At 45.4% G+C, this 106366-nt stretch overlaps 3 long non-coding RNA genes across 5 annotated transcripts in view; all 3 read left to right on the forward strand.

The window, feature by feature from the left end:
* LOC106893542 overlaps positions 1–1303 on the forward strand; it is a 6786-nt gene extending 5483 nt beyond the window's left edge. The window contains exon 3 of the long non-coding RNA XR_001413098.1: positions 1240–1303. This is a non-coding gene — a long non-coding RNA (uncharacterized LOC106893542). The remainder of the gene's footprint in view (positions 1–1239) is intronic.
* Positions 1304–4952: 3649 nt separating this feature from the next.
* On the forward strand, positions 4953–6695 carry LOC106893541. The gene is made up of 3 exons (XR_001413097.1): positions 4953–5058; positions 5512–5606; positions 6357–6695. It is a non-coding gene; the product is annotated as an uncharacterized LOC106893541 (long non-coding RNA).
* An 8112-nt stretch (positions 6696–14807) lies between these two features.
* LOC106893516 lies at positions 14808–70881 on the forward strand. 3 transcript variants are annotated; one of them, XR_001413092.1, is made up of 11 exons: positions 14808–15056; positions 15536–15704; positions 28251–28345; positions 37423–37526; positions 37938–38035; positions 41268–41313; positions 42699–42854; positions 43420–43558; positions 43946–44030; positions 58186–58384; positions 69814–70881. It is a non-coding gene; the product is annotated as an uncharacterized LOC106893516 (long non-coding RNA). The 3 variants fall into 3 exon arrangements; XR_001413091.1 differs by having other exon boundaries at positions 58190–58384; XR_001413093.1 differs by lacking the exons at positions 58186–58384; positions 69814–70881 and adding an exon at positions 49790–49864.
* The last annotated feature ends 35485 nt before the right edge of the window (positions 70882–106366 follow it).

Consider the following 106366-nt stretch of genomic DNA (forward strand, 5'->3'; position numbering starts at 1 on the left):
GGAAAGCATGTCCTTGGTTAAACTCCTGCCCTCCAGCCACCACTGGCCAAGTTCCTGCCTCCAAATATAAGCTTCCAAACAAGGATTTCCTCGGAACTTTTAAGTATGAGTGGAAAAAAAAGTATTTTTTCCTGCTTCCCCCCAAGGTGAGGATCACAAAATTCAGCTAAAAGAGAACACCCACATGGGAAATCTTAGCTCCTTTAGTTAACATTTAGCAAAATCTGCAGCAGCTGAGAGCAGGGTCTTACTGTGTAAAGCGTTTCAGTAGTAAATGGTACTACCTCTGTCTAACACAGATAAGTGTAGGTGTACGTGTAGACTGGGGGGTTGGTGCTAACATAAGTCCTTTGACAAATGATATTTACCTGAGACCAAACCAATCCCAAATCAGAAGGATGGTCCTAAGCTTTTGGGATGGGTTTGGGAATGATGTTCTGAACTAGGTTAGTGTGAGATGCTTTTCAATGCTTATAAATACTTAGAGGGAGGGTGTCGAGAGGATGGGGCCGGTCTTTTCTCAGTGGTGCCCAGGGATAGGACAAGAGGAAATGGGCACAAACTTGAATGTAAGAAGTTCCACCTAAACATGAGGAGGAACTTCTTTGCTGTGAGGGTGGCAGAGCCCTGGAAGAGGCTGCCCAGGGCGGTGGTGGAGTCTCCTTCTCTGGAGACATTCCAAACCTGCCTGGACATGTTCCCGTGCAACCTGCTTTGGCAGGGGGTTGGACTAGATGATCTCCAGAGGTCCCTTCCAACCCCATGTGGTTCTGTGAGATGGTGTGAAAGCAGAGGTAGTGCTGGTCTGCTGGCTACCTGGTAAAGCAACACGAACCTGGGGCTTTGCTCTGCCCCAGGTGTAAATGCGATGTGGAAATTCTCGATGACCAGTGACTCTGATACTCACCCCTCTTGTTTTTATATCCGGAGAGTATTTGAGATAAATAGCATGTATATATCCAGGTTTGTGTGTATATGTCTGTGTGTTATAGGTTGCCAAAGTCCAACATCACTACATATTGAAATGATTAAAGTAGTAAGGTAGGTTATTGCTGTTGCCATGGGTTTGGAAGTGTTATATACAGCCAGTAGTAAAACTAATAAATAATTACTGAATTACTTAATTCTAATGTTATTTCTGAAATATCCGTGTATATTTTCTGAAGATTTTGCTGAAATAATAGGCAACCAATGTCTGTAATCTACCTGTTAACTTTTTTCAAATATATATGTGTCTAGATTCAATCACTGGTTCTCTGCACTAACAATGAAGCAAAGTCTTGAAAACAGCTTTTCAATCGGTGAGTGTTACTTGGATTTTGTCTCAGATTAAGATTTCAGATTTGGCCCTGCAGACAGTAGTATGTTCATCATCTCATGCTTCATGTGACCACCTCCTTGTGTACAGCACAGTGGAGGATGACTGCAACCTGGGGGCAGCCAAAGTGTTCTGCATGCCGTTTTGTCCCTTGTTCCCCTCGTTACCTTCTCCAAAGCTGCCACTCTGGGAGTTTATCCTCTATTTGTGCAATGATAGCTGTGGGGGAGGTTGGAGTCAGCCCCACGCCTGGTTGTGTGGTCCAAGGAAGAATGGGTATCTTCTGCAGTATGGTCCATGTGCTAGGCTGCACACCTTAGCTTGGGGTGGAGGTGATCTTTGGTCATCCTGTCTAGTGCAAGGATACTTGCTTCCTGCAGTTTCCTCCTTCCCCCAACAAAATCGTATTGTCATTATGCAAAACCAAAACAGATGTTCAAATCACATGTGTATTAGCACACAGTAAGTCCATCCAAGGCAATGGAAAAGCTCTGATGGGCCTATCTTGTGTTAGAGGCGTAAGTAATAGTGTCTTTGTGCATTGTGTGGGAACTGACAAGACTGCCTTGCTGAGGAGATTGGCAGAGAAGACTATTAATGCACAGATAAAGGGATAGCGTTATCTCCTGGTGTTGTTCAAGTCACTGGCAAATTTCCCTTCAACTCCAGCAGAGATGGGAGTAGGGCTGAGATGCTTGCCTTTTTATGGACAGATTTTTTCTTTTCAACTTGGAGATAAAGATTTTTTGGAGGGGAAAAAGGCAGTGACTGTCAAGACAGAAGATGGCTGTGAAAGCAGCAATTGCGTTGGCAGAGCTGAGTGCCTGGGACTGGTACATAAATGCCTGGACAGGCGAGAAGAGATTTCCAAGCCGGCATCCTATCTGGAGACAAATAGGGCAGAGCAACTGAAGGGAAAGGCAGGCCACCAGAGCAGAGGTGAAGGCTGGGAGGAGCAGGCCACAGGGCTCAGCACAATGCAGAGGGCACCCAAATCTCAGACCTTTGATCTTTTCTTGGTGTGTCCCTCAGGTGCCTCAGCAGGCTCACAGAAGGATGGTTATCAAAACACTGTCAGCCTCTCTGAAAGAGGGAGAAAACAGGAGCTAAACAACAGAGTCTGTAATTAAAACCAGATTCAAACTTGCATCTGAAACATGTTCAAATAGATCTAATGCCTTCTGCTGGTTTGCTGCCCTTTACACCTTCCCAAGCCGCCCGTGCAAACACGCAAAGGCTGCACTTTGCCTCTGGGAGATGCTGCATTTTCTTCCAGTTGAGAACAGCTCCGGGCTTTGCAACTTCACAGTTTTTGTCAGAATCCCTCCTGTTTTCTTTCTCCTCCTGCCCTGTGTGGGCAGAAGCCCTGCACAGAGGACACAGCAAGGTAAACGGAGCAGAAGAGAAGAGGTTCAGGGAGGTTCTCCATCGGGGAAAAGGAGGCCTTGTACTGGAAGCCAAGTGTCCTCAGCCGGACCCCATTTTGGCTCACTCTTCTGCACTCGGGAAGGATTTAAACCTTTCCAGGGTAATAGCTGGAGGAGATCTTGGATTTCTATGGATTTTTGGCTCAGACGAAACTTCTTTCCACTCCACAAGGAAAGTGCACTGATATCCTGATTTATGCACCCCCCTTTTGCTGGGGCTTCAGGAACACTTTCATGCCAAAGAGCCTTTCCAGCAGTATGTGCTCGTGCTGGCCCCACATGCTGGCAACAAGTGGTGTGGTGACAGGAGTGACTCTCTGCATTTCTCTCCCTCTTTCTCTTCCTCCCAGTTTCTCCCAGCTAGGCGATGCTGCCAGTGCCAGCATGGGAGCTCACGGACCTCTTCAGTGAACTAGAGCTTCTTTCTGACTGTATCCTTCCATTTTAGTGAGTCAAATCTGCTCATGAGGGGATATGACAGGCATTAGGGTTAGCACAAGGCGCAGACTGTAGTCGGGGAAGAGTATACTTGGGGGACTCACTCTTAGGTGCTGTTGAATCAGTTCACTACAGAATCCCATGGGGTTGGAAGGGACCTCTGGAGATCATCTAGTCCAACCCCCTGCCAAAGCACGTCCACCCAGAGCAGGTTGCACATGAACGTGTCCAGGAGGGTTTGGAATGTCTCCAGAGAAGGAAACTCCACCACCTCCCTGGGCAGCCTTTTCCAGGGCTCTGCCACCCTCAAAGTGAAGAAGCTCCTCCTCATGTTTAGGTGGAACATTCAAGTTTGTGCCCATTTCCTCTTGTCCTATCCCTGGGCACCCCTGAAAAAAGACCAGCCCCATCCTCCTGACACCCTCCCACTCAGTCTTCTCTAGACTAAAAAGCCCCAAGTCCCTCAGCCTCTCCTCATAAGGGAGATGCTCCAGGCCCCTCATTATCTTTGTAGCCCTCTGCTGTCCCCTCTCCAGCAGTTCCCTGTGTTTCTGGAACTGAGGAGCCCAGGACTGGACACCACGTCTCAGGTGACTCTGGTGACTGTAACACCTCTGCCCGACACTCAAATAGAGCAAGAGAAATGTAATGACAGCATTTTCTGGCTTCATTACAGCAGTCTAATATCTTCCTTTACCTTGCTAGCTTCCTTGTGTGAGCTTTTGGTGCTGGGGAACCTGCTTTGTGCTCTGCCCTGCTGAAAGGCTTCTATGGCTGCTTTTTGCCTGCGTGATCACCTCTATCTCAGACAGATGCTATTCCCACAGGAGTACCAGGGAAGCTTGGCACGCTGGGTGCTCAGAGCCTGGCATTGCTGATCATCTTGGGGTACCGAAAGGCTTCCCTCCCCTCTCTGTGCCAAGGCTTGTGGGGCCAGGGACTACGAGGTCTCAGAAGCAATTTGTGAACTTCTTTGCTTAAGGGGCAGGGCTTAGCTCTGGTGGAGAATGCTTTACCTTGGATACCCTCACTCAGCCCCATCCAATCAAGTGGAATTCCCCTCTGATTTTTAATTAACTGTCTTCCAAATTTAGGGTTTCCTTTTTTAGAGGATGTGAAGAAGCTACAAACGTAAATTTTCGGAATAGTTATTTCTCTGACAAGACTCAGCAGCAGAACACTACATGTGGGATTCTGAAAAGATACACAGATTCTCTGAAGGGAGATGGCTGATTTTGCCTCCTTCACTCTAGATCCAATATTCTTGTGAGGCACTTGAAAAACATGTCCCAGCACACCAAAAGGATCTTCAAGCATGTAACTCTCGTGGAAACCAGTGTAGGCTGAAGAATGGGAGTAGTGAAAACAATACTGGTAACTCTGATAACATGTTCATAGAGATGCTTAAAGGAGGGAACTGGCTATAATGGAGTGACAAAACATCCATTGCCCAGGGACAACCAATTGCCCAGCAGGTAAGCTGGGAGACCCCAGTCTGGGCAGTGATGGGGCGCAGTCCAGCAGGGTAAGAAGATGGTGGGCAGAGCTCGATGGTGACAACAGGGTACCAGATCCAGGTTCCACACAAGGAGTACAGTCAGGAGGAAATGGATCCAGGGCCAGAGCTGCCCATAAGGCTACAACATGGATCCAAAATCCATTCAGGAGACAGGGCCAAAGAAAGGACACGAGACAAGCAACAGGGGAGCACTATACTTTGCACTCGCTTCTTTTCTAACCAATATGCCTTATGATTTTGATTGTTCCAAGGTACTCCTGAGTCTGATTTTGTATCCAGAACGTTTTGGATGCCATATGACAGGAAAACAATGCGAACTGAGAACAGCGTGGTATCTTCCCTAACGTTCACTTATGGTAAAAAAAAATCCATTGCTTTCAGTTAACATTTGCTGGATTGTCTTTTTTTTTTTTTTTTTTTTTTTTTTTAACACAAAATTTCATAAGGCTTTTTGAATCTCTGTGACCTAATTTAAAATAATCACTAACCATGCTAGAATTAGTGGGGTTTGGGTTTTTAGTACTCAGGTCTTTGGGACAAAAGGTCATGTGATCTTTCTTTGATGAATAGTATCATTAGAACAAATTTGCTATCCAGGCAGAAATTATCTGTTTCAAGCACTATCCAATATTTATAAGATAAAAGTTGATATTTTTGTTACCACATGTATTTTCCTAAAAACTCAGATTTACGCAACATAACAGACCAGCTTGTTTGAATTGTCTCTAGGACTGAAGTACGTACATTTTTTTTATTATAGTGTCATCTTTATGATCTATTTTCTTGCCTTTTTTTTGTCTGGTGTTCAGGGGAACAACATGTGCCATGTACAATTTGAGGATGCTATTGGATGCAGCAAGATCAGAAGAAAAAGTCAACTGTTCACAGAGCTTTATTATCACAGGTAACATTGCTCCTTTTGCAAAGCATTTGAAAGGCCAGCCTTGTAAGAGCAAGGCATAGTCATTACTGTTTATTCTTGTGGTATTATCTCTGTTCCACACCACTGATCATGTTTTATAGATCAGTCAAATTTTGCATTATTAATAGAGAATAAAAATCAAAGGCTTAATTTCAGAAGAACAAACACTCTGCTCTTAGCGCAGTCATTAGATTGGCCCTCTAATTGTCTCGTTCACCTTTCCCCTTTGCACGGCACATCATTTCTCCCAGGCTTGCATTTTCCTCAGAAATGTTGGATCTTTTGGTTTTTCAATGGACAAAGATACCTATAAAAGGACTCGCTTGTATAAGAGCAAGGAGAATGGCTGCCTCCCGAAGTCAGCACCTGGGAGGGATGGAGTCCCCTTGGTGAAAGGCATGTAATGAAGTTGTGCTGCAAAGCAAAAATCATCTGAGAGCAGAAAGTAGGACAACCTTGTGAATATGAAGTTGGGAGCCTCCAAGGAGAGCCTTTGAGTTAATTATTGTGAGGCTTTCAGTCTCTAGGGCCTCTTGACCATGTCTTCCTTGTCTTCCTTCTTAACCTGCCAGGGCTTGCCCATGTGGACTTCCTCGTCCTGCAGGTCCCTCAGGTTTCACCTACATCTTTTCACCTACATGCCCTCAGCTTTGCAGTGCGATTAATAGGCTTGTGATATGGCTTGCACTAAATTAACTCGCTCCCTTGCCCCTTCCTTGACTCTTCCATCAGAAGGTAGTACAGACATCCCCTGGAGATGAGGCAGAGAGCTCTGGAAGGCATCCTTGGAAACGTCAGCCGAAAAAAACAGACTGGATTTTGAGAGTAAGAGTGAAGAAAGAGCACTTTGAGTGATCAGCTCCTCTCCAGTGCTACGGAGATTCCCTGGCTGCTTGAGAGTTCTGGGTTTGTGAAATCAGGGTGTTTAACCAAAAGCCAAAGGCTGACTAGTGTCTTCAGGTGTCCTAATACTGCAGTGCCTAAAAATGCTGTAGAGGGAATAAGAGAGATTAGGTATAGTGTATGGGAATTAAACAGCTTTGACGTGTCTTTAGGCACCTGACTGTGGGAGCAGCCAAAACCTCTAATTACCCAAAAGTTTGTCTCCACAAGTACGTAGGGAAGCTGAGCACCAGGCTTTCCCTTTTGAAGAAAATAGTGTTTAGTAGGCAGTGATTCAACTGTATTTGTATGAAAAAAAAAAAAGAGAAATTTTCCATCTGCGTTTTGTTTTGCATAGAGAAACTTCAAAGACTTCCTCACTGTTTATTTTTATAAATAAATATATAACTGTACAAATACACAACATCGAACAATGGAGGGAGGTGTGTGTGCATATACACACACATGCATACATGAAATTATAGTTTGGTGGTGGATCCAAATCTACTTATTTGTGTAGTAAACAAGCCTTAAATTTCAACCCTCGGCACAGGGCACAGTTGTCTTCCCTCTCTTCCTCCCCCCCGCCCCCAAAAGTAACACTGTGTTAAGAAATTACATTTTTTAAAATAATTTGTGAAACTTCCCGTGTAAGAAGGACAGGAAAGGTCCCCTCCTGCTGGATGCAGGTGGCTAAACATGCCTTTTGCCCTGCTGGGGCTGCAGCAATCCTCCTGCAAACCTCCCTGAAAATACTGCAGAAACCTTGTGCTGCCTGTTCGGATCCACTGGTAGCACTTTTCTGACTTTTAAGTACCATATCACTCCTTGGCACACGTATTTTCCTGGGCTGAATCCCTCGGTGCCTTGGTGGCTGCGTGAGGAAGCTGTGCAAAGCCTGGTTGAACACGGGAACTTCTGCATCTTGTACGTCTTCTGTGCAGGATGAAGTAAGGCAAATCCTAAGTCATCTCCTTGCATTTGGAGTAGTGACAACTCTTCGGCACATGGAAAGGGGCCAGCTACCAGACCAGCTCAGTTTTCCTTGTTTAATCTCTTAAGCACATTTTCAGGCTTAACTGCTTGAGCGGCACAACCCCCATCAGCAATTTAAAAAAGCAATTATTTTGCATCTGTTCAGAAAATATTTTTATCTGCAAAATTCTGCCCAACTACTACATATTAGAAATGGTATGAATCACTCTGAAATATTAGTTGATAAGATTCATGACCTTAAAAACATTGTTAAGAGTAGGATATAAGGCATGCACAGTTTCATTCTGGCCAGGAGGGACACAGCGTTTTAATGAAAGTGTTAGTTATCACAAAGATGGTAGAAAAATCTTTCGTGGGAAATAAAAGTTCCCTACATGATCAGTCGTGCATTATGCCCTTCACTTAACATACCAAAAAAATGTACCAGATGAATTATAACTCTGCAGATCCCTACTGGAAAAGTCACATTTCCAGAAAGTATTTTTTTTATACTGCTGTGCTCTTCTGAGCCACCATAGCAAAGGCACGAGTGGCAGCTCTGTTTCCTCTGATCTTGCTGCTACTAGCAGTTCAGTTTTCATAAAAGTTATCTATTGTCTGTAGTTATTGAGTGACATTTAGGAAAATTTCCATTTGTGTTTTCCTGTGCGTGCAGTGAAACTTCCAGCATCCTCCACTGGTTATCGCGGCGTCGGAGATTAAAGAGCCCCACTGGCTCCCCTGATTCACTGCGCCTGCCTTTCTCCTGCTCAAGCTTGTCCGGGTTTTCAGAAGTGTTTACCTGATTAGCACATGCAATTACTGATGTGTGCGTAAGGCTCACAGCTCAGGTTTGGAGTGTTCCTTGAACCTTTCCCTGCAGATCAAAGCTCCCACGTCCCCCTACCTAGCAGCTCCAGCGCTTTGCTGCATCCGGACCTTTGTTAGACTCAGAATCCGAGCCTCCGTGTTTTTACATCAGCAGTCGTTTGTGAATTCCTTTTAATTTTTTTTTTTTTTTTTTTAATTTGCAGAGAGCAGTCAGACGCTATTAAAATTATACTGAATTAAATCGGAGAAACTAATTTTGCTCTTAGTATTTCATTTCAGTGTGTAACTTGATTTTTAAGAAGCACTTTGTATTGCATGGCCGTTTGCATTTGCTTTATAAGCATAACATAAAGGTTTCCCTGGAGTCATGGAAAAATTACCTTCTATGTCCCCTATCTAATTAACACCATGTATGTTGCCTAACTCCTTATAATTCACTCCTGTGCACAGTATATAGAACATGATTGGAAAAATAATTTGAAGCAATGAGAAAAAAATGCCTTTTGTCATATATATGATATGGCCAAATACACTTCCAATCAGATTAAAAAGGAAAGGACAGAGGCACTGAGATATTTGATGTTGAAAAGAGACACCAAAGGCTTAATTAAAAAGTGTGCTTATGTTTTTGAAGGGGAATGTGTTTAAAGCATAATAATGAAACCCTTCTTGCTCAATAGCTCTGTCTGTGTCTGGGGCTGTAGCTGCCTGGCTCCCTGGTGAGAGCCCTGATCCGGCGTCGGATGGGTCATGGAGGAGCTGCTAAGCCCCCGGCGTGTTCTGGTGGGTCACAGGTTTCCAGAAGGGAGAGTAGTCAGACGGCGCGGAGTTAATTGCAGGGCTGGGTCCTATCGTGAGGATATAGCCAGATGAGCCACTGCAATCAAGTAAATCCGAGTATTGCCTCACAGCTGAGGGGGTGGTAAGACTTTAAACCGTTCTAACTAGATTGTAAGTGCTGTCTGACCAGGCTGTGGGGATTTTTCATTCTTTTTTTTTAATATTTCTTTTTTTATTTATTATTTCTTCCTCTGGAGCCTGGAGGACTAATATGATTTGGAAAGAGAGCAAGTGTCAGTGGACTCAATTCTTCCCAGTGCATCAGCAGTGGAACCCAATTCCAAATGAAGAGGTTAACCCCTTACCCTCTGCGGATTCACTGAAGTTAATCAGATCATGTGTGCATAAGCCGGGGCAGCGCTGAAGGCAAGAGGCTGGCTTTTGCATCCTGCCTAAATTACAACTGGAGGCAGAGAGCTGGGGCACAGAGAAGGAACCGAATCAGTGCACAGTCACACAGTAGCAGCACTTGTCACATCGGCCAAAGGCACTTTGCTCGTGCTGCAAAGTTGTCACCTTTTCTCTGACTTGTCACAGCAGGGCTTGGTTCTCACCTGCCCACCTCTTTGCCCCCTTCACGTAAAAGGATTCCCTTCCTCCTCCGTCTTCCCTGTGGAGGGTCAGCTCATGTGGGATATTGCTCACGTCAGATATTGCTCACTGCGGGGCTTGTCACCACTGGTACTATCTGGGGAGTTTATGGTCACGTTGCATTTCCTTACTAGAGGAAGAGAAGGAAAAGGTATAAATACATAGTCATCTTTTCTATACTTGCACTTAAAAAATAAATATTCCCTTTTTGTGCTTCTGAAAAGATGTGATGCCATTTCCTGAAGGGGGGAGGGGGAGAGGGCTGATAAGGAAGGCAATTGGGAAAACAAATGCTGTTGATTTAAAAAAAAAAAAAATGTTTATTTTGTCCAGAAAAATGAAAATGTCCACCTCTTCCAGAAAACACTGATTTTTCCACTGGAAAGAAGGAAACAGGAGTGCCTCACTTGCTGATTCTTTTGGGGAAAGTAAGTAATGCAAATTTTCTTCCCTCTATCATTTGGTACCAACTGGTTCTCTGTCCTTTTTCAGACTTTCAGGGAAGAGAGCCCACTCTCCTATCTCCTCTGCCCTGGAGTGGGACCACCACTCACCCATCTGTCATGAGTCCTTGTCTGACCACCCATCATAGCTGATTTGGGGGTCACCCTGTGGCAGCCCTGCACTCTGCACTGCTCCTCCACGTGTCTTTTTGCTCCCTTCCCATGTCTGTATGGTCTGCTGGTGTGAATTCACATCCCACTGACTTCAGCCCTGCTCATCTGATTCTCATCACCTGCTGCTTTGGCCCTGCCCAGGGCAGGGGATGTCCATGCACATTGGAATGGGTGGAATTACTCCAGATTGAGGCTCATGTACATGAGAGGAGAGAATATGTGAATAAACACTGTCAGGCTTACGAATTCACTTGGAAAAGAGGACTTCAAAGGTGTCTGATAATTATCTCACATAGGAAAAGGAAAAAATACGCAGTTTTTGGAAAATTGGTTAGAGCATCAAAAAACAAGGTGTAAAGCGTACACTGGTGGCATAGTCATGGTGGTCTAAGGGATGTAACTCAGGCATTTTTGAGAGAAGTATGTTGCACCAGAAATTACTAACTTGGCTTTAGCTAAAGGCAGATAAAATAAATGTACCTACTCGAGCAAAGGCATACATACGAGCACGTATGTATGACTTGAGATCGAGCTGAAAATATTTCCTGTCCCCTCCCTCCCACAAGTTCTGATTTTTTTCATTCAGGAGAAAGAAAATCTGTCCTGAATATCCATTTTCCTTTCCTTTGTCATTCCTTTTAATATCCAAAAGCCAACCCCTACCCTTTGCTTTCCCATTTTAAGATATGTAGGATTTTAGAGCTTCCTTCTCCCTTTCCAACCCTAGTCCTGGGCTTTTCCTGCGTGAATTAGGAGGTGTCTGCCTTGGGTGGGTTGGTCACTTGGGAGGTGCTGGAGGACTCTGCTTGTGATTCAGAAATGCTGCAGGTACTTGACACTGCAAAGAAGTCAAGTGAGCAGTGCGAGATGTTTATTAATTGGGAAATGCATCTCTCACATGCTGAAATGGAGGGCAGAGACAAAGTGGTTCAGGATGCTGTGATGCAGGCACTGCTGGCTGAAGCTCTTTTGCCTTTTGCAGAGGGCAGGGATCAGCCACAAACCAAATTTCTTCCTGCATTAACCAAATTGTCTGTCGCGCTGGATATATCTCTTATTAAATCAAATCTTTCCAGCTTTAAACTGCAGCTGTCAGTTCTTGAATTAAATATATTGACTATTAAAATTGTCACCTGGGAAATGGCATCAATATTCTGTTCCAAACATACAGTGGTTGTTTACCAATCTCTGAGCTGATAAAAAGGTACACAAAATACGGCAATTTGGGATTACATAAAATGCACCGAACACTTTCTAAACTGAATTGAGATCTGCATGCCTGGTCACTGTAAATGGAGCTTTATGCCTGCAAAGTAGCTCTTTCTTTCAACTTCTCTTTTAGGGACACTAGTATATGAGCATATAGTGTGGCAGTAATACTGTTTAAATGACCTGTGCTTATGAATATGGTCATAGTCGCCTGATGAGCAGAGTTCACTAGATATTGAAATTTTGGGAGGAAAACCATGTATTATTCTGAAATGTGACCAATTTACATTTCAAGATTTCCCACAGAGTAGGAGTAGAAGGTAAATGAGAGAGGGGCTAGTCAGTGTGAAAATCAAGATAACTTTTGATTTTCGCCTTTTGAAGAATTTTCTTTTTTTGAGGCTGGTGCAGGCTGTTACTTCATTTGTACTCCGGGCTAAGAGCATCCCTCAGCCCTGGTTTTCTAATCTAGACCGGATCTGTGTCTTGGCCACAGATCTGGATTTTCCTTCCATGGAAACAAGCATCTGGTTGGGCTGTGTGCTCCTAACCTGCTCTTTGGGACAGGTTGAGGAGTTGGATGTTTGTACAGAGAAGCGTTCCCTCACACTCACCCACCTGACAGACGGCTTAAATTCTTTGGACTGCCCCAGGGCTTCAGAGTTTAGGGTCCAGAAAGCCCAGAAAGCAAATTGCCAAGCAGGAAAAATAGGCAGAGTGTTGTAAGACTGAAGATGTTCTAGGACTAGCTTCTCCCTGACGGCTCACCCTCTGCATCTTGGGGAGATATTGCCTGCTGACAGCCAGGTAACGTTTGTTTCCTTCTCCTTTTCCGAGGGCATGGATAACCTGACCAGGACTATGGTGACTTAGGGCTTCCATTACAAAATATTTTACCTTGAAAGGTTCCCCGAGGAATTTTGAAAAGAAACTCATTCATTTTTAATATATTGAGTCACCCTGACAATGCCTTGGCTCCTGCAGGGCTGCAGGGAGTACAGAGCGGCCCTGTGGAGCTGGTCCCTTTGGAGACACAGAAGGAGAGGGAGTCTTTCTTCCCACTTGTGTTTTACTTGGTCCTGGGCATGGAGTGGCTCTGACAGAACAGTCAGGCTGTCTAACCTTAAACCCTGTGAATCTTATAAAAATGAAAAGCAAAGCAATGAGTGCAAAGCAAATACTTAAAGGGAGGGAGTCAGGAGGACGGGGCTGGTCTTTTCTCAATGGTGCCCAGTGACAGGACAAGAGGAAATGGGCACAAACTTGAGTATAAGAAGTTCCACCTAAACATGAGGAGGAGCTTCTTTCCTGTGAGAGTGGCAGAGCCCTGGAAGAGGCTGCCCAGGGAGGTGGTGGAGTCTCCTTCTCTGGAGACGTTCATACCCCACCTGGACACGTTCCTGTGCAACCTGCTCTGGGTGGACCTGCTTTGGTGGGGGGGTTGGACTAGATGATCTCCAGAGGTCCCTTCCAACCCCATATGATTCTGCTCACCCTGTTTTCTAGCACCCTGAGTTTCCGTGGGAGGGTTCTGGTTTCCAAAAATAACACCTTTTTTATTTTATTTTTTTTTTCTTTCGGTAGATCCTCTCTTTAGATATGGAAGAGTTAAAAACCAAATGCCTGAATTCAGGTAACCAGGAGTTCAGCGTGCTGGAGAACCAGTTCCAAATACTATAACTCGATCCCCTTTCTGGTAAAAATCCACAGACAGCTTTTGAGCTGTGCACACTCAGCACGAACCCTCGCTGCAGTCACAGCCAGGAGCCGTGCTCAGGCACACAGTTGGGCTGGAGCTCAGTGCAGTGGGGTTTAATTCCTCAAGCTGACATGGCTTTCCTGTGTGATTCTTGGCAGGTCACCAAATCTCCCTGGGCCTCGTTCCCTGTCTGCAAAATCACACCTCTCGGACCTGCTGCCTCTCCAGAGAGAGAGCTGGGGAGAGGCCATTTGTTATTATGTGTTTGTAAGTTGGGGGCTTTCCTTTAGGACAAGGCCCCCAGACAATCTCATAACACCAATGGCGAGATAAAGCAGGCAGATTATCTTAAATAGTCTGGCAGATGTTGGAGAGGCTCCAGCCACGAAGCGGTCAGGAGGTATAATGCAAGTGGCTTGTACAGCGCTGAAAAGACTCGCTGTCCTTTTGTGGATCGCCCTTGAGAACAACCCATGATTTATTTATTGAGGAGCAGTGTCTGAGTCACCTTCTTCTCCACACTATGAAAACACTGAGAAAGTGAGTCATTTTTGAGGAACGGAGCCTACAGCATCTCAGTTCTCACCCTGGAACAGGAGGTGGAGAGCCCAGCAGGTGGGCTTGGAAGAGAGGGAGAGTGGGAGAGGCAGCTTGCTTCTCTCTGAGGATTGTTATCTGACTTTGGGAAAGTCACGTAGCCTCTTTCGGGTTTAGATCATAAACTGAGAAAGGTGGCCTGGCCTTGCTCAGAAAGGTGTTTTTTTGGTTTTGTTTTTTTTTTTTTTATAGGATGACACCGTGAAAGATGCGAGACTGTTGGCTTCCGTGGTGATGAGGTCCTTTCAGGAGCCCTGGACAAGGCGAGTGATAAAAGTGCAGATGCAATAACTGACTCTTAAACGTGTAAAATGTGACTGCAAAGACAGCCAGAGTCATCTGTTCCCTGCGTTTTCAGGCAACGACCTGAAATTATAGCAAGGAAAGACGTAGCTTAAATGTTAAAAAAAAACCTCCTGGAAGTGGTGTTGAATGCTGGAATGGATTGTCTGGGGAGAGGGTGGACTCTGCAGCCCTCGGATTTTAACCCCGGTTAGATGCACATCTGTTTGGGATGGTTCAGGTGGAGCTGGTTCAGGCTGCTTTTTTTCTGGCCCGGTGCAGAGAGGAGTTGACTGCGTTCCCTGAACAGGCTTGCCTCTAGCAGGACCCTCTACTACTGACTGCCTCAGTGTATCAGAGTGCAGAAAAGACAAATATTTAATTTGCCTAATTATTTGCTTTGTTTGTTTCTGTCCTGCTGTTGTTCGATAGCTCCCCTTTCACCAGTGGCAGAGAGAAATGCTTTCCCCTGCCTGTGTGAAATTTGCCTCTCCATCCACCAAACCCACCTTTGATGGTGATGTTGTTCCTTGCTGCTTTCCAGTCCACCTGCAATTAGAGAACTGCCTCCACCTGGCAAGTATCATGTAACTGGTTTTGGCTGCACACATTTGCTAATCAAAGTGTTTGGTAATTGTTCGTCTTCTCCTCTAGCTGGTAGGCTGTTCATTGAAGTCTTCAGGCTTTCTGGCTACTGCTGCCTGGAGATTGGAAGAGAGAGACATTTAGGAAGGCTGGGACCCCAAAGTTATCATGAAGCTTTAATCTCACAAATGGGAGCTTCCTGCTCATGAAGACCAAAGAACACAGCACCAAGATGAAAGTCCATCTCTGTGGCTGGCTTGCTTTCACTGTTCTCATGATGTGCACATCCCATGGGACCCGGGGGACACCAAGGGAGCTGCATAGGTAACCCTGCTCTGCCGAGTCCCCTCTGGGGACTTCAACTTTCCCATCCTTGCCTCAGGCTGTGAGGCGGTATCTCCAGACACCCTTTTACCTTCTGAAGGTCTCTAAATCACTAACCTCCCTTGTAGGGAGCATGAGGTCTGTCCAACCCTCTCTCCTTCCTGCTGGCTGACTTAGCAGGAGGCCCACTGGAGCCTTATAAATCCAAGTATCAGTGAGTTGAAGCCAGTCTAAAACAGAGTCTTTCAAGAGGGAAAGAGGGGAGGTCTCACTGCATGTGCTAGAAAACACTGATCAATGGTGACCTTGGAATAGGCTGCCCAGTTGGAGTCTCCTTCTCTGGAGACATTCCAAACCCACCTAGACATGTTCCTGTGCAACCTGCTCTGGGTGGACCTGCTTTGGCAGGGGGTTGGACTGGATGATCTCTAGAGGTCACTTCCAACCCCATATGTGATTCTGTGACCTCTCACTCCTAGGAACAAAGAGCTCTGCAGGCAGGTTCTGGCCAGCACCACCAGCAGCGTCGCTGTGCTTGAATCCCAAGAAGCGAAGGTGCCATCCTTGTTGTGTTCGTGCCACTGATACAAGTTGAGACACCAATCCTGATCTGCCTCTCTGTGTTGGATCTCTTTGTGAAAACAACTGGTAAGTTTGGGTACAGAAGGTTTGCCCTCTGTGCTTGATGCATGGTCAGCTGTTCCTGCCTGGGAAGAGGCTTGTGGGAGGCTGTGTGGTATTCCCTGCACCCTGGGCAGGGTGGGCTAGGAGACCAAATAAGACTCAGGGATGTATAAAGAATGGGAGAGAAAGTCTTTAGGATACAGTCTTGTGACTTTTTCACCATTTCACAGGTGTCTTGCAGGAAGAGAGGAGAAAAGCATCTCTTTTCACAGTTCAAGTAGACCGTGTGAAGGATGCTGAGTGCCCTCTACATTAGTCACATGTGGAGCTGGTGGGTGTAAAACCTCTTGGGCGAGCACAAGGACACAAAGGTGTAAGCTGGCCCGCGGTGAATGGTCGCCATAATTAGCAGCTCTGAGTTTCCGTCAGAGCTCTGAGCGTCGGCAGCAGCGAGAGGGGGAAAGCTGCAGGCTAATTTTAAGATGGAGGTTGATGGATTTTTGAATAGTCTCCCGAGTCGTACATTTCTAAAAAAAGTACTGGAGAAAAAGAGGAACTGTAGAGGGGATAAGAGAAATGCTAAGACACAGCAAGCTGTCTTTGAAAGGAGTCTGGGAAAAATTCGAAGTGTGGGAGGGAGAAATGGAAGGCAACATGCTAAAAGTAAGATTAAAAAAAAAAAAGAGAGAAAAAACTCCAAAAAGTACCCCCATCCTTTATCAAATGGTGCGGGGAACATAAACCAGGCTTTGCTGCTCCCCCTCTTTGTCAGACAGGAGCATCCAGCTGCTTTGGAAGGCAATACATGGCAAATTTATCCACTCAGCCTCCCAGCGATGCGGCGCACCAGTAACCTGTGGGACATGGCTGCCGTTAGGCATCACTGAGTCAGAGAGTCCAGCAGGAAGGATTAGAACTGGGTAGGACTGGGGAGAGCATCTGCGGTTATATGCGAACAGATAAAAATAAGCATTATAAACTCGCACGCTTCCAGGCACAGGCAACCTCAAACTCCTCAGGGCTAAGAAACTTCCCTTATAAATAGGTTATTCCATAACCGTCCGTGGCATTAGCAACTGTCAGAGACAGGATACCGGACTAGATGGGCCCCTGGCAATTCCTCTGGAGAAACTGTCTTTCCAAAATAAAGACCCTAAAAAAATTCCCTGTAACAAAGAAGAAATTATTGAGTTGTTTATGAAATAAATTAATTTGAATAGGGAGAACAGCAGCTCCTTTGTTTCCCCCTCCGTTTGAACTGTAAGTCTCAGAAGGGAAAATGAAACCACTGCTCCCAAGTAGCAGAATAGCATCCTCAACGCTTGCTTCTTCCAGAATAAAAGGCCTATATTTAGAGGGTTCCAAGTATTAGAGATATACTGAGCTGGCAACCGGTTTGGGCAAATTTCCAAAGCCGTGTGATTTTCCGCAGAAGTTAGACATTTCAGTAACACGAGAAGTTGTGAAGAGAGCCGAAAATAGTGTATTGCTATCTTTACAGCCCAACCTGCTGTATTTAATACAGTTTTGGCGGGAAGTGTTGGATAGGGCTTGATGCAGTCAGTGTTACACTGCATCTGATTTTAGAATGGGTGTGTTTTCGTGCGTGTACTCACATACACATAAGTTCATACACACTTTGAATGTGCATGTGTGGGTATATGCAGAGTAAGGCATCCAGGCTTTTCTGTTAGGTTCATTGCTTGCTTAATTATGCATTCATTGTCTTTTGACATCTGTCTGTCTATCTAGCTGTCTGTCTCCCTGTGTATTAGAACGAGAGCAGGCACTAAATTTGTGCAGAGAAGAGTGCCTTTTGGTATAAAAGCTCTAATAACTCTGTTTTAAAGGAGAAATACAGAGGCATGAGGCTATGATAAAGGGTGGCAAATGCTATGCCTCTGAATCACTGCAACAGCTGCAGAGTCCCCTGGTCAGTAGTTTGGAGATACCTCACCCTGATATGACAACCATGCTAGGTACAAATTGCATCTTGCTTTAAGAGAAGTAAGTGGGTTTTATAGCTACCTTCCAGAGTATCACAGTGGAAATAATAGCAATTTCTGCAGTGAGTCTTCCATCACCCCATGTAATCTGCCCTTCCCTCCATTTTTGATTGATCATACATTTTGCATAGACCATTTGGGCTGGTGATTCCTATGCTTGTTCTCTATCAATCTTTTCACAGAGGAAAATGACAGCTTAAGTTTTTTATTTCTGCACTAGTCTGGTGTGGTCCAAAGGTATTTATCCTACCTCTTTAGCTCTTTTCAGGGGTGCCTTTATTATGATGTGATCTTCCAGGTGAGGACTAAAGGTAGTTTCATATACTTCAATGTTTGTCCCTATGCTTTGTGTTTCGTATTGGCTGGGCATACCCAAAACCTTCAATCAGCAATGGAAATTTTTAAACACAAAAACTTAAGTGGCGTTTAGACAGCATGAATCCATGCTGCAGTATTTTCAATCTGCAATAAGAGGAGCTCAGCGATTTAAGGTTGGAAAAAGAGAACCCAAACAGACCCCACATCAGACACGTATAAGGGCGGCTCAAAAAAGCATCAAAGTGATTCATGTAAAAATCGTTGGCTTGCGAGAGTGGTACAACTTTTTGGTCATGCTGGAGTTTTCCTGATTGCACACTTCTGTCCTGGTCTAGTATCAGCCACCTCACCTGCGTGTCGGTGCATGTGTGGGCTGTCTTTACTGCTGACTAGATGTTAGGTGTGGGATAAGGATAAGTCAGACAGTCTATCATCAGATATGATGTCATGAGTGCTGCCTGAAAGTCACTCATTCCTGGGTGTCAGGGCTTCCTGACGGAGTCCTTGCCTGATCTGACAGCCCTGACAGCTCTCGGAGCTGCTTGGAGAGGAGCCAGCCTGTCAGACCTGGGGAAACTCAGGAAATTCAGTGGTGCTCACAAGTCCAGGCTGCCACAAAGTCAAAAGAAAGAGTGTGGTGATGTGTTTGAGAGCTGTGGGTATCTCCTGTGTGACTTGTGAACACTAGGGTGTCTAGGACCTACTTCTAAGGGACTTTGAAAAAGAAATGCTCAGAAAAGCATGTCTGTTACGAGTGGCACACAGTTAATGCAGCTATGATTTTTAATGCCCCTAAGACAAAGATTTTACCCTCTCATTAATTAGGAACTATTATGGGGTCATTATTGGCTAAATATTATCCTTGTTTTATCGTCCTCTTGGATATACAGGTTGACATTTCTAAACTATTTGTTAATTTTAGTGCAGTGCATGAGCATAGCATAGGAAATGTACAAATGTTGTTTCTCTAATCTTGCATTAATTAAAGATTTGTTTCAACCTATTTTTAAACATTTTGGTAGTGTTTTTTAAATATCATCTATAAAAAAAAAATGGGCAAACTGCTAGAAACAGCAGCTTAGAACAAACCTGCACGGCTAAGTGATTTGAGCAAATATGTAAATGAAAACATCTCCTTTAGACACGTCAGAGATTAAGGTATGACCTTCAAAACTGTTCAGTGGCAACCGGTTCAACAGACTCAGACCATTTAAGCAATTGCCTGTGTATTGACTCCTCTTTGAAGGGGACAGACAGACACCAGGATAACTTCTGCTCCCAGAAATCCTGCTTTATGAATTCTTTGTTAGGGTTTGTTTTGTTGAGCATGTTCTTCTGGGATGTGGTCTGTTAGGCTCAGGAGAGGATTCCCTAACACAGCCATCTGCAGTTTTGCTTTTAGTGTCTTTTGTGCCACTTCATTTTCCTAATTTATGCTTCATTATCTTCTAGTTTTGCTGTATGGTTTTTTGGTTGGTGGTTGGTTTGGTTTGGGCAGGTTTTTGTAGTGCAGGGGCTACAGGGGTGGTTTCTGTGAGAAGCTGCTAGAAGCTTCTCCCATGTCCGATAGAGCCAATGCTAGCCAGCTCCAAGGTGGACCTGCTGTTGGCCAAGGCCAAGCCCATCAGCGATGGTGGTAGTGCCTCTGGGAAAACATGTTTGAGAAGGGGGAAAAAAACTGCTGCGTGACTGCAGCCTGATGAAAGGAGTGAGAATATGTGAGAGAAACAACTCTGCAGACACCAAGGTCAGTGAAGAAGGATTGGGGAGGGGATGCTCCAGGCACCGGAGTAGAGATTCCCCTGCAGCCTGTGGTGAAGACCATGGTGAGGCAGGCTGTCCCCCTGCAGCCCTTGGAAGTTAACGGTGGAGCAGATATCCACCTGCAGTGTGTGGAGGACCCCACACCAGAGCAGATGGGCACTCGAAGGAGGCTCTGACCCATGGGAAGCCCATGCTAGACCAGGCTCCTGGCAGGACCTGTGGCCCCATGGAGAGAGGAGCTCAGGCTGGAGCAGGTATGCTGGCAGAACTTGTGACCATGTGGAGGACCCACGCTGGAGCAGTCTGTTCCTGAAGGACTGCACCCTGTGGAAGGGACCCACGCTGGAGCAGTTCATGAAGAACTGCAGCCTGTGGGAAGGGCTCATGTTGGAGAAGTTCATGGAGGACTGTCTCCCGTGGAAGGGACCCCATGCTGGAGCAGGGGAAGAGTATGAGAAGGAAGAAGCAGCAGAGACAATATGGGACAAACTGACCATCCCACCCCATTCCCTGTCCCCTTGCAGTGGTGTAGGGGGGGGAGGCAGAGAAATCAGGAGTGAAGTTGAGCTTGGGAAGAAAGGAGGGCTGGGGGAAGGTGTTTTAAGATTTTGGTTTATTTCTCATTATCTTACTCTGATTTGATTGGTAATAAGTTAAGTTGATTTCCCAGAGTAGGGTCTGTTTTGCCTGTGATGGTGATTGGTGAGTGAACTCTCCCTATCCATATCTTGACCCACAGGCCTCCTGTTATATTTATTTTGCATTCTTTTAAATAACGTGACAATTTATTTAAAGGCCTTGTTCTGTCCCCTTAAGCTACTTGCTACTCTGTGAAAGTGGTGTTCTTATACGACCTGTTTGCTGTTGAATAGTGTCTGAAACAAATCTTACTGGCCGCCAAACGAAGCACTTCATGTTGATTTTTTTTTTTTTTTTTTTTTTTTTAAGATCTTAATCATGATATTTAGGAAGGAAAAATCATAACTTGTATTCTTTCAGTGAATTTGCGTTCATGTCTGATACTTCCAAATCAACTTGTCTTTCTAACCTGTTTCCTTCAAACAGCACTGGTAAAACTAGTGCTGTGCCTATTTTTATGAAGCAGTTTTGTTTATATGAAAGATCCCACCTCCTGCTTGGTTTAGAATGTATGTGAGAAAACCACTAGGATTTGCATATGGCTGTCAGGGTGGCTAAACTTTCCTATAGCAGCCTCTTAGACTGGGTGTGTGAGATAGAAAAAGGCTTACTTTAAAATTTGATCAAATTTAGATGCATGTTGGGTGTTGGCAAGGACAACCATGAAAAGACTCTGACTCAGGAAAGAGTAAATCATTCTTGTACTTTGCTGCTTCTTTTGTTTTTTTTTTTTTTTTTTTTTTTTTTTAAATCTCTGAAATACCAGCCTCACAAAATCAACCTGGAATCAGAAGAGTTGGAAGGGACCTTTAAAGGTCATCTAGCCCAACCTCCCCTGCAGTGAGCAGGAACATCTTCAGCTAGACCAGGTTGCTCAGAGTCCCCTCCACCCTGACCTTGAATGTTTCCGGGGAGGGACGTTTAGGACATTATGTGCTACTGTTAAACTCGGAAGCAGGATCCCATCATGTGCCTCGCATAGTGTTAACACTGAAGGAACTCAGTATACATAAAACAAAAATTAAGTTTAGGGAACAGCTCTGTTGAGTCAGAAAGTATTATTTTTCACAGAGAGGGTTTTTTTTTGTTGTTGTTGTTTAACTTAACACCCTGGAGACCCCAAAAACCTTCATTATTTTTGAGATCTGGACTTGTTCTTTCTGCCTTAAGAGAGGCAGGATTTTAGGGTAGGCAGGAACCCCGGTGTGTAAACAGCACTGCTCAGGCCTCGCCGCTGGAAGGGCTTTCTGTGTTCTTGCGGGGCTGAACACGAATAACTTCCGAAGAAACTGCAGCATGGAAGAAGGGGTCAGTAATTGTGCGGGATGCTGGTGGGTTTGTGCTGTGTCTTTCTGTGCTTGTCTGCCTGTTCAGTGCGCCTGTGCATACGGACGCACATTTGTGTACACATGCTGATTCCTCTGCATACGTACCTACCTCCTGCAGAGGACTGCCAGGAGTAATTCTTCTCCTTCAGTCGTTTTGCCCGCCTGCTCTCCCATCCTCTCACAGGCAGCCGCTGCTGAGGCATATTGCAGAGCTCAGCCCGGTGAGCGTCCGCGCAGGCACAGCTTTGCACTTCTGGTGGTTCAGTGGTGTGTAATGCTCTCTGTCTTACGCTCAAATGGCTGCGATTTGATCTCTGATAGCCCTACTCAGACTTGAAAAGGCATCCACAGCTTCCAGAAAATGGTCTATGATGTGCTGCAGAGCAGCAGGCCAGGGAGCTGCTTCACAGCGGTCTCCCACAGGAAGAGAGATGTCTGCAATGACCTTGAGCTGATGAAATCCTTGGCTGATCCCGACAAGGTTCAGCTCCCGGAGTATTGGTGGTGAAGCTAACATCCTTTGGACTCTGTGGAGCATGACTGGGAACAGCACGAACCGCAGAGTCCAGGAGAAGGAAGCACAATTAAATAAATACCCCCTTTTCCCATGCACAAAGGGAGAATTGATACCCTGGTCAAAAAGTCAAGTGCTGTTACAGCAGTTCTTCATTACAGGCATGCGTTTATTGGCTTTAATAAAGTGTCAGAGAGGACACCAATGCAGATTTGTGGAACAGCTATTAAAACATCCTTTAAAACGATTTGTTATGTATGGTCGATGTAGCATGAGCAGTCCAGTGTCTTCAATAACAAATGGGAGCAAATACCAGAAACGTCTTGCTTTGAGGTTTTATATCACAGTTTATAACTTTATTCCCTGTAAAGGAGGGTGTAATCACTGAGCAGATCTGAAAGATCCTGCCAAGGCACTGTACTCCGCATCCTTAGGGAGGCGAGCTGTTGTGCAGGGATACATTTAACCCTTTGGTTTGATTTGATGAAAATTAAAACTGTCATCTCTGCTCATCTCACATCTCCAAAGGAAACGAGGATCTGGGTGATGAACGTGCCATTGCAAACACCTGGCCTGAACTCAATCAGAGCACGTGAGCTTGTGATCTCTCTCCAATAGCAGCAACATCAGGCTTTCTCCAACCTGACTACAGGAATAGACTTCCCATGACAGAGTGAGAAGCACAAGCCCTTGTGGCTGCAACATGAGACCGTGTGCTTGAATTCACTCGGTCTGAGAAAGGGACGGCGTGATGGAAAACATCACCTGTGCTGCTGTACTGACCTGGCTGCTCTTCTGGAGTGCGTTTGATGGAACAATCAGTATGGTGCTGCTACAAAGATTAGTGGAATCAGCAAGTGTGGAAAATATTTTCTATTGACAGAATGGCTGAGATAACTTTACAGTTGAACTCATACCTCTTGCATTTTTTGGCTGCTGGGATATAAACCCCAGCCCTTCTCATTTTATTCTTTCTAGTACCTTGTGACTCAAAGTGTATTTGATGAACAAGGCTGAATTGGGATGAGCAGGGATCTTCCCCAGCCTGAATGCTGGAACAGTTGGTGCTTGCAGAGCACAGCTCTTTATCTTGTGGAATTAAGTGCAGTTCCCCATAAGCTTCTGTGCGTTGCAGGTCTGCAATGGGCTTGGAGATCTAGCGGTGGTGAGGTCCCTCCTGGATGTCTGGAGTTGATCTAGGTCTGCACAGCGGCTGAAAGGCTAATCCCACCCCATCCCTTCGTACTCCTATCCCCTTCAGCCCTGCGCTCACCCCACCTAACTAACCCTACCAACACAACAGAGCGGTTGCTTTTCAGAGAGCTGGTGTCTGTGAGCCAGCTCACCATCTGCTGGGTGCTGGGGAGGAGGCAGGGATGCGCAGCTGGAGGCAGAGGGGCAGGTAGAACCAGATTAAATCATTTCAAAAGCAAACTGCCGGCGTCCTAAATGAACGCTGTGAACCAGAGCCTAGCGAAGGTGGTTGGTACCTCTCAGCACAAGTTCAGTGCTCTGCTGCCTGGCGCTAAGGGCTTCTGCTTGTTCTTGAGCCAGCAGGTGCTGACTAGCTACGCCCATGCTGCTTAAGAGCAGCATTTTGCTGCATAAGCCATTGTGTCAGCTTTACAGCCACGGTAATTTCTCCATGGCAGGCAAAGGAGCTAGCCCTCAGTGAGGGATGTGGTCATGTCATGCTTCAAACATAAGCTGATTTTGCTCTGGAAGTGAGATACTGCGTTCCCTGGCACACTGAGCATCCTCTCCTCTGTGCACAAATACCACTAGTTTTCTGCTTTGAATGCTCTGCGCTGAGAATGGTGTAAGTCTAGTCTTTTTTTCCCCAAGATTTGTTCTCTGTGGGGGAACAGCCATTTCCAGCTTCTTCAGAGACAAAACCTTTCTTTATTTTAATCCTTTAGGGTTGTGGAAGTGACAAAGCAATGAAAGATGGGATGTGAAAACCTGTGCCAGCTTCTGTGCAATTATCAAGCCCTGGTTCCAGAAGCTTTACCCCAAAATGTGCAGACCAGGCACAAACAGCATTTCCCTACAGGCTGTTTGTCCCACCTGGCTCAGGACAGGGGGTTGTGACGCACAGGCCAAAGAGAGTATGGCTTGACTTTGAGCCAGGCTGCAGTTTGAGAGCTGGTAAGGGCAATCCCACGGGTGGGAGGATGTTACATGGAACCACAGTGCACACCCAATGTGAGTGTTTGCTGCACGCTCACGTGGAATTACAGCCGTCCCCTAAAATTATAGGGAGGATATTTGTTTGCATTGCCTGACTAGACAACATTAACTGAGTTGAAGCCCCTTTTACAGTAATGGACGTAGGCTAAAAAGGTGACTGCTTCAGGACATTACTGTTGTGTGAAGCAAAGCGGTGGTAATGAAAATTGGTTTGCTTTTAATTAGGGCAGTCACTACTGGCAACCGCTCCAGTGTTATCTAAGAAATCTTCAGTTGGTAAGTGCATCTTGGTGAAAAGCAGATCCCCACTTTCAGTAGTTCTCCTCTTGAGCTATTTTTAGTGTAATTCCTTTGCTTGCTATTGAGGGGTGGGAGGAAATCCAGCCAAACCATTGCTCAAGCTTGATGCCTGGAAGGTGTTTTGGTGAACGTAGTTTTCCGCTATGATTTGTGCTGCATCAGGCCAGACTGTTTTGCACTGATGGACTGATTTTGGCTGGTATTTAGCTGAGAAGGCAGGAGAATGGTGAAAAGCAAGGGCATAGCTTTGGACCTTATGATGCTGGTGGGGATGATGGGACCCTTGGTGTCTGATCCATCACAGTGGATGTACGATAGTGGTGTTCAAGCTAATTAAGCTTTGTAAGAGCAGTTCTATTCAGGCTTATTTACCAGCCCTGTGCTAGCTGGCAGCTTCTGGGACTTATGTGAACAGTGGTGTGTGACACATATTCCATAGAACAAAAAAATTTTCTGCTTTGTCTCAGGCATAACTGGTGAGTTGACCTTGGTTTTTCCACATCATAGTGCTAGGCAGTATCTGAACACCATTTAAAAAATATACCCCAAGCAACCAAACTGTTCTCTGCAAGAAGTTAAATGTTTAAAGACATCATACTAAATCAATATTGAAAGAGAGAAGTAATTCATTGAAAACACCATTCATTAATTAGAGTTTGGCATGGACCACAACAGCATGGTCTCCGAAGACACAGAGATATTTATATTTGGGTACTGAAGGATATGTGAAAAGGCTAGTCACAGTTGTCAACGGTGGTTCATAAAGAAGGCTGGTTGCTGGTGTAATGCATTAATTATTGAGACAAATTTAGCTGGCTGGAACACTGCATAAACCAGCAAATGATCAGAAACTTATGTGGAATTAATTGCATTTGCCTTTGCAAATGCCTAGTTTCTGAGGACCAGAGCTTCAGAGCTAGGAAACATGAAGGCAGCCCTAGGAAGACCTAACTGCCTTCAGGTTCCTGCTCGGCCAGGTCAGCAGTAAGAGAGTTATTTTCTTCTGCAACAGGTAAAGTTCAACTGGATGACACCGTTGGAACTGCATACGTTTCCCATACATTACTCATAGATATTGCAGATACTCATAGAACAAGAACAGTCAAGTTCACCCTAACCCAGACTATATGCCCAGCTTGCCAAGAACTTGAAATCATTGTGTGATATCTAGTAACACTTTATTACCATTGCAAAGTGGCTGCATCTCCCATGATCTTGCATCCCTCACCTTTGCCAGAATGAAAGTAGAGCAGTCCTGCTCTGGGAAGTTTTCCGAGGCTGCTTCGTGGTGTCGTAGATGAAACCTATCATGGTTGGTTTTTACCTAAAACTGTATATTGTTTTTGTTGGTGGACCTCCTTGTAAAATAATGAGCCATGGCAGAAAAGTGAGGTTTAACTTGCGGTCTGATTCTGAAATGGAAGAGGTAACCATATGCCTGATGTTAGATCCCAATCTTTCTGGACTGGTGTGGAGATGACATAGGACTCACCTGTGGTAATGCTCTATTTTCCCTTACCCTCACAGAGATGTAGGAAAGCAAGCACAGGCATTGACTGTACTGTTAGTGATTATCAGGTAATTTAAGGTTTCCTGTGCTGTCCAAATTCTTTAAGTAACGTGGCTTCAGCTAGTTAAGGAAGACAGACATGGATGTTTGGGTTCCATTCAGTGAAGTACTTTAGCACTGATCTAACACCGAGCACACAGTTGAGCTGAATTTCAAGGGTCACATCTAAATACCCTCCTGAACAAGAGATGGATAGCTCTCCATTCATCCAAACAGCTTTCTCCTTCATAGCCAGTTTTTAAGTCAGACCCTTTACTGTCAGATTCTTGGTGACATTTCAGCTAAAGAAATACCCACATAACCCACAGTGGAAAATGTCCATCTGGCAGAGGACCTGTGTGAGGTTTCCTCAGCTTCTGTAGCTCTGTAGCAGAAACAGACAGCTGATGCTTTGGTTGGGGAAGTTCTCAATTAAATTGAGATTGCCTGGGGAGGCTGAGGAGTCTGCCATTGGGGGTCCTTAAGAATGACCTCCAGGAATGGTGCAGGTCAAGCTGATCCTGTGTCAGAGCAGGATGATGGACCAGATGACTGCCAGAGGTCCTTTCCCAGGGATTTCATGTTCCCAGCAGAGCTGTAATTGCATGAATAAAAGGTCAGAATTTTTATACCTCGTTGGATATGCCCATAATGGAAGAGTAATAGGTAAATGTTAAATCAGTTTTATTGATAAAACACCAACTATCACTTAATATTTTAATGTGTAGGTATGGATTTCACCATAAGGTGGAAACCAGTAGAGATAAATAACTCCTTTTTCAAGAATGCAGTAGGCAGTTTTTCATTCTTATTTGTTCATGACCTGAATAATCTGGTTTTTAGGATGGGATTGTAAAGAGTAGTTTCTTGTAACCATAGGTTTTATGAAAAATACAGCTCTGATAGAAGGAGCTTTTATTTCTCTGTTGGATTGACAGTATGCTCCCTCACACTAGCTGGTATTTTCAGATTGAGTGCTAGGAGCAAGTTATACATTAAGGGAAGCAGAAAGAAAGAGAAGAATCTGGAGACCCTGATACCACACATCATGCATGTCATTGATACATACGGTTGCATTGTCAGGATAAGACTGACCAAAAAAATCAAGAATTTCTTTTGGAATTAAATGCACTGAGGTGGATGTTTTTAACAATCAGTGGTGATATGACTCAAAGCATAGTTTACTCTTTAGTTCCTGAATTACTGCTGAATGACATGCTTGTGACACAGCCTGACCAAGTGTAGTCGTGCTTCTTAGGGACAGGCGAATGACTGAAAAAACCCTCCCTGCTACAGGTATTACTCAGCTTGCATTTCCATGCAAGTTCTGGGAAGAGTGACTACAGCTTTGCTGCGTGGCAGGAACTGGAGTGCCAGCTGCCAGTTGTAAAAGAAGCAAAACTCCCGGAAACATTCCCTGCTTTGTCTTTTGAAGACATTGCGCAACCAGGGTGACATTTCTCCCAACCTAGGGGAGAAGCAGTGCAGGGGTCTAGAGAACAAGTCATAGGAGGAGAGGCTGAGGGAACTGGGCATGTTTAGTTTGGAGAAGAGAAGGCTGAGGGGAGGCTTCACTGCCCTCTACAACTCCCTGACAGGAGGGTGTAGAGAGGTGGGGGTTGACCTCTTCTCCCAAGGGAATAATGACAGGAGCAGAGGAAATGGTCTGGAGTTGGGGCAGGGGAGGTTTAGATGAGATCTTAGGAAAAATTCCTTTCCTGAGGGGGTGGTCAGGCACTGGAACGGCCTGCCCAGGGAGGTGGTGGAGTCACCATCCCTGGAGGTATTTAGGAAACGTGTAGACGTGGCACTTCAGGGTGTGCTCTAGTGCCCAAGATCGTTGGTTTGTATCTGGTTTTGGGGTTTTTTTGTGTATGTGTGTTTGGTTTTTTCCTTTTTTTTTTTTTTTTTTTTTTTTGTTGGCTCCGTGGTTCTAAAAGCTCCTTTCCAAGTTTTTTTTAGTTGGCCTCGATGATCTCAAAGGTCCTTTCCAACCATGAAGATTCTGTGATTCTCCCCTCCCATCATCCTGGGTGGATTTTGCACACTGACCAGAGGTAGGTCTGAGCCAATGCTCACCCAGCATCCAAGCTGATTGAACTGAACTCTCAGACAGGTGAAAGCTGCAGGTGAACTCTGGAGCACGGCTGGGGATAAACCATAGCTGCTGTCATGTCCTGGGAGACATGAAGGTTGAGGATGGGCAGGAACTCTGTCCCAGAGGATGGGGAGGATGCCTCAACTCAACCTGCTTCCAGAACTGTTGTGAGCATGGCATTAGAGACATCTCGCCAACAGACACATGGGGATAGCTGCAGAGCATGAGGTTTATCTCAGCCGCATCCTTGCCGTTTTCCTAGTGATTTAGGGACATCTCCTGAGGAGAGAAAAGGTGTGAGGTCAAGGAAAAGATAATGATCGAGTGGATCCAGTGTGTGAGCACAAAGCACCTGTGGGTGTTGGTCGACAGCCAGTTGAACATGAGCCAGGAGCGTGCCCAGGTGGCCAAGAAGGCCAACAGCATCCTGGCCCATGTCAGGAACAGTGTGGTGAGTAGGACTCAGGAGATGATGGTCCCCCGCTACTTGGCACTGGTGAGGTCCCATATTGAGTACTGTGTCCAGTTTTGGGGTCCTTCCCACAAAAAAGACATTGAGGTGCTGGAGCGGGTCCAGAGAAGGGCAACGGAGCTGGTGAGGGATCTGGAGAACAAGTCTCATGAGGAGAGGCTGAGGCAGCTGGGGGTGTTCAACCTGGAGAAAAGGAGGCTGAGGGGAGACCTTATCACTCTCTACAACTACCTGACAGGAGGGTGTAGCCAGGGGGGGGTCTGTCTCTTCTCCCAAGTCACAGGCAATGGGACAAGGGGAAATGGCCTCAAGTTGTACCAGGGGAGGTTCAGATTGGATATTAGGAAAAATTTTTTCACGGAAAGGGTTATTAAGCATTGGAATGGGCTGCCCAGGGAAGTGCCTCAGGGATGGTGCCTCAACCAGGCACCATCCTTGGAGGTATTTAAAAGATGGGTTGACATAGTGCTCAGTAACATGGTTTAGTTATGGGTTGTTCTTTTGGTTTGGTTTGGTTTTTTCATCAGACTTAGGTTGATGGTTGGACTAGATGATCTTAAAGGTCCCTTCCAACCTGCACTATTCTATGATTTTATGATCACTGTCCGTGACTGGTGAGCTTCCTCCTTTTTGGAATAGCATCTGGGAGCTGAATGAAATTATTTCCACCCCCTCTCACTTCTGGTGGGCTGACCACAGAAGGGAGTGGTAGAGAGACCAGCTGGGAGTAACTAGCTATTTAAAATGGATCAAAATCATAACTGGGAATCTTCCTGGAAGGGTTACTTGGGAGAGGACAGGGAAACACCCAGGACATTAAGAACCAGCTAGCCAGTGAACTTGGAAAAGAAACAGCAAAGCAAAGGCGTCTCTCCTCCACTAATCAGGAGAAATAAAGAATTGAAATACCCCCTGGAACTGATGGAAAATCAGGTCAGGAACAGAAATATTCATGCATTCGCTCTACTGGAGGGTAAAGAATTTCCAAACCCAATTTCTTTTGTGGAAACCTGGCTCCCTAAGGCTCTGAACGAGATGCAGAGAATGTCCCACTGCATGTGGTGTGCTGGTTCAGGATTCCTGCCAGGGCAATCACTCCCAATAATAAGCAAAGCAAAACTGAGCTGCCAAGTTTCAAATGTTCATGGGAGAGGGAGGCTCATCACTGTAGAGGGAGCAGTGAGGAAGCATGAGTTCATTTGCTTCCAAATCACTCTGAGTATCCTCTCTTGATGTGCTGTTGCTTCAGATATCATGGGTTCAGACCAGTTTCTTGTTTTAGGAGCCATTCTGATATAGAGGCCAAGGAAAGTACACCTAAAAAGTAATACAAGAGAAAGCAAACTGATACACCATGGTAGATGAAACTCATGGAAACAGGAGACCGTCCAGAGTATAGTGCGATGTGATACCTCAGTACCTGTGGAGTCCAGAAGCAGACATGAGGCCCTTCTATGGAAGGCAGCTTTCAGGTCAATGCAATACATGTCCTTTCCTTGATCCCAAATTCTCTCTCTTTTGGACTCTTTACTTCCTAGGGCTTCCCTCCCCCTAGCCTTTCTTTTTGTCATGATTACCCTTTTCCTGCCACTCTTGTGGCTGATGTCATCTTATATTGGGAATAGCCTTGGTTCAAGCAGGAGGTTGTTTTGGAGATCTCCACAGTCCTTTCCAAGCAACAGCACTCTGATTCTCGTGGAATGCCAAGCTCTGCTCATCCCCAAAGTTGCCCTCTAGCTGTGTGATCTCATGATGGTTTCAGTGGTTTTCTGCCGTGACAGCTGTTGGTGGCTTTCAACTCCTTACTGCCTCAAAGTAGCTCATCGCAACGTATTGGAACAGGCACCCAAACAGCTTGATACATCTGCCCTCTGCCGCCTCTTTCAAAACACAATTTTTTGGGTGATGTTGCCTCTCCCTTCTTTTTTAGCCTCACTCCTGTGTCAAGCATGCAGAAATAAAAGAGAAGAAAGCTTTCTTAATTGTCTGTGCTTTGTCTCAGCCTGTTGTCCCAAAGCCTGCAAGGTGAGTCTGGGATTGTTTACAAATTTGTATAAAATGCTTCAAAATATTTTAGGTAAAATAATAAATAAATAAAAAAAACTATAAAAAAACCCACATAAAGAAAAAAAATATAGCTGGCTTTCTGCTATCTGCAGGCTTTGTGCTAAAGAGCCTCTGTGTCAGGGACATCTGAGCTGGAATGGTATCTCTGTTTTGACAGCGTGGAACTACTCCCGCCCGCTCGTGTTAAACCTGATTGAGCATTTGCTTTGCCAGCCAAGGTTCTCTTTGTGGTATCAAGGACTGTTCCAGTTCTCCCTTCAATGCAGACTCTCCTTGTCTGGATGTCTTCCTCCTGATGAGATGAATCACTCCACGAAGTTGCCACCCTCTCTCTCTGGTGAATACAGGGGTGCTCAGGCCACCTTGAAGGTTGTGAACTGGGAGGGGAGGATTGATGAAGGCATGCACGCATGGGCTTCCGTGCCCCAGGAAACTGAAAAAAAAAGGATAGCAGCAAACACCGAGCAGCACTGCCATCGCCAAATCACCTGTTTACAGCTCGGGAGCTCACGTAGCGCATGTTCCAAGGAGGCAGGTCCGGGCAGGAGCAGGGAGAGGTCTCCACAGCCCCATCACACCCAAACCTGACCAAGCCGTGACTCAGTGAGCAAACACAGCTGAGCACTGAAGCCTCGGCTGGCCTTGCTGCAGTAACACCTGAAACTGCTGTTTGCTTCCCAAGGGGATTTATCAGTGAGGGAATAACCAGACAAGGCAGGAGAATGACAAAGTTTGTCTCCTTTCGATACAAGTATGTTTCCCGAATAGCATCCTTCGGTGCTAGCATTCCCACAAGAGGGAAACAATAAAGAAATCAAGTTATCTTAGGACAGTCACTAAATCATAATAATGACAGTAATAATAACAACAGTGCTTTCAACTAATCCTTTATTTTATTTTGTAAATGGGGCTACTTTGACCTGACAGAAGTATGGATCAGGGAATGGCAGCTCTTGTATTTCCCCCCTTCTCCTTTCTCTGATGGCCCGACAGCATTTTGTGAGGCCAGTGCAGGACACAGGAGGGGGAGGCTCTGAAGAAATCCCTCTGATCTCATGGCCCAGTTTGGGAAGTGAATTCAGCCCCTGGGAATTGAGGGTGCTTTCTGTGGAAAGCAATTTTTGCCTACCCTGGTGTTCAAGACACACTGTATAAAATTAGAAGGCTCCTCTGGTAGAAACTGTTGAATGTGCATATCATGTGGGCAAGAACACTCAGGAACGACCCCATGGTCCAGCTTATGTCAGTATTGTCATAGAGCAGCTAAACCTCCCTACCCTCCAAAAAAAGCACTGCTTGAAAAATGCAGTCCTTCGGGTTGGTGTTATGTTATCTAAGTTTACTGCCTTTTGTGCATTAGGTGCTACGTGATGTGAAAAGGAAAAACAGGGGGAAAAAGGAAAGTGTTTTAGCATTTTTTGCTATTTTTTGCTTGAGACTTTTAGCATAATTTCTTATTACTTTGTGCAGAAGTTCTGCATAAAATTGCCTAACCTCCAGATGCTGTGCATTACAGGTGTTGTAAATGTTAGAGGGTCCACCCGGGAGCCCTGGCTGTTTTCGTAGGGATAAATATAGGTGGAAGAATCGTTTGTAATGAATATCATTCAACAAACTGCATTTGTGAATTGTCCATGAAGAGATTGTAATTTTCTTGAGCTGTTTGCTGAATCACTTCTGGAAATCATTCTTCATTGGTGGTTTTTTGGAGAGCAATTTGCTGGGAGCATTTCTTATTCAAAGTTTGCAACTTGAGCTATTTTTATGAGGTGTGTCTGTTTGCTGGTGGGATCTGTTCCCTGGTTAGATAAATGTAACTCCTGAAGTTTGAATTTCTGCTTGGAGTAATCCCATTTATGAATATGAATTTAGAAACTTTGCAAAGCTGTCCTGAAATATTTGGTTGAAATCTGTTTGAAATAGATTTGCCTTTTTTAAATTTTTTTTTTCCCAGATATTGGTAAAACATGGCAAACAAAACCACCAAGTTTGAGGCAAATTCATTACAGCATTCGAATGAACATCAAGGCTGCTCAAAGCTCCTGGTGCGATGGCTGATTCACAATCTGTAGCACATCATCTTGGGTCTAACAGTTTTTGGCAAATGGTATTATCGAAAAGGTAAAGATAAAAGAAAACCTGTCAGAGGTCAGGGGGAAGCAGAAAATGTTAACTCTGGTGATGAGCAGGTGCTTCATATGACATTCAGAATTATGGAGTGCTTGACCCCGATCTTGCTCAAACACAGCCTTTCTGCTGACTTGGGCAGAGCCTTTCCTGCTGTCCTTCATCTCAGCCAGCAGCAAATTCCGTTCTAAACTTACCTCAGCTGAAAGAGTTGACAGGCAAGAGATTAGGTGGCAATAAGGTAATCTGGGGAGAACACCCTGCCCCTAAATTCTCCATGAGAGACTGTTCAAACCTGAGGCTGTAACGGAGGCCCTAATGGTGGATGAAAACAGGAGAAGGCTCATAAGCAAAGGTTCATGTTTCTGTTGGCAATATCGTACAAAGTTGTTCCAAAAATGGTTTATATTGCCAAGGATTGTTTTCCTTCAGGCTGGGCTTGGCTTTTCCACTTCATGTCCTCGGATTGAAGGCAAGGGTGGGTGGAGCGGGTGGGAATGGGTAGGAGGACCGCTTTCTCCTCACAGCTACTTGGTGCTGCTCCAAGCTGTGTGGTGCTTCAGAGGAGAGGTGTCCCTGAAGAGAAGAGATGTGAAGCTAGGGGCCAAGATGGTGTCCACACAGACAATGTGGTCCTCTTTCTCCCTCCCAAGGTCAGATGCAAATGGCTGCCTGCAAAAACTTCCCTTTTTATAGTGAAACAGCTGAAGGAAGGCAGCCGAAAATGAGACTCACAGGTTTATTGAACTGGAAAGAAAACAAGGCCTTTTAATACTTGCCTCTGTGCCCGAGATTGTTGGTTTGTGTCTGTTTGTGGTGGTTTTTTTGTTTGTTTGTTTTTGTGGTTGGACTTGATGATCTCAAAGGTCCTTTCCAACCATGAAGATTCTGTGGTTCCGTGATTCTGTGCTCTTACACAGAATCAGTGTCATGGAGAGATAGAAGACCTTGTCTTTTGGTCACAAAAGAAGTCTTGACAAGGCCTCAAATAATCCCAGCAAAATCTGGTCAAATAAAAGTTAGCACAGCACAAAGCTGTGAAAATTAAAGGGTTCACAGAGTCTCTCGTTCAATCAGGAGCGGGAGCTCGCTGCGTGCCCAGCACCTCTCTGAATTAACCTAACAAAGACAAGATGCCCCTGGCATCTCTCATCCACCTGGAGACAGACAGAAACGAGCCCTGCACCTTTGCAGGAGTGAGCTAAGGGCAGGGAGCGGTTAATGGAAAATCCTCAATTATAAGTGATCAGGACTCAGCCCGGAGCTCCTACTAGTGGATGCGCTGTCGGTCTCCCTCAAACCAAAGGTCTGTAGTTAAAAAGGCAGACAAATGAACTGCTTCAGCCCAGTAATGATTTCATAAATGCACGTGTCTGAGTAATGATTCCCCATATTATGCCTTCCTCCCACTCATATTAAGCCATCACGCCTGGATAATCTAACACTTTGAATTAAGCCCTCCTGGTTTATCCATTCTGTGCCGAGAAATTCTGCTAGTGTTCAGCAAACCGCTGACCCCTATCAAGTCCTTACAAGTACGAAATCACTCGCTTTATTTATATAAGTCATCCTACAGGCCAGATTTATAGGGCAGACAAAGTAAATGCACCTGTGCTGAGGCAGTGGTAATTTCGTCGTGTTATGTCCGGGGGAGCCTGCTTAAAGACGGCGACTTTCATGGTGCAGGTTGATGGGGTTTGGCTACGGAACAGCACAGCTGGCCAGCAAGCAGGGGTGAGCAGGAACAAGGCTGGATCTGAAGTGGCTTTTGTGGCTCTTCTACTCCTAATAACATATATTTAAAAAAAAAAAATAAATCAATTTTGAAGAAGAGGGGGGAAAAAAACCCCACTCATTGGCTTCGTAAGGATTAACAAGGTAATTTACCATAATATTAGAGGGGAGGAAGTCTTTTTATGGAGAGTACTGAGGGGAAGATGATTGGTTTTGCCTGCAGTTGTTTTCCCTGCCTCCCTGTTGTTCTTTTTTTCAGTTCTGTAGAACAGGCTCAGAAAGTGGTACAAATCGTATTATTTGTTAATGTGCCAGCCTGGTGAGTGGGGAATTTTTAGTGGTCTGCAAAGAGAACAAGCACAATTCCTGCTATTTGTTAATCACTTCTGTGTGCATAACTTTCAAAGACTGTTTTAAATATTTAACCTCCTTTTTCTCTGAGGATTTGTGTTTGTTACGTCTAATTCCTTCCTGAGCCCAAACCTGGTGGGAATAGAGATGATGACAGTCACAAGGAGTGAATTAAGGTATCCAACTTTCCATTTGAAATCTGGAAAAGAATCTCACAGAGTTCTCCCTCATGGGGAAGGAAAAAAAAATATGTTTTGTTTAAGTATGCAGCTTCACATAAATTCACCTTTTAGCATTACTAAAAAGAAGTGCCACTCCATGGCAAGTTACAACAGCGCTATCTGCAAGGGAATGGACCAGTCACAGAATAAGCCCTGGCTTGTCACAAACTTTTGGTGAACCAATAAATGGCCAGTCTTGACGCATTGTATTGCAGCTATTATGCACATCTACCAATAAATAGACAACCTGGTTTGCTTGGTTCTTAGTCACCTCATATATCTGCCCAGGAGGTAGGAAACGTCGTAATGAAATGAACTATAGTCAGACTTCAACTCCTTTATTTTTTTTTTTTCCCTTCCTGATACAATATTAACTGTCTGTGATATTGTCAAGTTCCTTTTAGTTTTTACATGGTGTAACGGACTGTTAAGTGAGTCATTCTGCAGGGATAACAGAAGACAGCGTGTACTCTGTGGCAAAGCCCTAGTGAGATTTTGGGTCCTACCAGACCCTCAGTAGAAATCCCTGGAGTGAGTATGATTGCATGGGAATGTTTCTGTAGGGGGTGAATAACAAAAAAAACATTCAACTACCATAATGATTTTTTTTTAAATTGAAATCACTTCTTTCAGCTTGATAAAGTCGAGGGAGTACATTGGTTACTCTTCCCTGTGCAAATGGTTTTGGTTATTTGTTGAGATATTTGTGTGTTCTTAATTTCCCACAAGTGTCACATATGTGGGATGGAAGTTATCATTTATGTTTGATAAGGCTCTGTTTTTAAAAGCCTATCTTCCAATCAGGGGAGGATAAGCCTAGTGACTCAAGTCTGCAATTACAAAATCTGTATATGAATACCTAAAGGTTACAGCTTACAAACAGCCAGATGATGAGAAAATACTGTGTGATACTAATCACTAATCATAGCCTGCTTAAGAATGACATTTCCAGGAATCAGGATCAATTTGCCAATGATTCACTAACTAAATTCAGAGCATGCATTATGTGAAATGAGTGTTCTGATCAGTTCAGTAAGTATCAAAAGCTGCTTCCCATTGGCTACAGAGGAAAGAGGAAATCCATCACCAATGTTTTTCACACGATTTGTTTTTTTTCAGTTAAATGTTGACATCAAAACTTTGTCAGAGTGAGACAGAGCCTTGTCTCTCTCCCTGTGTTGTGTACATTGACATGCTGGCCCCACTGAATTTGGTGACAAAATTCCCATTCATTTAACCTCATGTCATAGGACTGATTTTTATTGATGCACTGGGAAGCAATTAATTATTTAACCATCAGCCTGAAGAGTGTTTCAAAAGGATTTATTTAAGGTGCTGTTCTTGAAGAATCAGTTATCTTGTGGCGTGTGATACCTTATACAGTTCACTGTTCTTAAATACCTTCCACTCAATTAGCTCATGTTTTTATTCAAGAGAGGAGATGGATAGGTCTCTTCAGCTGGCAACGCTTTCAGAGTGTGTCAGGCCAAAGGGAAGCTAATTAGAGGGAAGCAAGAAAAAAATGTGGAAATTACTGTTTGCAGAGGGCACTGTAGAGAGGAAACTTTGTTGTGAGCAGCTCTCTCTCACATTAAACATGCTGAAGCTGTACTCTTCTGACCATAAGATTAATGATGCCAAGCCAAACATTATACCCATGTCTCAAGGGTCGCAAGCAGGCTTCTTCTTTTATCGTCTGTTTCTCATTTTGCCAGCCACTAAGGTATTTACTTAGGAATTAGTATATATCCAGGTTTAAGTAGATTAAACTAAAAACATGCCACTGTTTACTGGATACATCTGCTCTCATTAGTATAACTTGTTGCTGTTGGCGTGAAGCAGTTTAATAAAGTGACAGCATAGTTTTCTGCGGGATCGGTGCCTGGTCCCTGTGGGGCTCCTCAGACAGATGTGAACAACCGCTGCCTGCCACGGCGGTTGCAGAAAGAAGCCAGGGCTCCCTGCCCCCTGTCACCCCTTCAGATGGTCCCTCCTGCAAAGGAGAAGGGAAGCATAGCACTTCCACTTACATTAGACCTGTCTATTTTTTTTTTCCTTCCCTAGATATTCTTTATTTAGCTTAGCCCAGCTCTACCCATGAATGTCTATGGATGCATCTGCTAAATACTGAAGGAGAGCCCGGAGGCACCATCTCCCCGGCCGCGCAGGTGGGTGTCACAGAGCAGCTTCTGGGGAATGCCAGTGCCCCAAAACTGAGGTGGGTGGCAGAAAATCCTCTGGTTGGAAGTTGTGAAAAGGTAAATTAACAGGGGATTAATTTTGCCTTCTGTTCTCTGAGTTTTGAGGTGATACTTGGCAAATTTCTTTAGGAAGCAATTCTTTGCTGTGAGGGTGGTGAGACACTGGAACAGGTTGCCCAGGAAAGTTGGGGATGCCCCATCCCTGGAGGTGTCCAAGGCCAGGCTGGATGGGGCTTTGAGCAACCTGGTCTGGTGGGAGGTGATCCTGCCCGTGGCATGGGGGTGGGAACTGGATGATCTTTAAGATCCCTTCCAACTCTAACCATTCTATGATTCTATCATTCTATGAAATGTATTAAAGGATTTTTTTTCCTGCAGTGACCTGGATTAGAAACTGGGCAGGATGAGGAGACCACTCCAGCATGTGAAAGACGTGAAGGTTTTCAAAGAACGAGGTCAACACACACTCACTTAAGGTAAATCAAAACCCAGTGGCCAGGTCATCTCTCTTACATTTGGAACTGGAAGTAGGATTTGGGACATGGCCATCCTGACCAGCTTCCCCAGCCATGAGCCAGTGTTTTCCTCTTTTCCGTGGTCAATCCACCGCGGCACTGAAGTATAAGCATCTGAAGGACAGTTGTGGTTGTCCAAAGCTCCCTGGGATTGTCAGCAGAGGGGGAGATTTCTTCAGGGAGTCACTGGAAGAGAGGACCTTGGGGATCGCCCTCCAGCACCTTTTCTTGCCAGAATTTTACAAAAATAATACAGATGTTTCCTTTTAACAGGAGGGTGGCTGGGTTTTCTAAATGGCATGGGAGCTAGTGGAAATGTGAGTCCTGCCATGTCTGAAAACACAATTTCTGCACCTCTTGGCTCCATTTTGGATGAGCAGCTTGATGAAATAGCACCATTTTGAGTGGAAAGATGCTGTCATCTCTTAACTGCTTTTGGTCTGAGAGAAAACAAGCCTCAGATAGCAAGTGGAGTAGCGTGGATAAAGAATTTAATAACACAAGGCTTGTGGTGAAATCCAAGCTCTCTGCTCTCTGTTCTTTCCAAGACAAGAAGCACAATTACATAGTTGAATGTTTTCTGAGCTGCTTTCAGAGAAGTGCCCGTCCTACCCAGGCTGGCTGGGGTGGGTGCCACAAGGGCCAGTCCCTGGTGTGCAGGGGATGTACCTCTTCGCCCAGAGTACTGTGGTGCACACCTGAGACGGGGAAACTTTCTCTTTTATGGTGGCTAAACAACTAGTCAAGCACTTTTGTCTATCTGGTCATCAAAGTACAGTAGAGTTTGAACTAGTAAGAGTAGAAAAATGTCCTGGTGATATGAAGCAGTGAGGCTGAAGGTCCAGAGGCTGGGATGGAGCTGTCTCTCACTTGCCTGTTTGAACTGATGGTGTGTTGTACCTCTTTTTTATTTCTAAGAAGCTTACTTGCTACCTCCTCCTTGGTTGGCAGAATGGGTAAACTGTGAAGGGGAGCCAGAGAGCAGAGTCTGCAATAGTATGTGTGTGGTTGAACACACTTGCAATGTATAAATGTAATAAAGGGAAAATGGTACATAAATTCACTTGCTGCCTGTTTTGCTCCAGTGTCATGGCCAAGAGCAATCACCCAAACTCATCCATGTGTGGAAATTGTAATAATGGAAAAGGCTCCGGTGTTTGCAATTGGTGATACTTCTTTAAAATAACTTTCCTCTGCAAGTGGGTGCAGAAATAACTCTTCAGATTACGGATTGGAGCAAGGAGTTTTATTTGTTTAGTGGTGTAGCTGCATTGGTAGGCATCCCCCTGCTCAGGAGAAATGTTTTTAACCCATTAGAACAACAAGTACTGCTGCAAAACCTACACTGAGAACATTCGAATGTAAAAGCAACTAGGTGTTTCAGGAGCCAAAACAGGATTATTTTTAAATGGCAGTAGTTAGGAGTGATTATTATTTATTATATGAACATAGCAGCACCTGCTAGCTCCAGCCAGAATCAGGACTTCACCATAATAGGTGTAAAGGGTAGTAAAAAAGAGGCTGCTTCCTCCTTGAGTGGTCTGAGTCAGGGCAGGAGACAACAGGAAGAGTGTTTGGACACCACCAGCATAAATGAGGAGCAGGAAGGGATGGGAGGACTGGTCCAACCTCCCTGGTTAGCTCCAGCCATGTTGGGCTGGCTGTGTTGTGTTGGAAAAGCTGAGGAGCCTTATGGAGGGGAGGAAGCTGGTGATAACCCATAATGCCTATTTCTGGGAAGACAATAAATGGGGCTGGAGGATGATGAAAGCTGGAGGTGTCGGGGGGGGCTGGAGGGGTGTCAATGGCTCCGTGGCATGCTACGGTTCATCAGAGAGAAAGGTGAGGAGGATGCCTGTGATGGTGTGGGAGGAAAGGGAGTCACTGGTTAGGAGAACTGTGGGATAATGGGATGGGCAGAGGCGGCTGGAGAGTGGCAATGGCATTTTCTCATCCAAATGTACTGAATTGGAGGGGAAAAAAAATAAAAAGAGTGATATATGTATTTTATTTTTAATAGGAAGGTCTTTTCAGAAATAAAGCTAAGCTGTTTGTCTTGCCAATTACCAAGCTGTGACAGTTTTACATCCTGCCAGTGTTACATCCTGCCAATTTTACATCCTGCCTGCCTGCCTTCCCAGCCAGCCCTGCCAGCAAAATGGTATGGAAGTGGGCATTGGTCCCACTCTCTTTCTTCCCCAGCCTTTCTTCCCAAGAGCCAGACCTCTACCCCTGAAACCAGGATTTACAGAGAGATCTGTGCTGTTGGGGAGACAAAGGCAGGTGCAAAACTTCTGCACTTTCTCCCGAACTTGGCTGCAAATCCCTCCATTCTCTAGAAACCTGTTGGCCATTCATTTCCCCTCTCCCTGGAGAATAACATTGAAGTTTCCATAATAGTCAGATATTTTTTTTTCTCCCAACAGAAAATGGAAATGGTTCACAAAACTAATTTTCTTCCACACAGATTTTATTTTTCTTCCATAAGAACATTTTGTGCTTAGAGCAACATTCTCGTGGAAAACTTTGTGGCCCCAGTGGTAAAAGTGCAGTCAAGACAATTATTTTTACAGTAGTATTTTAAATATATAAGGTCAAGAAGAGCTTTGTCTAGGCTAGGAATCAAGGAAAATGAAGAGTAGTTAAAATCTGCATTCAATTCAAAGCTATCTCTTTTAGACCTGTCTCTATAATGGCTCAGAAATGTCCAGGGAAGTTCTGTCATTTCTGGTTTCCATCTCAGACTGAAACTGAAACAAGCAAACAGTCTGACAAGAAACCTTGTTCTTATGAAGAGATTTCCAATTTCCTATGTTTTCATCCTCATGAGGTTTAGATAAAACATCCAGATTTTTCGGTTTTTAAACTGAAGCCAGACTCAAAACCTGCTGAGGTTTCCCCATCACTAATTAGAACATGTATGTGAAATTATTTGCTGTGAAGGTGAAGTGTAGTGTTAAATTAAAATCAGATGCATCAAGAACAACTCTCTCCTGCCTTGCTGAGGGTTGGTGCTCTGAAGGATAGTTTTTGTTTTGTCACGCTAGTTTCCTAAATGATCCAAAAGGGTGCAACAGAAGGAGGGTTGTGGGTTTTTTATTTAAAAAAAAACAAACGTAGAATTCTAACTTGGTAAAAAAAAATATCTAATTTTCTGTTTTATCATTTCATTTAATTCTCCCTGCATATATAGGGAAAGACATGCTGTTTTTCCTCTCTCTGGCAAGGAGAGGTGCCAGGTAAGGACAGCTCTTATTAGCGTGTTGCTGGCAGGATGCAGCCTGGTGTGGAGCTTATAGGGGTGGGGGTGTGTGTGTGCACTGGGCTCGTTCACTACCACCCTGGCCAGCCCTCCTTAGGCAGCAATAGGGGTTCCTTGGCTGCAGCAGGAGCCGCAACGCTTTGCCCAGTTGGACTGAGCCTTCTTCCTTTACCCAAATGTGTTTTCCTCTCAGGGACAGCAAGCAAAGGTCTGTATTGCTGAGAGCTGGTAGAGATGCTCCAGAGATGAAACACCACGGTCCTTGCTTGACAGCCCTTCTTGTTTCGTTAAAAAATGCATGATAACCTTCATTGACTGCGTGTATGGTTTGCCTGAGGGAAAGCCCAGCATCAATGCAGTATGTCCACCCTGAAACCAGCTGCTTGCAAATTGAGGTTGGCGCCTTGTTCTCTCCCAGCTCCCTGCAAGCTGTACACCAAAAGCACAAGCAATATCACTGAGTTCCTCCTAATGTCACGTCTCCGTGCTGATAGCTGGGTTGGCTGGTCCCTCGACCATGAGCCCCTTAAGATTTATCAAGGTACAATGCAACGTCTTCTTCAAAGTTATGGATGATGCTTTGCTGTCTTGGTGTTTTTGTTTTTTTTTTTAACTTTGCAAAAAGTGGGGGTTTGGATATTTTATTTCTTAATGCCAAGAAAGCTTCCTGAGGAACAATATCTGGTGGCTGTGTGTTCATGCTAAGCTACTTCAAGTTAAAAATAAGGAAGAGTGTTTAAATGCTGAAAATTCTTACAACTTTAAAGACTTTTCAACCCTCACCTTTTTAAAATTGCTAGTGGATGGGGTCAGGTAGGGTTCCTGAAATGCTTGGTCTGGAATGAACAAAAATGGATTTTGTAAGGCTGAAGGATTTGTGCTTTTAAAATCTGTGAATATTACACAGGAAAAGACGCCTGGCTTTTCTGTGTGCTACCAACATCACTAGCCTCCGAAAATAGCAAAAGAAATGCCGTTCCCTTTGCTCAGTCTAAAAATGCCATAAGTAGACTCAGATCACTTTATGATTATTATTTTTAGGGCATCAATTAAAAAAAACCCCAAACCATAGCAAAAGCAATACCTCCCTCCCCCCAACAATCTGTGAGCTAAATTCCCCTGAAATTGGCAAACATTTGATCACAGTGACACAAATTATTGCGAGCTTGGAGTGGTATCAATTACTCTCCGTTACTACCCGAGGGCTTGCTGCTATAGTGGTTAATCAGCCAAATCCTAAGGTGCCCTTAACATTTGTGGGCAAGGTCAAAAGCAATTAAGGAGTGGAGGATCTGTGGTGAGAGCAGCACAAGTGCAATACTGGTGGGGCTTTTTTTATTTGTTTGTTTGTCTTTAAATCAGGGTTGTGTCATTCAAGAGCACCGCTGGATTTGATCAGAAGGTGGGCTCTGTCCGATGCTACCCAGGCTCAGAGGTCTATGGAGAACCAGCTCTCTCTTCATCCCATCTGCACTGGGGAGCTGTAACCCATGGCTGCGACTCTCCAAGGAGTAGAAGGTGATGAGCACATTTGAGGTCTAGCTAAAGCAAGTAGGTGCAGAGGGATGCCAAATGACCTCACAGTTTTTGAAACTTTTTGGAATACCTTTCTACAAGATAGGTATATTATCACATATGTGGACAAACTGTTCTTGTACATAATTACCTGCCACAGCACATCCCCTGTCTCTAACCCTATCTTTAGCTTCAGTTTAGCTTCATCATCGGACCGAGGTACCCTGTGTCCACCTCATTATAGAAATCTTCTCCTTGATAGAATAAGTTGAAGTCACCTCTCATTGTGATCAGGCCTTCTTGAGCTTCCTCTGCCAAACCTTGCCATTTTTTCCCAGTAATTTTATCAAATCCTTTTTGCAGTACGTATGTCAAACTGGTCACTGAAAACTGGACTCTCTGGAGATGGTATCTGATGTCAACAAAGTTAACTTTCTCAGACATACTTGTCCTGAAGAAGATAGTATCCAGTTTCTTTATGACCAGACTAATTTTCCATAAACTCATCTTGATTGCATTAATTATGCTGCTATCTGTTAATTATTTTCTGATTTTTCTCCCATATCAGATTTTGCGTGCAGTCAATTCCAGATGAACCAACGGATAGTTGCGCAAGTTTTTATCAGTGGTCTCTCTCTGCGCTGGTACAATAGCATCTCCCAGGCTTTGTGACTCCTCTGATTTTCCAAGAGCTGCCATAAATTGAGGTCAGTGGCTCAGAAAGCTGCTCCGCAAATTTTCTTAGAATGCTGCAATCTGCATTGTCTTGGCCTGCAGACAAGTTTGGGAAAATTAAGTCTTCACATATAAACCACTCCTCCCTCATGGGGCTTCTTGCGACTGGCTTTGGCTATCTGGAAGCCGACATCCAGCCAGAACCTGTCTGACTGGCTCTCTCTGAAGTCAGTGGAGAGCAGGAAACACTGCCAGAGGTGGTTCCTGCTATCCCAGGGAAGCAGAGGCTTCTGCAGATGCCTGTCTGTCCCTACTGAGGAAAGAAAAAACCCAGTTGACTCAGAGTATGTGGTTGCTTGTTGAGTTTTCTGTGTGCGAGAGGTAGCACGTGTCTTGACCTCATGCTCCCCTTCCCGTAGGTTGCACCTGGAGGATCTGGGATTCCCACCCTGTGACTGAGACCATCACCAGATCACGACCCTTTCTTGGAGATTCCTTTCTCAGGTACATTTTTACATGACTCACCCTGTCTTCCCAGCTATCAGTAGCCCTAGTCACTGATATTAACGCATATTCCAGCACTGATTTTAGTTCCTCTAAAGCTAGATTTTGCTACTTCACCATTTTCCTTTATTTATTTTTTTTTATAAACCCACTTTGTTTAAATTCAGGGCTTCTCAGTTTGTGGAGGCTTCTGTATAGGTTTCTGTCTGGTATCACACCACAAGCGCCTAGACAGAGGTGGGTTTGTGTGTGCTGGAGATGTCTGTTTTAAGAAACAACAGAAAACAGTGATTCCCAGCACGTTTTCTGTGAGCACAGTATTATTCTCCTGTATATAAACACACTGAGCAGGCAGCTCTGCGGTCGGGTGAGGTCTCCCTTGCCTATCTCAGCCTGTCGTTGCCAGTCCCGGAGGAAGTTCTCCAGAGAAAGCGGCCTTTTGTCTCCTCCCGGGCCGGGTAGTTTGCATAATCTGGTTAAATAAAATGAATACGCGCATGCACAAAGAATTGTGGGGGGAAAGCGGTAGTATATAAGTAAGGCTGAGTGGTCTGTCTAATCTGACAACAATATAATAAATCGTTTATTTGTGTACACTGGAACGACTCCTTGGGACTGCGGTCTATTCCTATTTCCCAACAACACTGTCATTAAAACAATAGGCACTGTAATTACTGTGATAAAAAGGCATTATTGCCTCAGTTCTTCATCTGGCCCATGTGCAGAAGGAAGAGGTTTTCTTTATAATCTCTCCGCAGAAGGAGCGCAGGGACCAGAAGGCTCCTTCTCCCACTGGCTCTGCCCGCACAAAAGATTTTCTCCACACTGGAGGCTGCAGTGTGAGAGCCTTTGTCTTAAATGAAAGGGCATAACACAGCCCTTCTGGCAGCACAGGCTCCGGGTGAAAGCAGGGCCTTTATGTACCAGCTAACTGCTGAACTGCGGACAATACTGTAAAATCTGTGCTCCTCCATTACCTCAGCTGCCTGCGCATCGCTGGGGTGATGCTGAGCCCTAAGGAGAGGCAGGGCTGCGGGCGCCGGGGCTGGAGCTTCACCAAAGTCGGTGTCAGGAGGAGAGCAGAAAATCTGCTTGCCCAGCATAGCCGCCCTGGTGAGCACGAGGAGGGTGGGTCAGGAGGGAGGGAGAGATGATGAATACCTCTGAGACAGTCACTGCAGCTATTTCTGCAGCTGGGCCGTTTCAATTCTAGCGAACCGCCTCGTAGCTTCTCCTCGGTTGCTTTGAAAAGCTGCTAGTTTGGCAGCTCGCTCGTTTGCTAGGAGCTTGTTGAGAATCACAGAAGCAGAATTGCGTAGGCTGGGAGGGACCTTTCAGATCATCGAGTCCAACCGTCAACCTAACACTGGCAAAAAGCGGTGCTAAACCATATTGCCAAGCACTACGTCTGCCCATCTTTTAAACACCTCCAGGGATGACGATTCCACCACTTTTCATGGGCAGCCCGTTCCAATGCTCGATAATCCTTTCAGTGCAAAAAGTTTTCCCTAATACCTAACCTAAACCTCCCCTGGTGCAACTCGAGGCCATTTCCTCTTGTCCTAATAGTACTAGTAGTGATAATTTCCTTTTGTCCTAATAATACCTTGTAATACCAGACTCTGCAGGAGGTAGCCCAGAGGTGAGGATTTTTGCACTGGCCTTCATGAAAAACTATTTAAATGAGCCCAAGAGCTTGTAGGAAAATTTGTGAAGGAGGACTAGGGAGCCCAAATGCCATCTAGTTTTGGTCAGTGTCTCTCTGCTGCCGTCAGCAGGGCTGCAGCGCCTGTCACCCCTGAGAAGTTGGGCTGCAGCCCTTTGCAGGCTTCCAAGTGCTTAAGCAGTTGCCTAAATCCTCCAGGTTGCTTAAACAGGGACAATCTGGCTGCTGCAATTTTAGTTTCTGTAAAAGCATAGAATCGTTCAGGTTGGAAGAGACCCTTGGGATCATTGAGTCCAACCATCAACCCCACTCTACAAAGTTCTCCCCTACACCATATCCCCCAACCCCACATCTAAACGACTCTTAAATTCAGGGATGGTGGCTCAACCACCTCCCTGGGCAGCCCATTCCAGGGTCTGACCACTCTTTCTGTGAAGAATTGTTCCCTAATGTCCAGTCTAAACCTACCCTGTTGCAGCTTGAGGCCATTCCCTCTTCTTCTAAAGCACCTGCCTTAGGGCTCATGAAGTACCGACTCCGTTAGGGGCAGGGGGAACTGTTTTCCCTGGCTGGAGTGGTCACGGAGAAGAGGGCACGCAGGTGGCAATATCCTCCCTGTCTGTCTGACATGAGTTACTGCTGGCTGGGGGATTGGTGAGGAGGGGTGGGCATTAAGAACTGCAAAAGAATATCAACAAGGCACTGAGATGACCTCTGTTAGAAAAAAATGTTTACCCCCCCTCCCCCCCCCCCCCCCCCCCCGCCATTGCAAGCGCAACTGATGTAAATTGAGTGTGTCAGGCTGAGTAGAAACACCTACCCCCCTCCCCGGAGCTGCTCTCCCCTCGTTTTGACAAGGTACAAACAGAGAGCCCGCGCGCACGGCGAGCGGAGGGTACCGAGCACGGCATCAAAAAGCAGAAGCCATCCTGTTACAATCTGCTGCTTGTCAGGGTTTGACAGCGGTGTGAAATATAAATGATGGCTGAGATAGCAACGCCTGCCTTACTCACCGGTAAACAGCTCCCCTCATTAAAGGGATGCTTTAGAAATGACAGCACCAAATTATGTTAATATTTTTACGAAGCGCTCTCCAGCCCGAGATCCTAAAGCAAGGTTTGCTGTTCGTAGGCCAAAAAAACATTTCTTTGCAAGCAGAGGCAAAGTGGCCTCGCAGCTGAAAAACTGGTGCCATTAAAGAGGCTCCAATTGGGACAAAAATGGACCTATTTGGATGCAAGACAAGGGACTGGTGAAGGAAGAGATGGATTTTTCCTAATGCTCATTTTTTTCTTTAGAATATCATCTGTGACCTTCTTTGACCCATAGATTGTCTTCAGTTCTGAGTTTGTTCAATGCCAAATTCAATATTGTTACCCATGACAGTAACTCATAGGTTTGTCCTGCAATAAAATCTTGCTAATGATTATAAATGGCTGGATCTGAAACTTGCTTGATCTGAAACTACATTCTACTTTTCAGTGCCCTCTGCAACCTCATTAAGGGGAAAGGTTCAGAAACAAAGCCCTTGAGAAGGAGTCCTGAGTCATTCTGCCTCTCCCTTTAGCGTTTGGATTTTCCTTGGAGACTTTTTGGTTAGGTTTTTGCCTTGATTTTGCTTATCTCTGAGATCTACTGAGATTAGAGTCCAAGACAGAATGGCTGCAGTGAAGTCGTTACGGATTCCACCTGCATCCTGCCCTGAGTCAGAGAGAAATTAACAGGGTAATACAGGCTGTGTGTATTTCTGGAGTGAGAGATCACAAAGATCAGTCTGTGTCAGAAATACCACTAGTAAGAACAGGCTATAGGCAGTGACAGATAATATTTCATAAGGTTTCCAAACTTCTTTTTCAAGGGACGAAAATATTTGATCCTTTTCTTGTCAGCAGGGTCACTCTGAGCTTCTTTTATAGTAACGTTCATGACCGAAGGTTCAGGTTCTCTCAGGCTGCCTTCAGACCCTTCAAAAAAGACCTGGGCTCCTCTTTTGCAGAGCTCTGCCTGTACCAGCCCCTGGCACGGGAGCTGGGGGGATCCAATACATGATTCTGTGTCTTTAATGTGATAGTGAAAGTGGTCTCTGCTATGGACAGGTCCTGACACTTCCAGATGTCATATTTTCATTACATTGTTCAGTTGCTTATTTGGGAGAGGTTTTTCATTTTCTGCAGATTCTTATCGCATCCATTCAGCAGTTAGTTCTTCCGTCAGGTGATAATTCCTCCGCTTCCTCTTCTGTTTTTCCTCTAATAGCCTGTATAGGTGGCTGCAGCCATGTTAATACAGGTTTAAAAAAAAAAGAAATAGATGATAATATCTTCTGCTGGATCTGAAAACACATGGACATTCCTCTTACTTGACCGTTTCAAATTAGACATGTCAATTTAGACTAGAACTTCAAATTAATTCTGTCACCACGTTTTTTACACAACACAGAAAATACGCTTGACTGTTCTTACAACACAAATATCACAAATATCCCAGATTTCATATTCACAAGCATAGTATATGGATGCTAAGGGCAGAAGTAATCATGGTGTTATACAGCAATGAAAGACCCTTTTTTTGATACTGTGTCCACCAAAGCCTGGTATATGGATGTAGTCACCGCCCCCATCAGCCTTCCTTTGGGAAATGTTTGGTTATAATCATGCCCAGGATTTTTGAAAAGGTAATGATAAATTACCTCTGTTGTTTCTGTAAACGGTAGGTGTTCATTTGTGTTAAATAGTTTTCCATTTATTTTTTTATTTTATTTTTTTGATTTATGAATAGTTTGGTCTCCACCAACTTGCTGATGAGACAAGAGAATTTCCTTCTCAGTGGCATAGACACCCCAGCGGAGAATTTTGATTTACTCTGTACAACATTTGTGTCCCTTCTGCCAGATGGTGACAACACATTGCCCTTGCTGTGTTACAACTGGTATCTTCAGCAAGCACTGAGTGGGGGAAGCACTTGGTTCACGTTGGGGGAAGGCTGGAGTAGGGAGGAAATGTGTATTTAAGGGCATTGTCACTCCCAGGTTGTGATTTTCAGGATTGGTTTCCACCCGCAGGAGCTGTGTAAGTGTCCCATTTTAGATGGGACAAAGATGAGATGAGACATCTCATTTTAGATGAGACAAAGCAATGCCTCTTGGAGGAAATAATGGTTCTGCATGCCTGCAAAACCTGCATTATAGCAACGGCTTTTACTTTTAACCTTGACACCTTGTTGGCACCAGGAGGGGCTGCAGGGCATCCCCCGTGGGGGACTGGCAGCTTGTGGGCTGCCAGGGTAAGGAACAGTGAGAGGGTGCTCTGTGAGTCAACCCCACAGCCAGAAAGGCAGGTTTAGGAGGGATTTTTTCCATCGCCTGCCTGTTCTGGCCAGGCTATTCTTAGTTTGTAGGGTAGGAGGGTGCCCACATCTTCAGCATCCTCTCACAGGCTCATAATGCCCCTTTGGGTTTGCATTTCTTGCAGAGTGAATCATCTCTGGGTGTTTGGAAAACACTGAGACACCACCACAAATAAGCAACAGCTTTATTTCACTCTCTACAACTCCCTGACAGGAGGGTGTAGAGAGATGGGGGTCAGTCTCTTCTCCCAAGTCCCAGGAAATGGGACAAGAGGCAACGGCCTCAAGTTGCACCAGGGGAGGTTCGGGTTGGATATCAGGAAAAATTTTTACACTGAAAGGGTTATCAAGCCTTGGAATGGGCTGCCCAGGGAAGTGGTTGAGGCACCATCCCTGGAGGTGTTCAAAAGATGGGTTGACATGGTGCTTAGAGACATGGCTTAGTGATGTGGGTTTTTTTTTTGTAAGGTTTTCTTTTTGTTTTTTTATCAGAGTTAGGTTGATGGTTGGTCCCTTCCAACCTAGACGATTCTATTCTATGATCACTAGCTACATGTGGTGTATTTCGTTGCATTCCCAGTGCACAGGATTGCTTGCCTTGGTCTGTATTCACTGCTCCCCACCTTCCCACCTCTGCTCTCAGCATTAACGAGCTGTAATTAGGACCATACAATCAGTACAACTATTCTGATCTTTTTGCCAACTGGCAGGTTTTCTAATGAGCTTTTTTCACTTGGTTTGAAAACAGACGCAGAGTCCTGATACATTTAATCTGACAAGGATGCCACAGCTGTCAAGAACTGTGCAAAGGTGTGAATGAAAAGCTTCTGCCGACAGAGGAATCCGGACTCATAGCCCTGATTTCCTTGGGCAGGTTCAACTGTAGCCTGCTGACAACAGTTAGACGTTACACAAGAGCTTCTTGCCAGGTTGCTTTTCTTAATACTACGTGGTTGTTCTTTTCTTTTGTCTGCCTTTGAGATGAGGGAAACAACCATCCAGAAGCAAGATGGTGACTTAGAAAATACAGCCTGTCTGAGCTGCGGGAGCTTTCCCTGTAGAAAGGCAGGATTAGTAGAGCTTGGATAACGTTAATTTAAGTTCCTGTAGAAAGAGCCTGACATAGTTCATTGTGACGCCCGTTGGAAGTTTTATTAAGCCAAAATAAAGGGTGTAATTTACAATGTCTTTCTTGCAACAACTTCCTTAAATTACTTCACGTTGATCAGTTCATGCTAGCAACTTCAGTATGAAGTGGAAGAAACTTCTCCTGTTTAGGAAAAGACTATAGCAGAGCACTTGGCAAGTTATGGGCTTGGAAGTCATATAGTTTTAACGATGGTGTGGCTCCCTCCTGACTCCATGGAATGGTTAGAGTTGGAAGGGACCTTAGAGATCATCGAGTTAAATAATAGATGGATAGATGGAAGATGAAGTGCTGTATGTCTGAACAAAACCACAAATTCCAGGTTTACTCTCCAATTCTTCTGCATCACTGATCTTCTTCTTGAGGATCGGAAATCAGTCTGCCCCTCTTGATTTGAAAGCCCTTGTGTTTATCCTGTGTCTCTGGATGAAATCCAAGCTAGTCTCTCCATGTCAGTGGGTGCAAGGGATATAGACTGAAATTCCAGTGTGCTGGAATTACCCAAAGCACCTCAGAACACTACAGTTTGGAAATCACAGAAGCAGAATGTGGTTTTTCTTCATACTTTCCTATACGCAGTGGCAACTGCCTATAAGAGCACAGCTCCCGCTTTCCAGATTCAGGACATGCATGTAGGGGAAATGCCAACACATAACATACCTGTGGGTACGGTTACAGGGGGTGAGAGGCAGAGGGCTGCCAGTGCTTCCCACAGCTTGGAGCCTGGAGTGGTAAAAACCAGGAAGACCTGTGAAAATGGGAATGTAGGAGAATTGTCAAATCCTTGGTTGAAGGCCAGATTGCTGTGACGTGGTTAAAAACTTCCCTGCAGCTCTCCAGACTGTAATCTCCATCAAATGCTGGTATTCTGGCTGGGTTGTTACATTTGTGGAACAGTAATATTCATGTATATTTTTAAAATCTCTGAATACTGTTTATACGCATCGCAGAAAATAATGAATAAATAATAATAAGGTTAACTCCACAACAGACTTCTAATACGACAGCAATTGTGTGTATAAAAACACACCCACAGTGTATCGTTGCTCCTTCAAAATAACATTATTTTTTCTACAAAGCCCAATTAAACCAAGAAGAATTCCACCAAGAATAGAAAGTTCTCTGTCTTCAGACAGCTAATATATCTCGCTTAGTCTTTTGAGAGCCCTAAAAGCAAAATTAAGTAGTTTGTTTTCAGCAACGCTCTTCTACAAGGGAGAAAAGAATAATTTATTTTTGATTCATAGGAGAAGTGGCTAAGCAAGGGATCACCAGCTGGTATTCTGATCACTATCTTTGTGGAATATATTATGGACTCTGATTAAGTAAACCCTCTCACAGGTCTACAAAGTGCATGGTTCCATGTTGGAACCTCTTGCCTCTGGATGGATGTACCAAAGACAATTATGTGTGTAGTAATTCTAACCAGAGCTTTTACAGTAAATGCCAGATAAGGTTTCAAAACACATAACATGTTCAAGGGAGGGATTAAGAGGAATCCACACTTTTCTGGTTTTGCTTGGTGTTGTTTTACAGAAACACACAGCAACGCTCAATGAACTGTAGTCATTAGAACAAGTCCAGCACTTGTCGAGGTGCTGTGGGCCAAGTCAGTCCTCAGCTCACACCAAGAGTGACGTCCATCCTTCCTTCCTTCCCTCTGCCACTGCCCTTTCTCCTCCCTTTCTCAGTCCTTCTCTCCCTCCCTTCCCCAATAGGCCATCTTTCAAATAAATACTCTAAAAAAAAATAATAATCTCAGTGCATCACAGACAGCGTGACCAAAGTGTCACAGCTATCTGGGACTTTGATGCATAGTGAAGTGTCTGGTCATAGGATCTTACTGTAGCTTGCTTTTTTTTTTTTTTTTTTTGACTGGACAACCTTGGAATAATGTTAAGTTGGATTAAAACAGTACCTTTGGACTATCACCATAAATAAGATGCACTATACATGTCAAAACAAGTTCTTATGTAATACAGGTCTCTGTGGCTTCATTTACTAGTAACACCCTTCATAAGTCATAACAGGGAATGAAGCAATCTCTGTGATATGGAAATTTCTTCTCAAGTGCATAAATTATGTCTTAATGCTTCAATTGCTTGAAAAGTGGGACAGTCCCACAGGTCACCATTTCCATTCCAGTGATAAGATTTGCAAATATTAACAATGATTTCTGTTTTATGGGGAGGATTAACTTTACAGGCATGAGGGATCCGGTTTAGTTGAACATGGGTAGTAAAGAAAAGCCTTAAACGTAGTAAATTAGCAAAATCAAGTACTGAGGGCAGCTTTCCTTGATTTGGAGTGATTTTATAAACTTTCCCTATTCTGAAAGGCGAAATGGCGTGCTCAGCTCCCATGTCAGACCCTTGTGCCTTCATCTTCAGCCTGGTCCCCGTGATGGAGCCAAGAGGCACATGGCCTTGTACAAGGGAGATGCTGTGCTGGGACCTGCCCTCTTGTCCATCTGTGCCACAAGGTTGCCACGTGCTGACCGGTTGCCTCTCCTAAAACTGAGGGACATGTCCTTGCTTGTGATCTGCCTCGTACAGGCTCTAGGTGTTTTCACAATTGATTTCCCCTGGAGTTACAGTGGCTCAGCACGTCTCATCGCTGAGACGAGTGTAGTTCATCAAGAAGATTTCCAGACCTCCAGAAATAACGTGCAGATTTGCTTCTGCTGTACTCATTTCTCCTTGTTTGAGCACTAAAAACGCATTCAGGCAGCCTCTTAAAGTCATACAAATAGCAGCCATTGAAATGGAAAGCAGCAAAATTATGAATATTGTATAATGCGATGTTAAATTGCAAATAAATAAAACATCTGGGGCCAGATGTTGCTGTTGGATTCCTGTGTGGAGCTGCCATTCCTTTCAGCAGCATTGCGTGTGCGCTTCTGAGAGCAGAGTTTGGCCCTTGATGTAGAGAAGCAGTGTTTTTAATGTAATATTAATGGAAGATGATTTCTCCATTAAAAACAAGGTAACTTTGTAGATGGGAAGATTAACATGTTTTATAAGAACCGTTGAGGTTTTTATAAAAAATATAACGGTTTTATAAACCGTTGAGGGTGTCTCTCCAACAACCTTCATAACAGTGATTTTTTCAAAGGTTAAAAAGATAGAAAACAACAGTGAAAAAAATGGAAGAAACCTCTACAGAATACATACGGTGAGAAAGGGGAGCATGCAGTATAAGAAATATACTTGAGGTAAGCCCAAGTGCTCAAACATCACTCGAGAGTTCTAAGACTGGTGGTAATGCACCTCAAAATGTCCAATCATCTCAGGTGGACTTACCAAGTACTGAACTCTTGTTTTTCCTTTTTGAAAGGCTGCTGAGTCTTTTCGCTAGTGCAGAATTTACTAATACCCTGTGGGGCAGTTACAGGGGAAAAAGTGGCCATTGACTCAGGGAAAAAATTCCCCTTCTCGGAGGTGTGCCTTGCTTGGTTGCGGACAGGTTTGCAGAATTTGACCTTCGGTAGGATCTAGAAGATCTTTTTACGCCAGGGCTGATTTCTCCCTAGGTTCAAGTGCGATGCGCGCCCGTGCTTGTGGTCGCAGGTGCTGCTTTGTGACTGTTTTGTCATGTAGCTGGCTCCCCTCCGTGGTACCTGCCTGGGCTTGTTTGCCGGGTGCTTTCCCAGAAAGCCTTTGAGGGAGGCGGTTGTTTATTTTGAAATCATCTCACAGGGGTTAACCTTTCAAAATACACATCTCATTTTGCAGCCCGCGGTCTTGCTCCAGCACGTTGGGGTCAGCAGAGCGCGGTGCATCCAGGCACCGTGCTGGTGGCCGACTTCGTGGATGACCTTTTATACAAAGCCTTTTAGCCAGACTGGGCACCCCAGTGGCACGAATGAAAGCGCCAGACAGCAATTCAGTGCTTTCTGCACTTTTTTTTCCTTTTTTTTGAACCTTTGGTTGAGGTGCCTTTGATCTCTCAAGATAGTTGCCCACTTGGCTCTTGTTGATTCCCTGTTCTGCGTAAAAGGGTGGTGGCAAGTGTGGTGCCAAGGGCCAGCTCCAGGCCACGGTCCCCTCCATGTCAAATTTAGGGCAGGCATTGTGAGACATTTGTGAACGAAGGGTTTTCATAGGGCAGCCCTGGTGCAAGGTGTCCCCTGTGCATCCCTTGCCATTATATGTCCACTTTGGGACAGGCGGGCTGCACCTTGCACCATCCAGCTCTTGAGCCCAGTACCCAGGGCTCTAGTCCAGCCGGGAGACCCTGGCAGCTCCAGTCAACTTGGGAGCTTCCACATTTCAAAATGAAGGCTTAAGTCTGCTGAATTGTGTTGTGAAGGCAAGGCTGGCCCTGGACAGCTGTCAGCAACCCATGCCTTTGGAGAGGCAGTGAAGGAAAGAGGCATGAAAGGCACCTACTTTTGCTACAAGTAATTTATTGAAGCCGAATCCAAGCAATCAGTGACCAAGAGAGGACTAGAATCATAGAATTGTCCAGGCCGGAAGGGACCTCCAAAGGTCATCTAGTCCGACCTCACCACAGTCAGCAGGGACACCCCCAACTAGACCAGGTAGTCCATGAAATACTACAGAGTATTATTTTTTTTTTGGTGGCAAAGAGAAAGAAAACTCACGTTTTGACAGCATCCTTAAAGTTTTACAGTCCTATCTTTCTGCTGCTCCTTACGTCTCTCTCTTCCTTGACCTGTACCAGCTTCTGCAAATTCAGTCTTTCTGCCCAATGCCACCTGTCTGTAAAGCTCATTAAAAAGCTGAATGTTCTTGGCCTATGGGTATTGACTTCTCACTGAACCTACCTGCAGATGGCAATTTCCCCAGGGCAGGCCAAAAAGCCTTCCCGTCCAAACAAACAAATCTGCAATCTGGAAATCCTCCTCCGTAGGGCACAGCATGGGGCAGGCGTGTGCTATTTGCTAGTTTGCATTTCCTTGAAATGAAGGAAGAGCTAAAAAAAGATAAAAAAATGTGCTTGACAGTGTTTTGGTCAATGCTGTGTGAAATGACATCATCAGTAACCCAGCCAGATGGGGCCGAGCACTGTGTCTGTGAAAATGTTATAGGAGCAGTGAGCACCTTCGGACAGCCGCTTTCCATTAGACTAAACACAGATACTCCTTTTAAAAGCCTGCAAGGAAATCGAGCTGCAGACTGAAGCCACCAGTTAAACACAGCTGTTCCTTTGCCTTGCCGCCTCCCCTCCTCCCCCCAAGTTATTTTTCTTTTCAAGGGGTGGGCTCAATCAAGAAAATGGAGAAGTGGTTGAGAAGTCCTATGGACATCTTCTTCTGCACCTCGGATTTCATGGGACTAAAAAGCTTGCAGCTTCCCTTCCACTTTGACTCATCCAAATGTTATCTACATAAAAGCCGAGTGCTAAAAATGGAGGAGAAAAATTGAATATGCCACCTTTTGGGTGTAAAAAAAGATTGTGCCGGAGCTTTTAAAGGGGCCTTTAAAAATGGTGTCTCTAAATAACACCTGCACTGTACGGTTTATATGCCAGCGTTTCAATTTATGGTGTTTCCTTTGGCTATGGCTGTATGCTATCCTGGTTTTTGTACCTGGCAAGAACCCCTCTGCCACATCTCTGGAGTTTTTGGACTTCAGGGTGTTAATAATTAACATCTTATGCTTGTCTCAGTCCCTGTGCCTGACAAGGAGAGCGCTGGCTTTTAGAAACCCTTTATCTGAGCTAAGTGGCAAATGATGTTCCCATGCCATGGGACTTTCCTGAGTCTCCAGTATTTTCTCCTTCCATGCAGAAGTAAGATGTGTGCTAGGTTTGTGGCAGGTTTGTGGGCTGCAGTGCAACTTTGGGCTTGGGTGATGTTTGCTCCTTCACACAGAATTAGTGAAAAACACCCTCTCCAGCGGGTGCTGTGACTGGGTGCTACGGCCGGGCAGATGCCTCTCCATGTGCCCATCTCCCTTTTTGGGTCTTTTCCTGCAGCTCAGAGGCATCTCCCAACAGGACTCTCACAAGCAATGAGTTCCTGCCAAAGGAGTTTGTTTTCTTGAATCAGCATTTTCTGACTGAAAAGAAGAATTTCGGATCATTTCTGCACATTAGAAATGAATAGACTTTCAGTCCCTGGGAGAGAGACTTTACCCATCGCAGCGTGGGTCTAAGAAATATATGAAGTATTTGGGTGGCTATTATAACCAACTGGCCTAATGGAAGATCTCCCAACATTTCAGTGTGGAGAAGAGCTAATACTTTTAAAAACAATTGCATGTTTAAAAATGTATGTTTCAGTCCTCTCCAGCAGCCTCATGCTAACAGCATAGAGTTGTTCCAGCACAATCAAAAAGAGAAGGTTGCATTATCAAAGACTTCAGCTATTTCCCCTGACTAATCTAGGAAGAGAATCCCAAACTCACTGAAGTGCCCTGGGCAGGCATTTTATAGCAGTACAGGCTATTTCATTGCTGCAAGCAAGTCTATAATAGCCTTTTAAGCATCATTCAGCCTGAATTATCTGCCTAAGACATGTACATAAATCATGTTATATTACACAATATTTTTTCTTACCCCCTTTCTTGAATTTTACTCCTCCAGTGCGAGTTCTAGAAAAGAAGCAAATTAGATTTCCTTCAGTTACTCATAACAGCTAGTGGGATGACTGAGTTATGCCAGGAATTTTTGGCCCAGTTTGTTATATTCAGAGGAGTGAAATTCTATCTAATGAAGTGGGAGAGGTGTTACAGAAAGAGGAGGCAGTAACTTACTTCTTATTACTCATTTTACCCTGCCTGATTTTCTGTCGTTTAACTACCTGTGTATGCTCTACACTGTTGTAGCACATGGATGACCCATTAATTGAGCCTCATTCTCACAACCTCCCTCCTGAGGGAGGCTCGTGTCCTGATGACGGGGCCATTAGGAGAAGGATTTTAACCACCTTAATTCACCTGAGCAATAATTTCGTACAGGCATGGCTCTGGAAAGGGGGGGTTAAGCCCCACTGTGCCTACTGGGGCACCTCCTGTGGGTGGTGCAACCCTACTGTTTGCACAGCAGAAATGGGATAAAAGATGGAAAACACGTCCAAGGCAGGGAACAGAAACGAGACCCACCTGGGCTGGCTGAATGCCATAAGCATCAGGCTACGGGACTGACCTTGCATGCCTGTCCTCTTTTGCTTTGGGAAATCTCTCATTCTCATGGGGACAAGTGATTCTGGAAAAAGGCACCCCCTCACCTGGAATTTCAAAGGTCTGAGAAGCTGAGTGAAAACCGGCAGCTATTGGAGGAGAGACCTCTGAAATTAAAGCCCCACAGAGAGAAAGGAGGTACCAGTTCCTAGCCAGAGGACACCTGGAGGGCAGCAGCCCTGGCCAGTATGCACCACCTTGGAATTGCTGCTTCTTAGGATTGGAGATTATAAGGAGAAGTCGTGATTGTGCTGGCTGGAGGGCAGAGGATACAAACCCAAGGGAAACGGTGTCTGGTTAGTTCTGTTCCCACCCCCAAGCAATTGATTAACGTTCTCTTTTTGGGTGCTGCCTGTCGGATTTAGTCTCAATATGCCTGTTTGCAGGTGTCAGATGCCCAGTGGTTGGAGGGGAGGTGATCCAGCAAGGCTCTGGTACCACCTTGCCCAGGCAGAGCTGTCCAGATTTGGTGTAGGAAAGGCTGGTGAATCTGTTCCTGGCTAATTGTGAAGCACGAGAAGTGATAAATAGAGAAATTTTGGCAACGAGGCTAAGAGACAGTGTTGCTTACAGCCCCTTTCCCTCTGAAGCTGGTGCTGGGTTGTAGGGCTGTGGTCTCCCAACCCATCGCAGGACAAAGACACTTTGTTTTAGTGGTAGGATGGAATAGAGGAGAAGTGCAAGTCCATTGCCTGCCTCTTGAGCTGAGCTATGTACCTGACCCTGTACTAATTGGGGCGCAAGAGGCTAAATGGATCAAAGTCCTACATGAGGGCCCAGGGGAACATGAGCATGTCCATAACGCATCTGCTAGTGTGCTAACTACTGAATTAACCTTCCTCCCTGGAGTCAGTGTCCCTGAAGCGTGTCCAGATGACATCTCCGGAGCCTGAAGATCAACTAGAGATGACCTGCAGCATTAACACCAGAGTGACGTGCCCTTCAGTGATCCACCACCAGCATGAACACCGGAGGGACGCGCTTCAGGGATCCACCCCTTTCTTTTCCATGTGAAGAGCAGCAGCTCCCGCTAGGAGGGAGAAGACAGGTTTGTTTCCATAAACGCTCGGGCTGCCAACAAAAATACCAGGCAAACTGCAGTAGTGTTTGTACGATGCTGACACATGCCCACTGGGAGCGCGGCTGCCACCGCCACCTCATTTTCGCAGAGGCCATTGACAGCTGTCAGATGATAACAACTTTGGATAATTAGTGTCCTGAAGGGCTTGATCTGAGGGCTCGGAAATGAAAGACTGTATTAGAGAACAGCTATTCCCTCCTCACCCCTTGAGACCAGTTGTGTATGTCGAGCTCAACAAGAACATTAAAAAAAAAAGTAATACTAAGAAAAGCAATACAGCAGGTTAAATTGCATTTGCTGCATCTTGGGCTTACACTTCATTACAAATACCTCCTTACTCAGAGTACAGTCTTTTTAAGTCATTAAGACAAGTCCTGAAGTCCTTTCTCAGTTTTCACTTGTATTTTGGATGCTTTCTCATTAACTTCAGTGGATGTCTCTTTGTCTGACTGAAAACTGAAAGGGGGCCTTGGGATTTGAACTATTGGGAATTTTGCTTGAGTAAGCAACAAGAAATGTGGCTATGATAATAACCTTTTCTTTTTTTTTTTTTTTCTTTTCCCCTATTTTTTTTCCCTGTTGCTTTTCTGACAGCTCTGAAAGAGTGGGAGGAAAGCAGTTAGGACTCACCACCTTTTTGGTTTGTTTTTGAGGATTTGTGAAATGTTTTTCTTTTGAATTTCTAAGCAGAAGGTCATTTCAACTGAAAAGCCATCATATTTCATTTAGAGAATGTCGATGAGAAATGCTAGGGGCTTTTTTCAACTAAACCAGCATGAAGATATCAAGATAACTACCAAAACGTTTAGGTCAACAAAAATATACCCCCTTTTTTTTTTTTTTTTTTGGATTATAAAGGCCCCAGTAGTTTTAAGTGAATTTTTTGCCCGGTTCTAAATTAAAAGTTTGGCTAAATAATTACCTTAAAGACTATGTTCAAACGAGGCCATGTTTACCTATCTGCCTCTGATCATACAAGATAGTGCTGGATTACGGGATGCGCTGGCTTTCCAGCCCCAGAGGATGGTGTGTCCTCACCATGATCCTGTCTCTCACCAGAAATGTGGACCACTTAGATAACAGCATCTCTTTTCCTGACCTCAGAAAAAAAAAAAAAAGCTCCTTTTTTTCAAGGAGTAAGTGAGTCCAGGGGAACAACTGTATTTCAGCACTTCTGGACACCGTGGAGAAGCTGTCCTGATTTTATTAATGGAGAGTGACGTTGTATGGGAAAACTTTGTTAAAAGCTTACTTTAGTCTATTTTGAGTTTGGTTTAAAAATTGCCAAAAGGTTACTAAAAGTTGCTAAAACGGTGAACGCATTTATTCAGGATGAAATCAAGAGTGTCCAGTGGTGGGTTACGGTGCAACTGCCTGGGAGAGGAGATGCTGACCCAGGGCGGGCTGCGCTGCCGCTGGGGGATGCAGTCTCCAGCAGAAAGGTGACAAAATAGCAGCTCAAAACCAGCATAGACATCTCTGCAATTAGCATCTGAACGTGCTTAGCTTCTCTTTTACCTGTGGTTTAACCTCAGGCCTCTTTTATCCTATTTTGTGCAGCTGTACTGCTGCTTCACGACCTCCTCCCTCGGCCAGAGGAGTTCAGAAGAAGCTGTGGTGGGAATGACTGGGCATCCTGGGAGTATGCCCATGCCAATCTCCACGAAATAAGCCTTTCTTCATACATCACAGTGTCATAATGGACACCGGCCCTCGCTCAGCCTCATTTAATGACCCATAACTGAGTGAATAATTCATTCAGTGCCTTGAGGTCTTGCGTGGAGACTTGTTTTACCACAGGGCCCTGGGGAATGAAAACAGCGATAAAGTTCCAGCTTTTAACCCATCCATTTACAAAGCCTCGTGATATTATTGCTTCCATGATCAATTTAAATGAACACGTTGGAGGTTTACTAGCAGCCTTCCTGTATTTCATGCCTCAGTACATATTTTTTTTCAGAGCATTTACAGCTTATACTTATTGTTGGTTTGAAGGGAATAAAGAATTCCCAACTGCAAAGTCATACTTTTATTTAAAGCTTTAATTGTCTTAAAGAAAAGCCCTTCTGAAATCCAGCCCTTTTGGATTTACTGACGCTGTTTATTACCCCGTAAACTCTTTTAAGCTTTGGGACAGGTTAATACTCCTCAGCATCAGTATAATTTTTCTTAGGCTGTGTTACTGTGTTTGTATGAGGATCTTCATTTTGCTTCGGCAGCAGAATTTCTTTTCTGCCTCTACAAATTAAAAAAAAAAGAAAAAAAAGCCTTCCTAAGCTGGATTGCTTTGCAGCTGTGAAAACCTATAATAACTTCAGTCGGATTACAACTACATCAAAGGTATTATATATCCCTGAGTAACATATTTACTGGGCTTTTCAACAGCTGTATAATTAGCTCTGGATGACTACTTTTTTCCTCCACATCTTTAAATATCCATATTTCAAAATTCACAGATATTCAAAGGGAGGGTGGTTTTCTCTTTCACAGAAGGTGCAGCCCACCAGATTTTTTTCTTTTTTCTTTTTTTTTTTAAAAAAAAAAAAGGAAAAAGAAAAAAAAGGTCTCAAGTTCCCCATCCTTGTCTCCCGGTAACCAGACCCAAGGTATCCATCACCCCTCCTGGCATGCTCTGCCTGCCTGATTGATGAGGGAGGTGATTCAGGCAGGGGACTGGGATAGGGCCCTTTGTGGTGTCCCCCGAGGAGGCAGTTTAGAGGTAGCAGCTGTCCCCAGAGCCGGTCGCCACTGCCTTGCACAATGGGAGGATGGCAGAAGGTGAGGAAAAAAAGCTCGTGCCTCCACAAGGAGAAATAAAGACTCCATATGTCCCGGCTCTCAACAGATGCTCCCGCGGGGTCACCCCCTTTGCCGTCCCCTCCCTCCTGCCTTGCACTTGCGGTGCCTCCATCACCCTCACTGACAGCCCCTATTCAGGGGGGTGTCCCCAGTGAGGGTCTCCACCGAGGCCAGCCCTCCTGGCAGGAGCTTTGGGGAAGGGGTGGTGTGTGGGGGGGGGGTTGGACCGGGCAGTGCATGGAGTCAGAGACCTCTCTCCCACTGTCATCCTGCACAGGACCACTGTCATTCCTTTGCAGAGGCTTTTGTTAGGCAATTACCTTTATTCTGGGAACAGGAGGAAAAAGAAGCTTTAAAATTCTCTTTAACTCTAGATGGGTTTTCTTTTCATTTTTTTTTTTTTTTTTTTTTTGCCCTTGATGGGTAGCAGAAGGGAGTGCTTCAGTGTTGACATGGAGGGAAAGGTTTTTTCCCCCAGGAGAACACATCCCGAGCTACTGGCTTATGTTTGCTCAGCATCCCATGGCCAGGATGGCAGAGGTAGGTGTGAGAACTGCTTCTCCATGGCCTCTGCAGAAATGCGGATTTCCTCTTTTAATTTTATTTTTTTTTCTTAGCTGATGGGACTTTGAACTCAGTTTTTTCTTTAGAAACTTTTCCTAAGATGGGCTCCTAGTCTGGATTTGTCTGTTCCTCCCAATGTCTCATTACGACCCCGTGATGTGTTGGCTGGCTGGCTCCCACATGCGGTAAAGACCCAGCTGGCTGAGCACTTTCAGGACAAACAGATAAGACGATTTACTACCTGATTTTATGAGAGCTATTTACACTTTGCAGAATTTTTTAAGCAGCGAGCCCTTAAGAAGCATATTCTGAGCCTGGTACCTAGGAGAATTGCACACACATTTCCTGTCAGCAGCCGGAGAACAGCGTCTAACACCTGCTATGAAGAGCTTGAAATATATTCTTAAATGGCTTGATTGCTTTGCATTTCCCTTGGGACAAGACGAGACATTATGGTGCGGCATCTTTTCCACGAGGAGACCTGCTGCAGATACTTCTTCAGTGGAGCTCCCAAGCAGCGTGGCTGAGCCTGTGCCTACACTTATTGGGATTTGAGTCTGTGCTTAAAATCTAGCTTCTGCTCAGAGGGACCCTCAAGACCAGTAGCTGGGGGACAGCAGACACGGGTGATAGGCACCTGAGGGCAAGATCCTGCCCTGCTGTGGTTTAAAGAGTCAGCTGAGAGCAGGGGTGAATGCCCGTAGGAAAACCTCGCAGAGGATCCTTGCTGTAAGCACACACCTGTGACCCTGCAGTGTCTGCTCTTCTTCTGCTCTTCTCCTGCATTGATCCGGGCAGCGCTCTGAAAGCCAGCAGCCAGAGAGCCATCTGCTTTGCAAGAGAAGTGAAAACATCAGCCTTGGTTTCCTGGCTCTGTCTGCTTTATCAGAGCATCCAACTGCTCCCATCCGGGTGTGCTGTGGTGGCATCAGGAGGAAACCTTCTCACCCCCGGCCAGTGAGAGCCAGCACTCATTGAGGAACTGCTGAACACACCTTCCCCTGAACCCCCAGCCTCTGACCCTGCACCCCAGTGGGCTGCCCTTCGTGGTGATGAACCAGTGAATATTCAGCTACCCAAACACTGCATGGGTCAGAATCACAGAATCACATGGGGTTGGAAGGGACCTCTGGAGATCATCTAGTCCAACCCCCCTGCCAAAGCAGGTCCACCCAGAGCAGGTTGCACAGGAACGTGTCCAGGTGGGTTTGGAATGTCTCCAGAGGAGACTCCAGACTCCACTACCTCCCTGGGCAGCCTCTTCCAGGGCTCTACCACCCTCATAGTAATGAAGTTCGTCCTCAAGTTTAGGTGGAACTTCTTACATTCAAGTTTGTGCCCATTTCCTCTTGTCCTGTCCCTGGGCACCACTAAAAACAGACCAGCTCCATCCTCCTGACAACCTCCCTTGAAGTATTTATCAGCACTGATCAGATTTCCTCCTCAGCCTTCTCTTCTCCAGACTAAAAAGCCCCAAGTCCCTCAGCCTTTCATCGTAAGGTAGATGCTCCAGGCCCCTCATCATCTCTGTAGCCCTTTGCTGTCCTTCTGGAACTGGGGAGCCCAGAACTGGACCCAGTGCTCCAGATGGGGCCTCCCCAGGGCAGAGCAGAGGGGCAGGATGACCTCTCTCCACCTGCTGGTCACCCTCTTCCTGATGCCCCCCAGGATGCCAACCAGAACACCTTCTATACAACATTTCCCAAGAGCTCTTCCCCATCCTCTTTGATGCACTGGCACTTTTATAGGAAACCCCTTTTATTTCAGCATCTTGAACGGGAGCCCTCCCCTCTACCAGCCCACCCCACCACAAACCCACCCTGTGGGCTGGTTTGTAATTTTTTTTTTTTAGAAGGTGCTGTGTTTTCAGCTGAACTTGGGAGGTAGGAGCCTTCAGCCCCAATGAAAACACAGTGCAATCCACTATCGAATTGATACGAAAAGGAAAGAGCAGTGATTTTCTACCCCAAAATGTTTCTGCTTTCACACACCTAAATATATACTCTGTAAAGGAAAGAGGGAATTTATTAGGTATGTAAATATTAATATTTATGAAATGTATCCTGAAGTTTCAGCTGTTCTTTGGTTGTGGATGTCTTGAAGCTTATTCCATGGAGGATAATGTTTTTCTGCTAACAGGTAAAATGGTGGAAAAATCGGGACAGGCAGAAACTCATTTAGCATTTCAATTAACAGGGAAAGGCCCTGGAATTTGAGTAGCAATTTTTTTCTAACTTTCAATGAATATTTTCAAAGCTTTCTCAAATAATGTAGTTTTCTTTGAACTTCAGTTGCTGGAAGATGCCCAGGAATTTCACACAGATAACGAGCCTTTCTCCTCATTGCTACTCCTCTACCTGCAGGATGGTTCAACTGTGATTTCTCATCCCTGTTTCCTGTTCCCTGTGGGTCTGTGTGGACCCTTCACTCCTTTCAAAGGCGGGTGGACCTGGGGGCTGCAGTTAGGCTGCTGATGGGGAGGCTGGATATGATGCAAGTCTGACTAACTCCACCCTTAGTGCATGTATTTTACTCTTGCAAATTAGAAAAAGAACCAAAAAAAAAAAAAAAAAACCCAGGGAAAAAATGAGGTGCTGCTGAATAATACCTTCATAGAAGCAGAGAGAGAAAGCAGGTAGATGTCATCTGCAAAAAAAAAAAAAAAAAAAAAGCCCAGTGTAAAAATCTGCTTATGGGAAAGCTTCAGAGGTTTTCTAATAATTTTTTGGTCTGTGGAGGAGTAAAAACTGATCCTTGCAAATGCTTTTTGCAAAATAGAATTGAGCCAAAATGTCCTTAGTTAAGGCTCCCTCTGTCCAGCAACAACAGGAAAATCCACCCTAGATTCTGTCAAGATCTTCAGGAGAAGGCTCTGTCAGACATATGTCATGAGGACAAAACAGCACATTTCAAATTTCACCCACCCTTGCTGGTCAAATCTAGTTAATTTCACTGTTCCTGTGCCAAATTTCCTGGTTTTTGGAAAGAAAATAGCATCCTCCATAACATAAGGTAGAAAAAGCCAGTCTGGCAACCAACTCAAGTTGACCATGGAGAATAACCCTTCCTTTCGGACTTTTCTGACCATGCCACATGCTGTGTTCATGCCCATCATTCCTGTGATTCAGGGCTGGGCAGAGGGGATGTGGCCAATGGAATTCAATGCTCGCAATTTCTGATTTACAGCCATAAGCAACTGGATATGCCTCCTTGCTATTCTTAAGCTATCCCATTAACTGGCATAGACTAGGAAGTTTCCAGGATGGTGTGAAGTCAGCTGTGTCCCAGCAGAGCACAGCACTTGGGCCCAGGGAAACCAGTCCTCCCTCCCGGTGTCAGTAGCACTGTGAACTTCAGGAGCTCTACAGCTCCGAGCTGACCGTAGCTAATTCTGAAATTTTGGGAGGACAAATCTGTTTTGAAGGAAAGGTCTGATTTTGAGCATTTAAATTAATGGCCAACTTCTCTGTTGTGATTTGGTAGGCAGGGGAGAGGGATGGTTCTCATGTCCCTTCCTGCACATGAGGACCTATCTCCAGGAAGAGAGCTCGTACATCACCTGCTGACCTGCTGGGATCCATCCTGCACATCCCTGGAGGGAGGGCTGGCTCCCCACCTCACTGTCATCACTGCCTGTGCCCCCCTAGACATGTACCGCCCCACACATGACCACGACCATGACCACAGCGGATCCTGTCCTCTCTGCTGCCAAAGAACATGGAGCTTCTGCTCCACGTGTCCCACAGCAGATGTGCCGTAGCTAGAACATGAGGGAGTGCTCAGCAGCCAAAATTACATCCAGAGGTAAATCTGCAAAGGGTAGCCACTGGCTCTTCAGCTGCCATGTATTGGTGTGGTCCTGCTGCTTATCTGCAGGGTGATGCCACCTTGCATCAGGTGAGGTGCACCAGAGTGGCTCCCATGACCATGGCCCATATTAGAGTCACCTTGATTTCCATCAGCCAGTGTTGTCGAAAGCGAGAAGCTCTGAAGCACAGAAGAGAATATCTTCTGTGCCACAGTGACATTTTTAACTTCAGGCTCATGTAGGGTGAGGCAACGAGGAGTTCCCCAGTTATTTGCAGACTACTTTCCATTTAACGGCACCATATTGCACCCCCCAGCATGGGATTTGATCTCCTCCCATTATTGGTGTGAAAGTACAAACGCCCATGTTCAACAGTGAGAATAAGGACAGACATGCTAATTGCATGTTTGCAAGATGTTTAAGAGAAAAAGCATTGAACTTTGGGTTGGCGCTCCTACATAAAAATAAGTTATAACATCATGCAATCGATAAAAAGAAAAAATAGAAAAAAAAAACAGAAGGAAATGAAAACAAATAAAATAGCCTACATGGTGGTTTGTAATGGATCTGACAACTCTAGTGGCTGCTTCAGTGGCATAAACACACATTCCAGGATGCTGTATGTTTTATATTGTACATGTTAAAATATTTAGTAACTACCTTGCTATAAACATTGTTTTGATCTCAAAGTGCACCGTATTTTAAAGCCTGTTGTACTCCAGGAAGAATTATATTCTCCAACCTCCTTAATAAAAGCCACAATCTATGATGCTCTTGATGTGCACAGGCCCAGACTACACAGTATGATGACATTCTTCAAGAGGCCTTTAATGAATTAATGCCTCTCCAAATGGTTTTAAGCTTACAAAAAGAAGATGTGTGCATGATCCTAAATCATTTGGAGCCATTTTATTCAGTGCCTATTGATTTTAGTGCCAGTAAACCTCACTGCTGCCTGCCTCTGATGAGTATTACATTATATCCTCCATAGAACACAATGGGATTTAACGGCGCCAAAAATGTAATTTCAGCACAAAATCCAGAAGTCATTATGACATCAACTTACCTTTGTCTTCCAAACTTAAGGAAACTGAGAATCAAACTTCTGAAGAAGCTTACTCCTCCGTCTTCAGACTAGTAGCTGGGGTTGAAATGGGCTTAAAAATCAGAAACACCAACGTTGGTGGGTTTTTTCTCACACAGGCTTTATATGGACTTATTATTTTAATAGTGGTAATGACAGAGAAAAGCTGGTTGCCCCTATGCTAGGTATGCATTTATAGAAAGAAGCTTCTTCTCTTTTCACCTTAAGGGGGAAAATATTCCCCCTCTTTGGGGGAGTATTGGTGGCAACAACACTGGAGACATACAGAGGCAGACCCAAAATATGCTGAGTTCCTAAGATGAGGAATAGATGATAAAACCAGTCAAGCCCAAATATCAGAGAAGAGGAACTTTGGATGTTTTCACCCCATCTCACCCCTCAGCTGTACCATTCCCAACCAGATATTTATGCTACTCTAGAGCCTTCCCAACGAGTTCCAGGAGAAACCTTTTTCCTTCCCAGTTACAGAGTCACAGAATCTTCATGGTTGGAAGGGACCTTTGAGATCATCAAGTCCAACCAAAAAATCAAACAAAAAGAAACAAACAGAAAAAATCCCCAAAAAACCCCACACAAACAACCACCAAAACCAACACCTCATCACCACAACAATCACCACACCCAGAGAGTTGCTGCTGAAGATGAGAATACACCTCATTTCCTCAATTAATGATACATCTCCTTCAGTTGTGCTCTTCAACCTACACTCAGCCCTGGCCTGAAACCACAATGCAGCTGGTTAAGCAGCAGGATACAGCCAGCCCCTGACCTCCCCAAAAGTGCTGCTAGGGGCTGGAGGGCCCCCTGGCTCTGAAGTGTCGTGGGTCTCCCATTGCGTCAGCCCTGGCAGAAACAACTTTGATCATTTCCAGCAAGAAGAGATAAAAAGAGGAATCTTGGGGACAGAAGCTGCAAGCCAAGTAATTCTGTACCCTGGGAATAGACATGGATATAAGACCCGTGGAGGTAATGGATCTGTGGCAAAATGGATTATCCTTAGGTTGACCTGATCTCCTTATGCAGTGCCCGGCTGGGGAGGAGACCCGGGGTGAATTCACCAGCAAAAGAGGGACAGACTGATCTCTGTTGGGAGCGTTTCATCCCCACTCAGCATCCCAGGATGGAGGTGCAGAGGGGATTTGCCCGCTGCCTGCCTTGCTGCGCTCCTGCCTTCCGGTTAAGTACCGCTGCGAAACTGAGAGACACGGGTAAGAGCCTTTCAGCAGGCAATTAAAAGCAGAATGTTTGCTGTAATATATAAACAAGCCCATTAAGCCTGACTTTAATGGGGCTGAGATTCTGTGATAAATAATTGAAAAGAAAGCTTAAAGTGAATTTCAAAGATTTTTTTTTTCCATCCCCCTTTTAAAATGTATTTACAATACTTCAGTACTTTATATAGCTTGAATGTTTAATCAATTGTCATTTGAAGAGAGTTCAGTTCCTGGAGTTTTGTGATATATATGTGCTAAATAAGCCACTCGAATGGCAAAGATACAGAGCGGCAGCTCTTGGGTTGAGACAAATTTGTCACAGTTTGTAGTGGCTTGTGCATGGGAAAAGCTTGCTCTCAGCATCTCAGCTGCTCCCTGTAGATTAAAAGGGTCTTGAATCAGCTGGAATTTCTCCTGCTGTAGCACATACAGGAGTATGAGGTAGAAGTGGACAGGGACCTGCTAATTACTCACCTCCTCCCCGGGCCTGGCCAGCCCCTGGCACAAGCTCTGGTATCTCTATCAGCTCCAAGGCAAAATCCCAGCCCTGCTCCAACCAGGCCAGAGGGACAGCAGTGGAGAACGAGGGAATGCTTGGAAAGAGCAGCTGATGTTTATTGTGCACTAAACGTACGTGTCAGGTGCCTTGTTGTAGGTACTTTTCCAGGGTTGGTTGTGATTAAGGATGTCAGGGCTGAGGTGCTGTTCCCTTCTCACTGAGAGACCGTTTATCCGGCTTCCATTAACATGAGGCCTGATGAGACAGGAATGTCCCTCAGTGCCTTTCAACACACACATTTGAAATATCTTTTAAATTAGCTGAGACTTTGTGCTTCCCATCGACTGTGCAGGTTCCTGCACTGAGGCTAAACTGGCGCTGCCACAGGGACGTCACTGGAGTTTTGCTGCAGCCCCTACGATGGAGTTTAAAAACCCTACGTCTTCTTCTTCGTCCTTCTTACTCTCCTCTGACCTGTAATCAGACCAGAAAGATGCTGATCTCTATTTTACAGTAGACAAGCAGGCTCTCTCTAAACCTTAGAGCTCAAGTGTGGCTTTAAGAAGCTTTTTTAATAGGAGAAGTTTTATGAAAAGTCTCATACATGTGTTAAGGTGCTGAAGTGCTTTGGGGACTTGGGGTATGCAGAAGCTTATTGATGACTTCTCCCAGGCTTCACCTCCTACTTAAACGGGACTCAATAGGGAACTTTTGTACTGTTTTTTTACCTACTTGTGTTCTTTAAAATGACTGTTTCTCTGCTGCAGTGACCTGGAGACTGCTGTTCCCTGCCTTAGCTGGGGTGTTAGCAGCAGCGACCTCCCCATGGCTTAGCGGGGATCTAACTGGCAGCAGAAGAGTTAATCAGAAAGAGAGGCTCTCTAATGTGAACAGACTGGCACAGTGCTCTCCCTGCTTAGGAACATAGCCATAGTAGCCCAGATGGCTTTAAAAATAAAATAATTGTATATGTAGATATTTAAAATGATAAAAACAAGCAAAGGAGTATGCAAATAATGGGAAACTCACAGCAGAAGGGGTTGAATCCTGCTCCGAGCAGCTGTGGTGGAAATGGGTGCAGTGTAGTCCTCGCTCTGCACCGCTGGGCCTGAAATCACAGCTTGTTCCCACAGAATCCCCTAATCGTTTGTTCCATTAACTCATATAACTGCGTGGGACTAGAGCAGATTTCTCAATAAAAAAAATGATGGATAAGTAAATTGGGAGAAGCACTCTACCACTTAAGCAGGTGTGAAAAGATTGACAGTCCCCGGGCTGCTGAGGGAGGATTGTGTGCACTGACTCGGGGGTGTCGCTGTGCAGACAAGCTTCAGCGTGGCTGGGGGAAAAAAGCCTCAGTTTTGGGGTTTGTTTTTTTTTTTTTTTCTGTTTTGTTTTTTTTCCAAGGGTGCATAAACGGGAAATGGTGATGCTGGAAGAGGATGCAGGGGAGCTGCGGACACCCCGAGAGCAAACAACATGCAGCACAGCACAGGCTGCAGCCATGCACGACCAGGAGCCTCCAGGCTCTCCTCATCATGACAGTAAGTGTGAAACCTGGAAGTTGGGGAGCTCTGAGAACTGCAGACACGTGTCTGGGTGTGGAATCCCACGGGGCTGTCCCCGTGCCAGACCTGAGGGCAAACTGGGACACGCTCCTCTTTTGGTCTGTTGGGCTACTGGATGGTAACACCTTCCACCTTCCATGCAGGTAACACCTGCAAAAGCCACCATGTGGATGAACTAGAGGCTTATTAATAAAGCACTTATCTTAAAAGTGATAGTGCCTTTGATGCCTCTGTGTCCCACACCGCCCAATCCAGCCCTCCATCTCAGTGGGGATTCTTCTATCTGATAGAATCAGATCCCCCAAAGGTACACATCGGACTTCACCATCCTTCCACATCACCCACCAAGTGCACCCAGATTGTGGGCAGACAGAAGTGTTCCCTCCCTCTGTTTTTGGGGATGAGATGTGTCCGAGCAAAGCGTGCCAGAGCACATCCCACAGGCAGATGTGTCCTGGAGGGTGAGCAGGAAGGCTGGGGTGAAGGCAATCCAGCAGAGGGAAAAGTAGCATTGGTGAGGATACTCTTGTTTGTGCCTGACAGACACGCTGGCCCTTTGGGGAACCGGCAGAAATTATGCAGCAGCAGGCTCGATTGCATGGATAATGTAGTCATTAAATGGGAAAAAATTTGTAGGCCTTCTCCTCTGCCTTGGTTTAAAACCCAGCCTGAGCTCCTACCTTCTCTTCAGGGGGGGAATTAGGAGGAGGGCACAGCTTCTCTGCTTCCCTTCGGGGGTGGTGAGCTGCAGGAATGGAGGAGTCTCCTGAGGTCCCACAGCATCATGGTGTTCGACTCTCTCCTCACACGTGGCTCGTAGCTCCTGCTAAAAGCATAGTTTGAAAGAGGTATATATCCCTTTGGCTCACCGGATGCTTCTCCCCCCCAACATTGGTATCCAGCAGCTCCTTTTCAGGCTCCTCTGTGCTAAAATTCCCACCACAGCCCTTTCCATTCAGCATTTCTGAACACTTACAATGTGCTCAGCAGCTAATTAGCAAGACCTGTCCGTGACGCCACTCAGAGACAAAAATAGCCTTGCCATTTCCTTGCTGCATCCAGGGAGCCAGAGGCAACACGACATCCTGTGTCTCCTCCTAGGACCATGCTTCTCACCGACAGCCAGGCTGCAAAAGCATGAGTGCTCCCAGGGCTGCTATGCTGCTCACTGGGCATGCTTGTGGGGTACTGTCCCTGTCCCCCTCCTTGTCCCCACCGACCCAGCTCACTGGACGTGCACCTTCTCCATGCCCTCTTGGTGCATCACTGCCATTGCAGCCTTGGGCTGCGGGATGCTGCAGCAGGGAAACATCCCTGCGATGGTGAGAAAAAAAAAAAGAGGGAGGGGGATCAGGATTAATTTTCCTACACGGTGCAGAGATTTATTGAGTGAGAAACAATGCGTCGCCTAATCCCTTGGCAGGGGGAGCCACTCCAGCTAACAACTGCTCGATAATTAGCGGTGGGAAATCCCCCACTCCCTCCTCTGCTCTGCCTTGGAGGTATCTCGGGCGCTATCTAATCTAACCTGATGTGATGAGCAGGTCTCAGCATCCTGCAAGCCCTGTCGGGGCACTCTGCCAGCACCAACGATAGGGGTTTTGGGCAGCATGGCTGGCTGCTGTCCCTCCTCTTGGCCACTCTCCAGCTGCACCCTTCGACGGTGGCAGAGGAGTGCAGACAGCCCCAGGACACCCCACCAGACCTCCTGGGGTGCCACAGGGGCGAAGAGGCTTCCTTGAGCATGTTTCTCCTGGCTGGGTTGCTTTTGCTGGGCTTTCCTGCTTGGTGGTGCTCGTTATACCGTTTTCATAGAATCATAGAATCACAGAATGGTTACAGTTGGAAGGGACCTTAAAGATCATCCAGTTCCGACCCCCTGCCCTGGGCAGGGATACCTCCCACCAGACCAGGTTGCTCAAAGCCCCATCCAGCCTGGCCTTGAACCCCTCCGGGGATGGGGCATCTGCAACTTCCCTGGGCAACCTGTTCCAGTGCCTCACCACCCTCATAGCGAAAAATTTCTTCCTGGTATCTAATCTAAATCTCCCCTCTTCCAATTTAAAACCGTTGCCCCTTGTCCTGTCACTGCACTTCCTGACAAAGAGTGCCCTCTCCAGCTCTTCTGTAGCTCCCTTCAGGTATTGATAGGCTGTTATCAATAGCCTGTTTTAAACCCAAAGGTCGGAGTGTTTGCCACAGCAACCCTCATGGGATGCCTTCTCCCCGGGGAGGGGACAAGAGGAAAAAAGTATTTCCCAAGTCCACGCACAGAAAAAAAAAAAGATAAATAACTGCCTGTTACATGGCTGTGAGCTGCTCTCGTCCTGTGACGTGAAACAGGGAGTCTTTCCCAGGGCGGATGGCCACGGCCTTGCTGGAGCCACATCTGCTGGGAGGGAGGTGATGCTCTCATTCCAAGCCAGCACCGAGCGCTGTGATGAGCAGGGAAAAGCAGCAGTCAGGCCGAGAGACAGGCAGAAGAATTGTAGGTGCCAGGCAGAGCAGGCTGCTGGAAGCCAGAGCGATTGCACCGTGTCATCTGCTGGGTCTCTGTAGCTGTTGCTCGTCCGTTGCAGTGAGCGGTTCCCTTACAGGTCCTGAGGCAAGCGGCAGCAGCGAAACCCAAGATGTGCTCTGGGGTGGCAAAAGAGGCAGGCAGAGTCCTGCTGGAAAAAAATAAAAAAACAGCCCGAGGCTGGCTTCGTTGCACAGCTGATGTGAAACAGCAAGGAGCAGCCACAGCCATATGGTGTTGCCACCGCCGTGCCTTTCCCAACCGCAGGTGTCCACGAACTGGCAGTCAGGAAGGTAGTTAAAGGAAAAAGATGTTTTACGGAGTAATTCTCCAGTGTTGGTCCTGAGTGAAAAGCACTAATCGGTTACAGACGTGAAGGTTATACCCGGCTCTGGGAACTTTTCCTCCACCTTTTTCTTGTTGAACCTCAGCAGTTGCTTGCAGCAGGGCAGCCTGAACTACCCCAGAGATGCAGTCCCCTGGGGGCAGCACCTCGTTGGGTGTCTACAAGCTATTCCTGAAATGCATTTTTACACCTCTTGCTTCTCTGTTTTTGTTTTTGTTTTGTTTTGTTTTCTAAATGGCAAAGCTCTGACAAAACCATCCCCAGGAGCAAAGACTTTCAGAAATGACTAGTGGTTTTGGATGGCGCTTTTTGGGTACCCTTGTGAGAGTGAGCTGCTGAGGGTATAACTGTTTGGGTCTTGTGACACATCTCACACTTCTGAGAGGCCTTGACCATAATCTCAAGATTACATTGCTTTAAGAGCTGCACAGACTGGATATGCACAAGACACTATCCTCCTGGATAAAGAATGTGGATCAGCCCAGAAGGATATAGGAGAGGAGTTGGGTCTTGGGACAAATTCCACAAGGGTCTAGATGTGAATCCTACCGTCCAAACTTCACTTTCTTCTGACACCAGAAATGCCCCCATGCTTTTCAAATGATGCAAAGCAAGTCCTCTGCAGCTCAGCTGGTGCACGACAGGGATTTATCAGACAGACACTGACAGCATGGAGGCTTTTCAGTAAGAGAGTGCCTGCTCGTAACATTTTCCATGCATTTCCTAGTGTTACTGGCAAGATTTTCAGCTCACTTGATATATTATTAACAGTAGCTATGAAACTAATTAACTGAGGAGAATGATATTTAACTGTCAATAAACCTTTGGATCTCTGCCCTCTTTCCTGCAAATTTAGACATCCATTCTGCAAAGCCTTCTCCCTCCCCTGGCCCTCAGCTTCTCTCGCTCCCCTTTTCACAGCTCCTTGGTGGCTCCTTCTTGTTTCCTCTGGCCCAAGCTGTTTGTTCTTTGCATCGCACCAAAGCTTGATGGATGCCTGTCTGCTCTCCATCCCCGTTTGGCAGGATACCACATCTCTCTCTGTTGCTCTGCCTGCTCCACGCTCACATCACTGTGGGGCTTTCTCCCAGGCTGGACCTCATCCCTCCTGTGTCTTTGGTGCTTGTTCCCAACAGGGTTGTGCTGGGCATTGCAGTGGTGGCATAACGTATCATAGAATCAAAGAATGGTTTGGGCTGGACGTGACCTTAAAGATCATGGAGTTCCAACCCCCCTGCCCTGGGCAGGGACACCTCCCACCAGACCAGCTTGCTCAAAGCCCCATCCAGCCTGGCCTTAACACCTCCAGGGAGGGGGCAGCCACAGCTTCTCTGGGCAACCTGTTCCAGCGTCTCACCACCCTCACAGCAAAGAATTTCTTTCTGGTATCTAATCTAAATCTCCCTTCTTCCAACTTAAAACCATTACCCCTTGTTCTGTCACTGCATTTCCTGACAAAGAGTCCCTCCCCAGCTCTCCTGCAGCTCCCTTCAGATATTGGAAGGCTGCTCTAAGGTCTCCCCGGAGCCTTCTCTTCTCCAGGCTGAACAACCCCAGCTCTCTCAGCTTGTTCTCACAGCAGAGGTGCTCCAGCCCTCTGGTCTGGGTTACCCTGAATGACAGCAGCCAAAGTAGGTGTCACAGAATCACAGATTATTCATTATTGGGAGGGACCTTTGAGACCATTGAGTCCAACCACAAAAAACAACCCCAAAAAACACTACCCCCAAGACCCCCCCAAAACCACAAAAAAACACCACACCCACCTACAAACAGACACAAACCAACAATCTCAGGCACTAGAGCATGCCCTGAAGAGCCATGTCTACATGTTTCTTAAATACCCCTAGGGATGGTGACTCCACCACCTCCCTGGGCAGGCTGTTCCAGTGCCTGACCACCCTCTCAGTAAAGGAATTCTTCCTAGTATCTAATCTAAACCTCCCTTGCTCCAACTTCAGACCATTTCCTCTGCTCCCGTCATCATTCCCTTGGGAGCAGAGGCCAACCCCCACCTCTCTACACCCTCCTTTCAGGGAGTTGTAGAGGGCAATGAGGTCTCCCCTCAGCCTCCTCTTCTCCAAACTAAACATGTCCAGTTCCCTCAGCCTCTCCTCGTAGGACTTGTTCTCTAGGCCCCTCACCAGGGGGCACAGACTTTTTTTCCCCACTGGAATGTTGTGCTGGATGTCTCCCTGCTGGGTCTTTGCTTAAGTTTGGTACATCTGAGTTTAGGATCAACAGCCCAGCTTTCTTGGACAGGCTGCAAGAGACAATATGGAAGCGGCAGCAGCCAAAATAGCAACAACAGAAGTTGCAGCAGGCAGATTAGTGGCAGCAGCAGGCTCTGATCAAGCTGTTCTCCTTCTGTCACCATTTTCATTGTGTAACGCTCCAAAGTGCTTGCTGGTTACAGGGCTTTAGCAGCGAGGAGGGATAAAGGGCAGCACAAAGCCTCCATCGGAATGTGTGAGCCTACCCGGCTGCTCGGGGCTGGAGCTGGATGCCTTCCCTTCGCCTTCATTCGCGGCACCATCAGGCCCACCTGACTCCTGTCCAAGTCACACATCCTGAGGAAACAGTTGATTTTTCCCTTTGATAATCTGGTTATAAGCCTGCGGCCGGAAGACAACGAAGCTTCTGCCATGGCACAGTCTGTTCTTGCCCGTGCCCCCTGCCTTTCCCCACAGCTTCTCAATCTGTTGGTTAACGTTAACCAACTTTGTCAGGGAGCTAAAGGTGTCTTCAAGCTGCAAAAATTCCTGCAAGTTTTGTGAAAACGGGAGCCGGCGTTGAGGAGGGAGAGCTGAATCAATGCCCATGCAGCCCCCCCCACTCCTTGCAAAATTCCTGGCTGCCACACGTCCCCGTGCGTTGCCCGGAAGGCAAGACGCATAAGATGGGAGCATCACCATGGGAAAAAGCACTGAAGAGATAGAGGTGGTCAGGAGAGACCCTCAGGAAGGAAGCTCTGTGATGAAGGCGCTGTTATGAGGAGATCTGATGGCTTTCAGAGGCAGATCTGTAGGAATTCAGGCTTAATTGTTCTTGCTGCCGATAGAACAACTTAATTACGCACCAAGGGTCTCATTTGGTTGTACCAGCCTTGCTGTACATGGCACGAGCTATCTCTCTGCCTTCTCTAGGCACTGGAACAGGTCGCCCAGAGAAGCTGTGGATGCCGCATCCCTGGAGGTGTTCAAGGCCAGGCTGGATGGGGCTTTGAGGAATTTCTTATTTGATGGTTGGACTTGATGGCCCCGAGGGTCTTTTCCAACCTAAATGATTCTATGGTTCTAGGATAACGAGGAGCACAGCTGGATGCCCTTTAGCTCCCTGGTTATCTCCAGCCAGGTTTCACTCCGATGTGCTGATATGGGATTTGGGGGAGGAGCTGCAATTCCTGTTCAGGGACAATCCTAACCTAGTGCAGCCTGAAGCACACTGAGGGTGCACAGGATGCCCAGGTTCTGTCAACCCTGCCGGAGTGCTGTCATCTCCTTGTGTTCCTCACCAACAGAGGAAAGTGGCACCCAGCCTCCCACTCGCTGTTGGAGCTGCCGTGGCCTAGGGCGCTGGCTTTCTATTTTAAATAAAAATCTGCACTGTGAGAGCTTATCAGTCTTTCCAGGGTCTGCAGCTGGACCGTGAATAGACTGTGAAGCCCTCATTTTGGTATGGATGAGAGCCACGTCAGGCTTTTCCCATCAGGACACTCTGGTCCCTCAGGGACAGCCCAGCCGGCTTTGCAGCAGCTTGGATGCGCTGGGAATGGAGTGCAGGTCTGAAAAGGAAGATTTTTTTTTTCTTTCTTTCTCTCAACTTTGGAAAACAAAATAGAATAAAAGGCTGTAAACCATCCAGCCTGCTACCAAATTGCTTTTAAAAATGTTCCTAACTTTGCAAAAGTTGCACGTATCGCCATTAGACATCCCTTTTTCTGTTACCTACTTACACCTCTTCAAAGCTGAATGGAAAAATTAATGCTGAACCTCCCTCCTCTCATAATCAAACATTATAACGCTGAGCAATTCAGAGCGAAGATTACACAGAACAGTCATTCCATAACAATACAATTATGATGAAATCATTTTAGCATCTGTGGTCTGAGATGAGATTAAATCTACTTTAACGAGACATTAGATGGGCTTTTTTCTTTCATATTTTTTCTTCATGACACCATTACAATGCCAACTAAATTTATTTTTTTTTTTTAGTTTCCTCACTTTCTGATTTTTCCTTTACAATCAATCCAGAACCCATGCAGGGGAACTAAACTGAGAGTTTTGTACCACTTGTTTTTGTAATTAAATTGCTGATAGACTCCCTCCATCTTAGCTTCACTCTGACAGTTTGGTTTTTTTCCCCAAGAATTTCCTTTTTATTTTTTTTTTTTTCCCCCCAAAAAATACTTCAGATTTCCTCGATCAGCAAGGCTGATGATGGCAGGGTCATCAGGACCCCAAAATTGCCAGGGAGCTCTGTCCTGCCAGGCTGTATTTATAGCAGTTCTATGTCAGAAAAGCAACCTGGAGCCACCAAGAGACCTAGCAGTGCTAATCCTACCTGGCGGCCAAGCTGGTATCTTGGAAGGCTGTGTCCCTGCCGTGCGTCCGGGACCAGCACCAGTTCCTGCCTCGGTTTCCCAGGACTGAGTGCCTGACTTGGGGGAGCAGCACCGTGAGTTTCAGGATCGCTCCCTGAAGCGTAAGGTCAGCCAACCATAGGTTGTCTGTTCTGCACATCTTGGATCACATAATATTCACAAATTATTTGCTCTCAAGTGGGCTTTGGTTGCTTTTTCTTTGTTTTTTGTTTTTTTTTAAACAAGCCTTATTTTGATGGCAAAATCTGATCTCAGATTTCAAAGTGAACTTAAGGCTCTTTAGGGACCAATATAGTTTGAAAAGGCATGGGCTGTCTCAATCTCAGCTGGGGAGATTTTTTTTTTTGTGTCTTTGCTTCAGTTACCACAGCTTCTTCTCAAAAGCAACCTCCTTCCTTTGATCCAAAATAAACTCTGGGAAACTGCACACTCATGTATCACCTTCTGTGATATCCTTGGTGGGCTATCTGGCCAGCTTCACATGGGGCCTGGCTAGCTGCTTGCTCTTCCTTTTTGTGTTTTGAAGAATCAGGTGGACAGATGGAAATGGTCTTCCTGGGGAACAAATCGGTTCCTTCCTTAATCTGTTCAACTGTGAGGGCAGCTGGAGGCTCTAATTCGGTTACCTCTGCAAGGGCTGGCTTCAGACACCCCTTATCATCTGTTAGACCTACCAGGACAAAGGCACTTCTGAAGCACCAAATTTGTTCATAACTTGCTCTGTGTAGAGGGGAAAAAAGAAAGAAAAAGAAAGAAAAAAGAAAAAAAAAGAAAAAGAAAAAAAGGAAAAAAAAGAAAAAAAAAGAAAGAAAAAGAAAGAAAAAGAAAGAAAAAGAAAGAAAAAGAAAGAAAAAGAAAGAAAAAGAAAGAAAAAGAAAGAAAAAGAAAGAAAAAGAAAGAAAAAGAAAGAAAAAGAAAGAAAAAGAAAGAAAAAGAAAGAAAAAGAAAGAAAAAGAAAGAAAAAGAAAGAAAAAGAAAGAAAAAGAAAGAAAAAGAAAGAAAAAGAAAGAAAAAGAAAGAAAAAGAAAGAAAAAGAAAGAAAAAGAAAGAAAAAGAAAGAAAAAGAAAGAAAAAGAAAGAAAAAGAAAGAAAAAGAAAGAAAAAGAAAGAAAAAGAAAGAAAAAGAAAGAAAAAGAAAGAAAAAGAAAGAAAAAGAAAGAAAAAGAAAGAAAAAGAAAGAAAAAGAAAGAAAAAGAAAGAAAAAGAAAGAAAAAGAAAGAAAAAGAAAGAAAAAGAAAGAAAAAGAAAGAAAAAGAAAGAAAAAGAAAGAAAAAGAAAGAAAAAGAAAGAAAAAGAAAGAAAAAGAAAGAAAAAGAAAGAAAAAGAAAGAAAAAGAAAGAAAAAGAAAGAAAAAGAAAGAAAAAGAAAGAAAAAGAAAGAAAAAGAAAGAAAAAGAAAGAAAAAGAAAGAAAAAGAAAGAAAAAGAAAGAAAAAGAAAGAAAAAGAAAGAAAAAGAAAGAAAAAGAAAGAAAAAGAAAGAAAAAGAAAGAAAAAGAAAGAAAAAGAAAGAAAAAGAAAGAAAAAGAAAGAAAAAGAAAGAAAAAGAAAGAAAAAGAAAGAAAAAGAAAGAAAAAGAAAGAAAAAGAAAGAAAAAGAAAGAAAAAGAAAGAAAAAGAAAGAAAAAGAAAGAAAAAGAAAGAAAAAGAAAGAAAAAGAAAGAAAAAGAAAGAAAAAGAAAGAAAAAGAAAGAAAAAGAAAGAAAAAGAAAGAAAAAGAAAGAAAAAGAAAGAAAAAGAAAGAAAAAGAAAGAAAAAGAAAGAAAAAGAAAGAAAAAGAAAGAAAAAGAAAGAAAAAGAAAGAAAAAGAAAGAAAAAGAAAGAAAAAGAAAGAAAAAGAAAGAAAAAGAAAGAAAAAGAAAGAAAAAGAAAGAAAAAGAAAGAAAAAGAAAGAAAAAGAAAGAAAAAGAAAGAAAAAGAAAGAAAAAAGAAAAAAAAAAAAGAAAAAAAAGGAAAAAAAAGGAAAAAAAAAAAGGAAAAAAGTAGAAAAGGGAGCTTCACTCATTGATGAAAGGGGACAGAAAAGGGATGGAGCTGATGTTACAGATCACCAGCAAACTGCCTGCCATGGAAAAAGCAATGTGATGCTTTCTGCATTTAGATCAAGAAAGTCCCATCAAGTGCTTGCCAAAGAAAGGGAAACCCCCAGTCTCCATCTGAAGGCAGAAAGGAGTTACGCTGAATCTCTGGGAGCCCTCGAGTTAAATACATGTCGAGAGGAACTGATAAAGATAAAACACAATAATGGAAACTTGTCTCAGAAAGAGCAGGTAGGTCCCAACTGTCAACAATAATCTGAACCTATAACAAGCACTCTTGTTTGAAAATGAATTCAGCTGAAAATGAAAGATTAAACAAGTACAACAACGTAAGAATAAATTACACATAAATCTCTCTGGTATTCAGGATCAAAGGAAGATTAAAGAACAAGTTATGGAAATGTGGTAGAAGCAGAGAGAACCTATTAAGTGACATCATTTAGCGAGTATATGAGTAATAGAGAGTTCACATCTAAGTTTAGAGGGAAGGGAATGAACCTGTAGCTTCTAAAAGGGACTTCAAAGGTACGCGTGGCATTAATGAATATATGACAAAGAAGATTTCTCTAGCTCAAACCCAACAAAAATACGACTCAGGAGCTGAGCTCCGCAGTTGCTGGTATGAGAAACCTGCTTTCAGTTGCAGTGGAGGAGAAGGACCCAGTTCTTCCAGTCCACCCTGTGATTTGAAGAGCATGAAGGTGCACCTCAGCTGCAGAATTTCTGTTCAGGACACCCGAGCAAGAGTGTAGGCAGCTCCCTGGGGCATGGGGTCCTCCTGGGAGCAGCAGGGTCCATCACTACCATCACATCGAAGCTGTTCTTTCCCTTTCTGCCTCTCTGCCGGGCTCAGGTCACAGCCTGTCCACAAGTGAGGATGCTTAGCAGGGACTCCTCTTCTCTTGGGAAGCCACACTAAAATGCTTGTCTGTGTGTATAAGACTGTATGTGTGTTTATGCAAGCACGTTCTTTTACAGTGACACTATTAACACCCAGAGGCCTTATGCCAGGCCCTTTGCTCTCATATTTCATAACCTTCTGACTCTTATGATCTAAAAAAAACCAAAACAGAAAAAAAAAAAAAAAGGATCCTCTTCTCCCCGCCATTACAAGTGCGATTGCTTAGAAGAAGCATCTTGTCCCAGCTCATTCAAAGAGGCTACAGCAAAACCAAACCTTGAACCCATGAACCCAGAGTCTGTGTTTCAACAGTTCCCTGCTCCGTCCTCTGAAAGAGTGATTATACTTTATTAATAGTAGCTAATTCTCAGCCTCCTGGGATAACAAACTACTTTTCTCTGCCACACACGATCCCTGGTCCAGGGAGCTGTGGGAGAGAAGGGAGTGTGATGGGACAAAAAACAGAGTGATGCTCCTTTGACTTAGAGCTCACTGATATACAAACATCTTTCCCCTTCTGGGTGGGATGGCATGGAGATTTCTGATGCCTGGTCACGGTGCTTTTCCCTGGGGGAAATGCAGTCTGTTTCCTATCTTTGGGGAAAGACATTCAGGATAGAGGGCAAGAGGTACCTGCATCGTCTGGGAAGGTTAGGGGACTTCACCTCATCCCCATGTACATACTCTACCATTATCATCACTACATCAGTGATGGGCGATCCAGAGTCTATTTGCTGGTCTCCATGAGCAATGAATGCATTGACATCCTGAACGTTTGTGGTGATCACAACCATTCACCCCTAATCTGAACTCTTTTTTTTCAAGATTTATCTTTTTTCAGTGTAGCCTGTAGTTTTCTTCATGAAAACCAGTCAGGAGAGTTAAGGGAAGGAAAACAATTTAACAAGCCTTTTCCAATATTTTCCCATACTGAAACCAGCTGGAAATTGAAAGATTCCAAGGTGGGGAAGGTATTTTTGCATGTGCAAAAGATGATACAGGAACAGCTGAGATTATATGAAAATAAAGACAGTACAAGGTAGTTAGAGGGAAGACTTGGCTTTCGTTTGGCCTCCCAACCCAAGCAAATAGCAGCCTTTGATAGCTTTGAAAGTTATTTCTCGCTTGCACCTCAGATGGGTGTGCATTTGCTAAGTGCATTGCCTGCGGCCAATTTGATTTGTGTTCAAGTGTTTGTGGTAGAGGAGGCGCACGCAAATCTATTTTTGTGTATGTATTTATTACCAAGGCATGCAAAGCAGAGACTTGCAGCCTACGCTACACAAAATCTCAAAGCTGTGCCTGGCAGCAAAAAGCCTTGTGGAGGTCCTCACCCAAGCCATTGTGTGAGTTTCCCTATTTCCAAGCCCTTTTCCAAGCACCAAACGCCTCTATGAAGGTGCTCACACCAGCACCTGAGCCTACGTTGTCGCTGAGGCAGAGGAGGGAGGTGAGGTCCAAGTCTGGGGGCATGGGCAAAATTTAACCATCTCACAGGGGTGGTGGGGAGATGATGTCCCAGCACAGAGCCAAGAGCTATTGTTGCTGCTGGGACCTGGCCTCAGTGACATGCTGCTTTGACCCGCTCGTGCTTAACCCTCTTCTCATGCACAGAAGACTGCTCTCAGGGAGGAAAGCTGTTAATTTAATGGACCCAGCATACATCTCATGAGACGAACCCTTCACTGCGGGGACTGTCTCCTTCATCCCTGTTTGGAGTCACATTGCTCCGGCTGATCCACAGTCAAACTGCATAAATAAAATATCTCCCGTGTCTTTCATCATTAACAGAGTTGTCATAGTGCTTTTCATTTTTAGACCCTTCACCTTTTCAAATCGCTCATTAAATATTAATAAATTAATCCCTCTCACATTCCTGTGATGCGTTCAAGACATTTTCATGATGATTGGGTTATGTTCTGTTTCTCTTTGAATATCAAATACATCAAGTAGGTGTATCATTCAATACAATTAGCTGGCAGTTATAAACGGTGCCAGAAACCAAGCCTGGCAGGCTGATTTTTGCTACATGTGTTCAGCTGGCACTTAAATACAGGGGGTAAAAAAAATGAAGAGCTAGTGGCATGAATGGTTTTTAAAAGGTTTGCCTTCTTCAATAGATTATTTGCTCATTTCCTCTCAGTTTGCATGAGTCCTTTTTTTTTGGTGGAAGTTATTAAAACCATCACCAAGGTCAGCAAGCTGTGCTGGGCTGAATGCCCACCTATGGCTGGGCAAGATCCTGCAGTCGGGGCAGCATTTTTGGAGTAAGTAAGGGACTCTGACACCCCCAGCACATCAAGGAATTTGGGAGCAGAGCCTCTGAGCACGGAGCTCGTTCAGGCCTCAACATCATGACTACAAAGTATTTGTAATGTTCCGTGTGAAAAATCTTGTTATCCAGGGCCATTTCCAGAAGAAACAGAGAAAATGCACTTCCAGGCTATCAGGTCTACCCCAGGGGCTGGTGGCCAAGGTCTGGCTGCTGAGGTGAGGACACCGCTGGCCCTGGAGCCAAGCACACCTTGCCAGTAGACAGTGCTCTCTGCACTCAGAAGACTATTTTCCACAGGGCAACAGCAGTGACTGGCTCCAGCCAAGCCCCATCTCCTTAGCTTTAGCCTAAATCTCCAGGACTTACGAATGATGCAGCAATAATTGGGAAAAGATGCCTCATTTTGAGAGTCAGGGTGTTTACCTGGGGGAAAAAATCAGTTGACACGAAGCACAGCCTTCTCTGATGGTCTCGCTCTCAAATAATGATGAAATCTGCTTGTGTGGCCCGGCAAATCCCTGGCTTGTGAGAAAATGCTTGAATATGTGGAGTGACAGGTTGACAGTGGCTTCCCAGGGAAGCGTCACCACCGCTGCCCATCCGCCCCTGGAGAGCTCTGCAGCAGCCTTAGGCTCATGATTGAGCTTGAAGCAAAGTGAGGTCTGTTTCTTTGATGCTTTCTGAAAAAAAAAAAAAACAAACCAACACTTCTGCCTGCTGTTTTTTGCCACGTTGCTGTTTAGTTTTTCCATGTGAAGGTGATGTCCTTCTGACAGTACTGGTTAGCAGGTTGCTGGCCTGGCATGATCTCAGCAGTGATAAAACTCCCAGACAGCTTCATGGCAGGGTCACTTCATCAGCATCACGCTGCCCTGCCACCAGGTACCCCATCAGTCCTTCTATGGGGAGTGGAGGGTGTCACTGCTATAGGCACTGCGGTCCCCTTGGAGGCACTTTCCAAAGCCAGAGGATCACTGTGCATTCCTCAGGCTGGGTCCCATCATTTTCCCAGTCACCCCCTGCCTTGATGGAGGCCTTGGACTCTCCAGGAAGACTTGTCCCTGCCACCTGAGGGGGAGGGTCCTACCAGGAACAGGAGTAGGCACATACTGATGAGAATCCATGTGATCACAGAATCTTCATGGTTAGAAGGGACCTTTGAGATCATTGAGGCCAACCACAAATAAAAAACCCAAAAAAATTCCCCCAAACCCAAACAAAACCCCACAAACAGACACAACCCAACAATCTCAGCCACTAGAGCACGCCCTGAAATGCCACATCTACATGTTCCTTAAATACCTCCAGGGATGGTGACTCCACCACCTCCCTGGGCAGGCTGTTCCAGTGCCTGACCACCCTCTCAATAAAGGAATTCTTCCTAAGATCTAATCTAAACCTCCCCTGCTGCAACTTCAGACCATTTCCTCTGCTCCTGTCATTATTCCCTTGGGAGAAGAGGCCAACACCCTCCTCTCTACATCCTCCTTTCAGGGAGTTGTGGAGGGCAATGAGTATTGCTTTTTCCATAGGCGGAGATCAGGGAGCTGGGCTGCCTGTGGGGCACACAGGACCACCTGGGTCAGGCTGAGCTGCCTGGCTGCAAGCCCCTCGCTGGGACGAGCTGTCACATTCCCTTCACGCTGAATGAAAAACAGGCATGTCCAAGGTGTGATATAGCTGGTCTCCTTCCGACATCTGCTCTGGAGCGAGACGAATCGGTCTCTGCCAGTCTTATTCATCTGACTATGGGGGGGAGATGAGGGTGACTTGCTCCATGCTAGGCGAGGTGAATCCTGAACCTGTGGGCATCACCTGCATCCCGCTGTTGCTCCCCTGGCTGTGTCCAAGCCCTGCTGCCTCTCAGCTGTGTACTGCTGTTGGGGAAGAGTGCTTCTCCTGGAGACGGCGGCTGAAAATGAAGGGGCTGCAGGGAATGGATAGGGGTGGGGAGGCAGTGGGATGGTGGGTGGGGGGGGTAACAGCTCTGGCAAAGCCACAGCCAAGCTCCATCTCAGACTCTCTTGAATGCCCAGCACTTCTAGAGTTTTATTTTGGTAAGGCAAAATATAGCAAAAACATGTGGAGATTGCTCTCTCGGCAATGTAGTGTTCAGGAATTGCCCACGGCCAAAAAAAACCCCTCTTGTTGAGGATGTCTCCATTTACTGTCTGAGTTTCTGCCTGGTCAGCATCCTGCATGACCGTGTCTGCATAACACGTCTTTGTCAGGAGCCACTCTGGATGCATCCCTGTTTCCAACACACCACCACTGACAAGCACTTTGCATGAGCAGAACATAAGAAGTTCATGCGTGTTTTACAACTTTACTGGGCATCCCCTCCCAGGACTGTCAGCCAGTCCTGCAGGTCTCCTCAGGGCATCACCACCTCTCACTAGCCATCACCTGTTTGCCTTCCCCAAGTGTTTCTTTCTAGTGCCACCGTGGCTCTTGCACCTGTATCCACCTGTAATGACCTTCTGGCTGCTAATTGTTCTCTTGTAGCGTTGCCCCTTTCATCCCCATTCAAAGCAAGGCTCTGGCACCAGGGAAGTTTTCACTTTGCCCCCCCCCCCCCCCCCCCCCCCCGAGCGAAGCCCAAAGGGAAAGCAGTTTAAAAAGGAGGCGATTTCCCAAGCTGTGATGTTACAGGCAGCTGCTCCATTGACAGCTCTGTCACAAGGAAACTCTGCTTGCCCCCAGGCTCCCCCGTGCTCAGCGCTTCTAGAAACGATGCTGTTGAAGCAGATCGTGGTTTTCTGCTTTTAAAACAGCTAGCGGGTGCTATACTTTAGGAGAACATTAACTGGAAAAGTCTTGAAACTCAAACATCATAAGGGAAAGAAGAGCTCTGTGCTTGCATTGTGCTTCTTGCCCCTTTTTTCCTCCTTCAGTGCTCTCACACTGACAGTTGGTGACTATTAGAGCAAAATGCTGCTCCTTCTGTAGGGACTGACTCTGTTTAGCAAACATTAATGTAATCCCAACCCAGAGAAGCAATACGAAACAATACCAACCCCTTGGTGGAAGCACTGGTCAGCAGCAGCACTGGGGGCAGCGTGCAGGCTGGAGACTTAACAAAGTTTGCAACACAGCTATAAAAAGTCATTAATGATGCAATTCAGCTGCCCGGAGCAGATGTTTGACCTGCCCACCACTTAAAAGGGAGGCACAGCTTGAAGGGAGCACAATATTGGTCACAGATGATTAACATGGAGAGCAACAGCCCAAAGTAACTAAACCTCTTGGGTGAGACAAAGGGAAGGAGGGGCTCTGTCCTGCAGCCTGAACCATTCCATGGTGCCTGGCCTGGCTCAGCATCAGGTGCACACAGATGGGATGTGCTCGACTTTGGCAACAGGCTGTTAGGAGGGGGGGGGAGTCCAAATGCATAGAATAATAGAATGGTTAGAGTTGGAAGGGACCTTAAAGACCACCTAGTTCCAACCCCCCCAGCCCTGGGCAAGGACAAGTCATTTACAAGTGACTAGGTGAATTCAAGTCACCAAACTTCATGGGTATTTTACTGCCTCAAATCACCTGCTTGCCAGCTTCTGTCCATAAACAGTTGCATCCAGCCCTGGAGCAGTTGGAAGGGGGAGGAGGAGGTTTTACTTCATCTCCTCTTTGGTCTGCAGGGCCCTGACACCACCGGCAGCTTTACATTGCTCCTCATTACTGGAAGTAGCCCAGCAAGATGGTGTTGGGCAAGAAACCAGCTGAGCTGCCCTGGAGAGACTGAGGGCTTGTGGACTGCCAATTTTTACATCTTGACTGAGCAAAGGAGTCAGGTCTACCCCTCCTGCGAGGGGGAGTTAAGGGAAAGGACGTCGACACAAACAGGTCATTCTGTATCGGAAACACAGAATCACAGAATCTTCTAGGTTGGAAGGGACCTTAAAGATCATCTTGTCCAACCGTCAACCTAACTGACAAAAATGGACACCCACACAACAAACAAGGAGCATCATCACTAAACCATACCTCCCAGCACTACATCAACCCGTCTTTTGAACACCTCCAGGGATGGTGCCTCAACCACCTCCCTGGGCAGCCCATTCCAATGCCTGATAACCCTTTCAGTGAAAAAATTTTTCCTAATATCCAGCCTGAACCTACCCTGGCGCAACTTGAGGCCATTTCCTCTTGTCCTGTCGCCTGTGACTTGAGAAGAGACCGACCCCCACCTCTCTACACCGTCCTTTCAGGTAGTTCACTTTTGCAGCTCAGCTCTTTTCTATTTGCAGGCTGCAGCTTCTGGACCATTTAAGTAGTGCCATTGGTCTTCCTGCTGCAACCTCCGTCTATGGAGTTTTTCACAGCTTAGCTGTAACCTCCATCCATGGAGTTTTTCTCAGCTTAGCTGTACAAAGCTGTGGCTGGCTTGACCCAGTTGTGGCCACAGTCCTGCTCCAGGTGGGAGGTTAGACTAGAGACCTCCATAGGTCCCTTCTAGCCAACACCATTGTGAATACACATAGAGTACCACCACAACCATATCACACTGGTTGTGCTTTCCCTGACCTGTCACCATCAGCTGGGAGGAAATATTTTACTCCGTTATTCCTTGCCCAGTCATAATCCTGTCCATGTGGGACACGGGGCATCTTTAGATCTGTTTCTACTGTGAGCCATAGCGCATTAGGGACGCACGTGCAACTGAAAACGGGTAAATCCTGCAAAGGAATATGTCTCAGTCACTTTCCAGTGCATGAGTAACTCAGCAGAAAACAGAAAAGGAACTTCTTACCTCTGGGAAGATCTGCTGTAACCACGCATCAGCTGTGCTTTCAGGTGTGGCTTCCCTGCAGCAGGCCACCTGCAGCCATTTTCCCATCAGTGAAAATCTTTTCCAGCCAATCAGTTTTCTATTTATCCACCAAAATATGGATCCATGTTGACTTTTTAGCAGAACCTGAGCCTTAAATACATTTGAAATGAGAGGCTAACTAACTTGGGCAGGTGTGTACGTGTGTGCATCTTTGTCCTGAGGTGTGTGTGGTGGAAGGGAAGGGAAAGGAAAGGTCTGACCAGAATCAAACAAAAATAGAATCCTGATCTCTTTTCTTTGTAGAATAAATTGGAGCAGATAGTTTCCAAATGAAATCTGAGACGATGCCAGCTGCATGCAAACTGCACCTACTTTAAAAATAAAATCTCACTGTCTGCAAGTCATCCTCATCTCTGTCATCTCAAGTAGAATCTTATTTCACCCAGAACTGGAAACAGAAACAAGAAAGCATCCCTTTGCTGTCCCCTAAGATGCTGGTATTAAAAATCACTGCTTTGAACTGAACACAGTTAACGTTAATGACTGAGCAGGGTAGGACTCAGTCATTTCTTTCATTCCTGCTGCCTTCAAAAAAAATCCTCTCCCCCCTGAAAACAGAAATTAAACAAGTATCAAACAAGGACTAACTTTTAGGTAAAGTTAAAAATGTACCTCTAAAAGATCCCAAGGAGCAGAACAACTTGGGTGAGTAACAAACAGCAAAAATGTGAAAGCAACTTTGCAGGCACAGTAGGAGAAATGAGCCAGCCATGAAGCACAATCACACTGAATAAATACTTTGCACGTTGTTGTAACGGGCTTCAGCTGACCAAGACATTTATATGGGGAAGGAATCATGGCCTCATTGCAATCAATAGACATGTTGCCACCGACTCTTAATAGGCCTCTGGTTTGGTGATGTTTATGTTGCAAATAAGCCAAGATGCCTGTGAGCTGTCAAAACCCTTTAGAGCCATTTGTCCCAACAACCCCACAGTATCATCCCTTAATACTCTATTATGCAAAGACACCCCTTTTATTTTTATTACAGCTAATTCACCAGATGGCTTCTCCCTCCCTCCCCAGTACCTAGAACTAGGCCATCTATAGGATGATATTTGAGTGCTCTCTGCTCAGTATCACATCAGTTATGCTTCTGCCTACTCCTGCTTCTCTTTCTCTTTTCTCCATGATTTTGTGCATGCTTTGAACCTGCCCTCCCTTTCCCTGCCCATTCATCTCTCCTGCACCTCCCAACTCCTCACTGCTTTGATGTAGAAAGCAAGAGCAAGTGATTTTGCTGACTACAGATCAAGGCACAGATCGGTGCTATTTGCCACGCACAGAACACGAAAAGCAGAGCAGGGACTGTCGGGCAAATCTAACGTGTTTGTAAACAGCGTGGAAGCCTTTATGGACACGTGGGAGGTGAAGCAGCCCCCTCCCAGGATGTGCAGGTGGGCTGTAGGTACCGCTCCTGCCAGCCCCGCAGGGAGTCGAGGGGGGAAGGAGGGGAGATTTCTACATATTGATGAGAGATTAGACCTGCTGGTGACGCTGAGAGCAAATTAATGAGAGAGCGGAGAGGCGCCTCCTGAAAGGAAGGAGCAGAAGTGGCACAGATGGGGGATTCTGTCCCAGAAAAATGCTGATGGGCACGGATGGACGGCCGTGCTCCGCAGTGACCCAAGCCTCAGGTTGCCGTGCCAGCTTCACGGCTTTCTTTTCACATAGCAAGGCTGTTAATTGCAAATTTCAACAGAAACAGCAACAAAAAAGCGAGTCGTGGAGCCAGAAAGTTTCACAGCCAGGAAGAATGTCATTAAGAAATTAAAATTCAAGCTCCCTGCTGCCTGCGAACACAGCCTCAGTGCTCGTGAACAGCGATTTCCACAGAAACCGCATCTTTCGCTGCAAAACCTTGCTAAAGTCAGAAAAGCAAAACGAACAGTCTCCCAACCTCATGAAGGTTGTAAATGCAAAAACACCCACCCCCAAAGCGAGCGAATTAAATGCAAACGTAAAACACAACCTTCTCCAGGCCTGGAGGTGAGAAGCAGCCTCGGGAACAGAGTGTGCTCTGTTATTTGTGGCGCAGCCCTGTTTGTAAGGAACTTCACAGCCCCGTATGAAGAAGGGCTCCATCGGCTGGAGGTGAAACCCAGATGCCCAGGAAAAGTATATGAACAGTCACTGGGGAGTGGCACCTCCCCAGAATTATTCCCCCTGCTTGCATTGGAGGGTGCTCCGAGGGCTTCTGGAGTCCCGAGGGCACCCTTGTGTTGTCTCCATCCCATGTCCGCAATAACAAGTGGTGCCAATGGCATCACAGCACTTACACCCATCTCCTCGTGGCACACACATGCCATAAATCCACTTACTAATGGGTGGGCCTGTGTTTTTCATGTCACAATGATTGGCATGATTTTAAAAGTATACGTATATACAGTACAAGAGCCTAATTTTGTGTGATGCTGAGAGCTGAAGTGATTTACGTGACGCTGGACCGTGCAACAAGCGGTTGCATGAGCAGAACGCAGCAGCATCTTGCTTGTTTATGCATTGCTGCCTCCTGTGTGAACTCTCTGGTGCCTAATAAGCTGCAAGTCACGAGTGAAGGTTTTCCAGCTGTTGGGACATGTTCGTCGCTACAGATTCCCCCGTGTCTAATTAAGCTCACGGCTCAGCCTTCCCCTTCGGTGATGCTGCTAACAGGTTCTCCTCTCCTGCAGTGGCTGCTTGTTTTCATGAGAAACGGAGTGTAAAATTGCTGGGACCTGTGCTGCTCTGGTAGATCTGATTAAAATGAGTCAATGGGCTTCAGAATTTATTGGGAAGAGGGGAATGGCTGGCAGACACGTAAGAAAGCCATTGACTTAGCCCAGAGTCATGTTGCTCTTGTCAGAATCCAGGCTCAGGAGAGGAGCCAGAGCTGACGAGTGCAGGCACAGCACAGCCTTCTTATGAAAAAAAAAAAAATCAACCAACTGCATTCAATCCCTTAAGATCTATGCAACTACCTCAATCAACAGAAAGAAGTCCTTGGCTTTAAATGGGATGAGATCATCCCCAAACATATCTGCCTTCTTTACTGCCTTGCTCTGGGTCTCTGCCACACAGTGAACTCTTTTCTTTTTTTTTTTCAGTGAATTCCCCACAATTTGGATTCCCTATCAAATAGTTCCTAGCGCACCTTGTAAACTGAGGCAGGTGGGTAACCTTTTCCAGCTTCGCCACGAGGTGGGCTCCTTCCTGGCAAGGGGTGTGTGGAAGACCTCAGGGGAAAGAGACCTGGTAAGAAGAGCATGCTGATCAGATGCTGCTCAGAGCACTTGGCTTAGTTTTTTTGAGGCAGCCCTTGCATTGGCAAAGAGACTAGGGGGGGATTTTTGTGCCTGGAAACCTGCTTGAGGTCTGTGGGAAGGCACAAGCCTTGCTCTTCATAGCTGCTTTTGCATTGCTCTATAAAGCAGCACAGGAGTAAGGAGATCAGAGCCCCGTCTCTGGGGGCAGTAGGGTCTCCTCACCACTGCCTACATCTGGGGAGCTCACAGAGAGGCCGAATGAAGTCCATAAGAGCTTCTCTGGACAAAGACAGGCTGAGAGAGCTGGAGTTGTTCAGCTTGGAGAAGAGAAGGCTCCGGGGAGACCTCAGAGCAGCCTTCCAATATCTGAAGGGAGCTACAGGAGAGCTGGGGAGGGACTCTTTGTCAGGGAGTGCAGTGACAGGACAAGGGGCAATGGTTTTAAATTGGAAGAGGGGAGATTTAGATTAGATACCAGAAAGGAATTCTTTGCTGTGAGGGTGGTGAGACACTGGAACAGGTTGCCCAGAGAAGCTGTGGATGCCCCATCCCTGGAGGGGTTCAAGGCCAGGCTGGATGGGGCTTTGAGCAACCTGGTGTGGTGGGAGGTGTCCCTGCCCGTGGCAGGGGGGTTGGAACTGGATGATTTTTAAGGTCCCTTCCAACTCTAACCATTCTATGATTCTAAGAGGGACCTCCACACTGAGAAAACAAGGAACCTTGTTTAATCAGTAAAAATTCCATTTCACCCCAAGTAGAGGAGACCAAGTGAAACCCTTCTACGCTTCTCAGGGACTTGCCTCATGAAAACACCCCAAGTTCTTTCTCCCAGTAGTACTAACATATTTGAAAGTTGCTGGGTTTTCTCTATCAGTCAGGTTTTTTTTTTTCTGGCAACACCTCTCCAGAGCGGCACATTTACACAAACAAAGTCAAACTGCTTGGTTTCCATTAGTAACATGAGCAGTAAAAATAGGGGACAGGTGTTTCTTAGGAGGTGTGAAAGATTAACAGGATTTTCTTGGATTGTGGATGACGCTGTCACTGCGGGTATCTACTTTTTTTTCTCCACAAAGAATATGGGAAATTTTCAATAACATTCACTGGTGCTTAGTGAAATTCAGGCAGGTTTCTGCCTGCTGTGCCTGCAATCCCTGCAGGCAAAGAGGAATTGCAGCAAATAACCCTTTCCTTTGCCTGTGTGGATCCAGGTTCTTCCTTCAGAGACACCCTTGCAAACTCTCAGGAGCGATTAGCAGTTTGGAAATTGGATGAGGATGGAGGACCCCAACAGGAGCATCTGAGCACTGGTGAAACAAATAAACAGAGAAAGAAGAAAACTGCTGCGTGAGGTCGGTTCAGCCCTTCAGCTGGGATTCCCAAAGGGGTTTTTAGTCATTCTTAAGAAAAGGTGATGTTTTGTGTGACAAAATATACCAGTAGGAGCAAACAAGTCCAGGATCTGTTGCCCCACCTGCCACCCTCCAGCCTCCCTGCGCTGAAGGTCTGGAAGTCTCTTCCACGTGCCTTTCTCTGAGCATCCTCTCACAATATCTCTCTGGACCTGCTCCAAAAGATATGGACCTGATGGAGTGGGTCCAGAGGAGGGCCACTAAAATGATCAGGGGGTTGGAGCACCTCTGCTACAAGGACAGGCTGAGGGAGCTGGGGTTGTTCAGCCTGGAGAAGAGGAGGTTCTGGGGAGACCTAATAGCAGCCTTCCAGTACCTGAGGGGGGCCTACAGGAAGGCCGGGGAGAGCCTGTTTACAAAGGCCTGCAGTGACAGGACGAGGGGCAATGGCTTTAAGCTGGAGGGGAGCAGATTTAGATTGGAGATTAGGAGAAAGTTCTTTACTGTGAGGGTGGTGGAGCATTGAAACAGGTTGCCCAGGGAGGTGGTTGAGGCCCCATCCCTGGAGATATTCAAGGTGAGGCTCAACGAGGCCCTGGGCAACCTGGTCTAGTTGGGGGTGTCCCTGCTGACTGCGGGGAGGTCGGACTAGATGACCTTTGGAGGTCCCTTCCAGCCTGGACAATTCTATGATTCTATGATTCTATGATATCCTGCACTGAGGGTTTGCCACAGTGGCTAACAGGTGGAAAGGGCAAGGAGTCAGGGTGGCTTCAGCCACCTTGAGAGGTCACTTTCCTTTCTCTCTTGCCAATGACCCCTGTGCCAGGAGGGCTGTGCCTGTGCTCTGCAGAAGTGTGTTTTCCTCAATGTGAATTGGCATCAGCAAACGCCATGAAATAAACCCCTAGCATCGAATGAAACACACGGTCTGAATGAAACTACTGGGCCCCACGGTTGTGTCCAATTCTTAAATATCTTGCTGAACCAGCTGAAAACACCACCGCGTGTGAAAGCCGACCAGGCATCTCCCCCCTCCTCTCCCGTGCTTTGTTTACCTCCTGCTTCTGTCAAACGGTGTATTAGGGCTGTAGTGTAATATACGGCATTTGAACTTTTCTTTTGTAGGGAACAATGTCAACAGACTGCTTTTCCTGATGAAAAGATCCTCAGCCCATAAATATCGCCCTGGCGTGCCGTACATTGCTCCCATTGTATAAATCTCCCCACAGTGCTCACCTCTGCTCCTGTATCATAGCGAGATAAATGCTGTGCTTAAGGCCTGATTTATTTCAGTCAAAGGACAAATAGTTCGATATCAAAAGGGGCTTCATAACAATTAACATGACAGGCAAGGAGGATTAGCTGTTGTGATTTTTGGTGTGGCATAAGCAGGCAGGTGCTGTTATTTGGGCTGCATCCCTCCCCCGCATCCCTTCCCATTAAAGAGATAGTTATTGTACCGCTGTGAAAAGAGCAGCTGCTGTGCCTGAATTTCCCTATCAGCCACTGTTTCTAGTGTCGGTATGAATCGGGGACACATTGTTGGGCTTTAATTAGCCCCGAGTCTCACCATCATAAGACTGCCCTGCTCTGACATGCACCCCAGGATACTCGCGTTGAATGTGCATTAATCTCCTTGCGCCTGATGGCTGGGAGAAAACCTCTCTAAAAAAAAAAAAAAAGAGAGAGAATATACCTTTATAGTACTTTCAAAATGCTTGGCTTTATGCTAAGCAGTCAAATTAAATATAACCTTCGCTCTTGACTCTAATGGCCAAGCTGTTCTCCAAGTCCCATCACAGTTTTTTAGATCTTTGCTGTTGTTGCTGACTCTAAGGTTTAAACAGATGAAAACCAGTTTCCAAATCTGAGCCTAAACTTCGAGGGGAGGAACATTTGACAGGTATTACTTGGCACATAGGACTGACTTCTCCTTCCAGGGATTTGTGTGAAGTTGGCCTGTGAGGCAGAATGGGCACAAAAGGCAAGGTGGGTTGCCAGCAAAACTAAGCATGACTGATCCTACTTAATTACTGTGGTCCCACTGCTATCATCAAAGGTTAATTTAAAACAAAGAAAATCCCAGAACCTGTAGTACTAGCCAGAGGATCAAATCAGTAGGCACATTTTTTGTCAAGATGGGACAATTTCTCAGCGTTTTCCCTGATCATGCTCTTTCCCCCTTTCCACTGGCCTGTAGCCAACTGCCTTTTGCTGTGATCCTGGTACTTCTAAACCATGGGCCAAGTCAGAGTAGAGACAGGGCATGTCAGTAATACAGTGCAGTGATTGAGCAAAGCCTTCTTGGTGGCCTGCTTCTTATTGTGGCCAAAAAAATCAGATCCTCTGTAAGGCTGTAAGGGCTGAAACCAGTTGCTCCAGTAAAGCCATACTGGAATGAGTTAGTAAAGCGGTTATCCTGGCTGCCTACATCCATACATAAAGTGCATAAACACTCTTCAGTCTCTTAAATACATTGTGCCTACTCAGAACATCCCACCGATGTTATTTTTTCAGGCCTCAGATTGCCCCTAAAAGCATCAAACACCTGAGGAAAACCAAAATTGTTGGTGAGCTCCGAAGAGTTAATCTCTCTGCAACTCATCTGCCAGCTGGTAGGAAGATCTTTGCAGTGAGGTGATGTTTTCACCTGCTGTTTCTGCGTCCTGTAGCAAAAATGTGAATTGGAGTATTATGGTGGGGAAGTTTTGCCAACCCCAGCTCTTCCGTAGGGAGTTCTCTCCAGCCAAGAGAGAGGGGGGGTGTGTGCGTGCAGGGAGACCACAAGAAAAAGCTTTGCTAGAAACATTGCAGGATTTCTCGCTTTGAGAAGTGCAGGGGACGCTCCAAGTGGCCCTTGAACTTCAACCGAAATCCCAGTGTTTGCTGCTGTTTCTTTTGATCGCTTATTTCTTCATTCCGTGTGGATGCTAAGGAGGAAATCCAAATTTATTACACCCAGAGCGAGGCGCATTCAGATCTGAAGCGGTGCTGGTATGGATTCAATCACACCTGGTACATGGGAGACAAACTTGGCCCAGAGCTGGTAAAATGTCAGTTACCGATACTCTGTTGTCTTCAGCTTGAAGATGCACAGATGTAATTTTAATACTCCTTTCAATGAGATAAATTCTAAATCTGAGTTTTTCTTTCTACTCAGACCATACCTGCAAGAATAATAACAGCAGAGCTATTGTTTTCCCAGTGACTGGTGAACTCTATAGCACAGCCTCTACAGCCCCATAACAGTAGCTGGCAGCAGATCACAGCACTTGATTTAAACTCCACTCCTTGTTCAATAGACCAAAAATAAAAATAATACTGAGAGATGAATCAAACCTAGGACCAAGATTTGTTTTTTTGTTTGTTTTTTTTTTCCCTGAACATAAAGAGCAAAATGCGGTTTTTTAGTCTAGAAGACTTGTCTTCCGAAGAGGTAAAAGCAGTAAAGAACTAGTTCTGGGTCCCCCGGTTACAGATGAGAACAGTGACTCCCTTTGTAACATTTGAGATGTGCACTGAAACATCCACGGAATGGTCTTGCTGAGCAGCAGATAATTTCCCCACTCTGCAAATATTTTTTTTTTTTTTCAGATTAAAAAGAAATAATCTAGACCTAAAGAGGGTAAAAACATCAAAAGCAAAACACACTCGAGAAGCGAAAATCTGAAAAAGTCAGTACAAGCCTCAGAAATATTTCCCTTTGATTCAAAGCATCCCTAGTTTTGAAATAACTTTACTCTCACTAGAGTAATTAATTTTCTAGGCAGAAAGAGCAACCAGCATTTTTTGTTTTGAATATGCTGCAGCTAATTCACTGTTTCAAAACCTATTTCTGGGAAGGAAAAAGAAAAAGTAGGGGAGAACATAAAAGTTGAAGAATGCATCAAAACTGACCATTTCCCACAAAGCCAGTTTTCATTTCTGTGAATCAGCGGGGTTTTTTTTGAGCAAAACAAGGCACTACACAACTTTTCTGAGCAGCTCTATTCAAGCAGGACGGGAGGCCAGCAGGGACACCACTTTAATGTAATGATGTAGTTGCAGAGAACAAAATGATTCTCTTTCCCCCAGCCTGTGTATGTATAGCAGAGAAATCATGAAAGGGGGGGGGGAATTACTATGGTAATGACCACATAGTTGCTGCATGTTTATGCAGATTGATGATCAGCGAGCCAAATCCCGGGGTTTTTATGTCAGTGAAGCTCTGCCCACCCATCAGCCTCTTAAAAACTGCTGCCCAAAGAATTGCCCTAAGAAACTGGGAGAGAGGTAGTTTTTAAGTGGGTTGGAAAATATTTCGGTGGCAAATCGGAATAACCCCCATTCTTCTTCCACACAGGGATGCTGTTTTTTAACAGGGGAGACTTGCCTTCCTTAACTATGGGGTGAGTAGGGAGAAATTGCCATGAGTCCTCTGGAAGTGACCATATTAAACAATGTGCCCGGGATTAAACAATACCCATTCAAGCATTATGGTGCATCAGGATTTGCAGGGTTAAACTGACAGGGAAGAAAATGGGATCCTTCTTGCATGTTCCCGTTCCCAGTAATGTCTCGCCAAGCTGACAGGAAAGATAAAGTTCACTCTTCCCTCCACTTAACTGGTGCTGGGAGAGAGATTCGCACCCAGGAGAAAAGAAGACATGGCATCAGTCATGACTTCTTGGCATAAATGAAAGAAAATTTTGACAGGCATAAAAATGTTATTTTCTCATGAAAAGCTGCTGCTTCGCTATGTGAATGGGGATGCTCCTTGGGAAAGGAAAAAAAAAAAAAGGGGAAAAGAAAAGAGCAGTCTCGGTCTGGTGCCAGTTTATAATAATTCACAGTATTGCCCATTTCTTACTGCATAATGATCTCCAGCAAAGGAAATTATGAGCTCTTATTTCTGGATCCACATCTTAAATATCAAAATAATTGGGCAGAGGAAAGGTCATCTCTTCCCGCTGCTGCTAGCCACCCTCCTTCCCTGCAGCCCTGGGCTCTTGTGAAAGCTTTTAGCACCTCATAAGGACTCACATCACTGGTAGGACCAGAGTCATCCCGGGAAGTGGGGTGACCTGAAAGGAGGGTGTAGAGAGGCGGGGGTCAATCTCTTCTCCCAAGTCACAGGCGATAGGACAAGAGGAAATGGCCTCAAGTTGTGCCAGGGGAGGTGTCCAATCTGTGTTCAGATTGGACATCAGGAAAAATTTTTATGTGGAAAGTGTTATTAAGCATTGGAATGGGCTGCCCAGGAAAGTGTTTGAGGCACCATCTCTGGAAGTATTTAAAAGACAGGTTGACATAGTGCTCAGTAACACGGTTTAGTGATGGGTTGTTGTTTTGTTTTGTTTTCTTTTGTTTTTAATCAAAGTTAGATTGATGGTTGGATCTTAAAGGTCCCTTCCAACCTAGGTAATTCCATGATTCTATGATTCTAAGTCCTCCTTTCCAGCTCTGTTCTTAAATAAACCTACGGCCCTCAATCCTAAATCTTGCTAGTGAGGACCAAAATATGACACAAGCCCAGAATACATGAAGTCCTACTCTTAACACTAGGCCAGGGATACCACTAAACACTCACCCATGACCTTAAATAATTTAGATGCTGTCCTATATCCCTCCCTGACTTCAAAGGAACCAAATTTTGGGGGTTTTCTCCAAGCCCTGTACTTTTTTTCTCCAAGGCCTACACTTTCTCCAAGCCCTACAAGCACAGGTTCTACCTCGGGGCTTAGAAGAGGGCCTGTAAATCAGCTATAGAATGAATCAACACTTGCAATGCCTGAACTTCTTTGTGTGTTTGCAGGGCATGTGTGTGCACGTTTGTTTAGGGTGCACGCACACAGATCACACACAGGCACTCTTATCTTTCTCTGGAAAGTCTGTGCTCTGGAGAGTAGATAGGAAATCTACCTTGCCCGGGAGGGTTGGGGTGAGATTAACTCTAGGACCTGTGATTTGTTGCTACCTGAATGGTGTGCAGGTTGTCAGTTCGGTGCGTCTTTATTTCTAAGTGCGTCATATTATACAAATCAATTGCTAATTCAATTAATCATGAAAAACATGTGAAAGGACATCTCCAGGAGCTGATTTAGAGCATGTTATGTATGGGTGATTGAGCAAAGAAAGTTAATCTGGGTCATAAGACTTTGATTTTTAATTCTTAATGTCACAGATTTCCATTCTTTTGAACTAAAATCTGACTTACAATTTATTTTTCTGAGGGTGCAGCTTTATAGCTCCATTGACATTGTCATGTGTGGTCGTGCATACTGAGTTTGCTCTCTTATGCCTGACGAGTAAGAGCTTTTATGGATGCACAGATCAATACAAGCTTAAGATCTATAAAGGGCTGTCTGGCAGTACTCATATGCAGGAGACATCTCAGTGAATTTATCTACAAAGTTGTTTATAGGAGGCAAAATTATGGTTTTATTGCATTGTTCTTTCTGTTTCAGCATTCTGTGAGAAACAACATATTTTGATCTTCTGTGTTCCTCTGAAATTTCTGTATTAAATCTTACAAAGAAACCCTCCAGGTGAAGAATGTGGAAGTTTGTGGTGCAAAACAAAGCCCCCATCATGATTCATATGGAAGGCACCCCAGGAACTCGATGGAAAACAATTGTCTGTACCTCTTGCAAACGAGATGTAAGAGAGGTATAAAGTGACTCCAGTTCACTGTGTGGGCAAACTCACAGGGCAGATTTATCCTGGAGAGCCAGATTAGATCTGTTCAGGATGTAGGAAACTCAGCCATGAAGAATCAGGTGCCAAAGATTTCAGCCGTAGATGACAATATGTGCATGAATCCAAAACAGGATGCTGAGTTCCCTCTTGAGAGCATGAAAATGTGACATTTCTGTTCTGTGGATAGCCCTAAGAAAGAAATGGTGCTATAAATAGCATGTGTGTGAATGCACAGAGCTAGGAGAAAATGTGCAAGAAGCTTCCACTTGTCACTGAAAATCTGGACAATTCTAGCCCCTGCTTGCCCTTGAACGCATGGACCTCTGCCTAGCCCATGGAAGAGCCCTGGGGACAGTGGAACCAGGGCTATGCCCCTCCTGAGTCAGCCCATTCCTGATCCCCTGCTGTAGTCTCAGGCAAGTTGCTTTGACCAGTCATGAGGTGTTGCACCTCCAGTCATCACCTACATGCATGGAATGCATCCCCTCCTTGACACATTGCTCCATCTTAGAGACACTCCTTGGATTTGTTGGGAAGGAGGTTGCACACAGCTCGCCCTATGGGATACCATAGCTTAGATAAGGAAAGTGATAGGGCACTGGGATCTAGCTGGATTTATTAATTCTGCTTCCCCAGCAGGCATCTTCACTTGGGAAGCCCGGGTCAGGCTGATTTCCAGACCGGAGCTGATTGCCACCCCAGCAAACATGAGCTGGCTCACAACTGAGCACTTGTAAGGAGCTAAAAGGATCTGCAGAGAGTACTGTAACATGGGGTCTGGGAGGCAAGGCTCTCTCCCGTATACAGCCGTGCACTGTTCGGCTTTTCTCAGATAAAGCACAGATTCATGGAATCCAAGAAAAATTCAGGCTTGAAGGAACCTCAGGAAGTCCCTAGTCCAACCTCCTGCTCAAAGCAGAGCCAGCTGTGAGATAAAAAAGACTTCCACCTTTGTCTAGGTAACTAGACAGAGGGTGCTCCAAACTTAGGATGGGGATCCACACCTGGGTAGACAGGATTTTTTAGGAAATACATGATGAGTTGCACAGAGATGTGACTATCCCAGGAAGAAAGTTATTAAACCCAGATGAGGAAACATCCCTGAAGGACATAGGCTGTCTTCATGACTTTGAAGAAGGCCAGCAGTAGAAGAGCTGCGTACGGGGAGGTGTCCATTTTCAGAATGAGATTTTCTTCCAACCTAATTGAATATACACTTAATGCAGGGAGTGGGAAATAAATGTGTTAGAGAGGCGAGTACAGCATGATCAACATTTCATAGAGCAGAACTGCTCCGGGAACGTGAGCAGGTACTGCAGGTAATGGTGATGGATTCCTTTGTCACTCATCTGGGTAGAAAGGGCTGAGCTGCTACTCTGCTGAAAGGCATGGAAGCACCTAGAGAGACAATCAGAACACAAAGATGACCCCACAAGAAGAGCATGAGCTGCCAACAAGCCGTGCTGCTCTTTGGAGCTGTGCACCCCCACTGCTGCTTCCTCAAAAGAAGTGTCAGCAAATCCTTTTCTCCAGTACTTGACGCCTTGCAACCCAAGTAAGGAGATGGGATTCGGATCAAAATCCCTTTTCAGTTGGTTAAACAGCTTTTCTCTGTTTACACCTTGTATCAGGCCGTGTTTCCTCTGTTGCACATCTTCCAAAGGCAGCAAGTACCCTGTGCTCTGACCCTCCGGACCCACGGGCAATGTTGAAAGCTTGAGGAAAAGACCATATGACGGACTCACTGGTCAAACAGAGATCATTAATCTTGGAAGACAGAGCTGGAAAAGACTTTAAGAAGGCACTGCATCCACCTCCCTGTCCCAATTTTGTTGGCAAAATGTAATTTAAAGTAAAATCAAGATACTCAAGTCCATCAAAATTGATTGGTAAAACAATTAACATAGCTCCCCCTGGTGGGACTGTAAGCCAGAGAAGCCAAGCGTTGGGGAAGGCAAGTCTAAAGCTGTTCAAGAATTTTAATCTTTTGCCTTTATATTGCTGCAATGTGTGCTGAACGGGTCACCAGGTTCACGATTTTTCCAAGCTCACTGCAAAAGTTTTAGTGGCTGCTTCTCTGAAGTATGTTATGCAAAGAAGGTTTGAAGAAGGGTGCATGGTTCCCTATCAATCACCCTCCGTGTACAGGAGCAGCATCAGTGCCTTCCCTCCTCCCAGCAGCAGTTCAGTTCAGGAGATTTTTTCCTCTGTTATATTTCCTATGCATCGGCTGGCTAGTCAACACGACAAAGATGGTATTGTTTATTCCTTTCTAGATGTGTAAAAAAAAGATGAAAAAATTTCATAACCTGAAGAATTATCTATAATAACTCATCAGTGGAAGTGGTGATCTCACTCAATGGCCAGTTAAGTCAATAGCAAATTTGGCCTTTGGTGGTAATTTACAGCTGCCTACCCAGCTGGTGACCCTAACGATTCTCTGCAGCATCCTTCCCCAGTGCTGAATCACAATGTGGTGTGCTTAAACACTTTCCACTCACAAAGCTTCAGTTCTTTCATTTAGAAAGCCCCTGTGATTAGACCAGGGCCTCCAGATTCCCACTTGTCTTGCTTTAATGAATGGGATTAGGAGAGGGGACAAGCTAACATCTAGCCTTGTATACCTGGACCTTTTAGTGCCACAGTGGGATTGCAAAGTCCTCAACTCCGGACTTCTCATCTTCTCCCATCCTTCCCCAGCTGCTCTGCCACATGCAGGGCTCTCTATCTTCAGGGCACATCTCTCTCTGGCCTGACTGCTTTGGGTCTGGCCTGCCAAGAGAGGCTATTGAAGGACCAATTGTTATTTGGGGTTCCTTGTGCTTTATTAGCTTGTGTGTTAGCATGCACTGTGCATTTCATTAAAGATCCTGCAGGAATCAGAATCTGAAATAGGTTTGGTCTTGGGGGCAGTTTCCTCTTGGGCTGCAGTGTGACCATGCTTTGCTCTTCTGGTGTTGCTGACCAAAATCAAGTCTATTTATTTTTCCCAGCCTCTTTCCCACATCTTAGCACTCCCCACCGTGGCAAATGTCTTCTTCAGCTTCCTGGGGAGGGGGATAATTCTCCCACAATAGACATTGATCTCTCATTAGGCTCCATCCTGTTAGTTAAAAGCTGTTTTTACTCCGACAATCTGGAACTCATTTCCAACCTTAAAAGGTTACACTGTTGGATACTCACCGAGGGTATAATTTTTAACCACTCTGTTTACTCAATCTACAAAAGCAGTTATTGGAAGCGTTTGTGTACAGTAATTTCTCTCTAGGCTCCCGCGAGCAGGAGCAGATGACCCAGCATTGCTAACTGTGGTCAAGTTTTTTTCCTATTCCAAGGAGACAATATCATCCCATTTCACAGAAAGTCTGTTCATGCCATGGTGGCCTGAGGTGACTTGCTTAGAATTGCACAGGCCAGTGTCCCAATCAGGGGCTGTTCCACACTTCCCGTGACCTCCTCTCTGTCAGACAGATGCAATGCCCTTCTGCTACACCCACTACCAGCGAGATAAAGCAGTAATTCCTAGCATTATGGTAAAAAACTTCAGCATCATTGGGACAGCTAAATGCAAAGAGTAGACAATGAGGTATAGATCAGTTGTCCTGTTGTGTGTGTACATATACATAATCCTTGCCTTGCAATTAACTGGCATAAAACTGTATTCAACCAAAACTTTAACTCAAGTCGGCATGTGTTTCTTACAGCTGAACCATAGATTACTGAGTTTTCAGAAGAAGTTACCAAGGACAATGCTGGGGAATGTACTGGTGTGAGAAGTTGAGCTCCTGTCTGGGAGCAGGATAGTTTAAACTGGCACAGTCTGTCCCATCTCTTCACCCTTCTGCCTCCTGCCCTGTGCCAGCTTCGTTCTATGTAACCATGTCTGGACCCAGGGCCAGGAGATGCTGTGGTTTCAAATTAACTCAGCCAAAGGCAGAAAAGTCTTCTTTCTTAGACTTGATCAGGGCTCTGCATGCATGTGTGTGTCTGGGTGTGCGAGAGCAAGCACTGGGGCCACCTACTGTGGCATCACCAAAAATTCACTTGTTAAACGTGCCCTGAACTGGGGCAGGGTAGAGTGTTACAGCTGGAAATTTTATGCACAGGCCCTATGTCAGTATGCACCTTTGAGTCATCAGCCTCTGTTAAGAAGCTGGCCTTTTATTTTTTTCTCTTAATGAAGTGACTAATAACTTTTTGATGAACGCTCTTTCCTTAATACTTTTTACCCCACTTTGCTATTTCATTGTGTTTTTAACAATGCCAGCTGCTTCACTTTGAGAATTGGTCTCCTGAAAGTGAAATGCCTCTTATCATGAAGCGTCTCTGGATGGTGTCCATTATTGATTTGGAGCTGCAGTATCTGACTCCCTGCACCACTTAGAGCATTTATCCTCCAAGTTAGTAATAAGCAGCAAAAGGCAAGGAAGAACTCAAGGACTGGGGCTATAGTATGACACTTAATATAATGCATATCAGGGCAGGTCCATTCCCTTCCAGTTTCTTGGGATACTGTGGGCTTTTATTTGATATGTATTTTACCCCTTAGAAAGGCTCAAGATACATTCACCAGACACAGTGTGTGGATTTTCAAAAGGGGCAATTTTGACTGATGTGACACTGGCTCACAAGGAAAGCAACGCCCTTTCCTTGCAGAGGAGTTCACCTGCAAATAATTCCCAAAATAGAGATGGTACCAGGACATCTGGGATGTTCCCCATCCTGTTATATCCTCAAGCACCAGGGATAGCCTCTGATCGCTTGGCCAAGTACCTCCAGGCTAAAAATAACTCTTCTTAACTGGAGATCTCACTGCAGATGCTGCGAGAAAGTGACAGCTGAATTTGTCGATTGTCCATGGGAAATCTCCTTGGCAAAGTTTTGCTAATGACCAAAGATGCCACACAATGTTCATCTCCCGGGATGACAGGGAGGGACCCCATGTGGGCAGAGAGAGCTGCTCACAGCTCGTCTGCAAATGCTTCCAGTTTGACCTCTCACTGCAGCAGATGAAGCATGGAGGTGGAAAATACAGAGGATGAAATGTTCCTTGGCCTATTTAGAAGCGCAAATGCAGAATTAAAAAATGCCCATGAGATCATCTGCCATTCTGCCAGCCCTACAAATTATTTTGTTGCTGACTGATCAAGGAGAGCTTTGAGCCAGAGACAATGCTCCTGTGCTGGCAGACAAAAGCTTCAAGGAGGATCAAAATATGACCTGAACAGCAGGGACCTTCCTTCTCCCATGCTTGATGAAGCCTCAATGCCATTTCACTAACAGAAATCCCTGTAATTGCTTCTTCCATCTCCTGCCCTGGTGAGGAGGAGAAAGTTGTGGGAGTTCTTCCATGCATTTGTTCTTGGAAGGTAACATTGTGCGGCAGGTAGGAGAAGGGGAAAGCAGAGTTTGGAGGACCTTGGCAGCGTAGGTGCGATCCACATCAAGCAGTGAGCAGTGGCACCTCTGTTTTCTGAATCACAATCCCCACTTACTCTTGCAAGCACAGAGATGTATTGGAAATCGCTGAGTATTTTTTCCTAAGAAAATTGACAAAAATTGGGGGTGGGGTATTATATTCATTTAAAAAAAAGATCTCTAGAAATTAGTATTTTTATTTCAGTTCTGAGTTTCAAAACAAGACATATTTTAGCAAAGCTTAAAAAGCCTTATTTAGCTTAAGACTTGTGTTCAGAGCACGGATAGAAACAGACCCAGATCTCTGGGGCTCCCATTCCAATGTCTTTGGCTGCAATTTTTCCTTCTGTTTAAGCTGATCTAAATCTGCATCGGTATAGATACGCGTGGGTCTGTGTTCCCAGCTCCCAAGACTTGTCTTGCTTTTTGCCAGTAGTAGCATGAAATGGAGCAGACCAATGAACTAGGGAAAATGAATCATTTGCAACTAATCAGACTAAAACATATCTTTCAGAACCAATCCATCTGAATGCAGCCCTCGTAAAGCGGATGAAGGATGGACAGCCTGAGCACTAGAGGCAAGAGTGTGGGTCCACCCTTCTGGGAATCGACACCTGAATCGACACATAATCATCTGAAGACCCTGCACTTAAAGGACTGGTTACAGTGTGTGCAGACTTCTCCATGCAAGTTTATGGTCAGGAGCTTCACAACAGGGGAAAAACAGCCTGGATTGCAATGTGAAGTAGCTGCTGAAGTCCCTGTGGTCCTGGAGATACCCAAGGGGTCATTAATGAACCTACATTGCTTCTTCAGCATAGATAGAGGAAGGCCAGGGGGTGTATTTCTGCTCCTGCTCCAATCACTGCTCCTGACTCAGTGCAGCACAGATACGTGTGAGTCATGTGCCTTGGTTTGTCTCTTATTTATCTGCTTAGATCTCCTTAGTGTGCATTTGGATCCAGTAGCGGGAAAGCTTTGTCCGTGTTTCTGTTTGGGTTTTGTTTTGTTTTGTTTTAAATCTCACTTCTGTGACAAGTCCTAATGCAGATTTGAATAAAACCAAAGAATCTTACACTAAACAATAAATCTGTCTCATGAAGTTTGAGGTTGTCTGTAAGTGTGTTTGGAAGGGGTTGTGCTTCAGGATGGCTGTGCTGAGTCAGCCACAGGGAAGTCCACAGCAAGGGTGATCTCACATGGCATCATGGACTTGCAGAGGGCTTGTGCTGGTTTCTGTTTGTTGGACATTTGGCTCCAAGCTGATATCAAATTTCTCCCAAGAACCAGTGTGCTCTCTCTTAAAAGGAAAAAAATGATACTAAATGTCATGATAACTGATGCTGTGTCTCTCTAATTAACTTACCTCTTTTTCCAACTCTTTCTCCTGTTTCCTCTTCCCTGAGACCTTCTCCTGCTGTTTACTGAGGCTATGTTAATGCAAGAGAAGAATAAACCTGCTAAAGCTGCATGAATCCCTTCGGGATTTCCCACTTTTGTCATAATCTGCTGGGTTGCAGGTGATAGAGACATGCTGGCAATGATGTCAGGGCCACTACGCTCACCCCCCGGTGGCTTCAAAAGTGGCATTTCCACATGAAAAAAAGAGACAAATGCAAACCACATGACTGGGGAAGGAGAGGATGTCAGATGGGGAAACAGAGCTGCCTCCTAAAGCACTCTGCAGGACTCTGCTCTCCTGCCTCTCCCCCAGACATACTGCGCCGGGGTCCAGATGTGGCCGGGATCTGGATGCCACCTGCCTCCCTCCTTCTTCCAAACCCCATGTTTGCAGAGGACACTTCCTCCAGCTGTCACCCCATCCTCACCAAAGGCTTTTCCCAGCAGAGAGGTGAAATGTGAAGGGTTTTTCTGGCTCTGAACGCATGCTGCAGTGGAGTGGCTTTCTCCGCTTGGTCTGAGCAGGTACGTGTCCCACCCCACCACCACTCTTGGTCATAACACCAAGGGGGTCTGCTTGACCTGAGTGAACAGGTTGAAGATGCCCCTCTGAGGGCATCCCTCTGAGGGAGCCCAGAGCAAAGAAACTTAAAGAAAAACATCACTGCAGAGGAAAAGGACATCCTGCTGTCTTCTTGTTTTCAAGATACCAGTAAGACTAGACGGAGGAGGGGACAGAAGTCGGAATGGCCTCTTGGGGTCTGTGTGTGTCACTGAAGTCAC

The sequence above is a fragment of the Calidris pugnax genome, unplaced genomic scaffold (assembly GCF_001431845.1).
Source record: "Calidris pugnax isolate Ruff unplaced genomic scaffold, ASM143184v1 scaffold183, whole genome shotgun sequence".
NCBI lineage: Eukaryota > Metazoa > Chordata > Aves > Charadriiformes > Scolopacidae > Calidris > Calidris pugnax.